Here is a 135,877-nt window from a genome sequence, read left to right as displayed (position 1 = left end):
CAAAGGTTATCAAATGCTGTCATTGGGGTGCTTTCCCCAAATTATGAACAGCAGAGTTCAGTGTCTTCTGTAACTGAGCTGGTTGGACCTTCACTTTTGTTTGTCCAGTGAGTGAGGTTCATTTATTATTAGCCTATGGAAGCTCCAGAGCTCATCTCTGCAGATGAGATCGTCCTCTGGGAGCTTCCTGCCTTACACTACTCTTAAATTGTTGTGCTATTTCTTTCTAGATTTCAGGACTCTTCAGATCACTACCTCCCAGAACATAAACTTTAGAAAGATTCTAAGATAGACGATCTGCAAGGGGCCAGGGGCAGAATTCCACACATGAAAAAACAGTGGAAGGTTGCTCTAAATGCCAAGCCTAGGCTAATTTATTTTGAGCGCCACTTTAGTACCTACAGCAGCCTAGAGTCCTGAAAGTTGAGGATAATATAATGCTGCCTTTGTCCTCTCTAGGTATTGGACTGTGCCATCTACATTCTAATTTTGGGAAGCACAAAGAAGGAGGAACATATTCATGCTGCCCAATTTGAGCCTAATTTAGATGTTCTTACTCTGGACCATCCCCTAGAAGAGCCTCCTCCCTCCACCAACATTTACAGAGAGCCTAACAACACTAGCCTCCTAATCTGGGCTTCTCAGTAAAGTCAAGTCTAAAGTATGTGAGTAACTTTTGGAACCAACATCTGAGCTGTGAGGAAATTTGCACCGCTTGATACAGCCCCAAAATACATTTATATAATTCCTGTAGCATAGATGGACAGACCTATACATGAAGTGCAATCACAGAGAAAGTCTTCCCAGACAGAATCTGGATCTGGGTTAGATTTTGATCTCATTGATCTTATGCTAACGTATGTTAATTTTCCGATTAATTTAAGAAGGATGGGTCTAAAGTCTCAGTATTCCCACACACACTTTGCTACTCTCAGAACTACCCACGCTACATTTTCATTGATTACTGGGATGAAACAGGAGTCTGCATGTCCCTGATACTAGATGCACAAGAGCTGTTTTTCATGACCTGCAATTCCGCACTGACGTAACAGCAGCCTGGACTTAAACTACCCACAAGTTTCATCTGCCCTACAGCACATGATGCCAAGTTCTTCTCTAGGAAGGGATGTTCTGTGTTCCTGATATTGGCCAGTGGATGTTGTAAAAGAGAACATACAGAATATGTGATGAGCAGCAGCCCATCAAACTACACTGCAACAGGTGGAATTCTAGCAGCAGGGACCCAAGCTTACCTAGAGGATGCATTTAACTATGAGTATCCAGACACAATGTGGGTTCAAGGCAGGTTTGGGTCTGAGAGTGAACTGGGACTTATCCTCTCCGGTATCTCGTACAGGACAGTACAATAGCATAATAATATTTTGATTCAGTAAGTGTTGTTTCTGACAGCTTCTAAATAGTTGGTGAATCTTCTAAGCGTCTTCGCTATCTTTTATTCCAGAAGCCTTCAGTGTTCTCAGCCTCCAGTTAATCCTAACAAAATCCAACAGTGTGTACACTAGTTTTGTAAGTTTGTAAGGAAACACTATCGGAGAAGTACTGTTGGGAAACACCAATTTGTAACTTCATATTGCCTGTGCTGTTTTCTCCTAACTTGATATAAAGAATAATCAATCAAATTCTGTCTTCAGTCTTCTTCCTATCAATCCCTGGCTTTATACTGACGGAGCTGAGGAAGAACTGGGTTCAAGAAATTACATACAAAATAAAATCAGTAGTCAGATTTATTACTTCAATTGCTTCAACTTGTATGTTGGCTTGCCTGTTGGCTGAAGTTTTATCCAGAGGAAAACAGGTAAGATACTTGCTACAACCTTTGTGGATATTTCTGGGTGGAGCAGATCTGGGGAGGTTTAAGAGGAAAGGGCTAAACAGGTACAGTGAATATAGTGTTGCAGTCCATTTTAAGGGCTATTCTGAGCCTTGCACAGCACTGAGAACATAGTGGGATTACTTTCCAACCAGCTTTCCAAATCTATAATTACTTTCATGGCAGTTGTACAACTCTCCTCTGCCCCATACCAAATATGCACAGATCATTTTTCCATCTTACACAAAGTAAAAAACAGGTTAACTTCTTCTAAACAAAGTGATTGCATTCATCACTGAATTCTGAGCATTCAGAGTTCAGAGCAGGAAAAAAGGCAGCATTGAATACAACAGTTATGGAAATGTAAAATTACTACTTCTTACCTTACTTGACCTTAAACTGATCTCTCTTCTTAAAAGTCTGAAAATTTCTGAAAAGACGAAGCTACCCTAAAGAGCAGCACACAAATATCATACCAGAGAGAAAGAATATCTAAATTATGTTCTCCCAGAGGACAAAAGTGAACAGAAGCCTTTCTATCTCCATTGAGTTTGAGGTGCCTTAAATGGACTTGCTGGCTTACTGCTGGTCACTGTCACCAGCTGAATTAGGACGCCATATTTCACGTCAGGACTATGTCCCACTGTCTCTTTTAGGGGTACATTTTTAGTTTTGGATACCTAAACAGTCCTCAGCATCACCTCCAAAACTACTGCCAAATTGCCATTCATTTCCAAAAAGTTCTAATATGAGAAGCAATTATGGAAAATAAGTTTCCTGGCTAAGAGAAACTGATGTTATCATTAGAAAAGATACAGCAAAGCAACAATGGCAATAAAATGAAAAGTAAATAAGCAAAGGAGATAATCTAAAGATGCTGAGTCAGACAGTAAATTATTTCTAATATGACTAAGTCTCTCTGTTTTTTTAATACTTATTCCACCAAAATGGATGCATTTAAATTGCTGATTAGATGCCGTTACTCATTGCTGTTTACAGCGTATTAGTTTATATGCAGAATTCATTTAACTATGGCTAGGTCAGTAATTGTGCTAATGAACAAGACATACCCTCAACCATTTGCTTCAAGACAAATAAATGCTCATTTACAAGATAAAATGGCTTTGTCTTTGTAATTTCATAGAGGCATACAAAGAAAAGTGCTGATCCTATGCAGGCTCAAGTAAAAAGTTAGATGCCATGAAAGTTTGAATTAAAGACAGGACAGTTTCTCATGCACTATAAAATCTGTGATTGCCATGAAATAAGACCCTGCTTAATATCCATGCACTTTAATTCTTCTCAGCAGTAAAAGTTAAGGAAGAAGCACATTTATTATCAATTGTTAAACTAGTTACTTGTGTTGTTATAAATAATTTAGAGAGTTTTCTTCTTCCCACTGGTAAATTCCTGATACAGAAAAATTACCTTAGTCCCAATTATTTATAAATAATTTTGATTAGACCCTTCTTCATATTTTCAATAGCTGTTTTTATTTTGAATTGCTGTACGATGAGTAATTATGAACTTAATACTGTAGTGAGGATGTCACATCTATAAACAATTAGTTAAGTCGACACAAAATAAATAAGAAAGTTGGCTAAGAATGCAACATCTTCAGTCTACAGGTCAGTTTTTAAAATGGTTGCCCTGTTCTTTTAGCCTTCCCAAATATGGAAATGTTTGTTTGTTTGTTTGTTTGTTTTAACTAAATATCTTCAGGACATTTTGTAACATAACCCAAACTTAAAGAATTGTTTTTTAAACCTGCTAGCTCATAATACAATACAATGCAGTTTCACCCATTCTCACGGGAAGTGATCCAAAACTTTGAAACCAATGCCAATCAATTTCTTAATTGATTTCATGACAAAACACAGTGTGATGAGGGAGTTCTGTAAGATGCAAAGACAAAACCACAGAAAAGATTAAACTTAACTGATGTATGGAAAAGGTGGGAGTAGATATAGAGGGGTAGTACTTTTGTACAAGAACTTCCATCTAATGGTAACGGTGCCAATGTGCTTATTGATTAACATGAAGTCTGAAAAGGTATACAACATAGCCACCTCTTGAGGACAGCAGATGAAGAATGACAGAAGGACTTTCCAAAACTGTCTTATCAGCTTTCTCACCGATCAAATGATATGGATATCTCTGAAAGAATATGCTACATTTGTAATTGTAATAAAGACTCTTTCAGCTTCATAAAAGGGAAGAAAAAGTATTCTTTAAGTTAGGGCTTTGCCCAGTAATTCCAAAGATCTTTGTTCTGTTTTTAGCTATGACATAGACTTTAAGGGTACACTAGCAAACTACCAAATCATTGATTACCTATGTCAATCTCCCTACTCTAGCAATGTAGGCAACGCAGGAAAATTAATGTGCTAACATTGCATTATCAGTATCTCTTTTCTGATGATGATGGAAAAAAATGGGAAGATAAATGAAGTGCAAGATACAACATGTACAATGGGAAGACAAGTAGTATGCAAGTAAAAACTGAAAGTAAGTAAGTAGCTGGGGACAGTGGAGTGAAAAAGGACAAGCAACTGAAGAAAAGGATAAAACAGAAGAGAAAATACAAAGTGAAAAGAAAGGAAGAAGATGAAGATGCAAGACAACGTAGGAAAAAAGGGAATTTGATACAGATACTAATATACAATAAAAATATGAAGTCTCATGAAATACATAACTATAATGTAAATAAATGCTCTCACAAAACTTATTTTGGCCAGATGCCTATGGTACTCAGTCTCTCAAAACCTGGTCAAAGTATACCTACATTTTAAGGTCAGAAGGGTTCACCCAATCTGAATTCGATTGCATATGCAGTACATTTCAGCCAGGTCTCCCTTCATTCAGCCCAGTAATGTAACTATACAGAATGAAATACCTGACATTATTTTTAAATCTACATTTCCCCCATATTCTCCACACCCTCTTGGAGTATCCAAACCTTCAATCTATTGAAGGCAGTAAATACAGGCTTTTCTTTCATGTGGGCAGAGATCATTCAGTGTGTTCTAAAAAGTTGCCAAGAACAGAAATATCTTTGAGAATGGCTTACTACCGTTCTCTTTTTAAGCTCAGAGCCTTTGTAGATGCTATTTTCCTCATTTGACACAAGCATTAAGTGATAACCTATGAATCCAATTACAATGTATTACTCAGAGGTTTTCATTTTTGTTAATTTATTTATAACCAATCAAAATGTTCCCTCAAGAATGTGAAATACTTTTAAATTTATGAATTCATTTGAAGAGATGCCATCATTCCACTTATTCTACTTGTGTTAAATTAGTACCTTTCAATTCACAGACCTCACCAATAAGCCTCAAGGACCTTTTTGTTTCCCTGCACAAAACAGGACTTCCTCCCTTCTTTTCTGTCTTAAACAGAAAAGTGAAGTCATCCCCAGTGTTTAGGCTTTAGGCAATTTTTGGCCCCAATTTTTTTCTCACAGATCTTTTCCCCTGCTGCTGAAGATGCAGTGATTATGCCTGTAATCTGATGGCATGTTGCTGCCTGTGCACATTAAGAACCTCTGCCTGTCAATGAGGCTCTGCCTGAGCACTAAGTAGAGGAGTGTTGACTACAGTATGAGTTGAGATTGAAGTAAATACCACAGAGCTGTATTTTACCCCCTGTACAACAATCTGAAACAGAAGCTGTCCCATCATCTATGGAGTTTTACTGTTATTTAATCACAAAACTTCTTAAGTCTAAAGGAGAAAATTCGGCAGTGGTTAACAGTACTGTGTCCTCAGTCTACTTTGGTACATATAGACAAATTTGGAGGTTTCAAAATGAGCTTTCTTCCCCCAAGTTTGCTTTCTGTTTGGTAAATGCTGCTTTTACTCCTTTTGCTACTTAGGCAGCAGAAGCCAGAGCAGTTCTTTTTTATAGGTTTCTTGGAAAAATCTTATGAAATTCCCCCCCCCCCCAAATTATTTTGGTTAAAATTATGCATGTTAATGAACTACTTTTTGTCAGATGTCCAAATTTTGACATGTTTGCATTTAGACCAGTGGCTCTGATATTCTGATTTATTGTACTGTAGACCAGTTCCAGTTAGGAATATGTTTTATTAATTAAATCCTACTCCAGTTTAGTAGGAATGTATTAAAAAGGAAAATCCTTTTGGGTATTTGGAAGTGCAAATACTAAACTATTCTGCTTGTTTTCTACTGAGAAAGTTGAAAGAGATTTGGAAGTAGATAGATAGATCAAATATCTCAGTACAAATGATGCAATGTGACCAGATTTTTATTAATGAAATCTTACAAGGTAAGAGTGGATCCAAATGCTCCATTGACTTCCAAAGGACATGTATTAAGTCCTTAAAGGATGTTCCGTTCAGAATGTTTTCCTATCTAAAAGTTACTCGTGTTTGTCAACACAGTGTCCAGTGCTGGAAATCTGTGCTGGGGCTTGCATTCATTTTCCAAAATGATGTAATGAGAAAACGTCTAATCTGTTCAGTCCATTAAGGAACTAACATGAAAAGTCTTGGAACACATATTTCTGTAATTAGCATGTTTGCTGACAAAAGCTATTTGTATCTTGATGGCAACCTGTATCCTTATTCTATTTTACACACAGATGAGACTGCACAGAGTATCTTTAGAGCTGAAACAAGTCTGATACTGAACAAACTACCTATCCTCTGGAAGTGCCTGAAGTGCATCGCTGAGAAGAAATAGCTTGGGTATAGATACCAACTTTCAAGGTTAAATCTCAAATACAAGGATAATTTATGCTGTCTTTTACATTTTAGACATCATTTTGTGTGCCACTGCTTCTGTTGCAGGGTAATGTGATGGAGCACAGTGTGGCTGCTGAAGTTGAGATCTCCCTTAAGTGTCTACTGTATCCATTAGGCTCTGAAAATTGCAGATAGCTGACTACATGAATTACCCTGGAACAGTTTAGCATGTGTGTGGAGTTTTAGCTATCAAAAAGCTCTGGCTATTCCACATTAGAAAGTAATTTTCCATATGGCTTACCGAGAATTCAGGCACATAAACAGACACTCAACAGTGATATTTAATGTAGCTTATTGAACAGGTTTGCAGATCTGGGACACAATTTTCAGAGCTTTGTCAGTTTCTGTCTGAACGCATTGACTATGTGCCTGGGACTTTGACTTTTCCCCTTGTATTTTATATTCCTTTGTTCTCCATTTTGATGATAAAAGGTAAATGTAAAGGTAGGATTCTGCTGATGCAGTGAAAACATACATCAGTGTAGATTATAGACAGAACCTTCTGCAAGAAATAATGTTTATGTGATCATCTTGTCTTGCTACAGATGTTTTAGATTAAGTTTCTTGCTACACATTCTGCACAAAATACATAAGCAGTTATGATAATATGTTGCATAGAAAATTGATATGAAATAGAAACTGATGTAAAATTACAATGAGCAGTGCAGACACAGCAATATCTAGTTGTTTGGACTTAAGTGTTTATGAGCAGAATAGTAGCTGAACACAAGGACCTGCTCCATAACCAGGTCTACTGGGTGCCCTAATAGTACAAACAAATAGAAACATACAGGGTATGGATTCATTTGTACTCTAGCCACAACAATTTTAAAACAACTTTCTTTCAATGGGAGGAAAACATCAAACACAGCAAATACAAAAAATGAAAGTGTGCAAATCAATCACAGCCAAAGGACAAACAGCCATGGTCTCATCCAGCTCCCTGAAAAATAAAAGGAAAGGTTGAAGCTAGATTTAGCTGTATTTAAAGGCCTTCAGAGGTCTCCCTGAGGAGGCCGTACCATTTCATCTGGGTATCCATCTGAAAAGAGCAGGATGTGTTACGCTAATACGAATGTAACCAGAGATATCAGAAAGCATTCTCCCCCCTGGGCATGGCAGCCCCTATTTCTAGTCTTCTCTTCTTTATATTCTACCCATCTAGCTTTTGGGTTCCCTGGAAAATTATCACCTCTTCTGCATCTTTATTTCCAGCTTTCCAATCAACTGCATTTCTAGCTCATCCTGCAACCTCTTGCCCTTGGATGTGGGATTAATCTGGAAGTGGATGAGTAGAACGGGAGGACAAAGTCATTTAATGGATGAAGACACAGCATTATAGTGGCAAAGGCTAGCATTCCTACCTTCCTCATTTGTCTTACTTAGCTGCAGCAAGGGATCTCTGTGCCTCCCTCAAAAAGAGAAAGGGAATGGCCTGCTTTGCATTTGCAGTCAGGTACATACCATCTGCTTTAAAGTCCTCAACAAAGTGCAGGTTGCCAGGACGGAGTGTAATGGGTGCTTTTGTCCTGCAGTAAAAGGGACGCCCTGGCACACACTTAGAACAGTTCTGCTTGGTGTCATTCCCTCTTCCAGCTCTTCCCAAAACTCCTGCTCAGCTTCTGCCTGTATTTTCCCCTTGCAATTTCTATCCTTTCCACCTTAGGCCTCACAACTTTGTAGACCTTATTATCAATCAGCTATTTACAACACCAAGAGAAAGGCTGACAGGCAGGCTCCCCGTGAGTCTGGCCTGTTTCTATCCCCTTCCACAGTTGTGTCTCTGTGCAGAGCACCAGTGGGTAGTGCCTGCCAATTTTTAGGATGTCCTCAAGCAGTCAGGGTTACTATCAGAAGTGTTCTGCCTCTCCTTCTCATGTTCCCTCTCTTTAAACTTCTGATCCTTTGTCTTCCACTACATATCCCTATTTTCATTTGTTTCATCTTGTGTTCATTTGCTTTTCCCTAGTCCGCGTACCTCACCTCCAGAGCAGGCCTTCAGTATTTTGGAATGGGCTTCAGCCATCCCCATCCCCACTGGGGAAGCCACCGGGCGGCAGTGGCGAACACAGGCAGAAGGGCCAGTCCTGCCCCTTTTCCTGCTTCTGTGTGCAGAGACTGCAGGCGACTGCTGTTTCTGGATCTGCTCTGCTCCTGCTCTCTTAGAGTAGGTAAAGGGCAGGTTCTCTACAGACTATTTTTATCGCTCCTGTTATCAATTACCACTATTAGCAGTGTCACTGTAACTACTATAACGACTATCCTCAGCATGTTTACTACCCAAGTAATATCCTTCTCCAGGATGAAAAAGGTCCTTCCTTGCAGTAAGCAAGGACTCTTGTGATCACAGCTGTGCCTAAAGTTGTATTGTACCAATATACCTATTCACCATATAAAGGAACAGCTCTGGTAGCCCATGGACTCTCCATTTTACCAATGTGCCTCTCCAAAAGGTTCCTGAAGGTAAGTGTACCTTATCAACCTCCCTTATTGCTACAGACCTGTTATAAAAGAATACAGATTGTTTCATCTCTGAAATCTGATACTGTACTTCATAAGGTTTGGGACCAATTCTGTAAGAAAGAACATTTCTGAACTTGCCGGTTCCTGACTTCAGGGTTCAGGGAAGAAGGCCATCCAAGAGAGAAGGCACAGCGATACTGCTGGTGTAACGATCTCTGAGAAACAGCCCATCATGTCACATCTGGTGCACTCCTTAGGTTGCAGCCTGGTTTTTGTCTTGTTTGTGGCATTCAGAATTTGGCCTTCAACTATGATTCAACTCTGCATTTGGAAATTTGTTTTTCTGCCTGCCAAAAGCAGATTTCCCGTCTCCTTTTCCTGAATCTGCCTTCCTCTGTTTTTTGTGCTTTTAAGTAAAATTTGGCACTTGAAGTTCATCTTTTTTAATAATTGGTGATACTCCTCTGGTTAATGAAGGTCATGGCTAAGGTTCTAGGATTAGGTATTGTTTAAGGCCACTGTATCAAGTTCCTCCTAAATCACTCCCATAAATCACCCAGCAGATTTCTCTTCTAGTGTTTGTCATGCTAACATGATTTAATTTCAGGAAGAAAGGCAAATGTTATTAGGACTCAATGAAGCAAATGCAGGAAAGGATCATTTAACATAAAGCTAATAAAACTGGCAGTAGGTTACACAAGATTTCTTGTCTGAGTTATGCAAATGTCTCAAGTTTTTTGTATTTATGACATTTTCTTTTGATTTATAAATTTTGCTGTGCTAATTTTATGACTAAACAGAGTTTTGGTGGGGTTTCCAACTTACTGTAAGCTTTCTCAAAAGAGAAATAACTTTTAAGGTATAAATTTTACAGACTCATTATGAACTCATAATATTTTCATATATTTCACTTAATAACAGAGATATAATTTCTGAAGACATTTGAACATTAAAGACAAAATATGTCACAATAACTGAATGATACTGTGGTAATTTGTAAAGCCTAATGTAAGCACATACTAACAACGAGGTCTTCATCAAAGATTCATAATATGGGCAGTTTGGCAACACAGCATCTTTATTTCGGTGACTAATCTCACTCAAATCCTGTCATCCAGTCTTGTCAGTGACCAGTCTCACTCAAAAGAAGTCTATTCTTTGATGTCAGTGGACACCAGATCAGACTTTAAAGGAAATGCATACGATAAAAACCTGAGGTTCTTTTTTAATTTTTATATGAATACCTCAATGACCAACATTATGAATTCCTTTTATTGTTTTTTCCAGGGGAAGGAGTAATGGATTAAAGTATAACTAGCTGAGGGAAAAGGATTTCTATCCTGTGAAATGTTTCAAGGTTTCTAAATCCCTTTTGGATGTGAATTGGTACAAAAAGATAAAATTTGGATTTTCTGTGTCTGAACTGCAATTCTGAAAAAGTACTCAGCTCATTTAAAAAACTGTAATGCTTTTTTTACATTGACTCTGTTTTAATGTAAAGTATATTCTAAATTTGGATTTTACTCTAATGAATCCCAAGAACTGGTTTGAATCAAAAGAAATGTAAGTATACACTTGGAATAGTCATTTTTCATCTGATCTGGCTTTATCAGTAGTATCTAGTGCTGTAACTTTCTATTTACGCTGATAGAAAGAAACATAAAGTCACCCCTTGCAACAGCAAGAAGTTACTTTGGTGTTTGTGATGTACCCCATCCTGAATAAAAATTTTTTAGAGAAACCATAGACTTCTTGACACTGCTCCTTCCCCTCATCTGGCGTGACACCAAATACCCCAAGAAATAGCTTGAAGCTTATGTGTACGGTGGTGCAGGAAGCACATGCTGCTCCTTCATGGAAAGATTTCTGCTGACAGAGCTCACTTAAATACCTTTGAAAAAGAGCAGCTGGAAAAGCAAGGCCTATGGACAAATTCTTGAGTTCCTCCCAGAGACAAAGTGACCCACACTTATAATCTGTTCATTCCTATAGTGGCAGGAAAAAGCATACATTTCTCTCGAGGTAATTCCCTTTCCCAGCTTCACATATTTTCCTTATGCTCAGACTCGTAGGTGAGACCATTCTCTGTTAAGCAGGCACAAATGCCCCACCTTTCCCAGAGTCTGAAGATTTCAACTGAGAGTCTTAGGACTGCTGCAAAATATATTAAATACTCTAATAAATTTTCAAGTTGTTCTTTTCCCTCCTTATTTTCACATCATCCTTTTTAATTGTCCTTCTGATTCCCTGCTAAAATTCAGATTCAGAACATGCATTTTCAGTCTCATTCAGCCTTAGGTCCCCTTAAAATATCTGTGCAAGTTATTATTAAAATCGAGCTTTTAAACATTTTTTTTAAAAGTTTTTCTTCACTCTCTGAGAGCATTTCATTCATAGTACACTGTCATTCACTAAAAGCATTGCAACATCTCAGGATACCTGCACCTTTTTTCTCCTCAGCCCCTAAGCTACACACTAAATCTTTTGCTCTCCTCTTTCACTTCTTCCTGCTCTAGGGAGCCATCAGAGTGAGGATCCTCTGCAGTCCTCGGGGATTAAGGAAAGTACAGTGAGGAACAAGCTGTGAAAGCAACGTATGTGCACCCAGTGGGGTGGGGGGAGTCTGATTTGGGAACAGAAGAATTAATTGCTGGATGGTGAGGGCAAGCGTGCAGGAAATTAGGTCACCCTAATTTTTCAGACTATTTTAAGATTGGATAACTGATCACAAACCAGTACTGCAGTAAGGCCAGAGAGTTCTGCTGGCGCTTTTAGAAAAGTTATAGATAACTGGACAGGTGGGAGAGCTCACAGGACGTGCAGCTGGAGGAGCCTGACAAAGTGTTTCCTGGATATCTCATCACGTAAGCATTGCACTTTGTGGATTTTCTGATTAATCATAAAATCTCACTCAGCTGTTGAATTCCAAAGCAGACAGAGTCAGCCAGTATCCTGTGCTTCTTAACCTAAAAGGACCCTCTTCCCGCAAATGGAAATGTCTGCTGTAAATCTCGCCAAGGTGCTAGCAGGTTCTCTTGCTGCGCTTTTAGTATTTCTCTCAACTTGGCCTGTTCCTTATAACGGCAATTGTCCTGGTTATGCAAAACCACTGTCATGGTTTTTGTCATAAATATTTAGAAACACGACTGCTACTGTATCTTACTGGAATGTGTTCTCCTCCTGCCTATAGCACCTAATGTTCTCTTTATAGCCAGCCAATTTCCTTCACCTGCTCTTAAAATTCCACTCAAAAGGACAGCAGCACATGAGAAAACTCCAGGGATAGTAAAGGAAAGGTATTTTTAGTGTAATGGAGACAGAAAAAAGAATTAGTTTACATCATTTGAGATTCATGAATGTCCTCAGCTTTGAGGCAGGCTGATGTCTACTTCATGCAAGACAGACACTTCAAAACACAGAGACATTCTACAGGGCATCAAGAAGTTTCCCCATTTGCAGTTACTATTGCGGGAGAAATGCTCAAATCAAGCAACACAACACTGCAGAAAATCCAGGTAGGGTGTTTGACAAACCCGTATTTATGGACTAGGGGAATTATATTAAGTGTGGAGTATTTAACACAATCATTATTGGTCTAAGAGAAACAGAACTTGCTCTGTAAGTTTGTAATTGTTCAGACTAATAACTGGCTCATCACCTTCTGCAGTACTGAACCAATCTACTGTGCTCTTCTATCTCAATTACTTTCTGTCTGTGTCTTATATTTCTCTATTAAACTCCAGTAACTGTAATACTGGTAATAAAGTTGACATACTGAGTATTATATGATGGGCTATTTTGCATTATTCTGTCTTATTTACATTGTAATTATTAGTGTCTATTTAAACATGATTCATTGAACTAATAAAGTTTTCAGAGAACTCCCATAGCTGCTCTTCTTCTATGCTGGAATTTAGATTGCACCAGTATTGGGTTTACCTTCACTCTTAATTAATGCTGACATTTGTAGAATCAAGGGCCTCTACGTTAGCCCCACATTAATGATATTTAATACACCATCCTATTGTGGATTCCATCAGGGTGGCAAAGCCAATGGAAAGTACCAAAGTTATATTTTCTGAACTGATCTGTTCTGTTGTTCAAAGGTACTTCCAAAGTAATTGCCTTGCTCATCCCTGCAGAAGACAGGATCAAAACATGATTTTTTGAGGTTCAACGGTTTGTACTCTGAAATCTCATGTAGGTTTTACGTGCAACATTAGCTCTGCAGTTCTCCTCTGAGGGGGATTTGGGTAATGCCTTCTGAATGGCACAGTTGCTCAAGCCTTTCTGACTGAGTTGCCTCATTCACTACCTACTCTATCTGTCCTGTGAGGACCCTGATCTGCAATCAGTTCTACCACAATCTGAAAGTCATTTAAAACTGCAGTAATTGCAGATGAGATGTAATCCAGAAAAAGGCACTACTGATCACTTGTTCAGCTCTTTCGCTTATAGTGGCATTTTAACAGATCCTTTAAACTGCATCTACCATACCACTGCCCTATAACAATAAAAAACCCACACAAAATAGATCTCACTGAAAGAAGAAGATTGAGATGACATTTATTTCAAAGAAATGAATAACTGTGGAACTTAAAATTAAGAACTTATTCTAGAGTTACCCCTGTGTGCCCTGTTTTAAGACAACTCAGTTATCAGCTAGCCATTTCCTTAGAGGAGAACAAGAGCTCCCCCTCTGGTTAAGTTCCTTTGTTTACAGCTACTTTGCTTCCTATACAAGCATGATACAAGGGATTTTGCTCCATCCCTTGTTTTTTGTGAGCAACTATTGTTGAGCTGTGTACAGCACCATGCCGCAGGATAGTAGCATGTTGTATTTTGTGTTGGCCTGTTGTTCTTGGGATATATTCATTTCATTTTTCCTATGGCAAATTTTACACTCTTGCTGTGTTGAACATTAAGGATATTTTTTTCAAGCTCCTTACTCACACGTTTAGTTAAGTCCTACTGATGCTACGACAAATTACAGAACAGGATTTTTTTCCAGAAGAACCACAGTGTCAAGTTGAGGCTCCAAAGTGTAGTAAAAACAAACTTTTAAAGTTTTTAGAATCTAGCCTAGTTTTCAGTGTCTGACTTGCATTTCAGATATTGATTCAGCTGCTGGAACCATCTTAAGCAGTGATACAACCATCTGGTGGGTAACACTTCTGTAAAACAAAAATATCTGTGATCACAGAAAGATAAATGGGATATTGGACTGCATAGCATGACTACAGAAGAGAATCTATAACCATCAAAGGCCTATGTTAGATTTTTGCAGTTTTGTGGGTGGGACATTTTTGTTAATAGTGGTACAAATCCGCTCTCTCTGTTGATGCAACACAAATGCAAGTACACTCCTTACGGCTTCTTCAAATGGTAGCTGTGTTCAAAGTCAAGGTCATGGTTTGATTTTTTTTTAGTTGTGTGAAAACACCCTCCTCTCTCCCTGGACCAGATCTGTGGAATTTTATCTTTTAAAGTTGTTTTGAATTCTCTCTCTCCTTTTCTCTCTGAATTCTTCCTGCTTTTCTCCTGGCTTAAATTTGCCCAGAAGTAGACTATTAATTCTAACCAGCTTCATGAGACACACACAAATTTTGAGCACTAAAGACTATGTGGGCAGAGTCCATAGAGAAGTTTATCTTTGTGCAGACAGTGGCTGTTAACCATAACTTTATCAAAGCTTATGCCCTGGTACAGTAATTTCTAGATGTACAGTCTCATTATTAATGCAAACAGTTCTAAAAGTAAAAGCTAACAGCATTTGGCAGCAAGAAAAATTGCTAACACGGAATTCATTTTGCAGACCAGGGAATAACTGTGGTATACCCAGTTGATTACTCTGTCTCTCTGTTTCTTTTCTGTTCACAGAACATCAATGCAGTTTTCTGAGCACCTTCACAGTGGGAAGAAAAGGGACAAAGCAAGAATTTAGTCAAAGAACTGTGATACAGATTTGTACACTAATTCTATTCTAAGCTTGAGTAATTTGCATTTTTACTGCAAAGTAGATGGGATAGGTGATGAATAAAGGACTAAAGTCCAGACTAAATCCAAAGTAATACAGATCCTCTTTTTCAGGCTTTGGTTCAAGAACTTGTGTTGATGTGAGGATTGTACAGGCACATCCAGACTACACAGAAAACAAATGGGAAACAACATAGCTCTTCAGTGCCAAGACTGTCGTAGAACTCAAAGTTAAATCCAAGACGAGAACCAGGATTTGGTTCCTTTTCGTAATGGTCCGAAGAGTCACTGGGTCCTGCTATCACCTATCTAAAAATTAGTAACAGAAGAATCCCTAAAGATTTGGAGATAAGGAACTGAAAGCTCAGTACCCACAGAAGTGGTCAAATGGCACAGGATATTCATCGGATTTCCAATGCTTCTTGCTACCATCTGGCCAGAAAGTAGGTAAGATTCTGATAGAAAGGCTATTTATTCCTGGCTCTGCTGGTACTTAAAAAAGAAGCTATAAATTACTCAGTAGGTGAACTCAAGGCTCCTCCTAATTTTCCCAGCAGATTCAAACACAGTAGAATAAATGTCTCTCTCTTGCAACTGAAGAGATTTGATGCACTATATAAACTGTCCTGAAGCTCTTAAATAGAGAATAAATAAACCAAACTTTGTGGAATTGTTTATGTTCCTCTAGGATCTAATTTCCCCAAATTTAAATGCACATTTATGAGCTGAGAGACCTTCCATCATCACAAAGTACAACTACTCTCCTGGTTTCATAGTGCTATCTAGTTACTGTGCAATATGTAGCCCACTCATGAGTAAATATCAGACTCTTGCACCTAAAACTGCCATTTCTGGTGTCCTAAAAGCTGCTGCTTTCATGGCTTCTTCATTATTGCCTGTCCTGAGCCATTAATCAGTGAAGGTGCACATTCCAGATCTTCGCAAGCTCAGATAAGGAAATCAATTTTACTTCATGAAAGATAAAACTATTGGAGTGGAAGATCAATGAACAACTCTAGTTGCTTTACAGTAGCAGAGTTTCAATGATTGATCCCAAACCAGACAAAAGCCTTGTACTGCATCACTAAGCTGGGATTCTACACAGAGGGAAAGGGAAAACGATACATAATTTGTGAACATCACAAAATTACTATACAGTTCAATATATCTAGCGGTTTACTCAGGCGAGGCCCAAAACCAGAAACAACAGGTATCGAGTGAACTGGAGGATAAAAGCAGGAATGCTTGTCCAATGTAAGGATTGTTACTTTCTTCCTCTCCTTACTCTTCCACAAGCACTAAATCAAGCTCTAATACCACATTTCTCACATTCAGATATGAGAATTAAGTAGATTTTGTGACTATATCTGAAAATTATTTTGTGATGGTCTGGAGTATTCTTCTGCGAAGATAAGCTGTAATTATCTGCATAATTTAAAATACACTGACAATCTAATTCTATTGCACACATTTTTGCAGTGCTGAGATTGCCTTTCTGGACAAAGTGATCTTTCAGGACTGTTCATGTGAAGAAATATTTAAAATAAAATAAAGAAATACATGTAAAACAATACATTTAAATGAACATTTTGAATAAATGCTATTGGATTGTCAGCTTCCCATTTAAAAAAGCACATTAAAATCTGCCTGTCAGGACAATGCAATTAAGTAACCCTGTTTGAACTGGTTCCCATCTCACATTCAATCGTTCCAGTAACGACTATCATACTCAGATATGGCTTGCAAATGTAGCATCTACAAGCCACAGTTCAGGAAAGAAAAAAAAAAAAAGGATATCCTTTAATTTGTTCCTGAAACGAGCCTTAGCTCTTGCAGGCCAAGTGCTACCTCGATTTGTATTTGCTTGAGACTGAAGTACAGCATTCAAATCCGAAACCTAACTTCCCCACAATCTAAAACATTGGATTTTGTTCTCATGCCTTTTGTGTATTTGCTACATCAGTCAGCTATTCTTTGAAGGTTCCTCCTGCTAGAATTATAATATGAAGGCAATTCCCCTCTTTCGCCTTCCTGTGGACCTCACAGGCAAAATCTGTTGCATCATCTTGAAACACTAGCAAATGTTAAGTGCATCTGATACAGGATGCACTGAAACACTCAATTTCCATATGAGAGTATGTCTGAGAACTCCATTCTCACCTAAAAAAGAGGCTACAGTTTGTCTACTATGGGCACGTCATAACTGGGAATAAACTTCATTTAGGTTCCTATGAAAAACAGGTCGATTCTTGTCATTTCTGTATATTAGTGTATCTTAGGCCAATTTTTTTCTTAGCATTAAAAAGTCTCTATGGACTTTTGCTAATATTTTGTGCTACCATACTGGTCCTACAGTATTACCTTGCTTTCTCATCTTTTTGCTTGCACAAGGGAGACTGTATTGTGAATTCTGGAGTAGGTGCAAGAAAGCACATGTCAAAATCTTTTAGCTTATAACATGAGTGACCACATGGATCAGATCAGAGGTTTGACTGACATAAAGGCTATCCCTCATATAGCAGCCATTGTTCTAATGCTGCTATAGCTTGAATGAGCAGGAGGATGGCCAGGGAAGAGATGAGAGAAAGTGTACTTGATCTGTATGAAGCGTGCCTAAAACTAAACAGAACAGGTCTGTTACCTGGAAGGATAATTTAAGCCACATTTTGCCTAATATCATACCTAATATCTGCCTAACAGTTGAGGAATCAGACCTATCATCTAGAAAGCCATCTCTGGCTTCCTATGGATGCTAAGCATTTCCCTATATGCTTGACATTCAATTTACCACAAACCATTTCTTAGCTTGAATGGCTGTAAGTAGCAATGTATTTGAAATCCTAGTGGGCTACATGGATTCAAAACAAAAACACTAGAGAAAAGGGAGAACTGGGGAAACAATCTAGAGAAGTTCTCATTCTATTCCTGTGTTTGGTGCTGGATCCAAATTTGCATTTTCAAAGTGATACAATTCAATCTACCACAAAATACAAAGAGCTGCAAAAACGTACACCATTCCAACAACAACATCTATAAGTTATTAAATAATGATCTGATTCAAAAGAATATAAATGAAGCCTTCAAGTAGGTCTTTTATACATGCATATTATTCCTCATTAAAGATAAAAATACATAAAAAGGCCATTGGTAAAAAGGCCAATTTTAGGGCACAGCTCTTTAACCTCACTGATGTTTTACTGAAGTTACTATTTTAGGTATTGTTTAAGTGTTGAAGGTTGGTTATTATATATTATCACTGATTATCACCAAAAATCTTCATAAATTACATGAGAAAGGGCCATTACCCATGTCCAGTTAAATATTATAAACTGGACTCTATATATACAATGTCTAGCTTTATATTCAGCATCCCAATTTCAGAATTATTGTTGGAGCAGAACTAGTATGCATGGGTAGTGAATTGATAACCAGCTTTTAGGCTGCTGTCTCACATGAAACTTCTGAGGATAACTTTCTTGCTGTTGGCACACAGTTACTATCCCTAGTAACTATTTCTGTCAAAACATCACATGATAATGAATGCCATGAAACAGTTATATTATATACCATTACTATACATAGTGTGCATAACAGTGACACAGATTTAGAACTGAGAAATTAAAATATCAAAGAGAATAGAAAAAAAGGATTATTTAGGAAGATCAATTAAATATTCATTCAGATAATTTCTGCCTTCACTGTGAAGCCTGGATTTGACAGGAAAACATGATTTGATCTGATTTTAGAACAGAAAGGAATATATTTTAGCAGATGTTAAGTTAACTTTATCTTCAGACAATAACCGTATGGTGCTGAACAGCAGGATGTATATCCAGCGCCAGCGGAGCTCACTGAAGGTGAGTCATTGCAGTCATAGCTGTATATACCATGTTATGTTGAATGTAAAGGAGCTGAGCATTTTTCAGTATTGATTTCAATACCATGGTAATTAAGAAGAGTTGCATATAAATTAAAGAGTGGCCCTCTAATTGTTACTAATGAGCTCCTTTACAGTAAGAACTTTACATAATGAAATGCATAATTAAACATTAATGACCAAGATCATTACTGGTAATTTTATTCCACTTACACATGATTTTGGCCTAAGGTGAAGCCTAATGTTTTAGTAAAGCTGTCATTCATGCTGCTGCTCCTTTGTTTGCTTTGTAACTATATCATATTCTAGCCTTGAAAAGTCTTCTGAGATATTGATTTTTAATATAGATTTAAAGGAACACTGTTTACAGCTTCAATCCTGCTTCTAGCACTAATAACATAGGGGGTCACCTAATAAGATTACATCAGATGTTATGCTAAACAAGGAAATCTTGTGGTTCAGTATTTCTACAAACCATTCAGCAGGAAATCCAGCCAATCACACAAGCAGGCATGTTCTAACTTCTAAAATGCACTCTGATTTTCTCTAGCTATCTTTACAGTCACACTTAAAATTTTTCAGCTTTCCTCTGAAGTGGATATTGTTACTCCTGTCAACAGTCCACACTTTCTGCCTTTCAATGTCAGCCACCCAGGAAGGCAATGATGAAACAGCTGTTTTTCGGTGAGTTCAGTCTCATCCCTTGAGTTCAAGCTTTGCCCAGGTTTTGTTCATTATAGCCTCAGTACAGGTTACTTTGGTAATAAGCAGCACACCTCTTTATCAGGAGGCTGCCCTAGGGTTCACCCAGCTACTCACTGAAATCGGGCTAAACAGCAGAAGAGACCATTAACTTATATTAGCTGTCCAATCAAAAGAGAAAAATTATTGAACTCATATTTCTCTTGAGTATCTGTAGTTATACTTAGGTAGCTGAAGATGCTGGTGTCACAGTAACATTACTGCTTGGTCACTGATTCAAAATCCTCACTCCAAGAAATGCCAGTAACACAGTGAAAAGCAAGCAATATTCCTAGAATTGCATTTGTCCAGGCTTTGTGATAGGAATTTGCCTTTAATAGCCACATTTCCAAAGACTTATTATAATATATACTGTGCACTACCTGCCAAAATTCCAATAATATCTTTAAAAATTGATCCTATTGTTTGTGCATTACTTGTTTTCTGTAATTAATTAGGATATTATAAAGTTGGGTTTTAAAATATTAAAGCTCATTTCCTCTATGACCTATCTGAAAAATCGTAATGGAGGAATCTCCAATGATGTGCAGATAGACAGTCTAAAACTTGGTGCCTGTAGAGTGGGTAAAATGGGACAGGACATTCACCAGATTTCCAGTACTTCTTCCTATCATCTGGTCAGTATATAGCCTATCAGGTTCCTACTTATCCATTTCTGCTGGTATTTAATAAGGAGTTGATCCAAACAGTGGATCAAATCCATCCCTCTTGTAACCACAGCAATCTGTTGTGCCATATAAACTGTGTTCTCCAGCTTAGAATAAATTAACCAAAATTGCGGCATTTTTTGTGGTCCTGTATGATGTCCATTTACTTCCCAAAATGCAAATACACCTTTTTTCTTTTTTCCATTGAATGTCATTTCTACTATGGATTTTTTCATCTTCAGAGTCCATACAATACTTTCTTTCCCTTCTGAGAAGGATAATTTGCAAAACCACAGCAAGGATTGGAGAAGAAAGAAGACTGAGCGACTAGGCAAATAAAATGGCAAATGAAACTGAGTATAAATAAATGTAAACTGATGCACAGCAATCACATATAAAACGTTGAATCCCAAGCTGAATATTATGACTCAGAGATCTCAGTGTTATGAGAATTCCATAAAAAAGTCAGCCCAGTGCTCAGAATGGTCAAAAAGGCAAAATTAATGAAGGCACTTTTTGTCCCTACATCTCAAAAAAGATGTATTAGAGGCAGAAAATGTTTGCCAAAACCACATTCAAGTCAGAATATCCCAGGACTGCAAATGACTGCAGGCTGGGAAATACTAGGTATACATATATACACACAGGACCTACTCCTACATTCTTCTCTTAACATCACAAAAGAGAAAGCACCTTTGGCATGACCTCGTACTGCCGTGCTTACATTCCTATTGCCCCCAACACACACACATATATGTATGAAATATTCTATAAATGTATGTGGAATATAAAGATTGGTGATATAACTAAGACTGAAATTTTTCCACAATTATTGATGCAAGGGGCTAATTTGAGGTTTGCTGTACTTGTAAACAGTGCTTACCTTAACTCTGCTCTGGTTTCAGCCTAGCTGACCTGTGGAACTCAAAACAGCATTTTGTCAGTGTGTGTAGCCAGGATCAATATACTGTCCACTGTCACTTCGTATGAGGGAATTGGAAAATTGTCAGAAAGCTTCAATTTCTTAAGATAGATAATGCATATAGACTGCAGAATGAAGAAGGCAAATTGAAGTTTTGATCTCTGTTGGTCTGCTGTGGACCCGGTGACCCTTCTACTAATAGGTCAGAAACCTATAAAACAAAAGCTACGTGATGTCCATTAAACACAGAAAACATGGACAATCCCTTCAGGAAGTTCCGAATGAAGACACTGCAGGGAGTTGGGAAGGAATATCAAGGAAATTGTCCCTCTGCGCTTACCCAGTATTATCACTCTTTACTTAGACATATACCACTAGCTGTTATCAGAGACTTTTGGTCCATCTCTCGATGGATCGTTGGTCTGCCTGAGTATAACCTTACGAGACTCTGAACAATCAAGATTTGTACGGCAAGCAGCAGCTGCTCAGTCTTTTATGAACCCTGATTAAATAAGATACTATTTACAGACAAAATCATTCACATAAAACATTCATTCAGAAAAGAACTATAAATGCCTGTTTTAGTTCAGTTTCTTAATTAACTAAATATTTTTTAGAGGAAGAAAAAAGGAGATTGTGATCCTGCTCATTCTGTGTGCATGTAAAACATCCTCATTTCAATGAGCGGTTTGAGTATGCCAAGAATGCAGGAGCTGGGTTAGAAAAAAGGCAGGGAGAGCCCATCTGGAGGGGAACAGTCAGTGCAGTCTCTGAGCTCATTCAGTGCTTGGCAGCTGGTGCCAATATTGCAATAATCAAGAGCAGAAGTCGCGTGTGTGCATCACTGTTACCAAATTCGAGTCTAATAGGAAAGGACAGTCTTCTGCTGACCTGCAGAAAGAACATTTTAGCAGCCACTACTGCTTGGATATTTAGAAGCAGCAAGAATGTCCAGAAAGACCTCAAGACAGCACATTTCTTAATGAACAGAGGTCAAGTACCTCTGGTATAAAGTTATAGATATAAAATGTACTTGTCTTAGTGGCTTATCTCTGTTTATCTTAATTTTTATACACCAGCTCTCTTTCTCTATTCAAATTCAGTCAAATTCTTAAATGGGGTTCTAATAACTTTCAGTTTGCAAATAGTGTTTTTAGGTGATGCTCTTTTTTTGTACTTTGGTATTGTCCCGAATTGCTGCTCTTTATAGAGTACCATTTCCAACAACAGCTTCACAGAGATGAATTAGAGACAGGAAAAGAACTGAGCCTCTCTGGGCTTCTCCTGTGAAAAGGAGATTAAGTGGAATGGATGGCTTTGCCAACATTTTCTACTTAAAGAAGAAAGATCAGAGCTGTCTGTGCTTTTTTCTAAGCTAAGAAAGTCTGAGAACAAATAAACTACCTGCTAGTAAATAGTGTTAAATAACGGGTTCAGAAAAATAAGAATGATACTACACTTGTTATCAATGGAAAATTCAATTAAAAAACTATGTTAACTTTTGGTGAGTCTTAAAAGTCTATATACATGGAGAACAAAGTTAAAGTAATGTTACTTTGATATGGTTGTATTATGCAATAAGAGAAATAAGTGCTTCAATAGGGTGCCTCCTCTCTATATAGAGTCCTAAAACTTTAATTTTATTCTGGAAAAAAATCATTCCAAAACAATTTTCCACAGTGCTTCCACTTTAGAGCTTCTTGTGCCTCTAGCAAACGTAGATTAAAGTTTTATCCAAAAGAAAATTTAAAAAAAAGCAATTGCCCCAGCAATTTTGCCTCTGAGAAGAAAAGCGGATACATGTTTTAAACAAAAACGTATATACCACAAGGAATTCACTGGAGAAAAATGCATTTTAAACTTAAGGAAGAAAAAGCAACTTCAAAAATGGCATATATTTCAGAGCATATGTATACCTTCCAAGGCAATCTGCTTAATTTCCTAATAAAAACAGGCCTTGGATATTATCAGCAAGAGGAAAGATGGCATTAATACAGACCATAAAGGCACTGTGTTCTAAATCATACCCTATCCATCAGAAAAGTATTAGATCTGATGGAATTTTTACTGTTGATCCTTACATAAGAAAAATATATCTAGATTTTCAGTTTGCTCAGGTTGTATAACACACAATATTGCATTAGTCTACGCAAATTTTTTGTAACTCTCGAGGTCATATTCCCCCTAATCTCCGACGTCACTGATATTCAGTATTTCTTGTTCATCAGAGCTTAATGATCACACTTGAGTGCTCTTGGATGCCTGAATAGTTCAGTTGCATATAATAAAAATAAGCAATACTCTCGTTACCAAACTTCTACTTTTTCATGCTTTTTTGTGTGTATCTGAATTATTCTTCTAGTTATATTGGGATAATCTCATTTAATTGTCTAAAAGAAATGTACAATAGTTTTGAGATGAGACACTGCTTTACTAAAATGAACTGCAGTGATTTATTGTTAGCTCTTCTCTGACTCGAAAGCAGTACTTTCATGTAGTGCACCTGAAGAAATATTTTATATTTGCTGACCTTAAGAAGTCACGTACTCCAATGAGAAGGGCACCATGTCTATTAATGTTATTATTATCTACTAATGTTATTATTAATTAATCATAGGCATAAGGCATAATCATAGGCATAACTAATCACAGGCATAAGCAGATTTGGAAATGCTCAGTCTGAAACAATTATGCTTTGTAGGATTTTTGCATTTGTAACTGTGTCTTGCCCAAGAGAGCCATGTGGAAATAAAACAAGCCCAATGATACTCTGATGAAAGCACTGAAGTGTGACTTGCTACCTTTCTTGGTTAGCGAGATAAGCTGCCATTAGCACTTATAAAAGCATGGCTATTGGAAAGGGCAGATTTCATGTTATACCATAGCTCAGTGGTAACACTTTTAAAGTCAATTACAATATGCTACAAAATTAATCTCAGAGAAGCAAAAGCACTGGTGAAAACAACTTTATCTTATGGCACTGCTATCTTGATTCAGGAAAGGAAAAAAGTGTCTAAATCAACAGTTTTTTGGTTTTATTTTTTTTTTTTTTTTACAGTTTTGGAATATAAGCAAAAGATATAATCACCTGCTAGAAATTAATGCAGATTGAAGTGGGATTTTTGCTGAAGAGAGTAGAATTTGGGCATGTACTGCAACAAGTGAACAAGAGGCTTCCTCATTCATAGGCAAGAGGGTCAAACACTTTATCTAGTCTCCATAGATAAAACACATCAAATGTGCTAGTACTAAAATCTGAACTACTCCCCCATTTAGATACAGTGTTACTGTGTCAGCATCAGTGATATACGGCACCTCTCATCCTCCCTCCTCAACATTACTGGAATATGCGGTAGCAACATCAAGCACTTAAACGTTTGAAAATGCCAGAGATTGGCTTGCTTCTTTATTACGCACATACTTTCAAGGAAGTGAATGCCTGCTCCTGCATCTGCAAGGCTTTATTTTTACACTTTCAGGTGAGGTGGAGAAGTGAATTAACCCAGACAGCACCAATCTGAAATGATAATACTGGCAAATTAAAATCTCTCTCCAACTGGAAGGACACCACCTTTCATGGTGACAGTTAAATACAACTGTAGGAGTGCTGCCTTATGCAGGGAGATGGAAATTGGATCATCATCTCCTTCCTTTCATTCTGTGTATCAGATCACCCCTCACTTTTAATTTGGCACCTTCCAAATTGTCACCTAAAGGTTTTCTTCATTATGGGGTCTTTGTCTGTTCTGGGCTACGCTGTTGATGATGCACTGGCTATCTGCATCTGAAAGAGGATTCACATCATGCCTGGCTTTCACCCTTACAGATTCCTTTTAGCAGCCACTTTTGGGAGTCCCTCCCTGTGGCCTGCAGCCCTCCCTCCATCCAAAGGCACACTAAGCATGGCAATCACTGTTAGAAAGTGTTGGACTGTAGGCTGAGTTACTTCACCTCTCCTCTTTGCAAGCAAAGAAAAGGGGTGGCAGGCCTCCTCACTCACTTTGCTCCTTAGCACTGCTGTGACCACATCATCAACCTCTGTATCAAAACCTCTGTAACAAAGCACTTTCCTTGATTTAGAGCATTGCCCCTCCATTGTACCCATCTGCTCCCTCTTACTTTCTGTATTGTTTGGAAGCTCCTTGAGACAGGAACTGCCTTTCGATCTTTTTGATAAACCTGGGTCAATGGCAAAATCATACTTTCTATTTCTGTTTCCAAATTCTACACTAGGTTCAAAGGGAGGAGTATTTGTCTTCCTCTGATTTGCTTACACAATTTCCCTGAATGGAACTGAAATGGAATAGCAGCTCCAAATCCTCTTGGATTCTGGGTTGACCGATTTAGGCAGACGACCTCCTTTTAAAAAAAAATGCAGAGTAGTACAATAAGCAAGTCAGTTTGTGTTGCTCAGCACCAAACTGACAGAATTTACAGACTATCCAACTTTTCAGGAAGTCATATAAACCTGTAAATTATATTAGAGATAGAAGGTATTTTAGACAGAGAATGAAGAAAAACTGTTGAGCTGACAGACAAATAGCAAGATTCTGCCAGATATTATGGCTGTTTGCACAGCTAGCTGTTTGAGAACTAGAAAAATGAGTCTGTCAGTTTTGTTACTGACAACTGCATAATTTACTTCCTAAGCAAACTCAATTAGAGGCATAGCTATGGATGGGAAAAGGCCTAAAGCATAAAAGAATTAAAGGCTGATAATTGTATAATGGAGAGTAAGCAGCCACTTCTGTCATCATAGGAGATGCAAGGGGGGGGCTTGGAAAAGCAGTTATTCAATGTTCATCACAGACTATTATTGTGACAGAGCATAGCTTTCCATGATTTATCCAACCAGAGCACAAATATAGTTAAATGAATGTCAAGAGTTTAAGAAATATATGCAACTTGCCATTTTGTTTAATTTAATTCCAGGCTCTGCTATATAGCTGGAATAATCTGTATCTTATTGCTCTTTTCATAGCCTGCTTTTATAGAGAACTGTAGTATTTTTTTTTCATAGCTCTTTGGCAGAATTCTGTAGTGAGTTACATTACAAGAATGTCAAGGAGCTGTACTTCCTGCATGGCTACATCTTTTGTGCTATGGCAAAATTCAGAATTGGCCCTGGAATTCTGCTGGGATATCTGTTCATTTACAGCAATAGCAAAGGAAAAACGACAACTTGCCTCTTTTCTGTGGCTGAGTCTGCAAAGTTGGCCCAGGTGCTGAAGGGCAGTAACCTGCATATTTTATAAATAAATAATGATGACTTTACTTCAGTGGTAATTAAGAGCACATGAACTATGACGATAGAGCTCACAGGGAGATGTGAAATGTCCAGGCATCTGACAAAACAAGAGACAAAGAACAGAAAAAAAATTGAAGTGGAACAGGAAAGATCAGCTCTCAAGCTCCTACAAGAGCACAAAGTTAGTCAAGAACTTGGGTGAAAGGTAAATAAAAGAAGATTTGAGCAAAGATCAGGAATTGAGAAGGGTAGCCATACAGGGAAGGCAGAAACGGTCTTGAAACAGGGACTGAGCAGATGAGTTTCCAGCTACTAGGACTTTTCAGTTTCCTGTGCCTTGAACTGAACCTGGGCTCTACACTTCTCTAATGGGTAAACATAAAGAGAAAATTACATTTTTGTTGCTACCACTTCTTTTCCACAAGTCACTTATGTTATTTATGAACAGATCACTATTCTTTTGAGGTGCAGTTCTCTGAAAACACACCAAGAGCAAGCCACCCACTAAGCTAACATATGCAAGATGAGGGGAAATTCCATACATGGGAGAATGGAAATAGTTTTCACAGAGTTTTAATTGTTTGGTGTTTGAGATTGCTTAGGGGCTTAAGACATTAGATTAAAATCCAAAGAAATACAGCTGCAGAAGGAAAACAGTGAAGATCTTTTACAAGCAAATGCATCATGCACCTCTGCTCTGTTTCACTAGAATTATTTCTGCATGTGTGTGTGTAGCAACTATATGAACCATGTAACATAGTAAAAACAGTTCTAAAAATGTTCCAGTAACTTGAAGTGAGCACTGCACCTCTTCTTCTTTACATAATTAGGGACAGTTTCTTATGGTAGAATATGTCCTTCTTAGAGGACAAAACTCAAACTATTCTGGCACACTAGAAAATAGAAGTATTTCTCATTTCAGTTGTGAAGAACAAAGAGAAGTCGTTTCAAAAACGAGTCTAACAATCCCAGCTGGTTTGCATTTATGGCAGGTCTGTACAGGAATTTATAGAATTTTTTGAAAAAAATTACTTTTGAAAGCCACAAACTATAAGTTCAAGAGCTAAATGCAACAGACTCGTTATTTGAACCCAGCTCATCAGAGCAGCCATTTGATCACAGGACAGAATTTTAAAATTTCATATCTTATTCCCATTTAAAGAAAGCCTTTCAAAATAAACAGCTTCGGATAATATTAGAGACCTATGATTAATATTTAAGATATCATTCATGTTTTTTTAAATATTTGAGATTGACCCACTAAGCATAGGATCCACTAAGAATAGGACCGATAGGTCTCAGCTGTTAAATTTACATCTGTTCTGAACTAAGAGTAGATATATTTAATCCTGAATTTTGATGTAGTTCTTTAGAGAAATAACGTTTAGTTGGGAAGATGTGACCTGGATCCACTAGATTCTGATGACTACATATTAGACCCTTTCTCTGACTGCTATCTAAACATAGCACATAAATTGAAGCATTATGTCTCTCTCTGCCACTCCCAATGGAAAGAAAGGCATTGAGCTGGCAGTATGAGCAAGTTATTAGTATTTCTCCAGATACTGAACCAGATCAACACAACCTTCTGCCTGTCTCCTAGTCTTAACACACTCCATAATGATTAAAAATCACTGATAAAAAAAAAAAATCACAATGTAAAGCTATTTTAAAATACTAGTATTAACACTTTAACTGTATCTCCATATTATGGATGGAAACAAGTAATAAGAAAACATTAACAAAATGTTAAGAACTGAAAATTCTGGCTTAAGTAGTTTATTCTGAATTATGGGGAATAGAGATGAATCACCTAAAATAATAGGGAACAGATTAATCAAAACCCAAGGGAATTAATGACAAGTCTAGGCCAACTGACAGGTGTTTTCATCAAAAGTATGTTGATTACTAAAATGCCTTCACTACTGGCCTGAAATCACCCTATCTTTAACCGTATTTTACAGAGATATTAGGGTTACTATTTCTAGGTAGGTTTGGCAAAAACAGGTAAGGTCTCTTTATCCCTATACATTAAGTGCAACATGCTTTCACATACATGGAGTGGTTTAAATATACAAAAAGCATCCACAATAACAGAAGTGCTTATGAGTCTAACAGTAATAAAACAACTGCCTTCCTAGGTCAGATAATGTATAATGTGTTGTGTTGAAATTCCATTAAAATGGTGGCTTCAGAACACTTCTTCTATTCTGAAAACTTCTTCACTGCTTTTAATTTTCAAAGAACATCATTGTGCAAATCTTCTTCTTATAGTTAAAATACTAGCCCAATGTCTACGTGACGGGTGTAATTTATTGCTTTTGAATGAATGCATAAAAACTCTCTAGGATCCATTTAGAAAAAGCAAGATTGATAATACTAGTTTCAACTGCATATAAACTTTCTTCTTTGTATTGCTGGAAACCATTATGCATACTGCTGTGCATTGTTTTGTGTATTTTGCACTGCATCTAAGAGAAGATGCATTTCAATGATGGCTGAAGAGATTCCTGTGAAAACACATTTCTCAGCTGTCTCTTTTGGGTTCTGCACAGTGTATCTAACTTTTAAGATCTTCCACTGAGAGATGGTCAAATAAAACATATTACAGTCTACTGTTGTTAATGGATAATGTCAGCTGACTGTAAAAATAACTGAGACAAAATTCTATTAGAAGAGGAAAAATAACATACACTGTCTTTGCTTCAATGGAATACATGTACGGATAGTGGCACATGATAAAAGTCTAAGCTGCATTTCACTACATATATTTGTGCATCGGTATTTACCAGGGAGTAACTAACTGTTACAAGTTCACACTGCAGTTTACCCCATGGTATTCTGCTCTTATGCCCCAGCACAAAATATATTTAAAACACAGGTGATACTGAAAAATTAAGAAAAATCTACACGTGCAGGCACAGGATAGATGTAGCTTTGTTCCCTTAGCTTACTGCACCTTGATTTCCAGGATACTTGTACACGTGGATTCAAAGCTTACACCTCGTCAAACTGAAGAATGTTTAGCTGAACTATAGAGCACATGGTTGTTCTGAGTAAGACATTTGCCAAATGAGTAGCACATAAACTGAGAACTGATCTTGGGTGAAATAATATGTAAGAGCAGTACTGCTGGTAGAGGATATTTTAAAATATTCATAAAGCTACTGAAGAAGGCTAAGAGAAAATTTCATGAAGAGGAAGGAAAGTGTTCATTGGAGAAAGAATCTGTTCTATTAAGCAAGCTGGTAGAGTGGATAACACACTGGTTGCTCCCACTAAAGACCAGGCTCTGTATATGTTGCTTCAAGAGAGTTTTGTAAGATCCATCAAGTATCTTTGCCTCTGTGTGCATCGGTGTAAGTGAAATCTGCATGTGACTTAGCAGACTGTCATTCTGTGTGCAAGACAAATGCAAGGCTGGAAGAAAAGACTGCTGCAGGTCATGGAAAAGCCTGCAACACCAATTTGCTTGGATGACTCTCCAATCTCCGCAAGCACAATATCCACTTGAGGTTAAAAAAAAAAAAAAAAAAAGAATAACCAAGCTAGCGTTTACCTGCAAGTGCAGATTTGGACTAGGCATGCCTCTATATTCAACAACAGTGATAGAGAAGAGTATCTTTTTGAACATGTGGAGTGGGAAGAGGGCTTTCTAAGTGTAAAAGTAGCAGATGGAAGAAGTGGTTTCTGGTAGCAATGATGGGGTTGTTATGGGTAACAAAGAGCAACCAAAAACACCCAGTGTGGGTGGCATGAGAGAGTGTGAGCCCAGTGGCAGTAGAAGCTGGGAAGAGAAGAGTGGGTAGCGAGTGCCTCAGAGCTGGAGAGGTATTTGGAAAAAAGCAGCAGCACAAGCTATGGCTACGCGGCCAAGTGCATCAGAAATGACTAATTGCTGGTGAGGAACTTCAGCTACACCTGGTCAGCTGATACAAGGTTATGACCTGTGCTGGCCATCAAAAAAAAGGTAACTGCAGCTGTGCAGAGGCTGGAAAGACATGGAGCTGTACACATGAATCAGGAAGAGAACAAAGAGCAGTGCTGCGAAATCAGTAAGGGGTGTTTGCTCCCCCATGGTTTTCACATCTGTTCTGAGCCTTAGAGAATGTCTTTGCAAATTGACACAGAGCAGAGGCAGCTCTCTCTAGCTCTTCAGCATTTCCTATCCTGAAAGATGCTGGCTATTAAAAAGCTTTTAAATTCCAATTTGAGGTGCTCAGCCCTTGAAACTCCAGTCAGTCTCAAAGGGAATTTCAAATACTCCTAAAAATCGTATTTATATGAAAAAAATTCAATTATCTTTCAATTGAAAAACTGAGATTGCTTATTTTTCACTGCACACCGACAGGTTTTCTTTCATTTTATACCATTAAGAATTTATCAAAATAATGTTGTTTTATCTCTGAATTAGAAAGTATGAAATAACAGACAATGACAGGAAACACTTCCTTTCCTCCCCCCTCACACTTCTTGGAAATCATTTATTTATTTATTTCTCTTTGCTTTCTTTTCATCTTTGCAAATTCAAAGCTTTAAGGATATAATAAGAAATTCTAGTCCTGCAGTTCCTTGCAGACAAGTGGATTTATCTTGACACGCACACTATCAGAAGGTTAAATCATTGTCCTCAAAGCTGTGAATTCTATGTGAGCAACCTCCTATTCACATTCGAATTAATGCAGCTTGGTGCAGATACAGGGCCTATCTCTTAGGAGCAATTTGAAGATTAGGAGAAATATTGCTAATTTAGAGAAAACCTGAAGATTGGAACCATAGTTAGAAAAAGATTAATCGAGGAGCCTAAATAGAACAAGGTATTTTAATTTAGACATACAATCAAGTTTAATTTAATTTTCATGTGCTGGAAATTATGAGTATCTATTAGACGCTTCTGCATTATGGAAGACAATCTCCAGAGACTACCATCAGATCTGGATTGCAGGATTGCGATTCTATTTCCCTTGCAGACACAGCCTGTTCTAGCTCTTCAGATCAAAAATGTAGCAAAGCAGGAAAATGCTATTTGTAAAAATCATTAGAATTAGAAATAAGAAATCATATTAATAGTTTCCCCTCCGTCAAGAGGGGCATAAACCTTAACAAAAGCCAGAAGTATGGTTAACTGAGATTCTTTCACTCCTTTGCTACTAAATGAAGTTTAAATTTAAAGGATATACTCCCGAAAAAACTCTCAATTAAATGTCAGAATATACTCTTGCTTAAAAGCGGAGTTCCCAATGTGTGTAAAAGGTCCTTCTTAGACTCTCTGCATGTGTTTTCTTCAGCATTAAAAAAGTAAACGCAAGCACCGTAGCCTTAAAACAACTCCATGAACTTGAGTCACCTGTGCATCCCAGAAGCCCTTCAAACGAATGGTCTGTCAAAATCCTTACAAAGGTGGGGATTAAAACCACTGGACTTGCGGTATTAGAAACAATATACGTATTTGTCAGGTCGCTGTGTCTGCAACAGAGTTCACCTGATTGGGCCAAACAGCCCCATGCCTACAAAGTATATTATTCTGCTTTCCATATTAAACATTCCTCTGGCACAAAAGGCTCCAAATACTGTGGTGGCAGAAAGCTCAGGGTGATCATCCAATCAGTACTGATACCTTTTACACAGCTATTGTACTCTGAACAAGTACAAATGGAAAAGGATAAGGGAAGAAAAATGTGAAACTATAATTACGAATAAACCAGGTATTTTTGCAAGATCCCAGATCATGTATCTTCTCTAATTATTATTAACTAGTACTAGAGGAAATGACTATGAAGTGCCAGTTCTGAAGGAAAAAAAAAAGGAGAGAATAGGTAATGGCTTCATATTTTTCCTTTGAAATATACTGATTCTTCATTTTTTCAGTTTCTAGGTATGTTCTTGTAGTGGTTTCTAGATTACTGAACGGAGAAAAGGTCCATAATCTTTGGTTCGAGGTAAATTAAGAGGACTGTCTGCTTTTTCCCTCCTCTCCCACCCTTGCTTTAAATATATACTTATCCTTATCATTTACCTCCCACAAATTTAGGAAAAAAGTATATTAAAAAAGTGTTTGTCATGCACTGAGGCCCGGTCTACAAGAAGGTGCAGCTACCTCTTAGCATCACTTACTTTCTTGCAAAATCAGCCTTTTCCAATCCATATCAGCCCGTGAGATTGTGGCGGACAGATGAATGAATTTTTTGCCTTAAACATTTCTTGGTGCATGGGGTGCAGGCAGGCCATAACCCCGAACAAGCCATCTGTCCCTGGCGGAAACTGGACTGGGCTGCTGCGACCCCCGAGATGGTCTCCCTGCAACCACCCAGGACACACCAAGCCTGCGCTGAACGAGACCACAATCGGGCAGAGACTTTGGGATCCGTTTTTAGCACAACTTCTATAAAACGTGCTTGGCATGAGTGGCTAAATTTGCTGAAGCCTTATGCCGCACTCCCTAGTTCGGTGAGAAAGGGCCCCAGAGCTGCTGCAGGCGGGAACGATAAGGGAGTTACCAGCAATTTGCATTCCTGTGCACTGCTGAAACAGTGCTAATTGCTGGAGTTACTACCTCTTTGTCAAGACCTTGAGAGATGATGGTGGGACCCGAGGAAGGAAGACACACCTGTCGGCAGAAGCTGCAACAGAAAAGATAAGGGAGAAAAGAAACAGCCTGCCTAGGAACAACGATGAGATCCAATAAGGAGCAGGAGACCCCAGACTCAAAAATTACTATTGGTCTGAACTACCACGTGGGGGGGTGGGAAACTTAATTTGGAAAAGCTATAATTGCCCAGGGATCTCTTTGTTCAGGGTCCCTCTTCGGAGGTACCCAACTCGAGCTGTAACCACTGCACGCGTGTCATTCCGAGCTAACCTAGGGTCGGACCCAAGTCGAGTTGTAATTACTGCACGCGCACCACCAAAACTTACACCCAGGGTGAAGAGGACCCACCTACCACCAGACGGGAGCCCCCCCACCGCCGAGACTCCCAAAGGAAGAGGACCAACAGGACACCGCTGGATCCACGGGTGGTGATATCTTTCTCTCTCTCTCTCTTTCCCCCTCTCTTTTCTTGAATGTTGGTAAGATCTGTTTTTGTCTAGCTAGTTGCAGTATTCGCCATTGAATTATCCTATTTGACCACATGCCTTATCTTTATGTTAATAAATCTTAAAATCGGTTGGCTGGTGTCGTTTCACCTTAATTCAGTCCAAGGGCATCACGAACTTGGTCGTTTGGCCCCAAGGGGAGGGAGGTCGTCCTGAACGACTCATTTCGGGCCGCGACAGAGATCTTAAGTCCCCAAGTGAGGCAGAAAAGCTCCCCAAGAAACATACAAAACTAAAAAATATGAGGCAACCCTGTAACACAAGAATGGGGACGAGTAAGATTCTGTGCTGGCTTCCTGCCAGCCCAGGACAGTTAAGTGCCAGAGGCACTCCTCTGAAAATCACTCTGATCATGCTTTAAGACACAAAGAAAAGGGAACAACGACTCAGCCCAACAAACAAACAAACAAACAGAACAACCCAAAGCCAAACCAACACCAAAACAAAGCAAAAAAGCCTTAAACCCTCCCAATCCACGCTCTTCTGGCAGGAAACAAGGACACTGTCAGCCAAAGAGGAATAATCTCCCCTCTCCTACAGCCAGTCCCCTTCTAACTGAGCCACTATTGAAGATGCACCTTTTAACTACTTCTTTCTTTGCTGATACCTTGCTTGTATTTGTTGACCGAGAATCCGGTGCCTGGGCTGCCTCTTGTGCATTGGTTCATCACAGAATGGTTCAGGTGATCTGCTAGGCCCTTAGAGGGTCCATCCATCCAACAGAGCTGGCATGACAGTCTCCTTGGAAATCACTGGAGATACCTGAAGTCAAATGCAAATGGGTGATGGTATACCACAGATGATGGTGTAACCAGAGTCCCAAATTTTTATCAAAGTATAAAAGTCTGCCAAAGAATCCTATTTCACAAAATGCTTTTAATCAGTGTTCTGACTTACGGTGTGACATGCAACATACCTCTGTAGGGTTTTCTTCTTTCCTCGTTCTAAGGAAGAGTCCTATAGCCCTTCCCCATGGGGAAGGTAGGTGGACAAACACCAAGAGAATTACAGGTTGTTATTAATCCCTCTAGGGTACATGGTTGAGCTGTAGGTCAATGGGAAGTTTCTTTGCCTTTTTAGCTTTTAGTATCCAAAAACATGGTTCTTCCAGAAAGGGAAAAGACCAGAGATCCAGTCAGTTTAATAAGAATGAGAACATAAAATACTGAGATTGAAATGTCAGTACAAGCAACTGGTCTTAACTTACAAAGTCCTAATCACTGGAACTGATGGAGAAGAAGAGGACCATTTCGTATCTGATAGAGCAAAATGTAATTATTAAAAAAGTGGTGATAGGGCAGGTAAATAACTTGCCCCCAAAATTAAAAAGTCAAATTTAGTTAATAATATCCTAGCTAATAAAAACAGCAGTGATAAGACTGTTACAGACTCATGAAAAATTAATGAAGTCTTTAATGAACTTCATGGTAAATTACATAAATCAGAGGCAACTTAATAAAAACCCAAAAGAATTTTAGCAGAGATTAGATTTTCCAAAAGCTGAAAGATAAAGAAAATAACTACTGGAAGATTCTGAAAGACATTAAAGTAGTGGAGACAGAAAATGCCAGTGAATGATAGGTTCATCAGTGAGATCATTAAATAAGTCTGAGTTTTATTTTTAAATGGTCCTTCCCAGAGCTGACCAGGTAGCATTCTAAAAACACTGAGTATCAACCAAGAGAGTCAACATTTCTTTTGTGATGAATTTAAGGAAAGATCTGTGCATCCTGTGTAAATACACACACATAAAACAACACACTCCACACAGTTAAGTTTTTGTAGAACTGTAGTAAGTGATAAGCACTCTTTGCTTGTAAAATGTTTTGATCATTATTTTAAAAAGACCAAAATCCCCAAAGAAGAAAAAAGGCAAACTAATTTTCAACAGAGAAAAGTCAGATTCCATGCGCTTCAGCAAGATCAGGGTTCCTCACAGTACTAGTGTGAGATAAGTTTGCATTAAATGTCCAAGCGCTTGGACATAGACGTATTCGGAAATAGGCAAAAAATTCAACAGGCATATTTAGACATAGGGATATATTTTGAAAGGCACAGACCGCACTTTCGGCCTTACTTGCATTACATGCCAATATGGCTAGAACACTAAACTGTCCATCTTATCACTAAAAATTTATTCACATTTGAACTATCAAGGATCATATGTTGAGGGATTATTTGAGATTCAGAGAAAAAGCAAGGCCTCCTGCAGGTTGTTCTAATTTATGTTACTCATCAGGGACTAGGCAGGGAGGAATAGAGAAGAAAAGGAAAAAAGACTGTGCCTTGCCTCCTAAACTGTGTCAAGAAGCCTCGAGCCAAATTAGTCACACGTGAATCACAGGCAAAGTCATTAAAAAAACCTGCTTTATTTGTGAATTTATCAAACTGGCAAAAAGAAATAATAACACACCTGTATTTTCAGAGTTGCATAGCCATAGCTGTATTATAATATACTAAAGAACCACTATCTTGAGCCTATGCAAATGGAGAAAACCACCACAGGAGATGCAGATATCATGAAAGGATGAGTGTTCTCCAACTTGATGGAGAATAAGTTTCCTGGCTTGCTTGGACAGCAGTTACTTCCAGGAAAGATGGCTCTGAAGAAGGGCTACAAGGTCATCATATAGATTGTAAATGCAACAACCATCTTTGTTTTTTTTAAATATTTTTTTCCCAAAAACATTCAACCACTCTATACCCTCCACAGCACCTGCAGTCACACCACAGATTCCTAACACTTCCACACTTCCAGCAGCATCACAGCAAATATGTGCTTCTGGCAAACTGCCTGAAGAGCCAGTACATAGGCACAAGAAAAACTCGTCAACTGACTTCCTTTCTTGTGTTTTGCTGATGGTTGAATTCATCAAGCAATATTAGAATAAAACATTTTTCCAGAGTACTGAAACCAGTTAGTGAAAGCATTGCACAAGAATTGCCAGCTTAATACTTTCTAATCTATGATATTCTGCCTTTTTCCTTTATTTTGCTTGGCTTCAATTCATCCTTTGAATCATAAAGCAGAATTTGGGGATATGCCCCTATTTCAACTCTAAATTATAGCATGAAGCCTACACATATTCTAACTAATTCACAGTGCTTTCACATGACCTTATAGAAAAAGTAAACCTATCCGGACACTGTCAACCATGAAGACGATGTCTAACAGAAACAGACAGATAGGTGTTCAGATGTTGAATTTTATCTTAAAGGTTGACAAATCATCCAGTATCCACACTGACAAGCAAGAAGATCTCTTGAACACCAGTCATTAAGTGATATAGGGGGACAAGATTATCCAGGAGTTATCATTTTGTTCAGTAATTGTATCAAGTTCTGATTCAGTCAACCATAATAGCAAAATGCAGCAGAATCCTAATTAAATTGTTCCGAGAAAACTACTTCAGTGGGCTAACTGGCCACTCAGGGAATGTTTATCATTAGACAAGGCAGCATTTGGAACCACTTCCAGGCACAGCCACAGGAAGGGAGAATGGAGCAAGGGTTCTGCTGTTCGTGCTCCATCCAGGGAGCAAGACAGCAGAAAGTTGAAAGGGAGAGGCTTGTTGCAAATTTGGAGTGCAAAGCTGACTGAGCAGAAGCCAGTAAGGTCTTTCTCCTGAAAAGGACTGTAGAAAAGCACTTTCTAGTGCTTTCTACCCCAGACCAAGAAAAGGGGAAGAATTTTCTAAGCAACAGCTCTTGCACACAAGGCTGACCTCTCAGCTGTTGCCCAGGGAAGTTGTGCAGTCTCCATCCTTGGAGGTGTTCAAGACCCACCTGGATAAAGCTCAGAGTAACCTGGTCTAATCTCACAGATGTCCCTGCTTGGAGCAGGAGGCCAGATTAGGGATATCCTGAGGCCCCTTCCAACATGAATTATCCTATTATCTGGAGTGTAGCTGGACCATCACCATGCCCAGGCACAAATACAGAATTATCCTTTGAGACTGTGCATGTTGCTCTCATTTCAAAAAGAAGCTGAAAAAAATGTGTTCAAACTATTCATATATAAATGTGAAACAACTTATGATGGGAGTGTGCTCCATGCAAAATTGTGCTGTAACTATGGCAACTTCCATTGAAAGAGACATTCACTGTAAATCTATAAAGATTCCATTTAGAAGAGATTTAGTTGTACTAGTACCAATTTATGAATATTCCAATCATGTAAAAAACACCCCAGCTTGTTACAGAATTGCTTTTAAATAGTGCAGCTGTGTGAATGTTTTCACCATCATTTAAGTTGAGCAGTTTCGTTGCTTCTGACCAAGGGCAAAATGCTGAATCAATGTTTCAATGTCGTTTCTTCTCATCTTATCCCCTTTCTCAGTGGAATGCTGGCCTCCATTTCTCACTAACAAATAGCATGTTCTCAGATGACAGACCCACTTCCAAGGTATTAAACTCTGTGTTGAAATTTGGGGTAATTATTTTGTGTCTTGATGACACGTTGATCTATGTACTTGTAACCACAATTGAGGGTAGACTGATATATATCCTTGGAGAAGAGGAGAGACTCTAAACAAACTTCCAGGAAAGTCAAATTTACAGGAGACACTGAGGTTTGCAGTTCATTTTTTTTTAATTGTTGAGCCACTAGTAATGTCAAATACAGAAAGAGAATGACTCATGAATCAGCTGAGCTCTGTCTGCTTTTTTTTAAACACTAGAGCAGAACAAAACCCATTTAAGGCATACTTCTTTGTATGGGAATGCATCATCTAGGCATCAATAAAGTCAATATATTCCAAATCTCACTTTAGAAATTCAGAGTAGCCTCCTCAAAAGAGCACAGCACACAGGAGCATGGCTCTGGGGATAAAACAACACTGGCTATGTTGGAAAACAGAGCTTATATATAAAGACAGCATGCATGTAACACAACTAAGTACATTGGTAACAATTTGAAATTGTTCATGTTATTTTCTTTTGATCCTTGATGCCATTCTGATCCCTATCACTCAGGTATTAGAAACAGCACCTAGAGAAGCCCACGCGTAATTTGGCACAGGGGTAGCCTTGGGAGAGCCTTCTAACAAACTCTGCACAACACTTAACTGTGCAAGGGTATACGAGAAGCTTTTGGGAGCCTCACATTATATGGATCTAATCTCCTACAGACTACCTGTTCTCTGTACTGGCAACAGAGTTTCTGTAGATTTCAGAGGCCAGAAATAGCCTTTTCTGAGAAAAAGGGACAATCCTCTGAGATGGTTTGGGAAAAAGTCAGTAGGTAAATGTAGACTATTAAAATCAATCCAAAATGACTACAGCAGGCCTGGCCTTTCACATAGATCTGTCCTAATACATGAAGTTCAATGTACTGGTGAGGAAAATCAAAAGTGAAAAACTCCCACTACTCTCCTGTTAAATTTGTCTAACTGAAGAATACTTAACCCTTCAGAGATGTTAATTTTGCATGACCTTTTATGAACAATATTAAGCACATTAAATTAAAGTACTTACCCATTTCTACACTTTCCTTCTCAACACAAGAAAAGAAATGCTCTTTCTACAGCTGGAATGCTTAATACGAACTCCCTTTTCTTTTACTCCAGCCCTGATAAATCTAAGGATTTATTCACGTCTCAACACCTTTTCTCTTTACAAATCAGATCAGGCTTAGAGAAGTTTTGCTTTAACAGCAGCACTGCATCCTGCTGCTCAGATAACCCAGCTCCTATGTTAACACTGCCTATAGGTTTGCTCTTTGCAAAAATTCTAACAGATATATTCATGGAAACAGTAGAAACCTCATAAATTTTGGAGGTGGCTATTTTCCTCAGCTTGCCAGCGGGTTAAAAACAGTTAGTTGCATCTCATCAAAATCAGTCTTTTGAAGAGCCTACAGTTGTCCTATTTTCTCATTTATCCTCCATTCAGTACAGTGGTTTTGGGACTGTGCTATAGTATTTGGGATTTGACCTACACTTCATTTTTAAACCAAAAGCAGTCCTCCCCCATTGTGATCCCACTTTTCTAAATAGGTCACTCCCTCATTTTTGGAAGGCAGCAGTATGAATCTTTGGACATAATTTTTTTTTTCAACTGTACACAGAAAAGAGAAGATTAGTATTTCAAATGTATAATGGATAGTGTATGATAAGCCCAAAGAACATGTATATTGAAATGTACTTGTGGCACTGGCTTCAGTCAGAGTCTCATTAAAGTTTATAGGAGTAAATTTTCAGAAGTGTCTTCTGATTCTAGCTCTTTCCATTTTGGTAACCACAGTTAGCCACTTTGGGGGACTATTATTCACAAACTCAGAGCACTTCCCACAGCACTTCCCACTTACCTATGGAATCGCTACTCAGTATTCTGAAACTTGGGCTGGAATTATTCAGCACCACAAACACAGCTGAACGAAGGAGAACAGAAGTAGACTGAAGCATGGTGGAACGGGTGTATCCAGTTTAAGGTACAAATTAGATTCTGTGTATATTTAGACAATGCCTCTGGAGTTTTTACCCTAGTAATTAGTTCACATTTTTAAGTATTCCTGTAATAGAGGAAAATCTTTTTTTTTTTTTTTTTTTTTTTTAAACTGTATGTCATTTCTTCCCTCTCTTTTGGAAATGGCAAAGCAGAAGGTGCATACAGTTTGTGTGATTAATGGGTAAAAGGAGCTTTCATTTAAATATACTTATTGCGACACACAGTAGTTACAAACTAGGATTTGTTTTCCATGTACTCACATTTGATATTTCTTAGAGCTGCCTATTTCTGCACAGACAGGAACCATTTTGTTCTGGGTGTGGTGATACACAATAAAGTATTCTCACACATGCAGTGCTTCCTCATGGGAACTTCCATTGTTGTTTCTTTCACAGTGTTAATAAAAGCAAGATTAAAAATATGTGGATGCCCTTTGTTATGGAAAACACAACAGTGAACACTATTAAAAATATCAGTGAGACCAGACTGGATTGCAGCTGGTTAACTAAGCTGTAAAGCCCTGGGCCAGAAATAAAGAGAGAAACATTCTTTGCTCTGCATAAACCTAGAAGTGAAGATGGATGTATTTTTCCTCCCTTGTTATACTTCTGAAACTCATGAGATTAGGGTTTCTTTGCAAGACTTCCTATGCTCTCCTTCTGTCACCTGCCAAACCAAAGAGGTACAAAACTATCAAAACTATCTGGAAAAAAACATACTGAGTTGTACTTTTTTAAACTTTCCCTGGACAAGACCCATACTTTTTTTCTTTGAATTCCACTTCCAATCTCTCTGTATGAATGCATTCAGATATTTGTATCAGCTTTAAACCAAACAGTTCACTGCTATTAAACTGCCATATTTCATAAGGCTAGGCAGAGGGAGGCACTGATGTGACTGCACAAAAATTTCACATGGCTGTTCATTTGTAAAATGGAAGTAACTGTATCAGACAGTTGCACAAAATATTTAATTAGATAACTTACCTTGGCTATTGTCTGAGCCAAATTAAGGGATAAGCAGAATAAACTGAAGCCGTCAAAGCCAGCACCTACAGTAACATGATTACATCAGAATCTCAGATTTGTTAATAGGAAAAACAGACAGTATTTCCAGCCCTTAATTATGAAAAAAAGCCGGAAAGCCTGAAGGCATCTCTGTCATGGTACTAAATATGCTAAAAACCCCAGGCGGATTTAATTCAGAGCTGGGAGCCATGCCCGTCTTCACTATCTAATTAATTGCAAAGATGAGCTTGAAGGAAGTGCAATTATCTGTCTTTTCTGCTAGGTTTCAAGGTATTTGGCAAAGAGATAGGCAAAAAAAAAAAAATTATTTGCTCAGCAGGAAATTTGTCACACATTACAATTTCAAGAGACTAAAAGTATTTGCAAATTTGGCCAGTAATTTCAATCAAGAAAGTGAGGAAAATTTTATAGAAGTTTCAACATCTTCTGAAGAAATGCTTCAAATCTGAAAATAGCTTTGCTCAAATTAGCATTTTCCATTTAAAATTTGGCATTTTTAGAAGACACAAAAGATTTAGAACAAAATAACTTTTCAAATAAAATACTTAATTTGGTCCACAATACCTTTTTTTCGTTTTGCCAAAAATCCTGAAACATTTTATTTCTTTGCAACTAAAAATGATTTTTCCATCAACACTTTTCACTTAGGCTGCAAAATTCATATCGCCATTATCCTAACAGGGTGTTGCTCATTCTTGACACAATAGTGAGCTATATATTAAAATGCAAAATCAAAAGCAGAGTCTCCTAAAACTCAAGAATGTTCAAACCTAATCTTGTTTAGAACAGCTTCCAGGGCAAACGTTTTGAATTTCCAGCTAAAAACTTTTAAAACTAGCAAACATCTAACATTTTCAAAACACTGACTTTTGTTTCATCAAGTTTGTTTTGAGCTCATGCAGTGAAGATGCTGCTACTGCTGGCAGCTGATGGAATGAAGTCCTTGCAGAGGAATATTACCTTCAGGAGAAAACTCCTGTTCACCCTACGGCTGCCCTGCACAAGCGCACTGCTCTGTGTATATAGGTTTTTAGAAAACAGCTGTTGCTACCTCAGTGTTAAACCTTTCAGAGGTAGTGCTGACATCAATCAGAAGAGCAACAAACTCTACAGTTGCTGAAAGTAGCTACAGTACATAGAGATAGATTTACATTCTTGAAGAAGTGCGTATAATACAGTAGCCATTTATAGAAAATAATGTGCAAGGTACAAAATGCATAATTAGTCATTTCAGCCCAAGATTTTAGGAGGTTTGGGAAAGGGTTTATTTTAAATACAAAATCTGCACAGGAAAAAATGTCAGTAAATATTTATGTAGGGAACATTGGCTTTGGTTGCATTGGAACTGTTCTGAAACTAAAAAACAGTGATGTTATATTGATAGAGAAAAACTAATGGGTCAGGAATCTCAGGAGTTCATCCATATGAGGAAACTATTCCTGAGCATTTATCACTCATTAACTCCTATTCTAGATCTTAAAATGCCTTATTCTGAACTAAGAGATTCTGAACTGGATTAAAAAGCACTATTATTCCACCTTAAGAAATCTCAAAAAAGAATTAATCAGAAACAGCTATTTCATTTTAAATGTACATGCTGTTTTTATACAACATAACTACTTTGCGTAGAAAATTCTAACTGTACAGTCTAACTAAGCCTAAGCTCCTCCTAAGAACCCCTGAGCTACAACATGACAGGGGGTCATCTGCCCCTATTCAAAAATTAGAAAGAAAACAGTTACATTTTTGCAACAAGATCCTATGTCCTGGCTCAAGGAGGTTGTGCTAGCAACTAGGTGGGACAATGCAAAGAGAATGCTCACTATACAGTTGATGTTTCTCTAGTATGAAATGTTACAAAGCACAAAAGCGTATACACCACAAGAAGAATTTAATAACCCCGAGTGAAATTAAGGAAAAATCAAAGTACAAGCCTATTATTTTGATCCTGAAAGCATTTATATCATTCTACAAAAAAACAACTTCCCAGAATTAAATCCAAGGATTACTATGAAGATGCTGAAAATACTTTTCACCTCATTTTATCCAGAATAGTAAGTGCAAATCGAAAAATAAATTTATATTTACTTACATGTTAACAATTTCAGTAACATATACACCCCCAACACGCAAAAACCATCTTTGTATTTTTTTAAGGTTTCCTTTTCTTTCTCCAGCAAAACGGAAGAAGCAGCAAGAAGGAAGATGGAAGTGCTAATATTTCAGTGAAAAAAGAACAGTTCTTTTTGAAAACTCAAAACAAACATGCTTACAAACTATCCCCCTTCTTCACTGTCATTCTTGCCTATGTCTCCCAAAATGGTTCATCTACTACTCTTACTGATCTTTTACTGCATCACTTCTCTGATTTGCTTTTCTATGACCACTAGAGTGGCTTACTGTCCAACTCTGTCCAGGCCTCAGTGTCTGAAAGTCTATAATCTTCCAATACATTTATGGTAAACCTATACTCTAGATTAGCACTTGCTCTATTAGCACTTGCTCAATGACAATGTTAGCAGGTCTGCCAATCTCTGTAACTGGTGAGGAAAAACTTCCTTTTTTTTGAGTTACAGCTGCCTTGGGATGCACTGTGTGCCTCTTATTCCAAAGGAATGCTGTAACAGTGAAGTCTTCAGGCAACAGCAATTTGACTGTTCAGATCTCATCACCATTTTAGTAGAATAGCAAGAAAAAAGGAGGCCACACGAGAAAGGCTTGAAATTGTACTGAACAGCAATATTTTTTATGCCTTAAAAATGTCAAAGCTTGGGGTACTTTTGTTACTCCTACATGTTGATAAGGTCCTGCTGACCCTTCTGTGTTGTCCTATGGACAGTCACATTTTCCATTCTTGGATATATTTCTTTAGTTGATGGTTACTAGAGATACTGAGTTTAATATAAGTGAATATATGATATAACCATAATCAGTATTTTGCTACAGAAATATTTTTCGCTTTCCCTCCTTGTCCTAAAGCTCTCACAGACAGTGAAATCTCTTTGAGAACAGACCTTTGCTCCAGAGATTTGAACAGGCTGTTGCAGGATATCTCACAACTGTTTAATTTGCCAGTGATGAATTCTTCATATGCCAGATAACAGTAAACAATTACACAAAATGAAAGAACCTCCTAGGCTAAACAGACCCAAATAATTCTCATGTGTAGGAAATGAGACAAAATGAAAGCATTTTTTTCTTAATTCTGATATCTGAAACCAGCACTGATGTCATAATGTTGCCTATAATCTCTCTCCAAAGCAGCTTCCCTGAATTGACCACGTCTTCTGGTCTTTGACTGAATACATAGAAAGCTTATTAGTACAAGGACAAGGATGAAAACGATTTCAGATGAGTTTTAAAAGGTACATTCATTCACAGTTTCAAGATATGCTTGCAAATGTTGAAGGAAATGTACCTAATAGAGCAGTTGCAGAATGTCACAGAAAACCTAAATTAATCTCTAAGGTTTATGAACTACTCATTAAAGTATATCAGAATATCAGAATGTTTTTCAACTGCAAAGACAAGCTTGCATTACTATGGATTTCATTAAAAATTTTCAGTGAAGATATTTAGTCATGTAGAATTTAATATAAAACGATAAACCTTCCACTGGTATTTTGGCCCAACCTATTGCATTTTAAAGAAATCCGAGAGATTTATTTTCTGAAATAACAAAAGTAAGCAGAAAGAATAACTTACTGTACAATGTACTGAACCATGAAATTTGACTGATTTCTATATAATTACATTTAATTCCTTTAAAAATGTACAGAACTATTAATACTCTTCACTAGTTCAAGATTTTCTGAAGTATTTCCACTCATATTTCCACTGAGATTATCAGAGGAGTTCTCAGCAAACTAAACAATGATATTCCTTGGTGTAGTATAACCACGGAAAAGTCTGGGGTTGCTGAATGCACAGTAAGACTGAATCTTCTATTCTGTGATGTAGGAATTGATTCAAATGGCTGTTCTCTCCATCTTCCGTCTATGTCACTCATTCAGCTCACCTTTTTTTTTTTTTTTTTTTTTTTAATGAAAAATGCAAAGGACACCTTCCAGTGTCGTAATTAAACAGAGAAGTAAACAGAGTACATTCACTTGTTTGGTATATGTGAAAAGTGGGAAAACATTACACTGCTGAAATAAAAATCTGATGAACTCCACCTACCTATGTTTAATCTTCCATACATCAGTAAACTGATTATATTTGAAATTTCCATTTTAGTATCTCTTTAAAAATTGTATTTGCAGAAATAAATTCATTTTTCCTCCAAAAATATGAATAAAAGTGGATCATGCACAGAGATATCATTCATTTTCAGGCCTTAAAACATTCAGCTGAGAAGCAAAAGAAAACACACACAATCCACTTGTAAAGGTGGCAGTACTGTGTTGATTAGATAGTGCTTCATAGCGTCGTAAAGTAGTAGAAAGACTTGGGAAAAAATTTGGCTCGGATTCTCCTGTTTGCCTTCAACATTTGCACGCATATCTTGAAACTCGGAATGAATGTACATTGCAACACTGGCAACAAGGCAACTTAAGTAGAGAAAGAGGTTAACATTTTTAGTTTTCAGTGCTTCATTAATGAATCTTTTTCTTTTCCTCTCTCCCCCTTGTGAGTAGGGTACAGCTCTAATGTTAACATGCACAGTGTGATTATTTCATCAGCTGGTTTGCTAAGATCTCATACATAATCACCTCATTGAAAAATAATGAATAGTCATTTATGTCTTGTCAATTAGCAATGCACAATAATAAGGGCTGAATCTTGGTTTAACCCTTATACCATGCCTGAGGTGGTAAATGCAACTTGCTGGGAGGATGTTTTGGAAAAATCAGCTGGAGTATCAAAGATATTCTTAGAGGAGGTACTTCTGGCTATTACACAGAACTGTATGTGAATCCCTAATTGAGAATTTAGCCTGTGTCATATATCAAATGTATATTATTAAGAGACAGAAATTTAGGTTTAATTTTAACTATTGATAATTGCTTCCAGGCTTTTATCTGCTAAGCTACTTTTAGGTTCCTTAAAACATTTTCCTTCAAGGTCCTCTAAATTGGTAGAAACAGGATTTCTAGGGAAAATTGTAAGAGCTTGCTTATCCTGTGAGAGAGATGATAATATTATTTTTGTACAGGAAGGATAAATTGCTTTTTCTTTGTATTGTACAATTCTCTGTTAAGATTATGGTAATGAGTCTTTCATTGATATAATCCATAAAAATCTTTGAAAACCTCAACAAATATTTTGAAATAAAGAGAAGAAAGAACAAACGCAAATAGGGGCCTCCTGAAGCTGAGGTTTAGTGTCTCTGATGATGTCTGCCTTAAGACAGAATATGTAAGTACAAGAAAGATAAGACTGTCTTCACTAAGCAAAAGGATATTTTCTTGTCAATGAAAAAGGCTGTCTTGCAAAATGGGAAGTGGTAATTTAGCTTGATCCAGCTAGTCAACCCAAAGAGTAGCTCAACTTCAGCTACAGAGTGAGTGACCACTTGATACTGCTACTTGCCTACATTAAGGTTTACGGAGGACTCTTTCTCAGTTTAGTAAGAGCACACTGAGCATACAGTCATATATAGTGAGTTCAAAAAAACAGCTGTAGCAATACTATAGAAACAGGCCCTACAGAAACTCCTTCAAAATTTAAGAGCCAAGAATTCACATAATCTACCTTTAAAACGTTAAGACATTCCCCCACTCCACGTTTTTTTTTTTTTTTTTTTTTTTTACAATTCCATTTTTTAAGAGTTCTATTTTGTTAAAAATAAAAGTACAGAGTCACATCAATAAAACCCTTATTCTGTCTTCTACATAAACTATGTGCATTCGAGTCACCAAATATTTTATGGAAATAATATTCCACTGACCATACTGACTTGCTAGAAAAAGCAGTCCTGCCCATAGCTTTTGAAAGCACAAGCTGTAAAATCTGAGATTTTCTTAAAAGCCTGGTGCACTGTCACTCTAGAATGAGGCACAAGAATTACTGGAATTTTCACGCATCATATCCACTCTGCAGGGGTCAATGGAGAGCTTATCAGAAATACGCGTGTTTGATTGAGCTTCTTTACACATCAGACATTAAAAAAAAATCATGTAAAAATTCTAAAGTGTGCCTGATAGTTCTATAAAATTTCATGGTCACTGTTACAGCTGATTTGACTGGCACCTCAATGGAGGTGAGTCAATATTAAATAGCTCAGCCTTTTCTCTGTGGGTAGGAGAGATTCAAAAATGCTTTTGATGGATTCAGAGACTGTTTCATATGATATTTTATTAACTTCTGCAAACTGTATGAAAACAATTCAAAAATATCTCTTAGATAAAACAGCTTCAGCAAGAGCTAAAGTGAGTCCCACAATTCAGCAATAAGCCATATGGTACTTCAGATGTCACAAAACCTGCCTACATCTTGAAAGTGAAGGTGATTTTTTTCATATAGGAAAAATACTAAAACAAACCAAACACAATGCAAGTATGCTCTCCTTCCTGTCTCTCCATCTTGGAAAATGCTATCTTTATGCTGCTTTTTGCTTACATCACTAAAAGAAATTTAACATTTATCCTCCAGTGACTACTGCCTGGGATCTTGCAACTCTCTTGATATTTGCAGGCACGAACCTCTGAAGAACATGGTTTATTAAATATTATTGTTATTAATAAATAATATTATTAAATACACAAAAAACTATTTCCTTTTACCAAACAGAGATAAACTGCATCCTCTCAAAACAGTTCCTGATACACTCTCCCATGCTGGCCTCAGGTCTAAGTGAAAGTTTTGGGATCAGTCCTAGTTTGCCACTGATAGACAGCAGCCACTCTTTCTGGCACTTACAGTTTATTCTCTGCACTATCTCTAATGCCCTTTTTGCAGAGGAAGATGGTAACATAGCTCTTGACTTGCTAAAGCATGAGCGAGGAATAGCAAAAAAATTTTTAATGTGGGAAATGTGAAGCCATATGGAATTCCTTTTATAGTATAAGTGGCTCTTTTCACAGCCGTTCTTCAGAGATTTTTTATTAAGTAGCTTTCAACATTCATAATGAGAGGACTCCAAGTCTCTATGGAAATCAGGCAACTCTGAGACTAAAACAACTGTTCTTTCTCTAGATGATGAACATCGAGAAGTTTGGACAGAAATGGCCATGTATGTCATTGCTGATACTTGATACTCAAAACGTCTCTTCTCGGGCAGCCAGATGCTCCAGATCATATAGTTACCCTATGGTACATCATGCAGAGTCATAGCTGAAGAGAACACTTTCACGTAGTCATCTATTGCAGATGGGGAGAGAGCTGACATGGCAACCAATGTCAGGAATTTTTACTTTTCATCTACAACTCAAAAGGGCATGGATAAAACCCACATACATAAATGGTTCTACTTATAGTGCAAAACAAAAGATCAAGGAAGTGGCTATTACCAACAAACTTTGTGTCTTACAAAATTGGACTGACATCAATACCACACAAAGATAAGGGTTGCTGAACCTTCTCTAGGTAAATGGAATATATGAAGAACAAGCTGCCAAAGCTACTCCAGGTGATAGGTATGCATGGAACATAAACAGAGAGCTTTGCTCTTTTTGTACAAAACACATATTTGGACTGAGAACATACTAATTTTTTACTTGAAAAATTGAAGAACTCATTATTAGCAGCTTCTGACTTGTCAGAAACATATCAAAATATAACAGCAATGCCCAAATACAGTATTTACTCACTCAGCAAAAATTCCTGATGTTAAAATTTTGTAATCAACTGGAACATCAAGATATTCATATAAAATGGGTGCAGTCCTTTTATAATGACCCTGTTCTTACAGTTCCACAAAACGTCGCGTGATCGTTTGTAGTTATTCTCAATCCATCCTGACACATCAACTGCCTCTGCAGTAGCAGCTGAATTACTTGAATTTTCACAACTCTGTTGTGTACTTTGCTCTACTAGTTTGCTACATTGGCAAGCTAAGTGATAAAGATCACAAGGGTAAAAACATCATCACCTTCCAGCTCAGTGGCACAAATATACTTGTCCTACATGAATGGCAGACAGCTTGCCATCTATGCCAAAATTCACTTATGGAAACAATTTAATGTTTTCAGTTGCAATAGTTGCCATTTTTGGGGAAGTACTACTTGAGTATGATGCTATTAGAAAGCGTAACAGATTGACCTATGTAATTATTTCATTATTCACAGATCTTTAGCTGATCTGTCTTTGGCATCATTTTTAATGCAAGCAATTACATGACTAATATTTTCCCCGTGGGTAGCAGGACTGGCCATTAATTCAGAGACCTTCCAATAACTCCTGCTCAAAATAACATTTTTTCTGTAATCTCCAGTGTTATTCTCTCCAGTTCTCAATTTGTTAAGCTTGTCTTCCAGACAGCCATATGTATTTTTCTGTCTGTCATTTGTCTGGGTGTTCGTTAAGGCTAACTCCCTTCTCTGATTTTGACTGTAAAAATGAGAGTACTGGAGTTCTAGAGACTATAGCCTTTAGGTAGGATAATCAGGATACCTGGTATGAAAGTCCACTTATACTCAGTCCTCCTATTTGCCACAGAGAAGCAATACCTCATGCTAAAAGAGCTTTTCTTTCTAAGGAACAATAATTACCTAAATTGGGAGACAAAGCTGTTAATAAAGCTACTAAGAATCACTTACTGATAATGGAGGGGCCAACTATCATCAGAGCTGTTACTTTACCAATTATATGAATGAAACCATCACATAAAGAGCTTTCTGGCAGCAAGCTCTAATTCAATAGTTATTTCAATTTTGGTTTTCTCAGCAGGGTTGTAAGTGGGCTACTTCACATCTGTCCTTCACAGAGCTTCTGATGACAGAGAAAAGGCGGGGGGGGGCGGGGGGGGAATAGCTTTTCACTAGATATCTGCCATTTGAAAAGAAGTGTAGGAGAAATAACTTTGCATTATTGTATCATGACTAGATTTTCTCTGCCCTGAAGATTTCTAACCCAATGACATACCATGCTGCTGCTTCTTCTTAGCATCCTACAAATAATGTTAGTGCAGTTGTTGGTTTCCTGTTTCACCTTGAGAACAGGTACCACATCTTTCTCAACCCATACCCCATTAAAACCCAGCAATTCCGTTATTCTGGAGAAAAGCAGTTTTACACAAATAGCATTATATAGACATGAAGAATCAGAGTGTCAATCTGAGAACAACGTTAATATAAAAAGTGAGAGTTTGTGTATGAGTGTGCGTATTTGTATTTAAAGGGAAAAATATTCAGTGACATAATAAGGGTTGCTTAAAACGGAAACCAAAAACAGCAAAAGTGAGGTTTCAAATCAAAGATGAAATAGGAAAAATACGTAGAAAAAACTGCATAAGAATAAGTTGTTTAACCACTTGGTGTCGCTCTTAACTCATATTTGCATCAACTAAGAACCTTCTGTGACAGCGGGAAACATATATCTGTAATAAAGAAAACAGACTGGGGAGGATTTCACTAGCTGTATTTTGGAAACAAAACTCAGATGTTCAGAGATTCAAACAGACTGACCTAACTATTCTCCAGAGGATGCAGGGTGGAGACATGTTTTGCAAGGACCTGCTGTCTCTGAGATAGACAATTACCATTTATAACCTCTGTGGCTTGCAAAACTCGATTTAGTAAACAATTGTTGATTTGTTACCTTCTCCTCTCTAGTCTTAGCATGTATCATAATTGGAAGAACCCCACAGTAGCTAACTTGGTGCATAAGTATCAACAGAAATTTACTTGTTTGAGAGAAATGTTAAACAAAACCTGTCTTAGCCAGTCTGGCTAGTGAATAGCTACCTCAATTACAGGATCTGGTTCTTACATGAAGAACCTGCAACTTATCCTAGGCCACTGATTTAAAACTATTTTTAAGAAAGTATCTTTAACAGCTAAAGCGGTAGCTGACGTCTACAGTCTAGTAGGGCACATTGCTAAAATAATCTGAGTAGATCATACTAATGCTGACAAGCATGAACAGCAAGCTCGACTCTAGGCCAACAAGTATCAGGCAAAACAATCACGGCTACCCCTGTCATCTTGTGCAGCCTCTACGCAGACATACTATGTTACAACGCAGTGGTGAATTCACTAATGCATTCCTGCCATTAATGGCATTTATCCACTTTTATTGAAGCAACAACATTTGGCTTTCATTAGCATCACTGGGAGTCTTACTGGCAGTGAAACAATTTAACTTCTCAGCAGAAACTTCACAGACAACATACTCTTCACTAGACTTTGCCAGTGGGATGAAGAGAGGGTAAGGGGTGGGAAGGAAGGAGCAATGCTGACCGCTGACTCGCTTATATGCTGCTTGAAAAAAGGCAGCTAAACAGACACCACTATTAAATAACAGCGTCTTAATTCTGCTGGTTACCTGGGAATTGACTTTTCTATTTATTGCCCCTAGAGAGAGAATTTAGAATAGCAGTATTTATAAAACAGCATACTTGTATTTCTAGTGTGACTAATTAATGTCAGGAATGACAACATCTGGGATTTCCAACACTTGAGATCTGAGAAGAAAAAACTGTAAGGAAAAAGTTACAGGTGTCCTGTGCTGACTTCATGTCTACTGGCAGGGCTCCTGCTGTTGGATATTTGGGAAAGCATATCAGAACATTCTGAGATGGAGAGAGAAGAAAATGGAGATCTTGAGCAACTGCATAACACTTCTCTGTTTTTCATCACAAGCTTATACCCCCACCATTTTCAATAAATGCTCATAGGGTTCCTGGAATTGGTCTTTGAAGAGGATATCAGTATTTTTGGAATTTCTTGGCACATAAAACTTCTACTGACCACTGGAGAAGTTCTACTATCTGTAGGGCAGCAGGGCTGGGTCTGGAATCTACTCACTCTTACCTGAACCCTCCTTTTTTGGCTCATCAGCTTCTCACTCGGCATAGTTTGCAGCGTATTTTTGAAGACCAACACCTCTCTGGCATCTACAAAGCACCCTGCTACTAGACTGTACTAAGCTTAAGATGGCAACAGTACCCAGTTTCGTGTTCAAACCTTACATCTCTCTGTACTGCAGTGTAATGTTACAAAAAGCTATTCTGCAGCATAATGACATTAGCTTCCAGAATGCAGGGCACCCTTGGAGAAAAGGTAAAGGTCCTGTCACCACACAGTTATCTGTAGCTGTGCTAACCAATTGTGGACAAATGACTGAGGGCTCTGCAAACAGCTACATATATGGTCAGAAACGGTATTTCACAGCAAGGGCCTCACCTAACTAAGCTTGCTAACACAAAACAACAGCTTTTTCAGCTCCTTGACAAGCCAATCATCTCAGTGATGCACCAAGCCAATTATTCATTCACCCAGAAAATACCTGAATTAAAAGAACACTAGCAAACATGGATAAATCAGTTAAATCAGACACAAACACAGGAGACACTTCAAGAGGGCTCCTAGGAGTCCATTCAGAGTCACTGCTTGATTGCTTACACTTGACTGCTTTGTCATGAAAACAGGATTTGCCCTTTCTTCCTAAAGCACAAGATACAGCCCCTCCACTGAGACCAACAAGACATTACTGTCTTCCAGAGCTTGGTCTTTCCATCACAAATAAAGGCTTCTGGTCTTTATCATTGGCTTCATGCAGCCTAAAAATCTTCCAGTTTAGGACTCATGTTCACAAGTGGGGCTGTCTTTCCTCAGAAAGACTTGTAGTGATACCTGTTACTCTGCCCTCACTGCAATAATGGTTCAGCTACTGGTTCACAGGTACTCAAAAAATCTACATCAGCACTAGCCCACCTTAACATGCTTGGTACCTAGATTCTAGCTAGATTCACTATTTCCACAGAATCACAGAATGGCTGAGGTTGGAAGGGACCTCTAGAGATCATCTAGTCCAACCACCCTGCTCAAACAGGATCACCTAGGGCATGATGCACAGGATCGCAATTGTATTCTTCTCTTTGGTTATGCAGTTCTGGTCATAAACTGACTTTTGTGTATTTTAACTCAATTGCAAAGCATGACTGCAATTATGACACTTTTCAGTGCTCAAGCAACATCCCACTGTTACTTTTTAATATTATTTTGTGATAGAGTACTTGAAATCAATGATAGCTTTCAGTGTAATTTCTTTTATTAAATTGTTTTCCCATATAATGCTGAGGTTCATTAAGAAAACAGGAAGCTGAAGGATATTACTGAAGTATATACTTCAAGGAAAAGTACATAGTCCATAAGAACATATTAATTGGTGCACATCATACAACAATGATTCTTTGGCCAATATGTTAGTGTTTTACAAATCATTTTCTTTTTGCTTATGTGCAGAGGCATTATTATTCGGCCAGCTGAACTACGGTACATGCACACTATACAGTCTTTGTATAATTGCCTGGTCCTAGGATATCAGCTGAGCAGGAGCTGTTTATTACTTTGCATGCTCCAGCCAACCAAATGTTGCTTAAGTAACCTTAAAACAAGGTAAGATAATAAGATTTATCATGAAGTTGAAAGTAAAAAGACAAAGAGAGACCATACATATTAGATACTGTCTACTTTACAAAGGAGAGATGGATTGATAAAAGCTGTTAAAAACTTGGATTAATGCATATTTTATAGACTCTACAACATTAAGGGGAAGATTAAACCTAAAGGTGGCCATTTCAGGCTTTATGCAGCACTTTATAATTTTATTTTCAACCCTTGGAAGTAATGTGGGTGTAATGCCAGCAGACCAATTATGCTACCAGAATGACACAACCATCTGCAGCAGCTTTGTTCAAGATGTAAAACTGCAGAGATACCTTCTCACTAGAATTCATTGTTTGACACCATACACTGAAAATATCTTTTTTTATACTAGATATCACTTTTTCCTTTCATTATGGAAACTTAATTAAAAGGTGCAGTCAAAAGTGTAAAATGGTTTTAGGAGTACAAAGATTGTTCACAATATTAAGGACTCAGAGAAAAATGCAAATTAGTTACTAAAAGGTTTTAGAAAGAATAGGTTGGTATAATTAAAAAGATAAATTACATTAGAATTTTTTATTTTTAATAGTTTAAAAGTTTAAATGATGTCCTAACACAGAAAACTGAAAAGAACAAACTTATTCAAAAGAGATATAAAATATCATAAGACAACTAAAAACACCAAGGAACTTGTTAACAAGAATAGAAACTAAAATGAGTCTGCTTTCAAATACATCAGAAGCAAGGAGGCTGCCTGAGATTCTATATAGCCAGTACACATTCACATTAAGGAAGAAGTGCTCAAAGAAGGCAAGGGCTACAACAGGGAAGCTAAATGAATTCTGTTTCCTATATTCGCTAAAGATGGATTTGGTTAAGTTATACCACAAACTTTACGATGGACACGTCAGACACTCCATCTCAAATCTAAGTGTTAGCAGAATACAATGAGGAACGAATTGGTAAAAGGAATAAGCAACAAATCCCCAAGACACTTAGCTATTCACTAAGACATTCCAAAGGCACTCAGGTATAAAATTACTATAACATTGTAATGTGTAACCTTTAGCTTAAAACTACCTTAGTGCCTGAAAAATAGAGGTGGCTAATGTGACACCAAGGTTCTGAAAAAGTTCTTAGGGGATTTGGAGAACGATACGCTAGTAAGCCAACTGCAAAGAGCTGCAGAAGGACCTCATGACACTGAAGGATAAAGCAATAAAATACCAGATGAAATTTAATGTACATAAATCTAAAATGATATACATGGGAAAATAATTGTAACTATATATACAACTAGGGCTTTGAACTTGCTATGCTTTTTTCATGCATATTTTTGTGAACATTTTGGAAAGCTCTCATTTTTTCTGATGCAGACCATATTTTTTAAAACCTTTTTTCTAGAAACAAACCTCCACATTTTCCAGCAATCTCTGATCATCAGTGCTGTATAAGAACCCCAAAGTAGAACAAAAACTGAACCTGTAGAGGTAAGTTGTACAAAATAGGCATGTAAAATGAGAGCTTTTCCATTTTGATACTTTCTTACTTTCCAATAAACTTCAGCCAACTGAAAAAGTTAATCACTGAATCTTTATGTATTTGACTGATCAAGTTGTATCCTTTGTAATTCAGACGCCACTTCTAATTATAGCCTTTATTAAGCAAGAGACAGGTTTCCTCATTTGCAGTCTTTAATCTTTTTATATTATACTTTGAACAAGCCAAAGCTGCAAAATTAATTTTCTTACCTGGATTCAAGTTAGGTGCCAAGACTGTCTTAACTCTTCAGATTCTTTTCAGTGAGCTAATCCTCATTTGGGCTAATAAAAGGCCACAGCTCTAGCTGGTAAGTATGCCAGTATGTCAGCTCTCTTACATCAGACTTTCCTGGTAAGTTCTGAGAATGATGGGTGTGAACAATGTAAGTTGGTGAGAACACTCAATGCTCAGAAAAATTCCTTACTCTCATTACATAGGTTAGTAAATGAATATTCTCTTTGCATAAGGAGAGTAGAAGACTTAATTGCCTAATAAAAGAGATCGTCAGGTATTTCAAAGATGTTTTATATTTTTAAAAACTAAGTAGCAGAGATAAATGAGTAGACATAGATTTTCATGAAGACAAGCTTATACACTCATGAATGTGTATGAATGCAGGAATTTGCGTGGATTTTGCTCATTTACAGAAGAATAGCATGGTGTGATTCCTAAGTACACACCTAAGAAGAAAAAGAAAGGCAGCTTGGTCCAGTGAGTTGTATTCACTACACTGGGGCACTCTCCTAACTCATCACTGGTGAGTAGGACACTTCACTTTCCCATGTTCATCTGACTGCAGCTCAGTGGGTTCCAGTTGTGAGTTTACACTCCAGCGTGGAGAACCTAACCGCAACAGGTGCATCTACAGGTCCATAAAACTGTTCTTGGCACTGACATGAAAATAATGGCATTGCCATAGTACTGACATAATAACAGCATTTACACAACCATAATAAACAATGAAAAAAGAAGAAAACAAATTGTAGTAAAAGGAAGAAAAAAGACTAGTGTCACAGGAAAACGTGGTTTAACATGTGCTCTTCCTTTTTTTAAAAAATAGTATCTTCGCCTATGTGACATGGAAGGAATGCTTTTTTAGGAAGATTTGAAGACAGAAGGATCTCTTTACCCACAACCAAAACATCTTCCTCTCTGAAGCAGAGTGCAATACGTGATTAACCAGCACTAGCAACACAACACAGCACTTTAGGGTGGGAACTGAAGAACATAATCAGTAAATAATGCAAATTACTGCTAATCAAATAAATTAATTCATCTCCTATGATTAGTAAAGAATTCAGTTCCATCTGCAAAGTGCTGTCTGTAGCAAATTCAGCCCAAGAATATGCAGCTTGATCAGTAAAGTTTGTAAATAACTTTATAGCTGAAGTATACCATTCAACTAGTGAAGATGTAGCTCAGTTGCCAAAGTACTTTAAAAATTACACAGCTGAGATATGTAGCAGCTCAGCTAGAGAAACAGGTGCCCGGATCAAGAAAGTATTTATCTTCACTAGCAGTACATACAAAGAAGAATCATAAATAATATCTCAGTTATGAAACTGTGCAACCCAATTAGCAAAACATACCATATGACTAGAAAAAGTGTGCTGTTAAATTCACAAGTGCATCTCAGTCAAGAAATGGAGGGAGTCTGGTCATCAAATTATCACCCAAATGGCCATGGTATTTGGAAAGTTACTAGAAAAGGCTACGATTGGATGACTGACAAGCATGCTCAGGATCAGTACTGAACCAGGAAAATATGCAACTGCAGTGAATTTTCTCTTGCATAGTATCCTGAATTACTAACATAAAGCAGGGTTCTCGGCAGTTTTGAGGCATGCTCTGCAGCACTGAGACATGCTCTAACATGTATCATGAGACTGCATGTGATCTTTTAGGATAGCTATTTTTCCTTTGGAGACAAGCGCTGGGATTGAAGTGTCAGTTGCTGAGATGTGCTCATAGTTGTGCTACTGCCTGACATGGTACATATCTTTGGATGTTACCTATAGCAACTGTGACTATGGCAGGCGTTGTCCTGTCATATTCCTCTCCTGAGTTAGAGATGCTTCCACAATCATAGGCTGTGCTTTCATATTCAGCGGCAGAGCTGCTTATACTGCTGTAACCAGACCCAAACCTGACTGAACTCTCTAAACTCACCTCTGGCTGCCAGTTCCTTCCTTCAATCTAACACCTCTGTTTTGCTGTCAGAGCTGTCAGTCTATGGCAAAGCTGTAAGTCAAACTCCAAACTAATTTGGCTGAAGAATAAGGCCCCTCCCTTGAAAATGTTATTATTCAACCAAACTAGAGTCCTGCTCTAGTTCACTGATCAGCAGCTTTAACAGCTATGGGAAGGAGCAGTGGAGGGAGAGGAATATGTAACAGAGTTTGGGGCATTTCTTATGCTGGCACTTTCTGCAAGAAATGCGTGAGGCACAACAACCTTACCAGATTTTGAGGCTAAGGGCAGACAAAAATTCCATTCTGGATTCTGTATAGACCTGCTCACAACAGCTACGACCATAATGATATTTAAAGTCAACTAAGAGTTTTGAACTGGGCTCTGCCTATAGATTAATCAAATTGCAATCATGTCAACAATGATGTTGGTTTGCAAGACCTTTATAAAGACAAAGCCTCTACTGATACCTACTAAAATGTAAAGAGTCTAGAACAAGATACAGAATCCTGCAATAGATTTTGTACAGTCTTGACACTAATTTACCACATTTTGTTTTGAATTCTACAAAGAAAAGTAACAGAATTATAGAAAGCTATGTTTCCAGGCTGCAAGTTTGCTCACTGTGAACCTATTTCAACTTTTACTTAATGGCACAAATTCAAAAATCTAGATCAAAAATGTTTTCAGTAGTCCTTAAATATAGATGTTTAAACGCACCTGAAAATATGTTGTGCCACATATTGACCAGAAATTATAATGCACATGCACATTACATTGTGCATAAATACCACCTGCTTTGATAATAGAAAACTTTCTACAGCTGAACAATGACTTCAGAATGTGCTTATTTTTCTATTGGCTCACTTATACAATCTGTTTAATGTCTGCAATTAAAGTGAAATCTTGCTCTGTAAGCTGTTCTCAATTAAAAGTGCTCCATTATATCTTCTTTCTTATTAATTTTCATACCAAACATACATTTTACAAACAAAAGACTAGTGTGGAAAATATATCCTAAAGTATGGCAAGCAAGCCTTTCTTGCACAAACTCTAGTAATAAAGATTTTTAACAAATCAGTTCAGAAATTCACATGCCTCTTTGCTTTAGTTTTTCATTTCATGAGTCTAGTGATTTCTAGGGACTAACAACATGCTACATCTGAAGTACACACCAAAAATAAATATTTTGCAAATTCTAATTAAAAATTAGTAGAATTTATTCATCTCGTAACTTTGCAGGAAAACATATTTTTTGTAATTGACCAAATACATGAATTGCAAATCCCAAGGTATTTTTAGAGAGTGACAGTTATAAGCAATTTAATATTTAGACATCCCCCTTAATCCTGGACTGAATGACTAAATGACCACTGCCTTCACTAGGTCACAGAAGAAAGCAGGAGAGAAACATACACACAGCTGTTGTCGTAAAGTTAGGGTAAGCAGACTATGGACTGAATGTCCAATATTCCTTTAGGAAGGAGCGGCCTTAAAATTTACTGGCCACTGGCTTGATAACCAGGCATAGAACAGCAGGAAGATATTCTGTTGTGAATAATTTATCTATGACTTCTTGAATCAAGAACGCATTCTTGGGGTCTGCTCTAGCATAAGTACAGTTATGTCACAATCCATATTCAAGGTTCACTGTAAAGTTATGTCTTGCCTTATACATTTTCACATGCTCAGCTAGAAAGCATAATATGTTTTGTGTTGCATCTGTTCTAAACAGTAGAAATGCTGAACCTAACCAATCTTGCCTGCATGCACTCAGCTCTGATCTCCATGTTCCTTCTATGGGCATTATTTTCTGTTCAATTTCTTTATGCTTACTAAAGCATTAAAGCCATACCAAAGGCTTCCTTCCATGTGTTCTTCCTTTTGAATTCTGGGCTGCCAAGTTATTTCTCTGGAAAAACAAACATGCCTCAGAACTTTTCAAAGAAATAGTGTGATGAATATATTTTGCTTTTTTTAAACCTTCACCTAACTCTAAAAATGACTGACTGAAGGGACTTTACCCTGCAGTTCAGAAAAACAAAACCAACCTTACCAAATCAAATAAACCTCAATCCTTCCCCCATAAGTAAGCAGAGTAACTCCAAATTAATCCCCAATTTTTTTAGAAAGCAAATCTAATCAATTTAAGCCATTGTGAAAAATATACTTGGATAAAATTGTGACATTACTATTAATCATGCTTATTTTGGAGAGCATGGGGGAATGAGACTCCTCATATTCACACAGTAAAACAATAAAAACTTGTACGCAAAGAAGTTACCCAGAAAAGGTACAAAGAAAGGGCTGTGGACAGATGGAAAGCGTTTTGTAGCCTGGATTCTGTTCAATAACCAGAACTCTTCCATGCCTTAGCTATAGTGTTTTCTACTACTAAAGGTATAATCAAAAATCCAGTTTAACGACTTATTTTAACAGGCTTTGACAGAGGACATTATGCAACACAAGGTTTTATACCTGGATATAAATATTATATAGAACAGCTATGCATTTATTAAATAATCATATCAAACTGTTCATATAGTATTTACCACATGATACAGAACCTACAAAAATAAAATGCAAAAGATCTAGACAACAAAAAGAATCTGTTATCATCTCTATTTACAACTGTGTAGAAGTGTTTGATTTGAAACAGCTGGGATTGTCTATCTAATTGATTCAAATGTGCATTCAACTTGTTGTTTAGATCATTGAGTTGATTATGTAAATGAGCTTTCTATAGAAGATGATGAGTATGTTTTTTTCCCTTGGGTTCTAGTGTGATATGATGATGATAAAACAAGTGTTACCAGCAAAATAGGAGCAGTGGTTAAAAGTGTTTGCCTTTGACCACAAAAGAGCAGCTATGCAAAAGCCTGTGTTCCTCATTTCCCAGAAAAGCTGTTAGATAGTTTGATTTAAATGGAATAAAAGGGTTTTTGAAGATTTGTAGGTCTATGTGGTGTGGTCATAAAAAGCAAAAAGAAATGTTTTCAATACAGGTAAATAAAATTTCTGTAGATTCTCAACTTAAAAAAAATACTGTATTATTCATTATACGGATTTCTTATAGCACACTGAATGATATACAAATCTACAACGCTTTCGGATAAGGGTGCATCATGGGATCCTGATGGAGTATGAACTGGTTTGCACTTCCATTGATTTCAATGGTAGTTTATGGCCATGGAGTTTAAAAATCTTGCAAGTGCTACAAAGAAGCTTTAGAAGAGTGTCACTATCACTCAGTTGTCAACTTTCCTAAAGAATAATTTCACCATTAATTTGTTAGTTTTCTAGAACTGAGTCTCCTGAATTGGATATCACCAAAGAAAAGTAAAGAATCCCTTCCAAATGAATAAATTAGGATTTCTAGACAAAGCTCTTTTTCAGTTAATATACATAGTTGAGCATGTTTAGTGATACTAGCCTTTGGACTGTGAAGTCCCAGGTATTAATCCTGTTGTTAGACCAACAATAAATAGATTCTAAATAGATTAACAGGTAAAATCAAAGCAATATACATTTAAAGATCAAATGCAGAAAGAAAAATAAATATTGAGATTAGATTATTTTGGTATTCTCCATCATTTTGATTTATAGTAATTATAAATAAAAGAGTACATAATCCATAAGTACATGCTTGATATTTTTATTAGTCTTTATATTTGAATAATCAGAAGGTAAATTTTATTCTGGAAGTCTGAGTACTTCTGTATTACTTGATTTACAGTTTTTTCAAACTGCTAGCTTCCAATTCTAATTTCCAAACTTCAATTTTTTTTTAATTACTTCAATGCTCAAATAAAGTAGGTTAAAACAATTACACATCATTTCAGCAATAGATATTTTTAACTTCAGCTTAATTAATTTTAAAACTTGGAACTGGCACTATGTCAATTATCAATTTTTGCATTTAAGTATTCTATAAAACAGAGTACTAGCCTCATTTAAATAGTGGGTATTGATGTACATGACAGACTGTACTTCTAGAACAGTATGTTGCAATTAGCATAGCAAGCTGTAGTATGGCAGTGACAGTGGAAATTAAAGAATGAATGCATTAGACTCAGCCAGACAACTCCAGTGCATCTCCACTGAGTTCACTTCTGTGCATTTAAACCAGAAAAGAATTTAACTCAGCTTTCAAATGACAATTCGATGTTTTCATCACATTAGTTTTACTGCTGAATCCCAGTTTCCTGATATTTCAAGATGTAATATCAGCAGGTAGGTAGTGTAAAAGAGCATGGCTGAAGAATCAGTCCAGTAACGTCTTCCCTGGAAAAATCTTTGGTTTCAGAATAGTGCAGCCATGTATCTATTATTTACAGTATAACAGAACTTACCCTGGGCACTAAAGAGCGAACACATTTGACTGAAGAATGTTTTTGTAATTCTTTAATACATGAAAAGAATTGTTATAATAGAGATGGCCAAATGTATGCAGAAAAATGAATGCATATAGCATCTGTGATTTCTAGTAAGAGTCACCTGTGGCCATGTAAACACAGACCCACTGAACATATTTATCAACTGAATAGCAATTATGGTTTGGTTACTTGTGGGCATTCAGCACATATTTCTGTGACTTACTCAGTTTTCATGTTCACCCTTCACGTAAATTTTTAAACCTAGCAAATGCTTGAAGTCCTATTTCTTGGGGTATCTTTGATACACAGAATCCAGTCTTTTGAAAAGTCTCTAAGGTAATTTTGATTTGTAGCCATTACTATTCAACAGATATTGTAGCTTAGGAGGCCAGAGATCACTCACCGCAAGCTCTACTACTACTGAACTCATGCCAGTCATGACTACTACAGATATTTATTCTATCAGCAGATGGAAACTTCATGGGTCATTTTTTCCTTCTTCCCAAGGGTAAATATCAGTTTGAGACTTGAAAACTTGCTTTCTTGTCACTAGGCCAAAATTCTGACCTAATCGGTAACGGCAATATTTTAGGCTAGGCATTAGGGAATCTTCTAATACATTAGCTGCTGACTCAAGCATATGTCCATGAAACCAGGGAAATATAAGCATATCTCATTTTATTGCGCTTCGCTTCATTGCGCTTCGCAGATATTGCAGTCTTTACAAATTGCAGGTTTGTGGCAACCCTGCGTCGAGCAAGTCTATCAGCGCCATTTTTCCAACAGCATGTGCTCACTTCATGTCTCTGTGTCACATTTTGGTAATTCTCACAATATTTCAAATTTTTTCATTATTATTATATCTGTTATGGTGATGAGTGATCAGTGATCTTTGATGTTACTATTGTAATTGTTCTGGGGAGCCACGAACTGCGCCCATGTAAGACGGCAAACTTAATCAATAAACACTGTGAGTGTTCTGACTGCTCCACTGACCGGTCATTCCCCCGTCTCTCTCCCTCTCCTCGGGCCTCCCTATCCCCTGAGATGCAACAATATTGAAATTAGGCCAATTAATAACCCTACACTGGCCTCTAAGTGTTCAAGTGAAAGGAAGAGTTGCACATATCTCACTTTAAATCAAAAGCTAGAAATAATGAAGCTCAGTGAGGAAGGCATGTCAAAAGCCGAGACAGGCTGAAAGCTAGGCATCTTGTGCCAAGTAGCTAGCCAAGTTGTGAATGCAAAGGAAAAGTTCTTGAAGGAAGCTAGAAGTGCTACTCCAGTGAACACACGAATGATAAGAAAGTGAAACAGCCTTATTGCTGATATGGGGAAAGTTTTAGTGGTCTGGATAGAAGACCAAACCAGCCACAACACTTCCTTGAGCTAAAGCCTAATCCAGAGCAAGGCCCTAACTCTCTTCAATTCTATGAAGGCTGAGAGAGGTGAGGAAGCTGCAGAAGAAAAGTTTGAAGCTAGCAGAGGTTGGTTCATGAGGTTCAAGGAAAGAAGCCATCTCCATAACATAAAAGTGCTAGGTGAAGCAGCAAGTGCTGATACGGAGGCTGCAGCAAGTTATCCAGAAGATCTAGCTAAGATAATTGATGAAGGTGGCTACACTAAACAACAGATTTTCAATGCAGATGAAACAGCCTTATATTGGAAGAAGATGCCATCTAGGACTTTCACAGCCAGAGAGCAGAAGTCAATGCCTGGCTTCAAAGGACCGGCTGACTCTCCTGTTAGAGGCTCATGCAGCTGGTGACTTTAAGTTGAAGCCAGTGCTCATTTACCATTCCGAAAATCCTACGGCCCTTAAGAATTACACTCTATGTACTTTGCCTGTACCCTATAAATGGAACAACAAAGCCTGGATGACAGCCCATCTGTTTACAACATGCTTTACTGAATATTGTCAGCCCACTGTTGCAACCTACTGCTCAGAAAAAAAAAGATTCCTTTCAAAATATTACTGCTCATTGACAATGCACCTGGTCACCCAAGAGCTCTGACGGAGATGTACAATGAGATAAATGTTGTTTTCATGCCTGCTAACACAACATCCATTCTGCAGCCCACGGATCAAGGAGTAATTTCAACTTTCAAGTCTTATTTTTTAAGAAATACATTTCATAAGGCTATAGCTGCCATAAACAGTGAGTCCTCTGACAGATCTGGGCAAAGTAAACTGAAAACCATCTGGAAAGGATACACCATTCTAGATGCCATTAAGAACATTCGTGATTCATGGGAGGAGGTCAAAATATCAACATTAACAGGAGTTTGGAAGAAGTTGATTCCAACCCTCATGGATGATTTTGAGGGATTCGAGACTTCAGTGGATGAAGTAACTGCAGATGCAGTGCAAACAGCAAGAGAACTAGAACTAGAACTTAGAAGTGGAGCCTGAAGACGTGACTGAATTGCTGCAATCTCATGATAAAACTTGAATGGATGAGGAGCTGCTTCTTATGGATGAGCAAAGAAAGTGGTTTCTTGAGATGGAATCTACTCCTGATGAAGATGCTGTGAACACTGTTGAAATGACAACAAAGAATTTAGAATATTACATAAACTTAGTTGAGAAAACAGTGGCAGGGTTTGAGAAGACTGATTCCAATTTTGAAAGAAGTTCTATTGTGGGTAAAATGCTATCAAACAGCATCACATGCTACAAAGAAAGCCTTCGTGAAAGGAAGAGACAACTGATGTGGCAAACTTCATTGTCTTATTTTAAGAAATTGCCACAGCCACCCCAACCTTCAGCAACCACCACCCTGATCAGTCAGCAGCCATCAACATCAAGGGAAGACTCTCCATCAGCAAAAAGATTATGACTTGCTGAAGGCTCAGGTGATGGGTAGCATTTTTTAGCAATAAAGTATTTTTTAATTAAGGCATGTACATTGGTTTTTTAGACATAATGCTATTGCACACTTAATAGACTACAGTATAGTGTAAACAATATGCATTGGGAAACCAAAAAATTTGTGTGACTCTTTACTGCAATACTCACTTTATTGCAGTGGTCTGGAACCAAACCCACAATATCTCTGAGGTATGCCTGTACTCCTTTTGTCTTTGATATCGGAGTTTCATCTTGCATATTCAGTATCAAAGCTATACAACATGCAGTTATTTTTGCCAGATGTTATGTCATTTTTACCTTTGAGAACAGTTTTAATATACCATGGATGCGCCATTAGAAAAAAAATTGACTCTAACATGAGTGCTATGCTACATAAGGCACACCATGAACAACTGTGAACCAGTATGTTTTCAAACATATTATTATGATATTGGTGGATTTGCAAAAAAAATTATATCAGGAACCTGATAGACAATGCAGCTTCCAGCATTCAGAGGTCAAATACGACTGACTGACTATAACCAGGCCAATGAAGCTATGGCTAAAAGAGCGCCCTTTATGCAATGTGCTGCCAGGATTCATCGGACATTGTGAGTGACTATAGTACTACATGTCACAAACTGGTATGTCTCTGAGCATGTGTCATGTACTACACAGATAGAAAGGGATGGAGAAAGTTTAAGGCCCACTTCCTCTGGTTTTCAAACTCATCTGAAAATGAAAATACTAAAAATACAATACCATTGACATGCCTCTGATCTACTTGGAGCAGCCAACTGTTAGGAGAAAGGACATGTCTACATACTCATGCTTTTAGTTTCTCTCCAAAGATGCTGAGGCTTTGAAAAATAAATGAATTAAACCTGTATTTTTTTTCCAAAGCCACTTATAACAATTTAAAGTAATACATCGTCTTAATTCATAGTATTATTTTATGCTCATATGTGCCATGATCTGAAAGGAGAACCAAATTAAATTTAATCATGTCTTACTTCATTTGACTATATAAAATGACTTAAGCTATTGGAGCAAGCATGTAAAAACAAAGCCAGCCCTGCAGTGTCTGCCAGCCTGCGAGTTCCAAGTTTTTCTTGTTGCTGCCGTAACTCTATTATGCTGGTCACAGTAACATTAAAAGTTGGTAAGGGCTTTTCCTCACCCATACATAGTTATAAACTGGAAAGTAGTGGCCCAGGCAAACAAGATCCTGTGCCGCAATGGAATCAGATTTGATTCCACATTTTCACCCTGTAACAGAAAACCTGTATTCACAGTGATATTAATGTGTTGCATAGATGGAGCCTGATCCCAAGGCCTGAATAACAGCAAGGTTTTATTTAACACAGATAGCTGGATTCTATTAGGCAGGTTATCTTTTGGAAGCTATGCACCAGTGCCTAGACTCCAAAGGCATTCTAGTATCCTCCCTGTCACTTGCCTGCTCTTGGATGTTGGAAAAGTTACTTCACCTCTCCATATCAATTTCTCCATTTGTGAAAATGGAATATCATCAGTGATCAGTACAGCACTTTGGGATCCTACAGTTCACTAGCCAGGAGTAACATGGTATTACTACTACTACTGCAAAGCCATACATATTACTGTGTGCTTAGTGCTATATTGAACTGTCCAATCATAATCAATGTCTTATGATTACAAGTACTGTAACTTTCTGAAATGCAAGAGTCACATAAACTGGGCCCAATTCTAAACCTTTAATGTCCTATTAATTAAAAAATGCCTACTTGGGTTAAGAACTGTTCCTTAGGAGGAAAGATTTATAGGACTAGGCTTTATTGTAAGAAATAAAATGCTGAAAAACTGTTTTTAATTCTTCATGCATTAAAATAATATTCCTGAGAACCAACTATATACAGAATTGCAGATTTGTATTTAGCTCAAATTAACAAGAGGGAGGATCCTGATTTTAAACATAGCTAAAGACTGTCTGAGCTCTGCAAACAATCTGAGGCACACCTTCCTCTCATCTCATCTGAGAACTGCAACAGATGTACACAGCTTAGTTGCTATTTCAAGATTCATGTATTTTAAAATATTCCTGTAGGAATATTTTAGGACACTACTTCTTGCACATAGTCTTACTTTCACTCTGTCTTGCATTTAGCATTTGAATACTGTTTCACTTGCAAATATGTGAACAATACTTTGTTTTTAGAGAACCTGACTCATTACCTTTTCAAGGAATACTTTCTCATTTTCTAAGAATTTTCCTCACACTGTTTGTTTTCAGAACTCTGTGTTATACAGCCACATTCTTACCTTCTGGGTCTGATGTCTTCCCTGAAGAGATTTGATTGTATTTTACTTCAGACTCCATAAAATGTGCAACAACTGATGTTCCAGGCTGAAGAAACAAAGGTATCAACGATCGTCAGAAAAACACGTATTTCACATGACATTCAAGATTTCAGATTTATCAGTACTGAAATCAAAGACATGGAAAGATAGACCATCTGAAATGTTACCTCAGATCCAACAAAACACAACAGCTCAGTTCAATAAAAGATGACTAGATATTTTTCAGTGTTGAATCTCAGTACATAAATAGAGAACCAGTTCTTGTATTTTTCTGCTCAAACTACAGAAAAGCTGATTCAGAAATCATACAGATATTCCCTATGTTTAACATTTAGAGGAGATGATATGTGTCTCATGCTGATGTTACTCTCTACATTATCCATTTTGTAATTAAGGGAACAATGTACTTACTTCAAGTCCTAAAATTCTACTAAATAAGCTTTTTTGCAGTTTTGTCTCAGAAAACCTTATCTAAGGCCTACAGAGACCACATAGAATCAACAGAAAGGTCTTTGTGGACTTTGCTGGTCCATGGAGTAAAATCTCAAAATAAACAACAGAACTGAGAAAAAAATGTAGACTATTGCACAAGTTACTTTAAGAAGCAAAAAGGAAGTCAAAAGCAACCTAAGAAATGAAGAAGTTGCACTGCACTTTGAGTCTATGCGCTACATTGCAAGTAATCTGTTTGTTGGAAGGTAAACAGTCATCAGTAACAATATCTAGGATCGAGATGCTTAGATATCCTTCTTCAAGACTCTAGTAATTTCTAATTACTGGGAAGTCACATGAAAAAATATGTAAATATTAGGTGGGCACCTCAGCCTATGAATGACTTAACTCTCTTCCGTATATGAAGTAGAAGCTCAGGAGAGAACTCACAAAGGCCAGATGATGATTCTTCATTCCAGCATTATACTGGATATTACATATAATGAAGGTTTATCAATAGCAGTAGCCTCTAGCTTTGAGAGAAAATGAACCTCTGCAATTGCCAACATTAAAAAATCCTCTCTGCAGTCAACCAGGTGTTGATATCCACTGCCATAAATGTACTTGAAGTAACGACAGTATACACAAGCAGTAAAGTACGGTAGTCAAAGACATTTGGAATTGATTGACTTGGTCTTTCAGCATAAGAAAACAGAATTTAAAAGGAAATGAGTAAAACTGCTTTCTATCAAAGCTTCCTTATGGGAATCAAATCACATACAAATGAGAACTGATGGTAATTATTATAAATCAGAGCTAGAAATTGTAGAAAGCAGTAAGGAAAGCAAAAAGACACTGAAAGAAGTCTACAGCTAGCAGAATCAGAGCGTATAAGAACTGATTTTTAACTATATCAAGAACAAAAGAGTTCTAGAATGGTTCTGATCCACAATTAAATGCAGATGATGAAAATGACAATAAAAATGAAGAAATGTACACATCCCTGTCACAGAACGAAAATGACATTTTCCATTCAGTAAAAAATAAAGAGCATGTTTAAAAACTGTACTAAAATTTGTCATGTTAACAGCAGATCCATTTCTAATTTAAAGAGAAAAAAAGTCCATATTATAAATAATTTAAAATTAATTTGCCAAGGATGTCTCTGAACTATTGAGACTGGCTTGAACAGCTCTTGGAACAATGGAGAATTATCCTGGTTGGTGATGTACTTCTATCACCGGAAATCTGAAAACCGAGATGTAAAGCTTTCCTCGAAACATACTGCAGTTGAAGAAGAAATTAATTTAGTGAAGTCCTATTTGTATTTTACAGAAACCAAGATTAGATGGTTAATTTGTCTCTTCTTGCTTTATTAACAGAATTAATCCTAGATGATTTTTTGTAACATTTTGTAACAGAACCAAAAGCCTAACCTATGGATGAAACCTCCATGTGAAAAGAAATCTTACACCATCATGCTCAATTACCTGTGGTAACTCTTTAATAATAGGTGGGTAATATATGATCCAACATTCACATTTAGGCACTCTACGGTCAGGCTATTGGTAGGCCAGAACTTTATTTTTAGGACTATCTTGATTACAAAAATGTCTAGGTATCAAAACATAATAGCTGTTCATGGTGAAAAACCAAACATGACTTTTCTCCTCCTCTGGGAATTGTTTTTAGAAGTCATGAGGAGGTAATCACACTCTACCTTAGAAACTGATGCACCTTGATATAATTTGCAGGAAACAGCACAATGATGCAATAGGAAAACAAAACCTGTAATGAATTATAACACCACTAGGAAAACACTGCTAGTGCAAAAAGGAAAGTCAGGTGATTTACAGTATTTCAGTAGCTCCTTAACTTTGACTGGAGTATCAATTTATCTGTGGAGCAAAAGCAAATTTGTTTCTCAAAATAGCTAAGAGAAAGCACTTTCTTTTTACATTAAAGACATGTAGAAATTCTCAAGGCAACATGGGGGGGGAAAGGGAAAGCGTACGAGAGAGATGGAGAGGGAAAGTGTGTGTGTGTGTGCGCACATGTGTGAGAAAGTGTGTGTGTGAGAGAGAGATGTTAGTAAAGCTCCTGATACCAGTGTTACCATGTCAGATCCTGGCAGAGGCTGGTCATCCCGAGGGACCAAGAGTCAGTTTTGCACAATCAAAGACATAACAAAACACATATACTTTCCTAAACGATCATGATTTCTTACTTAACTAGTATTTGTAAAATTCACTGAGAGTCTTAGACAGAAGATGCTGTAATAGCAGAAAATATTACAGCATCCACTCACATTCTTGCTTGGCTCTTTTATACAGAAAACAAGCTTCTATAGCATTCGTGTTCCCAGTTATTTATGCATCTCAGGACTTTCTCTGTCCTTTTATTTCACTATATACTGCCAAAGCAGGCAATTTCTTCACCTACAGGAAAGGTGTTTTGGGGATTTTCTTTTTTGATTTTGGTGACGTTTTGCAAGAGCTCTTAGAATAATCCAGATTTTAATATTTTGCTATTTATAATTCTTGCACTGAAAATGAAGGAAAAATTTTCTTGGTTTTCTTTTGGTTTAGTCAAAAGCAAAAACCATTCCTGCATTAGACTGACTCTCAAAAAAATTACGATTGTGAATCAGAGCTTAACTGCCACCTTACTTTACTTGCTCTTGTTATACACATCTTTGCAGATAATTGCTTGAATCTACACTAAGGTATGAATGATAATACCACAATATGTGACTGGGATCCAATGCAAGTCACCTCAACCTCAAAATAAATTGCTTGTCATGAAAGAGACATGATATAAGCTAAAGGGTAATCCATAAAATACTGTTTTAAGGTTTGGTGTTTTGCACAGAGCAGTGTAAGAATTCCATGAAACAGGTTTCAGGCACAACCCTACCTTAGGGATCATTGCGCAGTAGTGAGGTCGTATTTGGATTTCAGCAGAACGACATCACATGCATATTGTAATCCACACAGTATCAGCTACATTCTACCCCAACATTAGACAGAATGAAAGTAAACATTGTTTTCTGGGGAGAAGTGAGGAATGGAGGAGAAACATGGCAACAGTATATGTACAAACATCTTGGAATGCAGAGAGCATTTGATTGCGAGTGTGTCATTTTAAACTCTTCACCTGTTACAACAGGTTACTCCTTCCCAGTATGTATTTTTTCTTAAGTTCACATCAAGACAAGGGACAACTTATCTTTTTCTGCGTATCACTGTGAGGTATAAATTCCATTCAGCATCACACATTTTTAAGAGACTGCGATCCTGTAATAAGGCACTAACACAGCAGCATGCTCTGCATATCAATCTCTGCATTTCTTATGCAGGCTCATTTCTGCCCAACAGAACTGAGATTTCTTCAGAAAAGACAATGCAAATTATTGCATTTGCTGTTGGGTCAGGAGACAGAACTTCACGAAAAGTGAATAGGAAAACAAAACTCTTTTCTTCAGCCTTTCCAAAACTAGCAGCATGGTACCTGAACTGTATTCAGATGCTGCAGACACTCAGGTCACTGCAGCTTGCCAGGAGAGGATAGATGATGAAGTACAGAGGATCTTTCCTCTGACAGATTCCTTGGCTGAATGTGTCCTTCTCATCTTGTATTTGACTACAGGCAACATCCTAGCCCAAGCAAGGAATAAATGCCTCTTTTCACTCAGTTCAACGCTGAAAGAGCTAGAATAGCAGACTTGTTGTGTTCATCACTTGTCTTAATATCCTGTACGTACGCAAGTGTGACTTCCCACTCACTTTCTACAGTTTTAAAAAACTAAACTAAAAACTAACTACAGTTTAATAAACCAACAGAAGACAGACACGGTGGTGATGTCTATATGAACAATTTAATGCATCAGTACAGTACTCAAGCTCAGTTTCTAAGGACATGTTCCATAACACCAGTTAAGCTCAACTGTGGAGTAACATCACTGAGTCAAATTAACTAGCCAGGCACCTCAGATGAACAGCTTCTGCAATCCCCTGAATGAGGTTCTGGTGGAACTCAATAGTGTCTCATACATATCAGCTGAGGACCTGGCACAGATGTCTCCTCTCTGTAAAGAACCGGCTAATAGAAAACAAATCCAGCCTTTCTTTTCCCATTTAAAGGCAAGTACTTCTTGTCGTTGAAAAAGAGATTTACTAGGTTGGGGAAGGAAAGAGTGTTGCAGGTGGTGGCTCTCATCCCTCCTTGTTTCAAATACTTCTTCAGATTCAAGGTCTGGATCCTGGACAATCTGGAGGATAGCAAAACCTTTACAAGATACCTCAGTTTCCCACCTACAAAATGTACTATTAGTATGTAAGATGCTTCTCACAGTGGCATCCCTTTATGACCAATGACTGGAACTTCTAAACATATAGAAATAACAGGAGGCCTAGAGACTGTCATAAGATGTGTTTTCCCAATAAGGTAACCACTGATAACTAAAAAAGCCTTTGCACTGAAAGGGTCATATTTTGCCACATTTAACTTCAACAAAAACATGCATTTTCAAAGGCACTCTCATTTATGGCAACAGCAGCCTAGTGCTACGTTTCCAGGGTTGGAGGTTAAATGTAACTGATTCAGTCCAGATTGTATACAAAAATGTTGTCTGTAAGCAGAATCAACAAAGCCATGCTAATAAGACTCTAGGGTTTAAATTAGAGTTAAGAAGAAAAATCTCCCAGTTAAAGTTTCTGTAAAGGTTAAGGGCTTAAAGACACCACCACTGTGGTCAGACTTGGAAGCAAAAAAACCTCATAGCTCTGATGAGGTTGGAACGGAACATCAGAGGGAGTAAATTCAGAACCAGACAGACTACAAGCAATCTATTCTAGTAATAGGTATGTGTCTAGATCCAAGGCCAAGTCCTCAGAAACTATTATTGTTGAAACCGTGACAATTTTGCTGAGGAAAAGGTGGGGAAAAAAGTAAGTGAGGTACTTCACCATTTGGCCATCATACATTAAACATTCATACAGTAAAAATGCACAAGATGACATTAAATGAAACTCCTTTCAATGGAAAACTAACTATTTCTGATAGACTTCTTTTTAGTATGAGCCTTCCAACTGATGCAGATTGGGGCTTACTTGTTCATGTACTAATTGTGGTTTGAAAACATGCAAGATTCATGCAATGAGTGAGCAAACAGCAGTCTACCTCCAGATGACAGGTTTAAACTTGGAAGATTCATACAGTCTTCTATAGAGTCTGGGTTGGATTTAAGAGTTCCGGATTTCCTGGCTGCCACATTCACAGGAATACAAGTATAGAGCCCCATCCTGCGAGGACTCGATGCCCACTGAAACTGCCTTTAGCTTTGGCCATACCAGATCTCCAGAGCTCCCCAATTCTCAGCCTTCTGTACTGCTGAAGACTTTTGGGGAAGAGAAAAGTTAATACTTAGACTTTGGTAGAGTGTAGGAATAGGATAAACACAGCTGTACAGAAGTTGAGATAAAATCACTGGAATTGGGCTCTAACCCCATTTGCAGGTGACTGAAAGGAAGTTGTTGCAAGTGTTCAGACAAATTAATAACAACCCACCTATTCTTTTGCTCACCAAAATGTATCATGCTCTTCTCTTTAAAATTAGCTCAGCTCATGAAAACTAAGAAATCAGGAAGCATCTTCCAAGTCTTTCTCATTATGCTATTCATTTCATCTAGCACTTAAGTCAAGAAGTGATAAGACTTTCAGGTTCTATGAACTGCACTAGAATGTATATTCCAATTTCAACAAAAGTGCTCTGAGAAGTTCAGGAATTTTCAAAAATTTTAATTGAACTGATTACTGCAGAAGAATAATGTACTATGAATGCCTTCATTTTTAAATTGCTGTGGCTATGTCTACATGGACAGCTTGACCTGCTTTCAAACTCCCTAAAGTACCTTAACATGCCTAATGTCCTCTAGCTCACTTAAAATTGAGTAGCTCAGTTTGAGCTCTGTCCTTTCAGAAATATTGGGCCAGCGCTGCAGCACCAAAATCCGGACATTTCTCCTCATGCCTACTGACATAAAAATAATCAAAGTCAATTCCTAAATAGAAGCATTTTCTATTCCTGTTGCATTCACATGTATTGGGTAGTGTAAAACAAAGCTGTATTAATAGACTGTTCCACTATCACCCTACTCCTTATCAAGTATTTATGACTTCCTAAAATGACCTAAGTTTTCAACTGCTTCCAGCTTCCCAGTTTTCCTGACCTTTGCTGATTCTTTTCAGTCTGCTTGTTTCTTCTCTTATGTATACAAGCAATTTTTTCCGCACGCGCTTCTTTAAAGCAAAAACTAAAATTCAAAGATTATCTCCTTGTAAAGCTCTGCTTTCCCAGATAACAAACAAATAGCTCATTGTTCGTTCTTATTAAAAAGCACACAAATCTACAGAAGGTGACCAGGGAAACTGGATGCTTGCTGTCATCATAAATTTGCTAGAGTGCTTGCTGGAGCTATGGCATGCTCTCTTGACATCTTTATGCTCCCCATGATTACCATGAGTGCAATAAAAAAATCATTAAGAAATAGGAAAGAAGAATGCATTTTATGTTAATGCTATCAAAAAAATCCTCAGGACCTATCATCGCATAGAGTGGTCAGGAAAGCTGAGGAGAGAATTGGTCTGGAGATCTGTCTCATGATTATTGATTAAGATATGGTGCTTGGTTTGGCTCCCTATAAGTAATGGCAAAATTCTCATTTCCTTACTGCTGCTCTTTCTTCCAGTCCCTCCTTCTTATCCTGTCTTCAAGATAGCATCCTTGGTTACCTTTATTTGTACCAGAACAATATGCAAAGATCCTCAATGTCTACTGAAAGATTTCAATCAACTTCAGCATGCTTTAGAGCAAGTCCTAAATGTTGCCAAAGGCTTATTTGTCTGTTGCCTAACTTTATGCTTTCCAGGCCTGACTGAGACCACACTGCAACGCAGGGAGCCATTTCATTATGCTTTCCTTCCTTCAATAGTTTTGGATAAGATTAAACAATGAATAAATTCTGAGCAATCCCTGGGCTCCACAGACACTTGGCATCACAGTTTAAGAGCCAAAGGTGGCACTGTATGTAGCAAGAGCAGTCTTCTACACATTCTTATTCTGAAAAGAAGAATTTGTTTATGTAATAACAATACAGAGGCTTGGAATGTTTGCCCAGGGTAACTCAAAAGATATAACTGCAGAACACATAGGGGTAAATGAAGTAGAAGTGGCAGGGACAGTGACAGAATAGGAAATGCTTTAGCCCAAGTTTCTGAGCAAGCCTTCCCAATATCATGAATAAATACAGGATCACTTAAGACTGCACTGTGCTGACGTCTATCTTTTTTATCGGTTATTGAGTTAGGTAGGTTAAACGCATCTTGGGTAGGCCTGCAACTGCATTTCTGTGTTAGCCCCTTCCCCCACATACTTCAAGTTCCAGTCAAGGTTTTCCTGACTAAAAATCATCAGTTTTCTCTGAGGTTCACTGTTGTTTTGCTTAAGCATTTATGACCTAAAAGCACATCTTCATATAGGAAAATGGAATGTTTTTTTCTTCAGAAGATATATCTAAGACTAGCAGCTTTTGTTAAAATTTTATTTAAAACACTGTAAAAGGAAATGTAGCAATTACCATTGAAACAGAAACAAGAATATCCCTTTCAAACGCAAATCCTTCATTACAATTTAGAAGTGATATTAAACAAAACTTGTTTTCACCATGCCAGCGTTTTCAATGTCAGCTAATCTGAGTATTTTAGTAAAAGAGTAACATTATATGAATTGATTCATATTATGACTTAGCTGGCCTGTAAATACGTATGAAAACACTGGAAGTGTGGGACCTAGTCACATCCCAATGTAATATAAAGCTCTAACTAAAAGAATTCTGATCTAAGAGGGCCATTTGGCCAACTAATTTTCTAAGATTTATTTTTAAAAAGTTTTTAAAAATATACTAACTCCATGTTGTCATTTACCATGGCTGTCATTAAAGCTTCAAGAAACACTGAAAAAATGCACCACAGGAAAATAAATGACTACAGGATAAAAGATCACAAGCATGTCCCATCTGCCTTGTCATCTTTAATTGTAATTCAAACGTTGTCTCTAAAACATACTCACACTTATGTGTTGAAAAGGACTCAAACTAAGGGCTTTTTGATAAATGAATCAAGAATAGGATTTTTATTCTGCAAACATCCCCCCGGGTGTCCAGAAATCTAATTCCAAATCTTGAAGCCTAAGTCCATCTTCTTTTAAGTGTACATTTTATGTTACTTTTTTGTAACATATATACAAAAATGTGCACACAAAAAAGCCGCTGACATTCAAAAAATGGGGAAAGTGGAACAAAAGCGTACATCAGTGCTAAAAAAGACAGAATACTGCTGGCTGCTGTTATTTAGATAAACACTAAATTATAAAGGCAGTACAAGACTGAGATAAGTAAGAAAAGGAAAAGTAAGTATGAAACTGAACACTCATCTCTGCAGTACTGTGAATTTAGCACTAAGAGCTCACTTGAAAGCAAATTCAGACCTTAGAAGGGCAGTTACAAACTCTGTAAGAAGATGTGGCAGAAGAACCACTTTAAACACTGAAGAAACCTTTAACACAGGAAGAAAACAGATGAGGAAAAATGGCGAAGGGAGTAATTGTCTCCAGTATCTTCAGCATACAGGGACTTACTTTCATGTTTAGCATATGGCTCCACACAAATCCAAGAAATTGTAAATCAAGCTCTAGGGGCTGCGAGTCAGATAAAGTAACCTCAACCCTACTCGGATGAAAGTAAATGGTTCTGCTAAATGAATTGAAGGAATAATGCTGTACAGCGAACAGGTGGAAATTGCTTGCAAGAGGATTGGCTGCACTTGATATTGTCAATTTGTTTATACCATAGCTTCCAAATACGAAACACCTAAAGCTCGCACTCAGCTGACAGAAAGGTATGCTTCACAGAAGTGGCATGAGAATACAAATAAACTGGATACCACTTAGAGACCTGAAAGCCACTGAAAAGCAGTGAGATGAAAAGCAAACCCCTCTGAAAGTGACAGCTGTATTTTCTTCCAGAGTAGAGAAAACGTAAAAGAAGATGAGAGAACTCTTAATGGCATAAAGAGAAAAAGATTGTGTGTTTCAATAACCAAGCACCATAGCTCTTCATAGAATTCAAGTAAATATTTCAAAATGGAGCACATTAAACAGACTGCAGTTGAAAATCCCTCTCTATCATTTTCTTGATAGAATAGGCAATATAGAAGAGAGGAGCTAATTATGGATTGCAGGGCAGGCAGCTTTGTCTGCACCTGTGATTACCATTTTGCCATAAAATACTAAGATATCTGAGTTGAAACTTTCTGTAAAATTATTCATTTACTATAACTCTACTTTGTCTAATGTTTCCAAATGTCTCTTACAATGAAACATTATTCTCTGATACATTGCTATATTAAAATGTCTCATGACATTAGCTTTACATCAAAGTTTAGAATGCTGGCATTTCCCACATAACACTCAACCTGCTGAACACTTTTACATAAATGCATACTTTTTAACCCATCAGGCACATCTTGTTAATTTTTCAAAATATTATGGCATTTAACATCTCAAAATAAAAGCTTGGATGCTTGGTTTTCAGACAGATGAGTTTCCAATTGCTAACGGAAATATGGCTGCTAAAACAGAATGAATCAAATTTAGATGATTTGGGGAAGAATATTCAATTGCTTTTTACAAAACACATGTGAACGCAGATGACAATCTCATATGCCTTTTAAAATAATTTCAAACGTATTTTTTCAAACTCCCTTACGTGTTTCATCTGCTGCATCAGAACTGCTAATGAGAGACTGTCTTTTCTCACCGTGAAGCAATGAGATGGGCACAAGGGAGAATTATGTTGACAGCAATGTAAGAAGTCAAACAATGTAGTGGTTGAGAGTAGAGGGAAAGAAAACAAAGTATGTGAATCAGGAAAATATAGCAGGCATTTTGCCATGGGTTAACTCTGTCTGTTGATTGCTCTGTTTGTATAGACCTGTACAGGTAGAAAAGGACTGAAACTAAAGGCATAATGATAGGATAAGAAGGTGCCTGGTTACACAGCAAGTGAGCTTAGAATGAGGATAGATGCTTGCTGAAATGTAGGCATGCTGGAAAGCATAAAATAAAAAATTACCCTGTTTCATTATTAGTTTTCACCTTACTCCTCTAACTACAACTGTAGCTTTGAACAGAAATAGAGAACATATGACTTCAAGTGACGCACATATCAAAAGAGTTCAAAAAACATGTTTCACTTCTTATACCATAAATGACAAATCACTTTCCATCAATCTATAGCAATGAAGATTTTGATACAAAGAACAAATACCAGCAAACTACCACGCACTAGAGGGAAAGGAAAGGGAACATCAACTACACATTAGCCCCTGTAACAGAAGGGAATTAACAGAATTTGTTAAATGAACACATCCAAAGAACATTGCCTCTCTCTTCTGCCTAAGGGAAGGCCATATTCCCTTTTCCAAATTTGGCGAGGGTTCAATACTCAGCATGTGAGTACCTGTCAGGTAGGCACATGGGGGATACTTCAATACCACAAGGCTTGCAAGTGCCACCCAGCATTCTGGCTACAGCTGTGGCCAATCTCCAAAACCATCTGTGCTCAGACAGTTAGGAAGTGTTTCAGTAATGCAAAGCACTTTATTAAGCCCCGACCACACAATGGTCGTGTGTGTGTATGTATCTATAGATTTACCTATATATGTGTATATGTATAGATGCATATGTGTGTACGCACGTGTGTACATAAAGCCCCACATCCTTTCCATCCTCCCCTCCTCACAAAATATCCTCTCCTCCTTTGACACGTAATTCTCATATTCTGCTGACCTCTGGCTCCAGTTCATCACTGTTTTGGCCAATCTACTTCTAGAGGTTATTCCAGGAAACTGCTGGACCAAGCACAAAGTTTAGGAAGAGTCTAAAAAATGTGAAAATTCTCTGAGGACACAAGGGGTTTGCTGTATTTGTTCTTATTCTATTTGGCCTCCTGTTAAGTATTATTGGTAGATATACCAATGACATGAAAGTGATCTTTTCAAAGTATTTATTAGGTTACTGAAGTGAAAGACTGCCTTGGTATGGTTTATAGGCCTACAAAGTTGCATGATGGGAGGTTCAGCCTTTTGTACCTGGTGGCAGTTGAATGCTAGAACTATTTAGAGCGTTTAATGTGATCCATACATGCAGTTAAAGCCTGCTCTGGGTTATGACTGACCACATTTGCAAATCAGAACTGCTGTGCTAGAACAGATTTTATAGCTGCAAAACTGCAGATTAAACTGGTGGCAGTGGGGGTGTGGGGAATTGTTTCTTATATTCCTTTTGGGTCCCCATGAATATTATGAGCCTGACGTACTTCCAGCAGAGACAGATGAGTCATACAATACATCTCCAATAAATATGTTTGAACTTAAATGATTTTACTGCAACCATGCTTTTACCCCTTTTGAATTCACTTCTGTGAACATTTGTAGCAACAAAATTTTGCTGGCAAAAATTTAAAAGCATATGCATGAATATTCATAGTAACTACTCCTCCTGGATCACAGGATATTCAGGATTGAAAGGGCCCACACCAACAACTACATTTCCCTATACATAAGTTGCTATTCCATTATGCTGGGAGGAATAAAAAGTGGCCATTTCAAATAACAGTTTTCTCATTGCTGACAGGTGCAACTCTTATTTCTGCTTTTCCCTTTGCCTTTATCTCTAACTATAATACAATGACAGCAGCCAAGACATCAGGCCTTCCTCCTGCATGCACATTGCCTAAAACTCCATTAAAATGAGAAGAGGAAATTAAATATATACCTTTCTTCGCACTGATGCTGCAAGGTCCAGTCCTGCAAATGTGTGCTTGAATGTTTAGCTGTTTTGACATGTCCTTGCTCAGAAACTGGGAGCAGAGCTACAAGGTGTACATTTGCACACTCAACACTGACAGCAGATTTTACTAGCTTTCCTTGTGAATGGGAGCAGAGAGATCATTAATATGAAAATACAATCTTGAGATAAATACATTTTCATGCTATCATCACGGTGTATCATATGCAACAAGAAAGTATACCTGCATCATATATAGAGATCAGTTCCAGCTAAAACATGCTATTAGAAAGTAAACATAAAGACACCATAGCTGTTTTCTTCTTTGGGCATGCCCTACTACCAAACCACTGATAAGAAATGCTTCATTTCATCTATTCTTAAACAAGAAAAAAATATGGACAATTCAAAATATGATGGCCTTGAGGTGTCATGAAAGTCCAACTAGGTCTAGATGTCATTTCAGATTTGATGACTAACCACACTGAAACATAATGCTAAAGAAAACATTACGAAATATATCCTTTGTCTTAACGCAGAATAGAGAATATAGGGCACGGCTGAGTAAAGTACCTTTGCTGCAGAATGCATATTAACAACTTCCAAAATTATACTGAGTCCCTCTTTGTGAAATCAATCTCTCTGACTACAAAATAAGACCTTTACTTCTTTCTACACTCTTATTAATTGCATGGCACTTCACCAGCTCTCGTTGAATTGAAGCTGGACAATTAGGCCACAGAAAGTTCACATTATTTCCTTTCTACTTGCATGCTAATTAATAAGAAATGTAAACAGCAACTTGTAGCAGAGTAGATTAGGTTGTATGTAAAGAACTTCCTGAGCATACAGAAATAGAAGCAGGGTAAGACTAGGTGGTCTTAGCTTATGACTAAGGTGCATTTAGGTTGACATCCTGTTTTATGAGTCACCTTTGCAAGTGCCAGTAGGCCTTCAATTTTTATGACCATCCAAAAATTCTACAAGTGTTAATTACCATGCAAAGAGGAACAAAACTCCCCTTATCTACATTAGAAAATGTACATACAGGAAAGGTAAAATTGTAAATGAATGTTTCGACAGATCCGCACAGTGGGCAGGAAAGCAGGCCTGCACTTCACTCTCCCTATACTCTGTAATTTCCATGGAGAAAACCCCTATATTCTGTCACATTAGGCCCTGTGGGGGACTTCTCCTCCAGTCTGTAACTGTTTCAATGTATTGTGGGGTATTGTGCGATGCCAAACCACTTATAGATAACTTTTTCCCATGCATTTATAGTATGAATGGGCTAAAATAATGTCTCAGATCAAAATGCTTCATAACTCACTAAATAGGTGGCTAGTGCTTATAATCCAAACTCTTTCCCACTATTAGAAATGAACTGAACAAGACCAAACTGGTTAAAATCTCCAGAGTCAGATCCAAGTATGAAACTGGATGTACATCCTTCTTTAGTGGATGTTGCATATAAGTAGTCAAATCTTTATACAAGCATTACAGAAAAAAATGTATTTGTTACAACCAAACTGCAAAAATACCCTTTAAATGAAAACTGACATGGATATAATCATGCTAAAATAGTGGAACTGTAGTATATTTAAAGATAAAGCAGTAGACACTGTTGCACCAGTATGAGTGATCTGGTCACTCACTGGTGCAGATGAAGATAAAAGGGACAAGACCTTTTATGTTTAGTGAGCTTTTACAATGCTTTGCATCCATTTTCTATTGGTATAATGGGCAAAAAAAGGCGACTAACTCAACATATGTGATAGAGGCTCATGTTTTGTAGGCTGCTTCCTGAATTGAGTCGTTACTGAAGGATCAGTATCTTCTGCCACAAAAAGTGATCTGCAGCACTGTGAAATGCTACTAAATTAGCAGTGACAGCATCCTGCAACACTCTGGGCAAGCAGAAGTCTTTGTAATATGAAAGGCTGTGGGGAGACGAGGCCACAGGATTTTTCTGATTGCAGTTACTGGTTGTGGAAGCAGGAATATCACACCAAATTTGATCAATGGTCCATTTAGCCCCGTAACTTAACTCTAGCAGCACCTGGTATTGAATGCTTTGTAGGAAAGCCTTTACGTATGAGTCACTATTTTCTTACACTCTCTTAGAGAGACTGAGGCGTAGATAGAGTGCAGAAACCCACCAAATCAGAAGCCATAGCTACCCACGGTACAGAGCAGTGGAAAATTAATCCCTTTTATTACACCAAGTATTACACCAAATATCGCTTCACCACAGAAGGCAATTGCTTTCTGACCTCTGAGGTGATCTCTGTTTGCCTTGAAGCAAATGGACTAACAACCCTTGTAACTATCCAAGACAAGACAGAAGAATATATCTATTCACCTAATACATTTCGATGTAGCAAGCCAAATTAGATTTCACAAAATAATGGGCTCTTTTAAACCAAAACATGAAGAAAAAAAAAAAAAAAAGAGAGAGACAACTAGTAAGAAATATTTTTTGTATAACATGGATAATACGTTTAACAGATTGCTGGCTTCCTGACATTCACCCTCTGGGCATATATGCCATGAATGAAATTGCTGCTGTGGTTGTCACTGGGTTTTCATATCTGTTCCTTCTACACTGAAGCAGTCAGTTTTAATTGGCAAAAAGGAATGACAGTCAGCTCAGAAGCTGTAGAAGAGTTAGGATTTAATGTCACATTAAAAAAAGGAAAAGCCAACCTTAACTCAAACCTGCAGGGAGGCTTTGTGTGGAAAAGCAGAACAATATTTGTATTTTAAATAAAGCTACAATGTATATATAGTTATTCTGAGATGAGGATGGGATACAATAAAGGCATTTTTTTGCTTTGGAGAAACAGTTTTAAAAGTACATCAGCTATAAATAGAGTAAACTAGAACAAAAATGGGAAGTACTTTTCTGTACATTTTTCTTATTAGAATTCTGCTTTGTTTAACCACTTCAAAAGTTGATTATAGGGTGATTAAATATCACCAAACACTCTGAATTCAGAAGTTCTGCTGTCAAACATCACAGGCAGGAATGGCTTGCTTACCGTACATTCTTTAACTTCTGTAGGTGAGTTCACAACTAACAAAATACACCAGGGACTTTCTTTCCCATCCCCCCATCACAGACACACTGAGCCAGGGAATAAATGTTTGCTGCTGCTGAAGGTAACATTTTTCTTCAAGCCCTGAAAATGTGTTGGTGAGTCTAGAGGGAAGAGGAGGAGGGGGAGGGGAAGGAGGAAGAAAAAAAAATACAAAATACCACGCTTCTTCTAGCTCCTTCTCACCAGGAGAAATACATGTGCGTACACCATACATGTGGCCCTCCTTCTCACGTTTCAGAAGGTAGATCCCCCAGCAGCTGTGAGGCAGACGCTGGAAATGCTCCCAGAGGGCTACGGTAACCTAAGCAGCCTTCCTGGTAACGATTCGGGAAGAAGACTGAACTTCCCTGCAGAATACCCATTTCACAATAAAGAAGCCAAGTATCTCCCCCTCAAATCTGCTATGTTGGGCTCTTTGCACTCTATTAGGACTCTTCTAGGCTGACAGAACCTTCATCAAGTGCATGAGCGGACCTCCTCTCGCTGAGAGACTGGTCAGTCTACAAACATACTTCTTTCCCTGCTTTGGCTGGGCCTTGCTGCTTACATTTCACACGTGGAAACAAATTTCATTTAAAATTCTGGCCATCTTACAGCACAGCTAAGACTGCCAGACTTTAACAGCAAACTCTGCATGGGAAGCAAGACCACTCTCCAATCTATGTGAATTTAAATAAAATAATTATTGCATATTCTAAATACAATTCTCTGGCATTGTAATTTGTCTATTAACCAAACTTGAGTTTTGGAGCATGAAATAACTACAGCTCGTCTTCTCCTGTTTTCCTTAAAGTTTTATTTTCATCTTTTTTTCCTAAATCCCACTGTACTTTTCTGAGTGAAAATCTATTTGCAGAAAAATGCAAGGTAGTTATCACTGATGTTTTACCTTCCAGTAATTTAACAGTTCCATTCAATTCCCAAATGAAACCTGAAATAAAAACTCTACAAGTCGGTTAATCTGAGGTCTCACCATTTTCATTTCGAAGTTTTTTTTAAAACATTAATTTGTCCTGAGGCGTAAGTGAAATATAGACAAACTGTATTAGATTTTAATTTGCTGAAAGTAGATTATGGGCCTTCTCCGCAGAGATGCTGAACTTTCACTTCCACATAAGTTCCACCCCCTCCCCCCTCCCACCCCCCCCCCAAGTAAACACCAGAATAGTGGACTGTCTAACTTAAGTTTTCAAGGAGTTGATCCTGTAGAGTGCTGAATATTCTGACTCTAAGCCCACAAAACACATGTTAACCACAGAGCTGGACCAGAAATTCATGTTAAGTAGGTGTTTGAATAAATGCTTGGATTGAGATGGAAATTATTTACCCAATATTTAATCTAACAAGATTTAGAAGTTCTTCCAAACTTTGAGTTCAATTGTTCGGTACCCTGCAGTCTGAGTGCTAAACAATGAATTATGTTATTAGTTACAGAGGGAGTTCAAGAGATGAAGCTCCAAGCATTTTAGATGTTCATCTCATCATATCGAGTGACATTTCTTATATCTGAGCAATTTAAAGGGCAGATACATACATACTGCTGTGTTTAGTGTTCACAGACTGCCAATCTAAGCATGGGGTTCTTAGGGCTAACTGTTGTCTCTAAGTGACTGACTGAAATTAGATTAAAGGACAAGCTGTATCTGTATTAGGTTTTCAAAGACAGTGAGAGACGGTACACAAGCCTCTGTGGAAGGAGGATTTGAAAACATGAACAGGAAATTAAATAACTCTGGCTAGAAATCTAAGAGACACAAACAACAGGCCTGAGACACTGTCAAGGTTCGGGGCCCAACCTCTGGTCTCCCATTGTTTATTTCAGAAAAAAGCCCTTTGCAATTGATTGGGGGGGGGGGGGGGAGGAAGACACCCCAAACCCACCTCAGAACTGTGCTAGAGGCCAGTCTGTCTGTGGGAGGTGGGCAGGAAGAAATTTCTTTGCCTTCAGGCTTCTCCCATACAAGAATGGCTCCCAGAGGACTATACTAGAGAAGTATTCTGTTAGCCTGCATGCCTGGAAGGAGTTTTTCATGTGACCTTCCATGTGCTTACTTCAAAGCAGAAAGAATAAGAGAAGGAAATGAGTGCAACAGTAGGTAGTCAGACACAGAATAACCATGAAGCAGTTCATATATAACCTCCAGCTTTTTCGCCATTATTATTGTCAGTTCTGTGAAAGCTTCCAAAGAATCTGATAGGCAGAGGCAAGATTCTCCACTCCTGTTTCTCTTTCATGCAGTTCTGCTGGTCAAAAAGGACCAATTCATTATTCAACATCAAGAGATTTCAAAATCTCTTACTCAGAATTAGCCTTCCCTTCTTACTTGTGGGAAGGCCCATCTGGAAGAAATTCAGAGTTTATCCTGGAAAAAATATTGCCTTTGTCTGAATCACAAATAAGAAATATTCTTATGCTCAGCAAAAAAAGCCACTTCTTTTGTACAATCCATTCATTGATGCACCTTAGTCACAAAACACTAACTATTATAGTTTGCCTTCTTCATTTTGTGGGGGTTGAAGGGTGGTTTATTTGGACTGATTTCTCATGTTCAGATGTGTTCTCCCCTCTACTTGGTCTGAAATAGAGTTTATCAACTGCAGAGCACAGAAATACATGGCTGTAAAGCAACGAGAAGTCCTCCTTAAGAAAATGAGCTGTTTCCACCTTAGTGCAGTATTCTCTCTACTTCCCTGCAGTTATTATGGAGAACATCTGGGGAATGCTATATACACTGAGGTCATGTTATTTTGTGATCCAAGGCAAATGGCAAGTTGCTAAGGGTAACCACCTTACAGTCAATTCCAGGGATCACATGCAATTCCTGTAAAATCCTGATTAATAACAAATTAAAACAGAAGCTGCTTCTAGGAGTTTGCACTGCAAGTTTCAGAAATGCCTCCCACAGGAGGGAACCGGAAGGAATCTCCTTTGCTTTGGAAAAATTGTCTGCCTCTTTGCATTTCATCCTTGTTTTCAGATTTAAAAGCCTACATTCCACCATCAGCATCTGAAGTAATTCTCTCCTGTCTGAAGAATCCACATCACTGTCTTGCTGATCAGAGGGAGATTTCCAGAAGACTCATCTGCATCATCATTTGCAGAATCAGGGTCAGATACAGGTAAGATGCAAACTTGCATATCTGCTTTGTGGAAGAGCATGAGGGAATCGCACAATAGAGCAATAACAAGCTAACTAACCAAAAACATACTAAACCCAAAGTACCATATCTATTAACAAAACAGATTTTAGATACAAGATAAAACAGAAATAAAAGGGGGGCAGCCCTCTCCCTGCCCTGCATGTCCTTTCAAGTGCACCCTTGTTTCCAGTCTTGATTTCAGTTCACCAGTTGCTTTCTGACTTGCAGCACCACTCTTTTTGGTCCCAAGCATCATCATCTCATTCTTGAGGTCAGTCTGTCTGGCCTCTTTTCCGCTCAAGCAGCTTCTCTTGAGCTGCTGTGACTTTCCTTCTCTTTCTGCCTGCCTTACCATACAATCTGGAAGCTCCTCTTCCAGACATATTTCCTCTCCCTAAAGATTAAACATTCCCTCTTCCCACCAAGTTTCCAAAAAATACATGGAAGAAACCAGCTCTGCCTGCAAAAACATTTATATTAAAAGATACAAGAGAGGAAGAAAGCAGATCTAGACTGAAGCACAGTGATAACACGTTAGTTACTTTCTGTGCATAGTATGCCTTATGTCTTAAGAACTTAGTTTTTCATAAAAAGTTTTTAGCTCCAGTTTTTTTTTCCAGTCCTTACATACCACCAAAATGATATATATATAAAAATATATATGAAAAGCCTGAAAAAAATCCTAAAGCATTTACAGATTAAGTGTAATTTAGATAGTCCACCTAGTTTCTGGTAACACAGGGATAAGATTAGGAGCAACAGCAAATCATGAACATTCTGCAAGATGTTCTGGGTAGGCCACAGTTAGCCCCAGAACTGCGCCAAATTATATGGGGAAAGAGAGAGGCATTTTGGGGCTAAAACACATCCTGAGGATAACAAAGCTCTGATCTCTGATGTCTCACTGGGTGAAACTTTGGAAGAAGAGAGAAATGTCAAAAAATTCTGGACCTCAAAATTCACTGGACCTCTAGCTAGCCCAGTGAATTCAGTACACTGACAAACTTTAAAACATGTTACACCCAATCCAAGCAGAAGCATTCTAGACCTGTCAGAAACTAAAACCTGGAAGAAAACAGAAAAGTAAAGCATCATGCTAAAAGGGGGAGAAGATCTTATCTCAGGAATTTGACACTGGCTGGCAGGACTGACCGGAAGCTGGAATAAATACTGGCTCTATATAGGCCAGTCATAGAAGATACAGCTATCCAGACGCTAGTCACATTTTCCACATACTGCATCTTTGCATTTGAGGAGACAGATACTATTTAATTTTCCAGCAGCAACATCTTAAAAGAGTAAAATACACTCTCTTCTGTAGAGTTTAAAGAGTATGTTTTGTTGGTCTTAGTATCAAACAGAATTCTGTTAGAACCTGTATCTTGTTCTTTGAGCACAGAGAAACGCAACATCAAGGATAGATGCCCTATGAGCAAACAAGAAATCATTCCAGGAAGAACACCTTTTTTCCTGCCCCAGAAGTCAAATGAGAGATTATAACATTTAAGGTGTGCAGCTACACTTATTTTTCAATCATATTACTATCCCACTGAGGGCTAGAGTCATTACAATTCAGGCATTTACTTCAAACATACAAGTTACAAATCCGTTTACTCTAGGAAGACATTAAAAAAAGAAAAAGAAAGAAAGAGAAAGACACCTACAGCAAGTGCTTGATCTGAGGAAGGCTATGTCCCCTGATCTTCCCAATGACTGTATTTTAGCAAGATAAAACTAGCAGCATGTTACCCATACTCCTCTAGTGCATCCTATTCTACCTCTTCATAAGGCAGCACCCTGATCTTATTTAAAAAGGTCTGCTCCAAAGCCTAGTAAAACCAGTGGGAATCCCTCTGTGATTCTGGCTTATTGTGAAAATATAACACTCATATCACACTTCTAAAAGAAAAAAAAAAACTAACTGAAAATCCAAATATTCATCCATTTTACTTGGAGAGTGCTAATAAAAGGGCTATGGTTTTCAAAGCTACCTAAAAGATCTGGATTCCCATTAACTGAATAGAAGTTTAATGGGAATTAGGAATTTTAATCCCAGAGGTCTCCGAAAATTCCAACCAAAATGCCTGACTTGTGAGTCTTATTTATCTTTTTTCTTACACGTTTATATGTTTCCATCTACTTGCAGACTTAATCACACTACAGAGCTAAGAAAAACAATTTATTATTAACAGCGTGCACTACATCTTCTACCTCTTCACTGTAGGTCCCTGTAAGTCCTCTAGCTGTGCATTTCATATGAGTAAATTACTGAGGTCTGAAGTCTGTTAAATTAATTTATTACTGGAAAATAAAAGCTGAGACAAGCGCTATTACCTTATAACAGTAGTGAGGAAAAACTGGTTACTACTTACCTATAATCATCTGAAAAATGCTTACAAATTCTTCTTCAACTTCACTTTTTTGCCTGAACATAAGGCTATTTCCAGTTCCCACTCAGATTAAGAATGTTAAAATACTTTTTAAAATACTTTTCTACATGCACACTAATTTTAATTCAGAATTTTAGTTCAATTCAGGTGAGAGAGCCAGAAATATTAGAAAGCTACTAGTATGTAGATGTTTTTGTTTAGCTTTATTGCATAGATAGAAAGCCAAGCATATGGAGGAAATAAATGATGCTACAATTAAGCAACGGGATGTTGGGAGACGAGATTGATGCACTGTTTAATCTCCAGTAAACTGGACATGATAGAAATTCTCTAGGTATGCTCTCAGCAGAAGTGCAAGTATAACAAGATAACAAGAAAGAATGGTAGTCTTCTGGTCCTCTGAAGTCCAGGTTCTGTGCTTCACTAAGACTTAAAACAGACCTTTGTCAATCAAAGTTCAGATACTTTGCAGCCACACTTCTTCCACCCCACTTTATGTATGCCTTATGTTGGATCTACAAAAAAAGGACTACTGAAGGCCTTCAATAAAAGAATAATATTTACTTATCTGTAGAAAAATCTGTGTCTTCTGTTTTAAAAATATTTTAAGTAACATGGTTTCAATGTGCTACAGAATTATGTATTACTATTGTTCTAGTAAAGGATGTTACAAGATTGAAATATAACCACCTTAGAAGTGATGATCAGAATCTAACCCTCACTGAGCATTATGACAAAGCTGGGAAAACTTTAGAATGCTGTTGGCCTAAAATTACTTTGAGACAGCTACCTATTTGCAGGAATTGAGATCATTAGAACAGAACACGGAGTTCAGAGCTCCTCAGAAGGAGAAGGGCTTACTATAGACATTGCAGAATGTCCAAATATTAGAAACACATTAGCCACACAAAACTGATCATGACATATCCTGTAACTTTGGACAAAGTGGTTGGTTTCACTGATTTAACAAGTTTTTGCCCAAGGCACTAATTATTTTTCAATCTTCCTCAGGACTGTTCCCATCCAAATGATTGCAGAATGGGCAATGGGAGAATCAGTGGTCAGGAATTTAAAAGACAACAATGTAAGAACCAAACTAGAAGATACACAATACTCTCTGGATGTCAATATTTGACTCTGCACCCTTCAAATGGCCAGGTATGAACTAGAAAAATGAAGTGTATTTGAAGATTAAACAAGATGGAATATTACTGAAAGAAGAACATACACTATGCGCCTGATAAACTTGTTAAGCCTTTTGGGATGGAAACTGACACACATCAAAGCTGGGACAGGTGATGACAACCTTCGAATTAAATGTCAAACACTAAACACTATTCATCTTAATCAAGAATCCCAATTAATCTAATTTCTTAATATATAAGCCAAATGAACTGGATGGTAAGAAAATTTGCACTGTAGAGTTCACAGGCAGTTTCAAGTTTTTATGGCAATCAAGTGTTTATAGAATGAGTGGTAATCGACTGTATTTATCACCTTTGATTTTTTTTTAACCACTGGTTAATTTGATTGTTTTATACATTGTTTATGCATTTTAAATACATTGTTTTCTTAAGTGTTCCATTAACACTGGATAAAAATGACTGAATAAAGCTTTAAAAAAAATCTTTCTCCCTTAGCACATTAATAATTCTTGCTGATTTATTACTGATCCAAAGAAAGTACTCCTCTGTTATGACAGGTGTCTTGGCTCTTTGGAGGGAAACAGCTGCAAATACCAGGAAACAGAGGAAATTTAAGATAATATACCATTTCCTCCCAGTGTATAGGAACCTGTCAGCTCACTAGGGGAGAGGAAGAGTTTACAGCAAAGAAAACTCTTTGATGCTTTGTTTTGGAAACATTTAAAAGGAAATCTTGGGGGAAATAATGGAACAGGAAAAAATTACACCCTTAAAGGACATACGCTAATGAAAATACCTGAACAGTGCCAGGAAAAAATTACAAAATTCCATTCCATAACAAAGCATATGAATTATTTAAAATGAGCAGTATGTACTGGTCCATACTTTCTTCTGACATGCACCATGTGTAGTTACTGATAACAGTGTAATCTGATGTCTGACAACAGCACTAGCATTCTGACTTTGTCCTCACTTCATGTAAGCACTGAAGACTGAACAAAAGACAGGGCAACAGAGATTCAGGCCAACGACTAAGTGTCTGTGATCCCCCCCCCCCCTTTTTTTTTTCCAGAAAGTATCTATCTTGTATTTTGCAAAGGAAAAAGGAGGAAGGAGAACGAAACATCAGGCTGAAACACTGCTGTCATATGCAGTATTTTAAGAGTTCGGCTTTACTGACTTTGTAGACTCCAGTCATCATTTCTTCGTCCTTGTCCTCTCCCTTAGTACCAACTCCATGCACATGAGAAAGTACAACTTTTCTGCTCTAGAACTTCAAGAAAAACACTGATTTCTAAAGTCTCAAAGAGCTCAAAACATACTCCTTTCTTAGAATTCCAGCTTTATGACTACTCAAGCTTTACAGACACTTACTTCAGTAACACTGGAAAGCAAGTTTATATATCATACTTTATCCTGGCTTCCAAAAGCTGTAGTGCTTTTACTTTAGACAGTACAAGCCCAAATGGGGTGGAAATTTTATCATGCTTTTTCTTGCCTGTTTCATCAACACTCTGAGACACATCTAGTATCTTCATGATCTTCCTCATATAGCTCACAACCTTTTCTGACTCACAGGTTTCCTACCGTCTGTCTTCTATAATAGCTTCCCCTGTTCTTACTAGGTCCCGCAACCAGGAAGTCAGCATAGTAGCAAACCCCACCACTACTGTTCTCTCTTGGTTTGAATTTAATCCTACTGCTGATATGAGAACATTTTCTTCCTTGTTTCTGGGGGAATAACACTACTCCAACTTCTTCCCTTCTCCTCAGGGGAAACTGCAGAAAACTGGTATCTGTAGAAGTCATCTGTTCCACTGTTTTGTCAGATGGACACATATTCTCTAACTGGCAACTCTTACTGGTTACTGCTGCCATTTTACTTACAGACTTGAAGACCCCAGTCTGCAGGTCATTGGCATAAGCCCATAATAAAATAAGATCTGTCATACAATGAAACATGAATTTCAAGACTCCAGAAACAGCTTCCCTGAAGCTTGATAACAGGAAATAAAAGGCAACATGCATACATAAATATGAAGCTACTGTGGACTATTAATGTGGCTAGAAGTATAATTAATTAATATATGGCCACACAGCAAGTTACAAATCTCTCCAAAATGTGCACTGCTACATTAAATTGTCATTAGGAATTTCTTCCTACTACTGAAGAGGAAAGCAGACTAGGCAATACAGTGGAGTGGCCTGATTAAAAAAAAAGCATATTCTTTGTAAGCAGATATCACTCTATTTTGCACAGGCTTTTGGGATCTTTGCAATATTTGGCCCATAACTCCCTGTTCTATAATAAAAAGCTCACATATTCTAATTCTTCCCAAGATTTTTTTTCTACCCTTTTAAGCACTTTCGTTCATTGACATAAAAAATAAAATCCTCCAAAAGGAAGCTGCTTTAGGAAGTCGTTCCATCCTTCAAAGTTATCCTTACAGAACACCATATTAAAAAGTGAAAGAAACGTAACTGTGGTAAAATAAAGGTCATCAAGTGAGATATGCACTTAGTAAAAATACACGTTCAGAATGAATAGTAGAAATCATGGCTGCTTCTGCAAAATAGAAGAGATGTTAAAGAAAACAGCTCGTTCAGACAAAGCTGTTTTATTTCCTTGAAAAATGTCTTTTAAGGTCATTGTCAGTGTAGAAAAGGCTGCTGGGAGTTCTGTAAGCTCTTATTTGCATTTTACATGTTAGCTGATCAACTGTCTAATAGCAAAGATTGCATCACCCCAGGAAAAAACCCTCTCTGAAAGCTTTTCATGATGTATGCGAGGGAAATTGCTTTATCAGGCAGAAAAAAAATCAAAGAATAATGGAAAATAGTTCTGTAAATATAAATAGGTTTGTTTTCTGGAAACAAATTTTTACAACTGTTTGCACTTAGCATTTATAAACAATTAATGCTATAGAAGAGATCAAGACAGACTTATTGTAAAGACGAATCAGGAAGATATGAGTTTCACCTGTTTTCAACCAACTTTAGATTATTGTTTTGGAAATACACTGTTAGCTTTCCTTATTAAACAAATCCTATTTTTCTTACAGATGAGAATTTCCTTTAATCTTTGGACAATCAGCAATAAAGTAGGCAACTCTTGCCATGAAAAATACTATGTAAATACAAGTACCATCACAAGATTTTTTGAACAATCATACCCATACACAATGTTAGGGGCTATCAACTCTGTACTACCATGCAGGGAAACAATGAAATGAAGCATTTTGTTCAAATCCACTAACTTTTCTCATCTCTGTGACATGACACTGATATCCTGCTACAGTTGCACTGTGAGAGCTTTGCCACTGGATGGATTCCTGGAATACTTGTCTTAAATTCTGTGTAAAGACCACAGAACTACACCTTTGAAACATCTATTTAAATGTAGCCTGCTTAATAACACATGCAACCTACAGTCTACCAGAATTCTGTCAAAATAGTTAGACACAACAGAGAGAGATTTTCAGTGATAACATGGGAAATCCTAAAGGGAGCTCTGGATAAATTAATGTGGGACTGTTGGCTACAAACCACAGGGGTATGAATAACACTATCTTAATTGTGTAACACTGCTCAGGCATGATTTTATCACAAGACTAAAACTGATGACTTTGGAATTTGAAAGCAAAGTTAAGTTTTACTTCTGATTTCCTAAAGTAATTTCTGGTCTGTAAAACAGCATGTCAAACTGCGAAATAGCCTTAGACAATGTTAAACATAGGTTTAAGAGAATTTGGAGGGGGGGAGAAAATGAGGTGTTTACTGTATTTCTTTGTATTTTTATTGAGAAACAACTGAACATTCCTGTTTATCCACTGTTGGTCTGACTTGGTACACAAGCTGTCTTTTATACTTCAGAGAGACTCAATAGTAAATTCCAAACTGTTTCTTCTTTGGACTTCCCCCAAAGCAGAGTTAAGATGGGTACTGAGGTTAGAACTTTTTTATTGCTGCCAAACACACACAGATTGGGCTGGGGTGTGAACAGAAAATAAAGAGCTATTGTGCTCCTTTCCAGAACTGAAAAGAAAATATCTCAATTCAAGATCTAGATCACCATCCGAATCACACGTTATTACACTCAGTATACCTAAGAGAGGGAAAACAACCTTACTAACAAGGAATGGCATATGAAAGAATCATGATTTCCATAGTCACAGGAAGAAAGTATCTTGCTGTCACAGCTATGTATCATGAGATTAACTCTACACCCATTTGCTTTGAGGGAGCGCATAGAGCCCTACTATCATTCAAAGACAAAAGGTTTGAGTAACCTGCATAAGGAAGCAGAAATAGTTCTTATATTGCCTTTTCTTTCTATATAGGCCCTCAAGCCATGTGTCATTGTTACTGAGTTACTATACTCATACTGCTAACTAAATATTCAGTTTGTGGTGAAGGACGCATAAAGTTGAAAGTATTTCCATTTCCATTATAATTTAAGAGATACAAAGCCTAAGAGGAATTTTAGATCCTCTGTTATCTTTTCTCACAATTTCAGCAACTTGGGGAACAAGAAGCCTGTTTTTTCTCAACAGGTGGCTAAATGTCATAGTGATACTAATTTTTTCCTCCAAATAACCATGTCTGCAAAATTGCATGAGTAATTTGTTCAGAAAAGAAGATATCTTTTAAAAAGCATAGCCTTCTTAAATACATTTTCTACAGCTGTAAATTGTCACTCTAACATGAAAAAGTACTTGGACTTTAAGCATGAGTATTTCAGAGGCACTGTGTTGGCTTAACTCTGCTTCCCACTGATTTTTCAGGAAACAGAACTATACGCAGTGTAAACCTTAATGCTCTGAGGTATTTAGAATTAAGATGTCCAAGAATAAAAGGATTAAAACAGACTCTTCCATGAATTGCAAACCAGGTTGTTGCATGCAGCAATTCACTGATTCATTTTAAGAGAGTCTATAACCAGTAACACGCTTAAGAACATTCATGATATTAAGCACCAGTTGGAAGACTTTACTGGACCAAAGTAGACTCTGAGTTACTGCCAGTGAAAGGGATTAAAACTCCCATCAAATTTGTACTCACAATGAGATTATTAATAATGTATTTTTCTCACTGCTACTGAAAAGATGAAATCATCATAGTTTGCTGCAAGTATTCATACCTATTTGTCTGCAAGTGTTTGCAGTTATTTGTGATTATGTTTTTGATGCCAAATATTTGAACACTGATACTAACATCTCTTGTGTGTCATCACTTTTAAAAAAAGCCTACATTGACAAGCACTCACATGCCCCTTTACACGGTAGCTAATCATGGATGGCATCTTCCTTTGCATACCTGAGTCATTTTTAAATGCCCATATGCTACCCAACAACCAAGAGCTAGCAAGAGAGAGAAAAAGAAAAAAAAGGAGGTATGCTGAAACAAAGATTTGAGTGACTGCCCACAGGGAAACAAAACAAAAAATACACATCCTGTTAGTTACGAAGCGGAACTGGTAAAACATAAAAATGGTACTGCTCTAATCTTACATATATCACAGCTAATTTGGTAGCGCCGATTGTTTTGTACAGAAATTTTTTCTGCAGAAATGGCAGAATTTCAACAAAACAGTAATTTGCCTCAGTGATTAAACTCAGCTCATATATTACAGTACTGTTTAACAATATTTAGAGTGCACCCGCTACTACACACGATAATATAAAAGTAATAAAGGCAAGTAACAATGTCTAAGCTCAGTTAGTTATATTAACTAACAAGTTAATATAGCACCCAATCTTTAAATACATATTTGCCAATTCAAATATCAATAGCACCGAGCCTGATATTCTAAAGACTGTAGCTTTTGAGTTTTAATAGACTCCTAAATTCTAAGGGGGAGAAGAATCCACTGCGATTTTCCACCTGCTTCAAAGCACACGCACAAAACTCATCCAGCATTCCACTACGAAGGTCATCATTTCTGTTCAAATTAGGTGTGCTCTAGAAAATTTCTAATCTTGGTTCTATACTTACACATCCCAGGTTTGCACCTTAGCCCATAGGCTCCCAACAGAACCTGTTCTTCAACTGGTTGCCCACTGTGCTTTCCAAATCCCTGCCAGACTCTCTACTTTCCAGATGTATTCCACCGTCAATATGGACGACCTACACTTTTGCAGCAAGATACAGCACCTGTATCTGGCTGTATTAAATGCAGGCTGTTCAGACGAATCCGGATCTCCAAGTACTACAAAATTCTCTGTATAACTGGCCTATCCTTACAGTTTATCACTGCACAAAAACATGAATGTTCAATTCTCATTTTAATGGCTACTGATTGCCCTCTTATACCCTAACAACCAGCGATACAATACAGACAAATTCCAAGAGTAAGATATTAAAGAGCACCTTGAAAGCTACTGTGACTCATCAACTTCAAACAAAAAAATTCTTGACAATTAACTTCCGTGGAGAAAGTTCACTGAAGTGCCTGGAGTAAGCTGACCTAATTGTCACCATGTTAATTTACATCTCTGTAGGGTATTTGCATGTAACACATCTGGAGACACAATGTGGGGGAAAAAAAAACCCCATGCCTCCAAACAGCAGAAATACCACATTGCTTTCCTTTTGGTCTAGGCCTATAGTATGCTGAAACCACTTATACCAAAAATACGACATTGTTGTTGTTTCCCCTTTTATCCCCTTCCACATCTGTACAGAAAAAGAACTTAAGTCTTGTTACTTTCTTGCATGACTTTGGTATCTGGCACTGACAAATGCAACCTTACACTTGAAACGTCTGAAGAAGTTGCCTGTGATCGCTTTTCCTTCTCTTCCGAGTCCCATCATCTGGCTTGAATACATCTGTTCTTACTTGTCTCCTATGTCAATTTTAAACTATTCGGAGCAGACATTAGCCCTTTGTTCTGTTTACAAAATACTTGGTATGCTGGCCTGGGACCCTTAGAAACATCTTCAGTGCACTTAAGTAATTCCATACCCTGCCAATGCTTTACCTTCTATCGCGGTATGGAGAAAGCATCAGTGTGTGGTGCCTAAACATAAGAGTGGCACAAACATCTGGCAAGACCAGGAGAAACTTCCTCCTGGAACACAGCCTAACCTGAAACATGAGATGTACTTAAATCTAATACTGAGTTCATAAGCTGAGCACTGTTAAGAGACACTAAAGTACAGCCAGTCATTCAACTATTAACAGTTTCACCTGAGCGTATTCATTTATAGCTTCGGAGTTTAAGTCAGTCTCCAGTCTTGGATACTGGGACTGGATTTACTCCAAGCAAGTTTCTCTGAGACAGCCACTGTCACTACCTTTCCACTTCCATCTTCTGATGGACACCTTTTTTTCTTGTTTCTGGGTTTTGGGGGTGGGTGGTTTTTTGGGTTGTTTTTTTTTTTTCTAATAAGCACCTAGCGCAGGAATACAAACTGGGCTGAAGGTTGTTTGTGCAGTACAGGGAACTTAGCCAATCACCAGTATCAAGCACAAAGTTGTTCAAATACTGTCTAGGTCTGGCCGAGCATTTTGTTATGCTTGAACTGTAACACAGCAGTAAGTATATCTGTTCTTTCATTGCATTTTTTTTTCAGCTCACAAAGGGAAAAGAAAACAGTATGATCACTTTTCTTCTTTTCACTTCCTCCTCCTGAAGGCATAAAAAAGAAAATCAGAATGTGTCCAGTGCAGCACACTAATTTAGCTGATATATACAATGCATTTCAAGAATAAACGGAATTTTCATCTGCTTCATAATCTTACAAATATTTCAACTTTTGAACAAAGTTCTCATTCTAAAAGTAATCAGAAAACAAATATCGGAACAACAAAAAATACATTGTACTTGGAAGACCTTTGGTTGCTTTTTATTAGGCCTCCCAGTTCAGGCTAATGAGCAGCTGCAGAGGGGGAATTCCCATTAACCTTCCCTATTTTTGGATATTCTACAATAGGCTGGCATATCTACAATGGACTGGCCTAACCTGCTTTCTATGCACACAGCAGCACTGGGGGAATGAACTGATCACATTCTCTTCCCTAGCCACCCATCAATAATGCTCAAAACAATCTGTCTCCTCTAGGAGACAGATTCAGCCTGTTTAGAGCTTCTCTCAGGAAGCTTTTCTCACCTGCAAATATTGTTCTTTTATCAGCATTGCTTCAAATCAATCATTGCCAATATCATGTCAAATTACTACACCAGCTAGAGTTACTGTTAGGAGGTATAGCATGACTTCTGTATTTTTACTGAAGAGAGGCTTTTGCTTTGTACACAAAAATCACACAAAGTTACTTGCTTACCAGGGAAGGAAAGATTGAATAGGACCAGCTTAGTTTTTTGCTCAGCTGAGCTCAAAGGTGGATCTGAAATTACGATGCCACCACCAAATACAGTTAACCCAAGATTCATCCAACTCGAAATAAACCAAGTCATTGCCCAGACTCTAGGGCTGAAAAGAGATTAAAAAAAAAAAAAAAACACACACCCAAGCCTTTAATAGTTTGGCATTTGTTAGCAATGAGTTGTGACATGAGTGTTAGCAGGCTTTTAGAAGTGTTTCTTGGAGATAAAATTTGAATAATCTATGCTGTTTAATTTAAATAATTTATGCATAAAGCACTGCAGAGTTGTAATTGTAATTATAATGTTCAGCTCAGTCGCAACGAGGTGCATTTGAAGTTGGATGCTGATTGTACTGTATATCTTATGCTCTGAATTTCATTTTGTTTTGAACAAATCCTTTCGAGCACAGGGAGATGGCTCAGAGCTTCATAAAAGTTCCCAAGTGAAGTTTTACAGAGTTTCTTTCCCGTGCACTTTTTTATTGTTATTATTGTTATTATTCAAAGTCTGAAATCCAATCTTCTATGCTTCTGTGGCACGGTGATAAAGTAAAGGTGGTTGAAAAGTGCCCCTGGTCGGAGAGGAAGGACTTTTCTACTCTTCTTGTGAAGCAGTAGCTGTTCCTATCAATAATTTCCTGAAGCAATAGGCCTGGAGCGTAAATAATATTTTATACGGGTAACAGGGGAATAGAGTATGTTATTCTTGAGATTTTCCCACTTCACTGTGGAGAATGCATTAACCCTATGTGACATAAGAAATTCAAATATGTTATTTGCTTGAATTAAAGGGTTAAAGTATTTTAGAGAGAGAAAGTTTTCTACAACAAATTGATGCCAGCTTACTAACTTGGTTAACATAGAAAGATGATCTGTGGCATTGGGAGCACTTCAGGAACTACATGCCTGAACAAACATAAGGTTTATTCCTGACATTCATACTCATATTGCCATTTTTCAACTTGCTGGGAAGCATGCCCATAAAGACATGCTAAGGGGAACACTCAAATCCCTAATACAACAATTCAGGCTGCTGAGAGAATATGAGGGGAATGAACAACAGATACTTGCATGCTTGGAGACTGAAGGACCATTTTTCTAACCTAGTAGGGCATACATTCCTGAGATATTTTAAAGAAGAAATATAAATAGATAAATAATGCTCATTTCCAAGCATTAACAATGGACTGAAAATGACCAGATTAAGATACTTGAGCAATACTTCCAGAGGTCAAGCTGGAGGCAAGAAAGAATGCCTATTAATTCTGCTGCTTATGAACAGCACTTTGTAAGAAGCACAGATCTTCAGACATGCCTCAACCACAGAGACAACCACCTCCAAAGGCAGAATGCAAGACTATCAGATTTTCATGGCTGAATTCGGAATGTGCTCCTTAGATGTCAGGAAGGAAGTAAAAGTTTATGCCTTCATTTCCATGGAGAAGATGCTGTTCCATAACACATTCCGGTGCTTGAAAAGCAGCTCTGGAAGACAATGACATGAAACACTACTTCACACTCTCCACAAGGGCTGTATTTTGCTCTTTCCATCTTCACCCAGCATAACCTGTGACAGTGGATGATTCCAATCTTCCCTTGCCCTCCCCATTTGTAAGTGTGATAGAAAGGGAATATATTTCTGTGAAATACTTTTAAATGAGTAGTCTCATTAAGAGCTTATGTCTTAAGAATCTTTCATATGAAAAAAGGTTAAGCTAAAACATTAAAGGAAAAAGCTTGTGAGAGACATCTACATTTACCTCAGTCACCTGCCAACAAGCTATTACTCCAATATGTTAGAACTTGTTAAACCAGATTGCTTCAGATGTTTCATATTTCAGCTGAAGTATTAAAGGTCCACATACCTTTCAAGACAGAAAAACAAGTTAAGTGCACATTTCTTCTATGCTGCTATCATAATATGCACCCAGCATTCATTAGCAAAGGGGCTATCGCTACTCCAGCTTACTGCTAGGATAGGCTAGAATCTCACCAGTTTGTCTTTTTTTTGGGGGTGGGGGTGGGGTGTGTGTGTGGGGGAACGCCAAACAAGCTGAGTTGATAGATAAAGTCTGCTTCTAATCAGAAACTTAAAAAAAACTCTGATTTCTCTCTAACTGCTGAACACTACTGCAATTTTGTTTTAAATCTGGAAAATAATCCATTTTTTTGTATTAAACGGGTTCTCGCAACAGTAAGCCAGTCTGAATCTCAACTAGTAGGACCCTTCTATTTGACTTCCTTTGACTGACAGCATTTTCCTAGAATGCTGCAGGAAACACATTTTAGGTGATTGGAACCAAGACCAAAGTAACCATCTAGCAATGTGGGTAAGTTTTCCAAGTGTCAATAAAATTCTCCAAAGCCTCGATCTCAGATCAAAAGCTGGAAGAAAAGCTGAGATCAAATGACACAATGAGACCTTAAGTAGCAATTGCTCTTTTGGCACATTTTGGTTATAGTGTGAAGTACCTCCCTCTTTATTGAATAGATATACCTCCCAAGAGCAAGATCTGAACCAGAACCTACTCCAGTGCAAGGAACCAGACAGTCAATTTATTAGGAAATAAATTTTTTTTCCCACAATGAGTAGGAAATGGTAGTGTAAGCAGAGACAAAACTGCTGGAGCTGCAGAACCAGCACACAGAAGAGCAACTACAGCCAAAGGCCAAGAAGTAAGGTACAGGGCTAAGGGAAATGTGACAATAGCACTATAAACAGTGTGAAGACAACACAGTGGAGTGACAGGCCTTAAGAAATGGAAATGAAGGTACCAGACCAATATTCATTGTCTCTGTACCCCATTAACAGGTCATGTAAAAGATCCATCTTGAGATGCTTGAGCTATGTGAATGGTGAATACACACAGAGAGCCTGCTGTGTTTGTCTCTAAATATACAGTACCTACTCATATTTTATGAGAGGCAATCTAAATCATTAGAGGATGTGAAGGGAAAAAGAAGGACCTGAATTTTCCACTGTGGGGAAAAAGAGCATCAGGTAACTTAAAGCACATGGAATCATCAACAATCTAAAAAAGCTGCCCCACTCCAAACTGCAGTTATCTTTCATGCTTTCTTAATAGAAAAAAGTCTCAAAAGGGTTTCTAATGGATTGTAGCCAAACAAGATTGTTTTACTGACCTTGCCTGAAACTAACCTTCCAAAGTTCAAATCAAATGAGAAGGAAGCTTAATCTCCAGCTCAGGGCTCTCAAACAAGAAGTGCATGTTGTGTTTGCCCCCTGCCCATTTTGTGTCCGAAGCAGAGGTTGGTCAGAGACAAAGTGCTGAGTAGGCTCAACAGATCCTTGATAAGTGATGAAAAGAGACCAGGGCTCTTTCTTGTATTTGTGCCTCCTTACAGATATCACAAAGGTTTCAGAAAGGCTACTCCATTGCTGATGTTAACTTACGCAGAAGAACAATAGGATGGAGACAAACCACTGTAGCATCCAGATGGCTTTAACACTGATGAAGTCTTGCTAAATCACCTCTAAAGGGCACATTGGCCTGGATTAATTCTGCCAAATTTGAAGGGCTTAACTAGTGCCTGAGCAAGGGACCAAATCATCTTTGACTCCTTCTACAGAAAATGGAAGGAGAGAGGAATTTACAGAGTCCATTCAGATTTTAGGTGGCCAGATTCACCTGTTCAGGCCCCCCCCCCCCTCCATTTTTATCCACTGATTATACAAAGTGTACAGCAGATAGGCTCTCAACTTCAGCACATCAGCCAAGTACTCCAGGTCAGGTGGAAATGAACACTGGCCACTGTGCCCATATTTATTAGGAGCTTAGAAATATATGCATCTGTGTTCCAACATCACAGTGTAGTTCACCCTGTGCATAAATGGCACCATGAATGAGACACTGGCAACAGAACCACCTATGGTAGGCCAAAACAGTGATGTAAGAGTCGTCAGCAAATCTTTTTTAGGATTTGAAATTTTGAACACAATGACTGCAATACAGTGTGCCTTGAAACTCATGGAAACTGTACTTAAACTTGTGTCAGTCTCAGAACATCCTGAGCCCTGATTTAAAACAGTACCAGCTAAGGACCCAATGTCAATAATAGCTGACCATACTGTCTGGTACCAATACTGTGTCAGAATGTTCATATAGAATAGTTAAGAAATGGGAGGTACTCACATTACCCTAGATATGAACAAGAAAACATGGGACCATTGCTGAATGGGACATGTGACTCAGTGAAGGAAGAAGCCGATAAAGCTTAAGTACTTAATGCTCTCTTGCCACAGTCTTCACAAAAAGGTCTCCTGAGCCTCTGTGCTTACAGACTGCATTGAAGGAGGAGATGAACTAACAGCAGACAAGAACTGAGTCAGGGATACTGGAGATCACCCAACCCACACAAGTCGATTGGACCCAATGGACTGCTGAGAGCTGGCTGATGTCATTTTTGCTGTCCATGTTCTTTGAAAGGTCGGGAGATCAGGGGAGGTCCCTAGAGGAAGGCAAATACTGCGCTCACCTTCAAAAACAGTCAAAAGGATGATCTGGGGAACTAAAAGGCAGTCTATCCCACTTTGGTCCCTGAGAAAATCATGGAGCAAGTCATCTTGGAGCATGTTTCTGGGCACATGAAGGAGAAGGTGACTGCGAACAGTCAGCACGGCTTTAAAAATGGTGAATTGTGCTGGACTAATCTGATTGCCTTCTAAGATAAAATGACCTCACCCATGAACAAGGGCAGAGCAGTGGATGCCAACTTCAGCAAGGCTTTCGAAATTGCTCCTACAGTATTCTTATATGCAGGTTAGGACATTACAGTCTGGGTGGGTGGACAACTAGATGGGTAAAAAGCTGGCTGAATGGTCAGCTCAGAGGGTCATGGTTGAAGGGTCATATGCTACCTGAGGACAGTAGCAAGGGGAGTACCAGGGACCTGTTGTGTTTAACATCTCTATCAAGGACCTGGAGGAGGCAGCAAAGTGCTTTGCTGTCAAGTCTGCATTTGACACCAAACTGGGGGGACCCATCAATATGCTGGAGGGCAGGGCTGCCATTCAGACGGTCCTAGACAGGCTGGAGGAATGGGACAACAGGAACCTCATAAAATTCAACAATAAATGCAAAGTTCTGCACCTGGGAAGGAAGAGCCTCTTGCAACAATACAGGCTAGGGAGCAGCTCTGCTGTAAAGGACCTGAAAAATCTTGGGAGACAGTAAGCTTGTCTTTATTAACAGGACCACAGCCAGCAGATAAGGGGAAGACATCAGGGGTATCATATCCTTTACTCAGTCCTTGTTACGCCATTAGACTAACTTTTGGGGAGGAGAGATGCAAAACACTAAATAGTTAACTAGCAAGCCTAAAAAGTAATGTCAGGTTTAGAAGGAAAGCAGCTGCTAAATGTAACCCGTTTTTCCAAAAAATAAGTACTGCGAAGATCCAGATAATGAAACAGATATCCTTTCATTCCTGGAAATTAACAAATTGGAGTAGATAGACACTCCACTCTTGATCTCAGAGATAAGCAGCTTTATCAAAGCAGCCAGTTTGATAAACAAGCAATTTGTGAGGAGTTCAAAAGAGATTAAGCAAGTGAAACCTTCAGAAACCATGCATGGCTTCTTTAATAGTCAAAATTACAGCTACTGTAAGCTTTATACCATGAAATTCCTTTCAAATCACTATAAAAAAAGACAACAGGCATCAACAAGTCAGACATTTCAAAAAGTCTAGATCAGCTTATGGATGTCATTTTGAAGAAGATTAATCTATATGTTCATTTTTGCTGAAGAAACCTGGTACCAGTCCCTAAATGCTAGGCAGGCTGTGCCACACCTAAAGGAAAGACTGTCACGGGGGGGGGCACAAAAAACCACACGCACAACACACCACACACAACCTCCTGCTGCTTGAAGAACTGCCACAGTTGGTTTGGAGTTCACACTAACTGGATCATGCTATTTTGGTGGTATTTCAAGATGAATGGATAGGGAATCTAGAGAATCTATCGGCAGATGCCTCCCAAGAGCAAAATCAGCCCAAGACCGAAAAATACAAACTTTCTGAGAGACTGAGAGGTTTCAATGCCTATCGATAGGGATCGATTCTATAGATATCATTCCGTAGTGATACATATGGAAATCAATACTCATTATGGCCTCTCAGTAACAGTCAATGTTGATAGTCGTTGATGCCTACCGAGAGCAAGAGCAGTCCAAGAGCAAAAGGCCAAGATGCCAGTTGAGATTCAGAGCTATCGACAGTTATCGGCAGCGATTGACATTGATGGTTATCGACAACTTTGGATCCCTACTGATATCAGTCCCTATTGATCCCTAGTAATTGCTAGGCTTTGATACCTGTTGAGATTAAGACGCACTGACGTGCACAGTTAGGGCTTTTGCTCTTCTGTCCCATAGAAGAGTTCGCATCCAGGGCAAAATATGTGAACTAAACCTCTAGAACGAGATAAGCTTGAATGAATGAATAAAGAGAATTACAAAGTTTGTTCTGGCTCCCCCTCCAAGCACCAATACTGCTTTTATAGCCCCACTATAACGCAAGGCTTCAGCTGTGATTTAGCATCCCCTGCCAATCAAAGCAGTCAGGTTCATTTACATTGCTTCTGTAAAACTGTCTGAAACAAAACTCATGCCGTAATGAAAAAAAACTACCGAAAAACCATACCAAAAATCCCAGGTTTAACTGGCTGCAGTAATCCATGAGCTTGAAACTGTCAAAAATCTCCACAACTGTCACCGGACAACTACCCTAACATATTGAAATGGAAGTTAAAAAAGGGAGGGGGAAGTGTGTGTACAGAATTATGCCGGCATGTCCATCACACATGACAGTGACTGAAGCTTAACTTGCTCATCTTAATATATACTAAGTCAGGTGGATAGAATATCACACACATCAAAGATCTGAGGGGGGAAATACGGTATGACAAAAATTACATTAAAGAACCTGACAACTGTGGACAAGATTTAAATCCAGGGATTCAGATTACCTGCAGCACACCTGACAGAACAAAGAGACCTTGTTTGTAATAGTACATATGTAGTTTGTCCTACAGCACACAGCTGTCTCTTATAGCCGACATCTAAAGTAACACTGATTGATGCTGTTCTCTAATCATTTTCCAAACTTCCCTGTTTAACAAGGTGAGCTGCACAACAGCAGTTTATATACCTGCTGGCAACCCTTTTCTTTGAAAGGTCACTGCTCTTAATTATAGTGGCGCCTGCTTACTGATTTGCTTTTAGGTCTGTCAAGGTTGCCATTGTAAACCCGTTTTTAAGATGTTTATTCCGTAATACCCTTCAAGTCCATTATGAGTTGAAATGTGGCTCACAAGGTCTTGGCAAATATTTTTGAAAGTAATCATAGCACTCTCACTCTCCACCGCCAGTAACTCAAGAATGCTGGTTTTGCTTCTTGTTTGTAGGAAGGCTGTTATCCCTTATCTTTTATAAGAAGTGAATACTTTGCAAATAGGAAAAACCTAAAATAGGAAAATAGGAAGGGTGATCATATAAAAAAGGATAATAATTTTGCAAGAAAATCTGGCCTACAGCCAAAAAACAGAGTCTGGTGTTCTGCTTTATCTCAAGTTTCTTGCAAGGCTTCCATCTTAGCTCACCATAATCACTAAAGGATATTAATGTATTTCTTTTCTTTCATTACAGGTCCATTCGCACTCCATCTTGCAGTCAGGAGACACTTCTCTTACTGAAGGTAGGCCATCATTTGAGCATGTAACTGACCTACTTCATGTTTCAGATTACATATGCCCGGTAATGTTGAAGACAAAAGAATGGAAGGTAGCTTATACAACCTTTCTCATCTGGAGTAAGATCAGATCAAACCTAAAATGACCTGCTGTTCAATCATGGTAACCCAAACATGAGAAATAAACCAAACTGACACCACGTCAGTGATGTGACTGATCAAGTGCTGTAAGTAGCAGAAACCAAATGGACAAGCAGTGAAAATAATCAGCTGCTTAAAAGTAAGTAAATGGGCGCTGAAGAATTTGTAAATTGTGCGTGCAGTGTTATCTGTGGTTGAAGAAACAAACAGCATGTAGAAGGTACTCATGCTTTCAGAGAGGACATAAACTAAGCTCCAAGTTCCACAGCTGCAAGTCACAAGGTCATTCATGACTGTGCGTGTCCACAATACACAGGAATCTTGCAGGATGAGCAGGCAGTGAGAATGTCAGCCCAACTTGCTGCACAGTGATGGGGTTTAAAGATTGCAATTAAACAGTTCATTTAAAGTTTGCATCTATCAGGTTCATGAACTCTTATCAGTTGACAACCTCAGGCCACTAGGTTGTAAAACTACTATGTATTTGCCCCAACCTCTACTCTAGACTGAAGCTCTTTAAATAACACCAAAACAAACAATTAAGGTCACAAAAGAAGATAGTCCTTTGGTACGGAATTCAGCTTTCTCATTATGGAAACAACTGTCCTGGAAAAGAGACATTCTAGCTGGGAGAACTCTGCTAACATCTCTAATCACTGGGTACATTATCAGAGGAAAAAAAAAGGGGGGAGAGAGGGAAATGTTTGTACTAGCATTCATAGCTGCAGCCTGTGCACACTGCCTTTCTTTCAAGACATCACAGCTTTCTGAAATGCAGAAATTTTTTCTCATTTTCTAACCTATCTCCAGTCATGCAATTTCAGAACACTAATATGCTGAATTTTGGTCACAGATAAAGACAGCTAGAGGAACTGGGTTTTGGAAGACATGGTATATTCCATAACACAGCTTCATACAGCACTTTTTATTGGGTTAGTGCTGACTCGGTTTGAAGGAGTTAAACACTAGCTAGGAACAAAACAAAAAAAATTTCTACCTTAGAAGTTCTCATTCTGTCTTGTACATATATCTGGTCCTTGACTGTCAAAGAGATGCTCAAATCTGCCTCTTTCTCTTGCAGAGCAAGATATCTTTGTCTTCTGATATTTAAAGAAACATTGTAAACAAATAATCGAAGTTAAATTTCAGTATCTTCTCAACTTCAGAAACTCTATGACTTGAAGAGTGACTTCCTAATTAATATAACTATAAATTAAGCAGAAGCAGCAGTCTTATGATCTGGTTACTATCTGGACAGGTATTAGCTTCCCTCAGGTATTTGGAATCTGTTCTTTTTATTTCAATACTACATGTCAGGAACCTGTGTTTCCCGCTGTTGCTTATATTCCTGTTACAAAGGAAGAAAGAAACATTCAAAATGCCTTACAAACACTCAGAAAGCATTGGACTAAAATCCAGTGTTTTGCAGTTCTTAAAGAGAAGTAAAATCCGTATAAGTACATAAAAACAGAAAAACCTCAGACTTACTGAAGGGATACTGTGCATATCCCTCAAAAGGGTGTGGTCCTGGTCCTATTTCACATTTCAGTGAGAGTCTAGGTTAAAGGCGCACTACATACATACGAGGCTACACAAGTTAATACACCTCCACCTGTATTCAAACATACACTGGTTGGTTAGCTCTGCTTGAAGAGCTAAGCTGTGCAGCTACTCAACATTTCACAGTGACATGAAGTGCCCTCTGATACAATGACTGATTCCTCAGTCTTCCATTCCAAGCAGTTGTTATTCCTGGACAGAACCTGCAACAAAACCTGTCCCATTGATTGCAGTTACTGCTTTAATCTCAGCTTTTGAAAGCTGAGGATGTGTTGGAAAGATAAATTAAGTAAAGCAAGAATTATTTTTCTCTTCTGTTGAAAACCACTCAAAGAACTACAGAAATAACCATGTAAATGCATTTTCTGTTGCCCAGCACCAGTCATAAAAATGAAGCGATATGCCTTCTGTGTTGCTAGTTCACCTGCTTTTGAAAGTATGCTTACAAACAGAGAAGATTTTTTGCATCTGCATGCATGTAGGTACCTATGCACTGTAATTAGTTAACTGAACGTAGAGTTTTTATATAAGTGAACCACATTCACACAGCCACGAAGACTAGCCACCTAACAAAACTTTTGCAGTTCTGATTAAAAAATACACACAAATGTGCATATTCATGTGTATACATATAGAAAAGGCAAAAAGTCTTCCAGAACTAAATTGCATCGATTTTGATTTTCATATTCAGTAAACCATCAAAAATTAAGCCTGATATCTGGACAGGAGAGAGCAGAAGGAAAAAGAAAACACCTGAAAGGACAGATATGCTGCAATAAATTTGTTTTGCTCTTAACTTTAAGGTGCTGCAAAGGAGAATTTCCCAGTGTGACAGGATAATGAAAAAGTTATAGACCAACTACTCTCGCACTTGAGACATTTTTACTGCTTCAAATAAACAGCATTCCTTTATCCCCCGGGGACTCTGAGATACAAGGTGCCTGCCTCTTTAATTTGGTACCACTATCATCAAGCTTTCAATGTCCTGACAGTCTTAGTAGCCCTCTCTTTGCCCCATCTCGCTTCAAAAGCTATTGGAGTATCATAAACTGTTTAAGTTCCTACATCATCTTTGAAGGTCACCTTCAAAAGAAAGAAATGGTCTAGTTCTCTCCCTTTGCAAGTCAAGAAACAATGAAAAGCCCTGAAAGGTTTTGAATTGGGTATTTTGCTTTTGCTATTAAATTTATTCATGACTACTAGCCTTATCTTCCCTAATTTCACATGCAACTCCCAAACACATCTTGCCAACTTTCTAACCCAACTTTAATTGCCTTGAAGTGGCAAGAGATTTTTCAGGAAAGGCATCATTTCTCTCAACTTCTCCTCAGGAATTTGAGTTGAGTGTCTGAGACACAGAAATCCAATCATTTTTCTGCACTTGTTTTTTAAGCTGAGTAAAAAAAAAAAAAGCCTCTTCTCTCAAGGTATCCCTGGATGTCTCTAGGGATTCAGGCTGGGACAATATGACAGATTACTGCTTGTTATCCACACTGCCCCCCTCCCAACCTTCCCAGGAGGAAAAAAAAAAAAAAAGAAAAAGAAAGAAAAACACTACACCCACAATCTGTCCCAAACTGTCCACCCTGCCCAAAGGCTATCATGCCCACAGCAGAAATAAACACATGCCAGACTTGCGGCCAAAACTCAGGGGTTGCTGTATTCACTTGCACTGATACTCATTTGGTCTACAGGTTCAGAACTGCAGCGACTGAGGAACCAGCATACCTTTGCTTCTGCCACCTCTTCCATAGAGGAGAGAAGAAAGACCATCTCAAGAACTCCTGGAAGTTGGAGACACTAGACGTAACATTCTGCACATCCACAGACTAATCATTCACCAGCACCATGGCCATCAAACTGGGCCCTGACAGGCCTATGAATTAGTAACTGCATTAATCACCAGTTGAGAGCAAGAGTACATTGCACTCTTCCATCTCCCCAGCAAGACTGAAAGCACCCTCAGTTTCTTCACGTGTCACATTCTACTACATCTCTATTTGACCACATAGTTACTGGCGCACAAACAAGAAAGAAAACAACCAATCAAAAAAAGACCGTAAGCATACAATCCTCCAGCATCCAATGTCTTGTTTGGGAGATGCTTGAATGATGTTCAGAGATTAAAAACAACGTTCAGTCATCATGCTCGGTACTATATTTCACTTTAAAGCTACAGAATCACTAACAAGTTAATCCTCACAGCACCTATTATTGGATCTATTTATTGGTTTCTGTATTCAATTGAACTTCTAACACATCATGTAAGAAACAGCTGTTACTGAGTACTTCTTTGAGCAGAATGTGAACACAGTGACATCACCCAAATTCTGAATGATCTTGTGAAATACTGGACAGGCACATTCGGAAAAATGGTGTCCCTTCTGCAAACAGGTTTTGTCCTTCTCCCCCTCCCCAAACCACTTTATTCTATCCTTCGTCAAATCCCTCAGTGACGAAAAAAATAATACAAGGCCTTGTCTTTGACCCCACTAAACCAAAACTTTGCATAGTGAAGGCCTTCACATTTCATATATGGTGAAAAAAAATAAGCCAGATTTGCTACAGTGTTGTGTGTATGTGTTCGATGCTTCTGCTTTGCATAATATAATACCAGTTGATTCTCTGGATGCTATTTTTCTGCTGTTAGTAGATATCACTATAATGCTGTAATTGACTGCAACTGCCTACATCCTAACACCAACTTGTGTTATAAAAGAGATGTAAGAGCCTCAAGAAAGCAAAACAGGAAAACAAAACAAGGCTCTTAATTCTTTTATCCTGTAGCTAAAGCAAAGAAATAACTGCATTGTTGACTCTAAAGATTTCACGTTATCTTGCACTACAGCTTCCAGAGCAGCATTGTGCAATTACTTCTTGTAATTTTTAAAAATGTTTTAGACCATTATAATCGAATAGGGAGAGAAACCAACTGAAGTTTTTCTACCTACTCTAGGGGTCTACCCACTTCAGAGGTGGATCAAGTCCTCTATTTACTCTTTATTTATAATGGAGCTGTCTCAAAGTCCTTCACTATGAGAATAGCAATGGGTACAAACACAAAGGCTATACTTGTAACAAAGATTTCAACAAAAGGGGTATGTTTGACAATTACTGTAGTCCAAGAAAGTTGGGCCAGGTACCATCTCCACAGTGACCTCTGACATTATGTTTTTAAAAGAAAAATATAAAGAGTAACTGTTTAAGATTAGTGCTGCTGATACTAGCGAAGATACTCCCTTTACCCAACCCTTTAAGATTTGCTCCAACATTAAACCATCAGCTAAAAGCCACAAGATTACATTTCATGATAGCCACTCTGGGGTACATTTGTAACAAGTGAACTGGCCCTCAGAGATATCTGAAGAGTCTTACTGTGCTTTCAAGTCCTATTCATAACATGTTTACTGGCAGATCTGATTTCCAGAATTAAAGTACAAACTCACCAGTCTGCAGCATGTGCTCCCACGAGCCTACAAGCTTTCTTCTTTTCTTCCTCTGGGCTCCTGTAATTTGAGATACAGTTACTCCAAACAAGCCAGGAAGGGAACCAAGGCCATTCTGGCAGCTGCATATGAAACAGCTGTTTTCTCCTCAGTCTGTCACTTTGCTGCCTTCTTCCACACCTTCCCTTCAGTGAGGCTTTTTTCAAATCTTCCTCTCTGTCCTGCACAGCCTCAAAACCAGCACATTTCTCCTCTGCACATGGCATGTATGCCTGCTGACAGCACAGCCAGAGCTACCCTCCACAGCCCATGGCTACTACCGGCCTTTCAGCCTGCCTTTGCCTCAGTACCTCCCTTTGCTCCCTAACACTATTGCCCCACAAAACACACAAAGCTAACTGCCAGCCTGCTCCCAGCTGCCCCCAGAAGCCCAGCTTCTGGGATGCAGGTGGCAGCCCAGCTCACCAAGTGGCCTTGAGTGTGGGGCTAGGGCATTGCAATAGGGCCTATCTACATCCCTGCTGTGCTTTGTATATCCCTAAACCTGTGCTTTATTGCAGCACAGACCAAAACTAACAACACTCCCAAACGAAGGCAACACAGACCAGAGAGCAAGCCAAAAAAGAGGCCATTTCCAGGAGCACCTTTACAGGCTAGCACCGCTCCTCCAGCCTCACCTCCACTCAGGCAGCTCTCGGAGCCCTGCAAGAGGACACCAGGGCTGCCTAGTAGACCAGCTTCCGCAGCTCCCCCTGCAATGGTGGCGGCTTTGCCGCGGCGCCCCCTCCCTTCTAGCAACCTCTCCCTGCCTGCGCATGCGCGGTGGTGCTCGGGGCGGCAGCTCCCCTAGCTCCGCAGCGCCCCCTCCCTTCTAGCACCGTCTCTTTGCCCGCGCATGCGCGGTGGTGCTCGGGGCGGCAGCTCCCCCAGCTCCGCAGCGCCCCCTGCCTTCTAGCACCGTCTCTCTGCCCGCGCATGCGCGGTGGTGCTCGGGGCGATGCCGCGCGGCCAGCCTTGGCCGGGGGGCGACTCGCAACCGGCGGCGGTACCTCGGTCAGGGATGCAGCGGGAGGTGTCTTCTTTATTTAAAGGGTAAGGGCCCGGGAGGAGGAAGTTAATGATCAACGAAGTTTCCTTAGGCGGTGATTCTTTTATCCAGCCTGATAAAAGTGTGAATGCCAAGACACTCTTTTTGTGATTGAAAGGGGTTGAGTCTGTTTTGGTGGAGGGGCCACAGGGTTCTCTGACTTGCAAATCACAAGCGTTACTTCTGGTATTGGTTATTATTAAAGCTTTCTTATTGCTGGAGAAGAAAGGAGTGGGAAAAAATACTAAAAACCACATCAGAAACTGGTTTTGGTTGCCTGAGGGAATGTGCTGTCATTCTCTGACAAGCCTCCTCTCAAATCTTGGCCAAATTCAAACAGATGTGATGGAGGCAGAAACCTAAAAAGAAGTGCCGAGTTTCTACAAGTTTCCTCAAAAACTGGAGCTGTTTTTGCCCTCTGCACACAGAGGGGCGTGTCTGTAGCTTGAACCAGCAGTTACATGTTCAGTGTCTTCCCCATACAGCAGAGGAGCCATACCTGCGTGTGGGGGGAAGAAAGAGGTGGACAGTCGATGTTACTGCTGTGGGATGATTTAGGGACATAGCCTATGTCAATGAACAGAGTTTATTAATTTTGCAAGAGAAATAAGCTGTCCCATTTATTTTGAATTTTTGAAGAACTTGAAAATAAAGTCTTAGGAAATGGTATGTTTGTTTGGAAAGATACCACCATGGGATTATTATGGTGTACAGTGTAGACCCAAAGCTCATGCTATTTTCTGATGTGCCTGATAGCTTTTTTGAAAAAGAAAGAAAGAAATTCCAAAATGACTGAGACAGAGCTTCTGCCAAGTCCAATTTAACAGACCAAAGACCAAAACCTACAGTTCATTTACAGGGTCCCCTGGGTAGAAAATATTTACCTTCAAGTTTAATAGTAAATACCAGCACTCTGGTTAGCAGAGACTGAATGCTTTGCTGACTCATACTATATATAATAAAAGCTTAATAAAATAGAATATATCTAGTTCATGAAGTCTCTTGATACTGTGTTGTAATTTAGTCCAGCAACAGCCTTTAAATAAAGTTGGATTCTATGAGTCTGTTTTAATGAGCTAAAAAATGCATGGATAAGCAGTTATTTCTGAAAATGTGGCTCCCTATCGATGTATGTTATGCACAGACTGTATATCTTAATTGAATTGAAATGAGCATGGGACCCTAGGGTTTTTTAGGTCTAGTGAGGCATTAAATACCCCAAAACTACAATAAAAAATGGAAAACTCCCCCCCCCCCCCAATCCTCCAAGCTGTTGAACCTTATTGCTTTATGTCTGGGCACAGCACTCTTACTCCCTGGAAAAAATACACAGAAACATTGCTTACAGTCCTTCATAGTCTTTTCTTTACCTGTATACTCGTACCGATCTTCTACCCCTTTGATGCAGTCAAGTTTCTGTCCATAAGTGCTCCTGTTGTCCCTTTGGCCTTTTTTTAATTTCACTCTTCTTGCAAGTGTTCATTTTTTTTATTGCTTCTCTCCTTTTTAAGCCTCCCCATTCTCACTCAAGGTGTACTGCTACTCCAATGAAAAAAACCACAGTTTTCGTAATAGTGGCAGACCATCATCCTCCATGGGCAGGTGGGTTCTATTTTACTTATTTCCATGGAGGCTTAGGATCATGTGAACATGTCTTGTACAATTTTTGAATAATTTGTGTTATGTACATGGCTGCATATATCAGTATAAATAACAACACTAGCTGTTGCTTGTATTAAATACACAGCAAATTGAGGCTGATGTAGAAGAACATTCTGGTTCAGAGTTAAAAACAAGAGTTAAACTCTTATTCCAAAGGGAATCTTTTAAAAGCCTAAGAGCTGTTGATTTCAAAAACTGTTCCTGTTCACCATTGTACTTCCTGTCTTGGGCTACACCAAGTACTAGGACAATGCTGAATACTCTAGGCAAGCCACTGATCAACCTTTTTTTGGGCAAAATTTGTAGACCCTAATGGATTAGGCAATTAGAACAAGGATCTGAAGTCTTTGATGTTTACACAAATTGAACTGAACCTGTGAATATTTTTGTTCTCCACTCTTGGATGATACTATTTACATTGTCACAGAGGGAGTATTATTGATTACTTTCTATTATCATGACTGTTATAGTGTCAATCAAAGCCAAGCAGCTTGATAGCATTCAGGCTCCAGCTGTACAAATGTTCTCTTTTTGGGGCTCATTAGTTTGCTCCAGCTGGCATCTTTTCAGCCAGAAAAAGCACTGGTGTTTTCCTTCAGTACAAACAAGATTCTATGAAAATATTTTGCATAAAGTTGAATCCCAGTTAACTAAAGATGATCCATCTTAAAAAACCCAAAAGAACTCTTATTTAGGCATTAGAACTGCAAATGATGCAGTTTTAGGCTATGTCTTTTTTAATTCTGCGTTTTGATACCCCTATCAAAGATTATCTTTGGTAATAGATGAAAATGCCTAGACTATGCAACAGACTTGAAACCAAAGACTGAAAGATTTCATTATCTTAGGGGGAGTTGTTGCCTGAAAATTAAGATATGTTAATTCAAGTGCCAAGCAGAATACGTTGATGGATTGGTGCCTAGAGCCGGACAAAGAGAGGAAGATCTACTACTATTAAGTGTTACTAAACTCATTTCACTTTTAAGGAAAAGAATATTGATGTCATTCATCTCACTTAGTTGCTAGTATGATTGAAGAAAAATTCAGTGACATCAGCTGTGCAGATCACAGTACTGTAGCAGAGAATGGGAAGAAAAGGTGGCAAGATAGTGTTAAATGTGATTTCATTAAAAGAGATTAAAAATAGTTTTTCTTTAAGAGAAGCTAGAGCAAGATCTGTAGATTCTGCTGCTCCTTAAGTCTTGTAAATTTAAGACCTTTGTAAATGTCTGTGGGTTTTAAGGTATGGTGGATTTTCCATTGTACTAATGCATAACGCGGACCAAAAGAGCAGTAAAATGTAACGTTGACTGTTTGCATCTGCTGCTGTAAGTCTGGAGAAACTGTATACAAGTCAAAGGAGTTAACATAGTTGCAATTAAGTGGAGAAACAGCTCACAAGTGGGGAAATAGTTTATCTAGTTCAGCAGTATGGACCTGATTTAAAATCACATTTGAAGTCCACACAGAAATTTTCAAATCCCTTCAATAATCTTTGGAAACATTGAATACCAAGAAACATTGAAACAGGTTAGATTTGTAACTGCCTTTTGTGAAGAATCTCTCTAGTTTTTGAATTGAGGTTTTGAGTGTTTTTTTTCTTAACCTTTCCTAGAGTAAAGTATTATTTTCCTGCTTTGCCACCTGATGACTCACAGTGGGACGACTTAGCCACACAGATAGCCCTCTGGAAGTTAATGAGGAGATCCGTGTGCTTAAAATCAAACATATCTGCAAATCCTTGTCATAGCACCTTTAACCTAAAATTTATGTACCATCATGAATGATGAGAAATGAATTCAGATGTTCATGTTCATTGCACTCAATACAATTGTACATTTCAAGGACAGTGAAAAATCTGTTCTCTTCAACTTTTCTTGGTGAAGCTGGAATTTCTTACTTTGGTGGTCTCAACTTCATTTCTTCTAAAGGCATGCAAGAAAGCCAAGGCCCACTGCATTATATTCCAAGATCATTTTCATTTCGCACTCTATTTACGTATTAGGTCTCTGAAGTAAAAAATTAGAAACTATTTTACATCGTCTCATTTTGTTCATTTTCAGTTACAAAGGCACAACCAGTCCAGTTTATCAGAGCAGGACTAAATGCATATGTAACAAGAAGCAGGATTGACTGAAATGCTGTACTTACTGATGGCTGATGAACAAACAGGCATGAATAGGAACAAAGCAGACAATAATCCTTTAAGGAAATCCTAAACACACAAAAATATATCTGAAATCTGAATGTTTGCATCTTTCTTGTTTGTTTTGAAACAAGCTCTTAGAAATACAATTGAAGGGTTTTGCTTTAGAATCAGCTTTTTCAAATGCATAAACATCAGACAAATGTGTGAATTCAAACCAAAGAATGAAGAATTTAGGCTCTCTTGAGTAAAGGAGATTGGAATAAATCAATCTCACACATAAATCTTTACTTGATCATGAGACTTCCTACAGGAAGAAGTATTTACCTGAACACTTTTGGTTACCTCCAAGTCTGATGTGTTGTTTCTTTTCTTGTCCCTGGTAAAAAGCTTTCACACAGTTTTCTGTCTCCCTGTGGATTGACATTGTGTTCCTCTCACATATTTTTACATGTTTTCTATTGCACATATAGTTTATGTAAATGTGAATCTCAGGTAAAGTCTTCCTTTCATTTCTTCGTGTGTCCTGTTTGTGTCCAGAAAACAGCCCTTTTCTGGCTTATTTTTCAGAGATTCTGAGCATCCCAGAGTCTCACTGAAGTAAGATATATTGGTCAGGTCAAGAAAGTAACAAGATTTGTGTTTAGTCTGAGACATCTAAATTTACCTTGAGGAACCATTATGCCTTGTATAATAGATTATTGGGCAATATCCTGCTGAGTGGATGGCCCCTTCTGTGGTATCCAGTACCTTAAATCTGTCTTTCATAGAGAAGCTCATAATGGTAAATCTCAGAATCTAATCATGGGAGCAGGGCTTATTTAGCTTTTAAAATATATTTGTACTTGCCAAAGCAATGCTAACTCTTAAGGCAGTGGCATCCAAAGAAATGTGCAAATCACTGTTTTGCTGAAGGGATAAAATAGAGCTTAGATTCCTAATATCTAAGGTATCAACAGCAAGTATTCTCTGAAATCTATGATATCAGCTAGGAAATAATTTGAGTGCTGTTAATATTTATAATCTGCATAATTTTGTTACGAAACATTTAAATGTTTGATGTGGATCTACAGTCAGTGACAATAAGAGTGAAATAAGCATTGCATTTGGTGGAAGTGTTTTACAGTCTTTCCTACACTATGAACCAAATTACAAGATAAGTGTCTCAGCTTGAAATTGGAGCTGAAATTTTTGTTATTGTAACTGACTCAAATATTAAAGCTGACTTCTTAATGCAAATCAATTTAAATATAAACAGTTAACTTTATAAAAGAAAATATACAGAGTACAGGAAGAAGGATTGAACAGGAAAAACAGAGAAGAGTGTACAGGCGGGAGAGCCAAAGCTTAGGGCAAAGTGCATCATTGGTGGATTCTGCCAAATAGCAGAAAGGCAGTTTCCATCCAAAGTTCTGTTTTCCTGTTATTCAGAGCTCTGGCTGCAGTTGCTCCCTGCTAACCCAGCATGGCAGCTGTGCAAACTCCACTTTAGAACCTGGTATTTTGCATGTTCAATTGGCATTTAAACTCCACGAGGTTCCTCTTGAGTGGATTAATACATAAACCAAACTGTTTTTTCTGGAATGGTAGGAGTCCCATAAAGGTCAGTCCTTATCTTCCAAAGCATCATTAGATCAGAATTAAAAACTAAAAGTTAAGGCTGATAGCATTAGCAAAACTAAGAAGCCATTTACCCCCCTTTTTGCTCACCACATCCGTATCAAGTATGAGAGGAGTTAGTATCTGCTGGAAGACTCCTAACCATAACTATGTTGGTGGCAAGTGAAAGAATCTTAAAGATTCTTGAAGAATCTTAATTCCTAGAAATATGAAGAAAAAAGTGCTGAAGGGAGAACAGCATGACATTAATGGTGTTTTTGGAATATACCTGCAAATGTGTCGGTTCTGGCCACCTCTTTGTTTCCCAAGTGCAGCATCCCTAACAGTATCAGCACTTCAGAAGAGACCAAATTATTTAGAGTCTGAGGAAGATTTTTATCTTACAGGTATTTGATTAGGTACCATCATTTGACTGGCCTCTGAAGTTTATGGAAAGAACTAGGAAAGGAACAGTTTATAGCTTTTAATGGTATTTATAATTCTGTATTTTTAAGCATCATTTTGTAGCTTACTGCCTGTGTTTTCTATTGCAGTGAAGTCAGTATTGGCTTGTAGTTCACTGTCAGCTCAGCTGGCTGGCTTTTGATGTTCCATCTTAAAGTATCTGTGTTGCCGCATCCTTCTGGGAGACTGGCTTATGCTATCTGCATTATCACACAGTTCTTGCTTAGATTCTCTTACAGCTATCTCCAATACTCCTGATACAGTTTACTGAATCTCCAGTCCTGTAAAAGCCAATGTCACTGGGAGAATGTATGTATTCAGACAACGCATGTTAATTTAACAATGAAAGTCTCTGATTAACACAGCAGGAATGTGTTCTTTTTAATATTCTGCATTCTGAAACCCGGTCATCACTGATAGAGATTCCAGTGCTGATTAAATTATGAAAAAGGCCTCTAATGCCTTGCTAAACAAGACCCGGGCAGTAAGCCTGCAGCTGTCATCCAACTAAACTTGCTAGACATTGGCAAAAGATAGAGCAAGCTGAGGAAAGTTTCTCAAGCCCATGCAAGAGTAATTTCATTTCCATCTGCCATTGTGGAACATGGCTTGCTTTTTCCAGCCAGTGAATCTTGTCAATGCCTGGAAGGATTATGCCTTCATGGTATCACTTGGCCTGTGGTTCCTCCAAGACCATTAGCAGCATGCTTTTCAGGAGCTTTTAGTCCAGCCACTTCCCTCAGAAGTGCCATCATAATAAAATTTTAGTGCTGTTAGTCGTGCAGTTAAAGAGGGGGAAAAAACAGTGTAGTTACATAAAGCAGTTGGTTGTGATGCTAGCTCAAGATGCTTATTTGAGCTGTAAAACCTGCAGATTCATAGGACACCCTATTCGTTCACCTGTGTGACCAGTTCCTTCTTCCATCTTTATTTTGTGTCTCTTTTTTGCCTTTCTTGCCCAAAGACTATAAAGCATTTGTATCAGCTGTATAGTCAGTCCTCTAAATTTGACAAGGTTAAAATCATGGGGACCGAGGTCAACTCGGAAGTGGGTGATCTAATCTGAACCAAGTAAGAAGTTTAGCTGAAACATTGCATTACCTGAAACATCGCTGCTTACATTAAAAGAAAAAACAAAACAATCAAAATTCTCTTTTCATGCCATCCTTTTTTCCTATTCTCTCATGATTAGGAGATTGAGAGCTAAAATATGTGGTTTTTAAATACAGTCACGTGAAAACTGATAGACGTCATTCTGTTTCTAACTACGCCAGTGGATAAACACCAGGGAGACAGAATTGCAGTATTAGCTAAAACTCCTCTTTATACAGGAGCAAATGGCCATGAATACATTTAGGGATGGCATTAAAAGAAGGTCTAACCTTCAGAGGAATGAGATGTGAGAAGAACTTTGTAATAAAGCTTTGTAATAAACCTAAGGTTTTAAGCTTGATTGGTTTATGACCATGGTTGATTACAATAGTTGAGACAGACTAAATGATTTAGGAGGCTGCTTTCCTGTATTGAATCCTGTGTTGCCATTTCTATACGTGAGTTCCTTGATGAGATTTCCAAGCAAAAGTTTATTCAGGAAAGCAGGTAGGAAATCTAATTTTTTGACTATGCACATTTCTCCATTGTAAACTGAGCTATGTAGATGTCTATACAAAGCAAGCTATATGCTGCTGTTCATGTTTAGCTATCTGTTGTTGCTACAGAAATCAAGACTCAGAGCTTCATGGCACCAGACATCTTACATCTTATATACAAAAGCCAACATGAGGTCTGAATCTTTGTTCAAATATATCACTAAAACATCTTACAATAAAATGACAATGCCATACACCTTAGAATATGATTTCTGTGCTTCTGCAATACAGTGGCAACATTTTGCAATTGCTTTAATGGTGAATTTATGCACATTTAGGATGGATTCCTGGGAGAACAGCCCTGGTCCCCCTCTCTATATATTCTTAGTTTAGCTAGTAATGCAAACTGTTACAGGAAGATTCAGCTTGAACTTTGGAATAAGCACTAACAGATACATTATTACTATAAATGTATAATTTTTAGTATTATGTATTGTGTTGATATAATGGTCATAAGTATTCAAGCCTTTCTGCGTTATTTTCTTCACTGCTATTTAATTTTCAGCTCTGTACCTCTTTAGGCAAATATTTAGACAAGCAGAAGTTGAGAAGATAGAGGGAATGCACTGTGGTATTGCATTCATAGACAGATAGGTTTCCTTTGATGAACTCTCATCTTTCTGGTGAAGAACGTATGTTTCATTTCTTTAAGCAAAAGCAGTGCTTTCTTTTGTGTTGTCACTGTGGCAATGACTACCTCTTTGTTTTGTAGAAATGTTTAATTTCTACAGTACCTGGTTCATAGTGAGCATTCTTGAAATCAAGTCCATGAATTGTAAACTGGTAGTAAGAAATGATAGTAAGATAGTAGCAATAGTAATTATTGATAGCTTTTTTTTAGGAAGGTAAATGATTTTGCCCAATTCCTTTCACTTCATCTTTACAGTAGTCTTGACAGTACATTAGTTGAGTTTTAATCACTTATTTTTACAGGGTTCCGTAGCTAATACTTCTGAAAGTCCAGTCAATTTCTTAAGCTATACTTGCTTAACGAGCCATGTGTGGACCCCCATAGTCTTTGTACTTATGTGGCAATTTCATGATTAATACTAATTGATGACACATCAGTGCGCATTTGAAGTGAACGATGAAAATGATCATCCAGCCCCGCTCATAAATACACTAAAGCAACACCCAAGCAGGGAGTCAGACAGGGAGAAGCTAGATAAACATATTTCTGTTTTCTGCTACAGTAAGTTGTAATCAAACAATATTTGTTTCTAAGTTGTAGGAGGCTCCATACAGATTTGATTGGTTGTTTCTGCTTCTCTGGCTTGCTATTTCTTCTCTTTTTTTCAACCGCTTCCTCAATGACGTCAGAATGGAAGCTAGCAGTCAGTAATGATACCAGAACAATGGGAAGTACAAATGCTCACAGAACCTATCAGAAAGGATACTCTAAGTCTGTCCATAGATCAGAGGTTTAAAGACTACATCAGACTATCTTCAGCATTTCACTTATGCTTTTCTTTCCTCAAACTGGTGATAAAGGAATGGGACAGAAGATAATATTTGTTGACTGGGAGCCGATCAAGGGGTGCAGTGTGGGCGAGAAAGCATAGCAGTGTTGTAGGTACTAAGGCCCTGTTCCTTTACCTTCTCTTCAGATAGTTTGTTGTGCCAGCTGTTGTGCTATTGCTTTGAATTGTGTTCACAGAAAAATAACAGACACTGTGATGATGCTTTGCACGTCTGTCAGACCTTTCAGCTGAGGACCTCAAAGCACCATGCAAACTCTTACTAAGTCTAATCATGTTTCTAGCAGATATGTTTATATAGGTATCAAGGTATCAGGGAGGCTCTGCAGCCTGTTCTTTGCTACAAGTGCCTGTCTTCATTACGATGCAAAGATATTTCAGTGTTTGTCGGATACTTTGTTCTGACATGAATGGGCTTTGTTATGCTTATAGTTCTGGGTATGTCCACTATTAGAGGATATGTGCCTAACATTGGTGCCATTAAGTGGAGCTGCTTTCCTGCTCAACTGGAGGAAGCCTAAGCTTTGTGGCATAGCAACGCATGCTTCTGCTTTCATTTGAATTGCCAGTGGTAGAGAATGATGCTCTGCCTTTTTGTTCTGTTTTATGTGTGTGTGTGTCTGAGAATGTCATGGGTTTTATAAGAATAAATATGGGGGAGAGATGAATCCTGATGTCAGCGAGAGAGATTAAGACTTCTTATATGTCAACATGTGATGGAGAGAATGAACTGAAAATGAGAAGGAATATGCACGTTCTGTCTGACTCTGCATACCTATGCAGACGCTCCTGGGTTTGACAATAGAGTGGGAAGAACAGTATTGATAGCAAAAATAAATACAATTGTTTAGTTGGATAAACAGTCCCAAACCTGGTCAGCTCTGTAATGCTTTTTCATGGGGTTGCACAACAGCTATACATAAATATTAAAAATAGATAAACCTTAAGGGGAAAATCCAAAATACTTTGAAGTCAATAACAAAACTCTCCTTAAAATGAACAGGCCAGTATTTCACGTCATAATAGTTGCAGAATTGTTGGTTAAAAGAAGAGAATAGATCTGCAAAAAGAAAAATTCCTTACTGTAAAATTTAACAGACTGCAGAATAGTTCCCTGTGAGAAACAGCTGAAATGCTGTTCCATGAGCTGATTAAAACTTTCTTGGACAAAGCACTTGTGAATATACTGCTAGGTGTTGGATGAACTAATAGGTCTTTTTCATCTTTTAACTTTTACTACACTGCTATAATAAAAGACACAAAAATCAATTCTTTCCCGTGATTCAAGGAAATATTTCACTTCAGGAAGCTAGAAATATGCCAGTTCACTTGGCCATATCCCTTTAAGGTGACTGTCTAATAAAGTGTGTTCAATTATTCCTAGTTTGAAAATTTGTACTATCCTTTTTCTATATTCAAATGATTTCACACATTTTTGACACAGCTTGTCTTAGTGTCATTTTGTAGCTTAGTTGAAGGAGAACAATGGTTTCTGGGGTTCTTTCTGACTTTCTTGCAGTACAACAACAAAGCATAAACATTAAGCACAGTTTTTTTAAGGTAATAATGGTATAATGATTGAGAAGGGACCATGGAAATGGTTTTTTTTCTTGTACACTGTAACTGGAGAGTTATGCTATTTTCTACTCCTGCTGAATGGTAAGTAAAAAGCAAACCTATCAAAGCACTTAATTTTAAATCAAATATGATTGAGCTCTTTAGGTGTTTAATGGAATATGAATGGCAATGTTCCTTTACCTAAAAGATTACTGAAGAAATGGCATCACTCTGCTGTGAAGATGGGGCAGAGATGATAAACAAAGTAGGAATAACCTCCAGGCTGAATGAAAGCTTTGCCTCAGTCTTAGCAGGGGTTGTAACACTGGTCAATGTTTCAAACAGGGAAACTGACTATATCACAACTTAATAAGAAATTGATTTAGCCAGTGACAAGTCTTTTGATATAAACTTAGCAGAATGGATGTTTCAGATACATTTTGAAGGAGATTATTTCTCAAACAGGGAGAAGACTAGAAAATGGGATAAAATGTGGGTGGGGTTTATCGTACATATGTATTGTAGCACACTAACTTGGTATCTGTTGGGTAGAGTTCTGCACACCCTTGTTCAAAAAAGCTACTTGAAAGAAGTGCAACAGACTAGTAAGATGGTCAGCGGAAAGTGGTAGGACTCTTTCTGGCAGATTTGCCTGATGTTGGCTGTGTACTAGGCAGACATGTTAGTGCAGTGCTGAATCCAAGTGCATAGACTTTGGCTGTATTTAAGCACCTCAGACCTCAGGATTTTCTTGGTTGAGCCAGCTTGTGTCTGCACATGAAGCATCTGTATAAATAATCCCTGGAAAACTTAGCTTATACATAACAGCTGCAAGAAGATATGAATGAGGTCTGTGAATTAGAGGGAGGAGCTATTAACTTGAGGGGAATCTTAGCACAAGAACTGATACACACTTAAGCTAGTCAAGAATTGTGATTGTGTTCTGAAAGCTAACGGAAAGTGAGCGCTAATACATACTTTCAGGAGAAACTGGAGGAAAGAGAGAGAGGCAGTTTTTATGATAGGACTTGATAGGCTTAGGAAAGGAGATGAGTTTTATTTATTTATTTATTTATTATTAATCTTTGTAGATGTGAGGTCAGGACTCTGTGACCACGGAAGTCTCTTCTGACATGGATTTTAAAAGAATGTAAATATGAAGATTTAAAAATAAGAAGGAAAGTTAGACTCAGGTGAAATCCTGACTCCAGTAAAGTCAGATCAAACTGCTGATTTGATGGGACCAAGATTTCACCTTGAGTAAACTGCAGAGATTCTCCTAAATGTTCACTTTGTCTGGCAATGCATTGCTTCTAATAGCAGAAACACAGAATATGACATCAAAGCTTTTATTTGCTTTGTGCAGTTTGAAGTAAATGCTGCAGTTATGAACATTTCAGTGCGACTTTGCTCTTCTAGAGTCAGAGTGGTTCATTTTCTCATGTAAAGAAAAATGAGTAGCATGCTCTCTAAAGGTAGTGTCATTCTGTCCTAAGTTGCTCATTCTGGTGCTACAAGAGGCATTGCCCTGGCACAAAGAAAATGGCTGATTAAAATTTAACTAATGTAGCTGAATACTGCGAACACCTGTTCTGAACACACTGCAGGAAGAAGTGATTGAAAAGGAATAGCTTTTATTCACAATATCATGGTTTTCTCCTTAGCTATACAGAAAGGGCAATTAGATAAGCTCAGGGAAAAAAAATCACCATTTTAAATTTTACATACAAGAGAGAAAATGTAGTGAGAGTCTGTAAAAGAACGGGCTAGAAGGTCCTTAGTTTTTATGTTCACTCATACTCACTGACATGCAGCACTTACACAAGTGCCTAAATCCCAATGACTTTGCTGGGACCTATACACAATCTTAAAGCTGGCAGGTGCTGTTGGGAATAGGAATGGACTGAATTAGTGCTTTTGAACATGCTTGTCTAGTCACAGATAGCAATGTCACCTGGAGGAAAACATGCTCCTCTCTGGGCCCAAGGTCTGAATCAATAATGTGAGAAGAGAGACCTCTACTCTGGGGCTGTTCTGAGCCTGAACAATTACAAGAATATAATTTAAATTCAAGAGGTTATTATAGAGTTTTTATTATTAAACTACTACAAAACCAGCCACCCTTGAAAGGGACTGGAATTATGGGAGAAAAGATACAAATGGTAAAAAACAAAACAAAACAGGATATAGACAAACTGTTAAACTCTTCAACTATCCCTTTCTTTTCACCATCACAGGAAAATAAATCCTTTCTCCTGTGCTTCTAGGATCACTGTCATATTTAGCAGAGTTGAAGTAAAGTTCTTATTACCATTTAGTTATTTCTTATACCAGATCTCCTGAGCACACCTATTGCTTGAAGATGAAGTTCTGTGTTGAACTGGGACCACTAAAGACAAATATGGCCAGGCCTCTGATGCTGTCTTCTGTGTCTCAGGCTTCATGTGGAAAGTCCATTACAGTTCCTTCAAAAGTAATTTCAAAATGGAAATGCACTGGCTTACAGATTCTTGTCTCAGAAAGATAGTCAATTTCCTTACCCCATGCTCATTTATTTTTCATAAAAAATGAAATGTGGGGCAGAGTTTTATTTGTTGACAGTTATCAGCAGTAACTCAGACTCAACACTGACCTAAATTCTTCCTGCTCAGAAGTGCTGAAGCAGAAAATAATGAGGCCAGTGTTGTTTCTCAAATGCAAAACTTGAAATTGCTGGAATTTATTTGAGTTCCTTGAATGCCTGCAAGTTCAAGGCCTCTAGTTTTACTGTTCTGTTCCTTACAGTAAATTCTTACATAGAAAAGCAGCTATTAGGTAGAAAAAGAACCTATTTGCTGTGTATCCCTGTACTGAAGTAGATACCCTAATATAATGGTTTCTCTCCCTCCCATTTTTTTTTCAAAAGCCTTTCTTGTAGAAGGATCCTGAGTAGGACATGAAAGAGTGAGAATCCACAATTTTATGTCCAGTTGTATCTTTTTGATTTTTCACATGCATGTGGAATTTAGTGCTGAAGCACAATATTACAGAATATCTACAAAGAGTTGGGTGTTACTGATGCCTTCTGTGTTGCTGTTCGAAATTGATCATTTGGCCAAGATAAAAGTTTGAAACTGAAATGTCTTGGGCTTCTGCTTCCTTCTTTACAAGGGTGAATTTTTTTATGATCAAAAAAATGCTTGTTTACGCTGCTTGGTACCTTCCTAATGATATATAATTTTTAGGAGTCTTTCTTCGAGGAACAACCAAACAACCTAATTAAAACTGGTGCTAGCATATATCAGCCTTCCAAAAAAACATTATATCAGCAATAGCAGCCTTCCTCAATGACATTTTTATTTTACTAGAATAAATTACTACAGCCAATGGTAATTAAAGCTCTGTGTATAGCTTTGACGTCTCAGCAGGAAATCCACCTCTGAGCTGTGAGGTTTCAGGGTAAGATATAGGTAACAATATGGCAACTTCCCAGTACCCATTGTACCCTCAGGTAGATTGGTACGCAGCCAGTTGCCTCATATACTGTCTCTGAAAGCAGGTAAATCTCAAATGTCTTTCTTTAGCTGTTTCTCTTCCTTCATTGTATTTATGGTAGTTGGCTAACTGCTGATTTCCCTTTGACATTAGGATTTTTTTTCTACACAGGGAGCTGTCTACCTGTCAAAGACTTCCTTTCAGTCCCCAGGGGTGAGAGGAACAGAACGGAATGATTGGAGAAAATAAATTGCTCAAGAGCATTCCCCACTGTGCTGAATCCAGTACAGAAATGCAAACGAGGAGGAAATAGCATAGCCAAAGACTTCCAGGACAGTGCTGCACAGAACTTCTCTACACAGAAGCAGAAGGAAGGACTTGACTTTCTTGCATCCATAAAGGCAAGGGACAACCCATTTTGTATAGTGTTATTGTTGTTTTAAGGTAAAGCTATTGCAATGTTCTTTCAATTTCATCTTGGTAACAAAAAGTACATAAGTAAGGAATAGCATTTATCTGAAAACAATGGAGTTCCTCTTTTTTTGCTTTCCCTCATGTTTTTTAGAGGACTTTGAAGGAGTGCATATCAAATTAAAAGAGGACACTCAACTCCATTTCTCTGGAGAGTGTAACTCCACGTAGAATAAGGATGAACTTAGTGCATCCTTATTTACGTGACGACTTTTTGTTTCATTAATACCTTTTTTAGAAGATTCTGCCATGTTCCTCCAGAGGCAAAGAAACAGAGAAAGAGCCCGTGAGTGCTGGGCATTAGTGAGGAGCTCAGTGATGGCGCCTTTGTTAGTGTGAAAGGGAGTGAGGAAGATCGTGTTCCATAATGGTCAGAGAGAAGAATATGTTGCCCTCTTTCCAGTATAAATGTCTAGTGGTATTATCATGCTTCATAGGGCGAACATTATGTTTTCTTTATACATTTGGTCTAATGAAATGATTGGCAAAGGTCCTTCATGAAAGTGCACCACAGAAAATTTTGCTACCGGTGAATGCCCTGGTATCCATAGCCAGGCTGGAGATAGATCTGAACAATACCTTTATTTTATTTTCTCCAAACAGCTACTATACACAAGGAGGCCACATATGAGTTATGTATGTCTCAGTGTGTATGTCACTGGTTACAGCCTATGCATATTTCATTTTCCATTAAACTGCTTGTGTCAGCTTCAATAAGATGATGTTCTAACCCTAAGAAATTCCTTGTGCTACTTATTCTTTCACTACTGCTACTCAAATGAGGTACTGCTCAACAGAAGTGTGGGACACACTGAGACATTATGTGGAATAACTCTGTAACCACACTCTGAAAGGAATTTTAAAGAAAAGGAACTGAAGATGGAAGCTAGACATTTTGCTAATATGGCTCTATACTGTGTCCGAAGTATTCTGGTACACATGAAAATAGCTACTTTATCATAAGATGTACTTTAGTATAGTTGAATTTGGGAAATGTGATACAGCATGGCTGTGTTGCATAAAGTAGGTGGTTTCATATAGTGTATGATATTCTGCTAATAGAAGATGTCATTTTACTAATGTAATTTTGTATTATTCATACTTGCATATTGAATTTTCACTTTTCATATTGTAATATATATTTGATCTCATTATTATACTTTCCTAGACTGCCATACCCCACTGGGGAGTTGTTAGGCTGAGTATTTGGTCTAGTTTTATTTTCTTGTTCCTGCTGTTCCCCTCGGAGGTGTTGTTAAGCTGAGAATTTGATGTTCTATATTTTTAATCATTTGTATACCTCAGAGGGCTCATTAGACCTTGGTATTTGAAAGTGTGTGTGTGTGTGAGTAGAGATAGATAGATAGACAGATAGACAGGCAGACATGCATATATAATGTGTGTGTGTGTATGTGCTTCCTTTTAAGGGGGGAATATAATGAAATGAAGTCTTGTATGTAAAGCAAGAAACCAAAATATACTATTGCTAATTAATTAATGTTGAAATAAGAAGGAGCTTATATCCAGAGTTCCTCTGAAAATCTAGCTACTCTAATACTTAGCTGAATGTGAATTAAGGTATTTAACTTCAGATTCCTATGCTTGAATGAGCTATTCATCTGAATGTAGGTGTGTGTGTATTTTAAAACCTGCATGAATATATAAACATTTCCACTTCATAATACATCAGTATTATACAAAGCCAATTCCATGATGCCATTAACTACTGGAAAAGAATGGCTCTGAAAATAATACAATTTATATTTTAAAAGTTGTCAGAAATAACACCCAGGCTTTAGCATTCTTGTTGTTGTTGTTGTTACTGTTATTATTATTAATGTGCCTATAATGCTGGGAAACCTGAACTACATTTGCAACCCAATTGAGCTGTGAAGGTTCTTTTATTACAATGATAAAATAAACAAACCTGACTTCTTTTTCTTTCCATGGAAGGTTCAGTTCTTTCTTATCCTCTCTGGGTAATAATTCCTGGCTTTTCTGTCTTTCTCATCTCTTCTTGAAAATGTATAAAACATATTTGTTAAGTTTGATTTCTGTATATTAGCAGCTATCTTGTATATTTCCTGTGTGCCTCGTTCTTTTTCTGCTGTCTTTTTTCCTTTTGGTATCCTTTCTTATCCCTGTAATTGCAGATCCACCAGACCTAAACGGTTGTAGAGGACAGGACTGTAGTACACTGAGACTGAAGAACTGACTCATCACAGAAGTAAACATACCTATGTGCCATTACTGAGGAAAGAATGCTAGCCTTCATGAGTGGTTATTACTGCTCATGACCAACTGAATACTTTCCAGCATTGAACTGAAAGTCAAGGCCAACCTCTGCAGAAGGTAATTGATTTCATTCAACTGTTCTTCTTTGTGTCTCTTCGTACAGTTTGCTTGTTTATAATTCTGTTTTCTTGATCAGGAAAACTTCCAGGCCCAGGAAGTTTGAGGCGAGCCTGAGTTGTAATTCCACATTCATGATTTTCAAAAGCATGCTTTTCAGGTCAAAAGAAGTTAATTCCATGGCAAATGATACATTATTTTTCACTGCAGGGCTTTCTTGTTGTGATAAAAATGGCCCTTACATGGCATAGTTCCCCTGTGAACAAAATGAGAAAGCCCTGAGGGGTAATTCTTAATTGAAAATAGGCCATTCATTTTAGACACTTTGCAGGTGTGAAAGAAAAATGCCTTTTACTCAAGGACTCTAGAGCACTTTCTGATCAGTAAGCCTCAAAAGGTACTTGGAAGGTATTATTCCCATTTCATCGATAAGTAAATGAGGGAGGGCATTTGGTACACCACCGACTTTTGCTACAATCATGAGAATGTGTGTTTCAGTCGGGGAGAAGTCCCCTGCTCTAATGGCTACTATTCTGCTGCCCTTCTGCTTTCTTACTACAGGAGGAAAATGAGCAGATCAGCCCCCATCTGTTTTTTGATCTACTACCATTTCATTTAGTTATGTTTATGGAAGGAATGCTTTCTACACTGCATGGTGTATTGATGACATTGCTCAGTTCAGAAATTAAATTACATACTGGGGAATGAGAGTGTGATCAACATTGGTTACATTTTAAGAGAGACATTTTCCTAATATATTTCTTGTGTAAGAAACTAACTGGAAGTCAAATGTAACCATAGATGCATTCTGTGAATTTCAGTGTTAGCCACCTTACAATTTCATGGCATCTCTACTTGTTCTCTGCTGTAAAGACTCAGTTCTGTTCATTTCTGTCATGGAAGGACACAGGTTTTTCTTGTCCTTAGTAGATATCTTCAGATAATACTGGCATGTGCTTTCTTCACCAGATTGCCTATGGGCTTTTTGTTCAGCTCTTTCCAGCAGTTCCAAATGGCTGGATCTGTGTCTCCCCTATTGTGGCTCAGTACAATGTACTGGACAACAAAATTAAGAAATATGCTATGTTTGGAGACGGTTTGAGATCAAAACAGGATGACTGTTGCTCTCTGTGTGGGCATGTTAGCTCTGCAGCACATCTGATGTATGAGTGTTTGTCTCTCAGAATTGCCAGATGGGTATGAATCTGGGCTCTCAGGATTTGGAGTGCTAAATTTGTCAAGATGGCCCTGTGAGAATATTAGCTGCTAGCTGCTAAACTCTCCATTCACCAAGAAGGCTGTTCTTGATGCTTCCTGATAAGCTATGTGAAATGTTTGTCATTTTTATTTTTCTTTTTCAAAATTTCTTTCTACTCTTTATTTTGCGTGGATTTTGCTGCTCCATTTGCTTTAAGCTATGTGAAACAATGTATAAATAAACAACATAAAAATCACCTCTGTGATTTAATCACCATTTTTACCAATTAAATCTGTCTCCAGATTTTCGTGCCGCTGTTATGGATACATTTTTGAATGTCTACAATCTCTTAAGAGCAATCATATCAGTGTGTTAATTGTCATTTCTGGTTCTTGAGTGTATGTGAGAGTTAGCTTTAAGCTTCCTGCAGAGTTAGGCAAGTACTCTCCCCTGTGCTGCTTGTGCATGTACTATATGCCAGGATGTACAGTACTAACAATTGGTTTATTGCCTCTTGTTCTTTCCAAGCTTTTGATTGCAGCCATAAACCCCAAAAGCGTTCATTAAGCTTTTTTCACTTTTATTTTGATGTGCTTGGAGCACTCTTAAAAAATAAAGTTTTTAACCTAGGCAAAACCTTTTTGAAAATGTTTTGAAAATCAAACCAGGTCTTAATTGAGCAGAAAGAAATTGTGGTCTTTCATCAGGTATTGGGGTCTGTAAGCAAACTGTCATTAATTGTAGGCTCTTAGACTAAGGGGAAAGATACAGCATTCTACAAACAAGCAAGGATGGCCCTTTGATTAGAGCAATGCTAAAGCTGGCCAGTGTAGAAGCTTACAATGTTAGGTATAACTAGAAAGAGAAGTTAAAACTGAAGCTAGATATGATATATTCTGGAGAAATTTTGTGATGTATAATCATTTCTCCATATTAAAATAATCTGCAAGAAATGAGAAAAAAAAATAACTTATATTTTATAGAAACATAGGAGTGTGTGTATGTGCCTATCCTAGCATGTTTTTGCTCTCTTTCTTTTATGTCCCTTGCCCAAGCATTCTGTGTTTCTTAGTCTTTTCTTTCTTGCTAAACAATACACGTTTGATCAGGAACTCAGCCAGCATAAATTGGAATAGCTCCATTGAAATGGATGTATTTATGGTAATTTGTGGCAGTTCAGGACTTTCTTCTATAGCAGGGCTATGCAGTACTTTTAGAAATGACACAGCAGTTTTTTGTATGATAACAGAATGCTGTTCTTCGGGCTGTGGAAAACAACCCAAGCTTCATACAACATTATGTTCAGTAAAAATATTTGGCTTAGAAAGTATGTTGTTGATTTCCTTTACATGAAAGCAGTCTGACTTTTATATAACAGCTTAAATAAATTACTTGGTAACATTTACCGCTGTTGACTTATTCACTCATCACAACACAGCAGATCAGTGTCAGCAGGAGTGAAAATTATGTTAAAGCGACTGGATTTAACAAGACAGAAAAAATTAGTTCTGGAAAGCTGAAACACTTAATTACATGCTGTTTCCTGGGAATGAACTATTTTCCTCAGCAGAGCAGTCCAGTGACTTTCACTAGGCTCTGGATGAACACAGAGATCTGCCCGTACAATGTTATTCTAACAGTAAGACTCCAGTTTAGAAAGAGCCTGACCTTGAGCATGAATGTCCTGTCTGAAGAGATGTGGAGACATCCTCATCTGTTGGGGGCATTTAAAGCTCCATTGCTATCTTTTGACCCTGACATAGGATAGGCTGAGGAAGGGCTGAAGCTTTGAATCTGGTTCCTTTTTCTTGGAGTCTCTGCTTTGAACTTAAGGTTCATATTAAGGTGGACAAATTTGCCCTAGTAATCTTCTGAGTTGGTCAAGATTATTGCTTATTTTATTGTTAGAGTTTTTGGGGACATGAAGATCATTCCTATTAATGACTATTCAGCAGATGACTTATTTAAAATCCAGCATATTCAGCTACATTAAATGTGTAATTCACTTCAGTAGAACTGAGTTTCAAATCCCTCACTGACTTCAATAAAGCAAGGACTTAATCCATGAACTTTTCTCTAGTTGAATACATGGTACATCATTTACTCATTTGGGGGTTCATAAGAAACTGACCGAGAGAGTGATCTTTGGTAAGAAACAAACATTAAAATATTTTGGGTTTTTTGCAGATAGTTTGATTTTTATGATTGTTCAATGAAAGCAGGGGTATCTTAAAAAGGAAGGAATTATCTGGAAACCCATAGTGGCCAAACAGGAAGCCTTGCAGACAAGATAGGGAACTGAAATTCTGGAAACCCACCATAATCCATTCTTCAAGGTCTGAGCGCTTACCTTAGAATTCCCAGGTTTTTCAGAATTTGGACTGCCATTTAGGTGGCAGGTCATTGAGAAATCATTGAAATAAATTGTTTAACTGAGTTTAAAAGAATCAGTTGGGTTATGAATTTCGTGCTGCTCAAGGCATTTTATATAAATTGGATGGTTAAATCCTGACTGTTTGGATATTTACATCTGTTTAAAACAAGTTTATGCCACTCCACCATAGGTGGCTGTTGGCAGACTGAGATATTTGAGAGAAAAGCATGGATGATCCGTAAACATTTTCTTCCTTTTCTAATGAAAACACATGGTATTGACCTGTATTTAAGACCAGTTTTCTGTTCAGAATAGGATGTGGGTTGTAGACAAAATAATGACGTTTGATAGAATGGTATGGGGAAAGTTCAGCTCAAAATCTGGAAACAATGCCCGTCTTTCTAACAGCTGAGGCAAAACACAGATCTAAACTTCTGTGCTCTGGACAAATCTTGATATTTAGAACTCTAGCCAAGATTTTCCTAAAAATACCATTTTTTTCCCTAAAAGTTCCCAGTTGTTCTGGTGAGACTAGCCTTTTTAAGTTAAAGGTTCTACAAAAACTCTTTTCTCTTACCTCTTGGAAAAGGTTCATACTTACACGTCTGATATGGGAATGTCAGGGTTTGGCAGAATGGCTCAGGACATTGTGAATGCAGGCCAGTCAGTAAACAAAACACAATAATAGGAATTTTATCAGTGTGTTGTATTTTAATTGCTATGAGATGTATAGAATCTGATCAAAATAAGTAAGTGATTATTTGATAATGATGCCAATATAGTATAGTGCATCGATAGTCTCAGATAGAGTTAACTTGCTCAAATTACTGATCTTAATGGGATACAGAAGAGAGAAAGATGGTATTCTCTGTTGATGTTTCAATATTGTTGCATATTTTCTGGAATCCTCTTCTATTAACACTGTTCCAAATATAACAGGTGGTTCTACTGTATTTAACTAGAAGCAGTTTACAGACTGCTCTATTAAAAATAGAAAAAAATAAACATGGCTTGAATTTTGTCAATGCAAATTAAAAACATGTTAAGAAAAAACTCTGATGTTGGTAATGGCCTAATATAACAAGGTTATAAATAAATTGCTCACTGTTTTCATGTATTTTTAGTAAACAGATTTGGGAATAGCACAACAAATCCCCGATGCCCAATTAAAGTCTCCTAACTAATTTAACAAATGCATTGTAAATGGGTAGCTGGAGATACTTTAAATAAACATATATTTCGCAGAGGAATTTTAATAGCTAAACAAATGGAAAAGCAGTTCAAATGCTTTAGCTTTCTCAATTGTCCTTAATAAATTAGTCATAGGAAAAACAAACATAATTAATGAGCACAACCATAAAGCACAACCATAGCACTTTTTTTTTGTTCAGATGACAGCATTTTGCTCTATGTGTTTTTTAAGAATGTCATAACTGAGAAGCAATTTATAAGGTGTTTAAAGCTTCCCTGGAATTCTTTCTTTTTAAATTCAGTGTTGGAATGATTTTGATAGCCTTTGCTTGTTTTGCTTTCAAATTCATTTCAAATGGGTTCTGCTAGGTGAAAAAACAATTCACTCCAAATTCAGAGGCTGCTAACTTAGTGGCAAATTAGCTCTGGGTATGATTTAAGAAAAATGCACAGATCTCCCCTTTTCCCCCTTGGTAGAACCTTGCCAGCCTGCCAACTGATGAAATGAAACATCTGGCTTTCCAGTAAAGATTGCTATGGCATTTTGCCTGCACAAATTTTGTCCTTGTGGAATCCCTGTAAAGAGTGCAAACTGTGCTTCAATTAAAGAACACTGAAGGGCACATATAGCAGCTGAGCAGCATGTGTGCTGGGATGTGGTTTGATGGGGCTATATCAGGCAAAAAGATCAAGTGCAAAAACACAGCTGTGGAAAATCTTCTCAAGAGCAAATATTTAACAAATCAGGAGTTAGAAAAACAAAACATCAGTCCAGTGTCTTGTTTTACTGCAGTGCTCAAGATTTAGTAGGGTCCATGGATGGTCACCCACTAAGTCTTCCCCTCTCCTTCCCTCACAATTTTTATAAAAAATAATTTTAGAAATACAAATTGTTTCCTGACCAGTCAGATGTCTTCCTTTCATGGCCTGTCACCCTCAACACCATGAACATGAAATAGTGAACAGGATTTTTTCCTTGATTTTTGAAAACCATATCAGACTGGTGGTTCAGAGGAAAAAACAACCAGGCACTCTATCTGATAAGCCAGGTATCAAAAAGTGGTGGTCAGGAGGGAATCATTTTCTGCTGAATGATACTTTGGCTAATACAGCGTGGAAAATAAAAGCAAAATGTGAATTAAAAATTTGGAAAAGGTTGACTTCATATGGCATTGTTGGCTCGGACCCTGGAATATTTTGTGGTGTTCAAGAGTCCAGACTGTTACAAATTGTTGAAAAATTGAAGGAGCAGAAAAGAACTACAAAAATGGTCCTGAGGCTATAGGAAATACCTTATGATGCCAAACAAAAGAGTTAAATTGTTGAAATGAATTGATGAAAAGACTGAAGAATGACTCGATCATGCTCAAAGACAGAATATACTGGAGAGTTTAACAATCTAACCAGGAAGAATTAGACATTGCTGTAAGAAGTAAATAATTCCCAAAACTTGAAATGTGAGACTGGGGAGAAAGTTCTTCGAAAACAAGCAACTGTGAATGCATGGTTACATTCAAAAAGATTATGATGTTAGATCCCTACCAGAATTGTTGCAGGCCACATTCAGTTGCAGTTCTTTAGGCACTTTGTAACTTAAAGAACAACATCAATTACAGTGAAAGCTGTTAGGCACCACTTACGCATTAAGATAGAATATGATGTCCCACATCTTCAAATTTATGCATGAGCATATCTGATCTTCAAACACCTATATGCTAATATGTGAATAAAAGCACTAAGCATGTTATACAATTGCTGAAGTGTCACTTTGCTCTTACTATGCTCCAAAATCTGTGTGTAGCTTGTGCTGAATGAATTTCTTAATAGATAAGTACTAAACTGGATTTGTTGATCAGTTGCTGAAGACAAGATTCTCTTGGAAGAAACTGCAGGTGCAGCAGCAGTAGCAAAAATTACATTTATTTTCAGTACAGCTTTGGGCAAGATACGGAGAACAAGAAAGAGACCAACTAGAAAGCTGAGCAGATAAGCTGCCAGTAGGTTGCTGTACGTAATCTAAAATAGTTCTCAGATTGTTGTACAAATTTCCAAGAATATTTCCACAGAAAGTTCTACATCATTGGCAATAGCGCTGAATGAAAATACACTCCCTTTTACAGCTGAGTGTTCTAGCAGAACACTCTGCAAACAGGAACTTTATCTGTTTGTAGAGCATTTGTGAAACATAGTCTGATGATTTCTAAATACAAACAGGTCTTTGGCAGTATGTATGTTGAGAACATCTTTTGCAAATCCCATGAGTGTCAGTCTCTTGGAGCCTCTACCAAGCATCTCTGGTTAATGGGATGATCAGGGCAGATGCTCTGCTGAAATCTCTTAGCTTTCCCATCCAGTGAGACACAGCTTTGGTGGGCACTGTTTGCCTTCTCCTTGCCCTCCTCACAGCAACTAGTGGCTTGGCTGTTGGGCAACACTTTGGTGAGGAAGCCACATGCCAATAAGTACAGCAATGTTTTTAACAATGATGTTCATTTTACAACTGTGTGGAAAGTAAGTTTTTGTTCATGTGTTTTGCTCATTTATAACAACAGCTTTGTGAGTAAATAAATCCTTTCCTTGTGTTTTTCAGGGTTTTTTTTCTTTTCTTGATTGCTTTTCATTGTCATGTGTTTCATCAGCATTTGTGTGTGTAGAATTACAATAATAAAGCAACTCTCCAACCTATTTCACATGCAGCAGAAAACATAAAAATCTCTACAAGCATACATAAACAGATGCACAGGAGACCTGCTGTTAATCTGGTTATATGTGTAAAGCTAGCAGCTATGAAATGTAGTTAATAATGTTCATTCCCAAGAGGGTTGTGCTTTATGGTGGAGAGTTCTGTATATTTCTTAGTTCCCAAATGAAACATGTCTCATTTGGATATACTTTTCTCCCTTGGTCTGCCCTTACCTGTGCCTCTTAGACTTTTTCCTAAGATGATAAATAAGCATGTTGCAGTATTCGATGTTGACAAGTTTAAGAGAATAGAATCGTATTTGTGGGCCTAGAACTTT

The 135,877-nt window shown here is 37.9% G+C and overlaps 1 long non-coding RNA gene across 1 annotated transcript; it reads right to left on the bottom strand.

Moving 5' to 3' along the window:
• Positions 1 to 34,195: 34,195 nt before the first annotated feature.
• On the bottom strand, positions 34,196 to 110,939 carry LOC135328875 (uncharacterized). The gene is made up of 5 exons (XR_010390027.1): positions 110,832 to 110,939; positions 110,155 to 110,214; positions 66,816 to 66,900; positions 41,023 to 41,087; positions 34,196 to 34,351 (listed from the first exon to the last, which is right to left on the bottom strand). It is a non-coding gene; the product is annotated as an uncharacterized LOC135328875 (long non-coding RNA).
• Positions 110,940 to 135,877: the final 24,938 nt, after the last annotated feature.

This window comes from Dromaius novaehollandiae, chromosome 7 (genome assembly GCF_036370855.1).
Source record: "Dromaius novaehollandiae isolate bDroNov1 chromosome 7, bDroNov1.hap1, whole genome shotgun sequence".
In the NCBI taxonomy this organism is placed as follows: Eukaryota; Metazoa; Chordata; class Aves; order Casuariiformes; family Dromaiidae; genus Dromaius; species Dromaius novaehollandiae.
Note: the sequence above shows the minus strand (reverse complement) of the source record. Positions and strands in the feature narration are given on the sequence as shown.